The 103,101-nt window shown below is 39.8% G+C and overlaps 2 protein-coding genes across 2 annotated transcripts; one reads left to right on the forward strand and one right to left on the reverse strand.

Moving 5' to 3' along the window:
- The first annotated feature begins 219 nt into the window (after positions 1-219).
- Positions 220-62,462, forward strand: LOC106553328 (collagen alpha-6(VI) chain). Its single transcript, XM_087714383.1, has 34 exons — positions 220-1,070; positions 2,256-2,819; positions 8,846-9,403; positions 11,563-12,132; positions 12,859-13,425; positions 17,919-18,262; positions 18,359-18,437; positions 23,181-23,326; positions 25,761-25,853; positions 25,975-26,028; positions 27,446-27,517; positions 27,624-27,650; positions 30,882-30,926; positions 31,061-31,114; positions 33,097-33,159; positions 35,352-35,417; positions 36,196-36,249; positions 38,884-38,919; positions 44,266-44,328; positions 45,033-45,095; positions 45,936-45,998; positions 48,542-48,604; positions 49,512-49,562; positions 50,568-50,603; positions 51,285-51,347; positions 51,839-51,901; positions 53,271-53,306; positions 53,408-53,444; positions 54,815-54,826; positions 57,009-57,502; positions 58,958-59,054; positions 59,682-60,356; positions 61,056-61,152; positions 61,556-62,462. Exons 1-34 carry the CDS (start codon positions 431-433, stop codon positions 61,557-61,559), a joined length of 5,949 nt encoding a protein of 1,982 aa, XP_087570509.1. The 5' UTR covers positions 220-430; the 3' UTR covers positions 61,560-62,462.
- Positions 62,463-90,932: 28,470 nt separating this feature from the next.
- LOC148045844 (uncharacterized) lies at positions 90,933-95,705 on the reverse strand. Its single transcript, XM_087714384.1, is given in 2 exon segments — positions 90,933-91,884; positions 95,602-95,705. Coding segments are annotated over 2 exon segments (1,056 nt in total).
- Between the last annotated feature and the right edge of the window lie 7,396 nt (positions 95,706-103,101).

The raw sequence follows: 103,101 nt of genomic DNA on the forward strand, positions 1-103,101 counted from the left end.
TCTTAATTCCTCCAAAAAGTTGGCAGTTTTCATGCAAAACAACACTTAGAAAACAGGCATGATAAGTTTTTATGATGACAGATTTGAGCTCTCCCCTATCCCAAAATTAGGACCTCCAATCTTAATATAATCCTCTTTTCTCACCACCCACAGTAGTTTTCATTTGCCAAAAGATTGAATGCTACTGACCTAAAACAGTATCTTCCCAGTAATCTTGTGTATTCCAGATGTGCCCATATTTTCCAGCCTGCCAAAGGCCTTATTGGCTAGTGAGGGTGGGAGTTATAGTTCAGCATCTCTGAAAGGCACTATTTGGAAAGATGGGTCAGAGCAAAAGCAAAGCAGAAAGTATATACTTTGGATGATAAATGTAGAAATGTTGATTCACTAATAGAAATGCTTGAAAAAGCTATATAGAATCCAAAATGCAATGTTGTGTTTCCTTCTTATTATAGCATGTCATAGTGATGGAGTTGCTGATTTAGTATTTATAGTGGATGCAGGCACGTCACAAACAAACTTCGAAAAGATGCAGCTCTTTTTAGAAAACCTGGTGTCTTCTTTGGATGTGAATCAGAAATGCATAAGAATAGGCCTAGTGACTTTCAGCACTAAGCCCCAGGTGATATCTTCACTGCAGATGACAACTGATGGAATTCACGTTGTGCAAAACATCCAGGGCCTATCACCTAAGCCAGGAAAAGCTAACATAGGTACCGCCATTAATTTTACAAGACAGAAAGTCTTCAGTGTCAGTTCTGGAAGTAGGAAGGCTCAAGGGGTAGAACAAATAGCCCTTCTGATTAGTCATAGACCTTCAGAAGAGGATGTGAGAGACGCAGCTAAATTACTTAGAAGAGCTGGTGTGACTGTATTTGCCATTGGCATTAAGGAGGCCAATATTACCCAACTAACCCAGATTGCTGCTTACCCACCACCACAGTACGTTACTCAGCTAAGTACATTTTCTCAGTTGCTTAACAAATCTCTGGATTTTCAGAAGAAAATTATGACACAAATACAGGAGAAACTCTACATGGATACCAAAAGAACGGAACTTCTGAAAAGAGGTAATTTCTTCTGAATAAATTTTTCTTAATAGGCAAAATCAAGAGGAAAGTAAAGTGTGTAAACATGTTCTAGAAGAACTGTTTTCTTGTCAAAATTGGTGTGAGAACATTCCAGAAACTGAGCACTCAAATGTAAAATAAAAAAGTAGTTTTTTATTAAGTACTTATAAGAAATGTTACAAAATCTGTAGGGGAATATATTTATGAAATCAAACCAAAAATAAAAGAACACACAAGATTTATAGAAATTCTTCATTATTCTAAAATATTAGCATGCAATTTCTGACAGTAGAAATTTTGCACTGGGCTTTACATGGTGTATTAGTGGCTGCATATTTGGAGAAGATATCAGGCTTTTTTTATTTAAAAGATGGAGCCTATATTACCACCTGTTTGCAACAGTCCAGGAGCCACAAATAAAGTTTGGCTTAATAAATGAATAAACCTTCCACCTGTGAACAGCCTTTGTACCAGCATTATGGCAAGACTGACAACAGGATACAAGGTTTCATTGTTTAACAACATAATACCACAATTTATTATAATAGAATATAATCATATCTTATTATCACTTTGATATTACAAAAAGTGGTGAAGTTATAATAATATCACTGTGTGTTTTCTTTATTCTAATATGAATGCTTTAGCTTTTAAAATATATAGTTTTAATATAAAATTTAGAGTGAAATTGCAATAAATTTTGTTCTAAATTGCTACTATATGTATTGCTTAAAATCTCAGCAAAACTTTTAAATGAATTCCTATTTCACTAAAAAGAACCCGATTCCAACAATCCACAAAAAGGGGAAAATATCTCAGACTTGTTAATATGTGTAATGCAGTCTCAGCTGCTTTGCATCATCACTTATGCCAATCATATTAAACATGAAATTCTGCTTTGATTACTAAAAGTTTGTCTTTCTCTGGTTAATTTGTAGCCATGGGTTAATTATTTTTCTATTTTAAAACCCCCCATGCATCTATATTTTACATTTATCTATGTATTCTGATAGAATCGATGGATATTTCTTTTCTGATTTACCCAGTTTCAGTGACTTGCTCCAAAATTGTGATGCACAAGTCAATGGTTGCCTCATCAGCATAGTGCTCAGAGAAAGTCAACAAGAATATTCTTTTATTCTATGGCTATATATTAATCATGCACCAACATTCTGTCCCTTATAGGATGTGTGGATATGGAAGAAGCTGATATTTATTTTCTCATTGATGGTTCATCAAACCTCGATTATTTTGACTTTGTGGATCTTAAATTATTTTTGAAAGAAATTATTAGATTGTTTGCCATCGGTCCAAATAAAGTCCGTATTGGAGTTATACAGTATGCAGAAACCAGTGAGGTGGAATTTGATCTTGAGGAATATGGCAAAACAAATGATATACTGAAAGCCATTGATAACATTCGTCAAATTGGTGGGACTCCCCCCTACACCGGAGCAGCTTTGACAATCATTCAATCCTTGTTTAGGAAATTGCAAAGTCAGCCTTCCAGAACAGTACCCTGCCATCTAATTGTGTTATTAGACCAGATATCAAAAGACAATGTAGAGGAACCAGCCAGGAGATTGAGGAATGAGAAAATAAATCTTTATGCCATTGGTGTAAGGCATACAAATGCATCTCAGATCTACACAATTGCAGATTCAAATAACCGGGCTTATTTTGTGAATGATTTTGCCTCTTTGAAGTACATAAAGAATGATGTTGTTCGGGAGATCTGTGCTACAGAAGGTAAAGGATTATAGTTTTCCTTTATAGTTTATTAAGTTGGCCAATGACCAGCAGATACATTTTGTGGTCATTAGCAAAAATAAATCAAGTTAAGAGGCATGTCTCTTCCAGGGGGTGGCAAATGATGGCAAAGTGGTTGGTTAGGAATATGTGCCTTTGTGGGAATTTTATGCTCAGATGTTACATTAATTTGGTTTTTTAAAATAATTATTAGACATGTTTTTAACAGCATGCTGCCCAGAATAATTCTCATTTGGACAGCTTATACTTGTTAACTAAATAAATAACTTCCGAAATAGCCAAAATCACACAAAATTTTATACCAGGGGTGTCTAAGGATATGATTTTTAAAAAGGCAAGATACCATTTTTTGGGAGTATAAGATGCAGCAAGGTTTTGAAGAGGCAAATTTTTAAAAAGTAGGTAGGTAGATAGAGGGATAGACAAGGAGAGAAAAAGAGAGAAACACAGTAGGTAGGTAGGGAGAGAGAGTAGTTAGGTAGATAGATAAAGGAAGAGAGACACAGAGAGAGAAATAGAGGGAGAGAATAGGTAGGTTGGTAGGTAGAGGGATAGAGAGAGAGAGAGAAATAGACAGAGAGAGAAATACAATAGATTTTTCCTCTTTTCTGAGGAAAAAAGGTCCGTCTTATATTCCGAAAAATACAGTAATCACTATGACAGGCCAATCAAATCTTCACTTGTTTCTATATGCTACAAATGCACACTACACACACAAAATGGATGGAACTTTGATTGCACTGTTGTAATTACCATCTTGACTCTTTTAACTCTATTATAGAGACACCACTATTACATCATAGCCTCCTGAGATCTCATAATATGATAGATTTCAACAATTTAAATCTTTTAAGAAAATGAAATGAATTTTTATATGATTTAGTGTCCAGTGTACACATATAGCATGGTATCCACTATAATCTTTTGTTGACAGGCTTTAAAATGTTTCAGAGATGATATAGTGGTCATCATAATTTTTTTTTAAAGTGTTGGAAAGCTATCCTAGTCTTCTTTTTTCCCAAAAAAATATTTCCAATATTTTTTATATTTTAATTATTATTATTTCTTTTACTTTATTAATATGTTGCTCCAATAAGATTACAAGATCACAGCATTTAGAATATTTCATTACCACAACATTATACATCTTTTAATTACATATTACAGGTAATTTAGCAGTTACTCATCAGTGACCATTTGAAGTTATGGCAAAGCTGAATGAGGAGGCTTACAAACTGATCCTTGAAGATATGGCTGTTGAACATTCTTGTAGCCATGTGATCATGATTTGGGTTATTAGATCGGGTGAATGAAGGCACACTCAGGCTTCAGAGTAACAAACAGCTCTTTATTAGCACAAGTCAACTATGTACAATCCAGAGAAAGTTCAATCTGACAGCAGCCCTTTTATAGGGAGCTGTCAGACTCTTTGACCAATCAGATTGAATCTCTGTTCCCGCCAGAACAGAGGACCTTGGTGCAGGGACGTGCAGTCATTAGAGACAAGGGAGGCGGAACCTCCCCAGTCTCCTGAGAGAAAGGAAAGAGTTTTAAATATTTTTTTAATGAATTAAAGCCAGGATAGTTGCTACCAGATTTCAAGTCACAGTGGCTTGGTGTCTGCTCTCAGTGTTAACTAGGAGGAGGCGAGAGAACTCAGGGACTCTTTTGCTTAAGGAATTTTTCGCCTTTTAAAAGTTAAGGCGGAGTTAAAAAGCAAAAGATTTAATATGCAAAAGAGGCACTGATTCTCCCGCCTCCTGATCTGGGAGCAGTGAATCATGTCTTGTACTTGAGCGACTGCGCAAGTGCAAGTGGAGAGGTTTTTCTTTGACCACTAGCCGGCATTTCTTCAGCAGCCAGCCCAGCACCGAGCGGGGAGGATGAGGAGGAGGAGGAGGAGGAGGAGAGCGGTGAGCCCTTGTCGGATGGGGGTGGGTGGCTGGCTGGCTGGGAGGAGAAGAGCGGTGAGTCTTTGTGCCGGCCAGCCGGCCAGCCAAGCAGGGAGCAGGTCGGGTGGGGGTGAGTGGCTGGCTGGCTGGGAGAAGAGCGGTGAGTCCCTCCCCAGCCAGCCAGCCACTCACACCCACCCGACCTGCTCTCTGCTTGGCCGGCCAGCTGGCCGGCAAAAAGACTCACTGCTCTTCTCCTCCCAGCCAGCCAGCCAGCCAGCCACCCCCACTCGACCTGCTCCCTGCCTGGCCGGCCAGCCGGCACAAAGACTCACCGCTCTTCTCCTCCCAGCCAGCCAGCCACCCGACCTGCTCCCAAGAATGTCAGCGGGGACGGAGGAGGCAGGGGGCGAGGCGGCAGAGCATGGCAGCGGCGAGAAGCAACACCCCTGCTGCTGTGTCCGACAGGCATCTCGCGTTTATGCCCATCATAAACGAGAGACGCCTGTCGGACACAACAGCGGGGACGTTGCTTCTTGCCGCTGCCGCGCTCTTGCCTCACCAACGGTATCCCTCACCGCACGTCACTGCCTTGGTGTAAACATTACCAATTATTCTGGTATCTAACACCGGTGCTTTGCAAAGAGCATGCAATTATGATGATTGCAGTGTCATGCATGATTCATTTAACAATTGCAACCAGAACTGCAAGAACTGCTGTCCTAGCTTGGTTTAATCAAATGATTTTTTTTGCTTTATAACCATTTTGCTTAATGATGGAGTTCTTAATTATTGTTATTAATTGAGGAATAACAACATTAAAAACAATCCAAATTTGACTAAATTGTGATTCAGTTCTCTATCCATTTAAAATTCAAATTATATATATGATATTTTTCAATAGTTATAAGATCAATGACCAGTGATGGGCTTCAATTTTTTTAACAACCGGTTCTTTGCCCTAATAACAGACTAGTGGGCATGGCTGGGTGGTTATGTGATTGGGTGGGTATGAACAACTTGCAATCACTCACCCACCTCTGCCACTCTCAGCCACTCCTCGCCACTGGAGATCACCCTGTTGGGGATAGACAGCTAGTCCTGGTTTCCTAACCACAGCCAGGCAGATATGTAGCTGGTCTAGCTTCATGCCTTTATTCATACATTAGGCTAAGCTTTAAAAAAAAGCTGTTTTGGCTTAGAGGGCTGCACTGTTTAACTGTTTAATAAATTTATAGGCCGCCCAATTCCGAAGGACTCAGGGTGGCTTACAGAAATACATTTCCAAAAATAAAAAATAAAAATAGAGAGAATAAAAACAGATTATACGATCACTTCATACACTCAATCTAGGCGGGGCTGGACCTCATACATGAGGTCAACAGCCCCAGTCCTGCCAGAAGAGCCAGGTTTTGATAGCCTTTCGGAAGGCCATGAGAGTGGGAAGGGTCCGGATCTCTGGGCGTAGATCATTCCATAGGGTCAGAGCCGCTACAGAGAAGGCCCTCCCCCAGGGGGGGTGTCACCAGATGACATTCTCTGGCCGACGGTACCTGGAGAAGGCGCTACCCCGCAATCTAGCCTTTTGGGGATTGCATATTAGCAGGTCTGCATCCCAGATTCCCTCCACCCCTCCTTTCGTGCAAACAAATGAAAACCAATTTTGCACTCTGGGGCACCACCAAGCTCTCTCGGACCCAGCTCCCCCAGATGTTGCAATGCAGGCAGAATGCGGATGCGGAAGAGAGGAAGCAGACTTCAGCTGCTTTCACAATGGAAGAGGAGACCGGCCGCCCCACTCTCTTCTCCACCCCATTTCTTGCCCCTTCCATCTCCCTAATAAACCAGGGGGGGGAGAGAGAGAGAGAGAGAGAGAGAGAGAGAGAGAGAGAGAGAGAGAGAGAGACCCTCCTGGGCCACCCTTCTTCTGTTGCCAACTCGCCTCCATGGCCCATGCATGTTTGTGCAAGGCTTCCCCAGCGTTCCCTGCTCCAGCTGCTTCCCTTGGCTAATACCCAGCAAGGGGGAAAGTTGCTCTGCCACAAACAGCAGAGACGGGGTGAGTGGGGTGCCTGAATATGCTCCTGCAAAAAAACCTCTTCCCTTATTCTCCTCCTGTGTAAAGAGGATCCTGGGTGCTGAAGTCAATAGAGAAATGAAGAAGGGAGCTACTGGCATGAGGGAAAGACAAGCAGCAGGCAAGGAGAAAAAGTGGCTTCCTTCCCTCATGCTGACTGCTCTGTCCGTCCCCCCACCCAAGCGCTATCAAAGAGTGCCTGGGCACTGCATTCCATAGGGAAATGAGAAAGAGAGCTGCAAGGAAAGACAAAAAGCAGCTTCCTTCCTCGTAGTGGCTGCTCTGTTGTCCTTTTTGTTCATTTCAGCACCAAACCATGGAGTTTGCCCCAGCCACCACTGCCCAGGCCCTCACTTCCTTCAAGCATTTCTTTGCCTACCTGATTTTTCATCTGTCACATTTTTCCATCGTGTTTCTTGCTGTTTTGTGCAGGGAAACAAGTTTGTGGGACTAAAAAAGACCTTCAATCAATCAATTACAATTTCTTCTTTTTTTGATGAGACTTGATTGATTGAAGTTTTTTTAGTCCCACAAACTTTGTTTCTCTGCACACAAAAAAGGGCAAGAAAAGGGATGGAACTGGAAATCAGGTAGGCAAAGAAATGCCTGGGGAAAATGAAGGCCTGGGCAGCGGTGGGTGGGTCAAACTCTTCTGCTCACAAAAACCTCATCTTTGACAACGACACTGAAAGACAGAGCAAGAGCTGCCTGGAAGAAGCCAGTTGGCCCAGGAGGCAGTCAGGAATACTCTTTCTTCCCTGCCCCATCTGCCACACTCCCAATTTGCATTGAAAAAGGGGATCGGTGGCTATATGAGGGGCAGGAAGCCCCGCCATTGGGGCATTAGGGGGGAAGAAGAGATGGCAAGAGGAGCTCCATTTTGCTCCATGTGCTCCAATGAAAGGCAGCTGCAGCTTGCCGTTTTCCCTCCTCACCCTCTCTGGCAGTGGAAGTCACGGGGAAGCCAAGCAAGCAGGCTGGGCCGCTGGGTGAGAAGTGAAGAAAGGCTTACCTTCCTTCAGCTGGGACGCAAGGGGGAAAGCTGGCGAGGAGTGGAAATTGGCGAAGGAAGGCTCACCAGGCAGAGATCATAGCAGCAGCAAGAGCTAGGCTTCCGGCATGACTCTAGGCACCAGCCAAGGCAGGCAAGGTGAGATAAAGAATGACTGGGTAGGGCCAGCCAGTGGCGACATTTGCCAGTTCGAATAACTGCGCAGAATCTTAACTACCGGTACACCTGAACCCATGCAAACCGGCAGCAGCCCACCTCTGTCAAGGATACATTTCTTTATATGTGATTGAACTGTGAAAAAGTTGCATTATTCTGGGTGGGGGTAGGGGCTGGGGAAGTCTGAAAAATAAAACTTATACAGGTAGTCCTAGCCTTACAACAATTCGTTTAGTGACCATTCGACATTACAAAGGCACTGAAACAAGTAAGTTATGACCATTTTCACACTTATGATTGTTGCAGCATCCCTATGATCATGTGGTTTACATTCAGATGCTCGACAACTGACGTGAATATATGTTAATATATGATGGTTGCGGTGTTCCAGAATTATGTGATCATCTTTTGTGACCTTCTGACAAGCAAAGTCAACGAGGAAGCCTGATTGACTTAACAACCATGTTATTAATTTAACAATTACAGTGATTCACTTAACAAATGTGGAAAGAAAAGTCATAGAATGGGAGAAAACTCACTTAACAGATTTCTCAGTTACATAAATTATGGACTCAACTGTGGTCATAAATTGAGGACTATCTGTAATTAAGCCAAAAGTAGAATATATACTAGGGTTGGGGTATTACATAGATTATTAAGTTAAAACTTATAGATAATTTAGCAACTAAAAATGATATTTAAAGCGATAGATGCCATCTTTTAACAACCATGGATATATTCATATGTAATATGTTTTATTTAATGGCTAGTGTAAATATTAAATATTTGTCTAATGTAAATATTATTTACTTGTATAAATATAAAAGAGATAAATATTACAATATTTATTTTATTTCTCTTCTAACAGTCTGCAAAGAAAAGAAAACAGATATTGTGTTTCTGGTGGATAGCTCTAGAAGCAGTGCGACTGAGGACTTTGAAAAAATGAAGAATTTCATGAGGTTGCTGGTGGACAAATCTGATATTGGTCCAGAGACAGTGCACATTGGAGTTGTCCAATTCAGTGATAAATGCCAAGAAGAATTTCAGCTAAATCAATACTTCACAAAACCAGATATCAACAATGCTATTGGGAGAATGTCTCTTATGGGACAGAGCACATTCACTGGAGAAGCACTCCAATTTGTGTCCAATTATTTCAAACCTGCTAAAGGATCACGGCTATATGTCAAGAAAGTTCTTATTCTTATAACTAATGGAGAAGCACAGGATGAGGTGAAAAACCATGCAGAAGCTTTGAGAGAGGAAAATATAATCATCTATTCAGTAGGGCTGTTCCAGGCTAACAAAATGCAGCTGATGGAGATCAGTGGAAAGCCTGAGATGGTGTATTATGTAGAAGATTTTGAGGTTCTAAAGTATTTAAAAAATGAGATCCTCTTTGAAATATGTAGCTCTTCTGATGGTGAGTATAACTGGGCAGTTTGCCGGGAACACGTCTCTATATATCTGGGGATATGGCTTCCGTCTGCAGTAATTTGCCTGCAGAAAAGACAAGCTAAAATTAATCAAGCAATCCCCATTATAAAATGGGTATGGAATTGAACCAAGATGGTCATCCCTGTGCTGATATATGAGCAGAATCACACTGATCTCCAAAGTACTAGATCAGGGGTGTCAAATTTCACTGAGGGCCACATCAGGGTTGTGTTTGACCTTGGGGGGGCAGGGGGGGCATGGCCAGCTCAACATCACTCGTGTCGGAGGCGGCTGTGGTGGCCTGAGCACTCTGTCAGAGAAAACAGGCTCCGAGCTCCATTTTCAGCTGCCATGGCCTCCTGCAACCCTTTGAGGCACCTCCTGAGCTCCATTTTCCCTAGCAGAGGCACCATGGGCTGGTCCTTCGCTGTTTCCAGTGTGGCCCTGCAGGCAGATCTAAGCACCCCGTGGGCCAGATGTGGCCCATGGACCTTGAGTATAGATCAATCCCTTAGTTTTGTTCAATCTGACTTATTGTGACTCTCTGTTCAAGAGTCTTTGCTAAGAGTAATTTCCTAATACAGTATTTCACTAGAGAGGATCATTGCAGTTTAACCTTCTGATTTATTATGTTCAAATGAACACATTTCTCTAATTCCATTGAAGCTCCTGAAAATAGACACAGCCCTCCAAAATTTGCTTTCTCTTTTATGGCAAGGTTAGGTAGTGGAACATACCAATTCATCTTAAGCAATTTACTCAATGTATTATTATAAGCAATCCTAAATAGAACATATAGATAAGGTGTTCATTGTTCAAGGAACAAATGAAATCAAATAGAATAGGAACATGTATCAGATTCCAAAATATGCCAAGTTTCAGATTCAGTATATAGCCATCCTAGGTATTAAGATGCAGGCAGGAGGCAACGAAGCTTACATCCCATGATAAAAATGTTGTGATAGTTGAATGCCATCTGATGGAAGAAGGCCTTTCATTTCCTCAGAAGACTAGCTACCATACCACATCTCTTAAATTTGGCTCCTATTAGTTATACAGTTTTGCCTGAAGTCTATTCTTAGCCAGGACTGGTTTAACCAGGGAGGTCTATTGCAATCATTTGACTTCTGAAGGTGTTGGTTGGTTGAGCTAGTTCACTGGGCAGTGTGGTCGCATTTATGATATTTTGGGATCCAAAATTGAAAAGTTCATTTTGGAAGCCCAGCACAGCTGCTTCCATATAAATGTAAATGCTTATGTAAACATGACTAATCTTTTTAGCTTTTTATTCCTGACTGTTCTATGGGTAGTCTGCAGCTTACAATTACAATGGAGCCAGCTATTTGGCTTGTAAGTTGTTGTGGTTGCAACTTGAGGCACCATGTTTTTATGATGGTTGTAAAGTGAGTCACTGTACTTGTTAAGCAAATCACATGGTTATAAAATAAACCATCTGGTTTATACCCAATTGGAATTTTTAGTTTTTTCTGCTAGAAAATGGCAAAAAACATTGTAATTGTATCAATTGACCATGGGATACTGCTACTGATTGTAAATGTGAGCTGGGTGTCTAAGACTTGAAATGCAATTACATAACTAACTACACCTCCTTCTTAGCCTTTCCCCCATGATTTTAATCAAAAGTCCAGATGTTGTATTCTGCACTATTGGAAGTTTTCAAACATTTTTCATGGGTATTCCTGATGCTTGCCTGTAATAGTTACTTAGTTATTTCAAATGTAATGAACAAAGGTGTGTCACTTATAAATTTCAACTGTTATAATTCACATTTGTCTTACTTTAGTTTGATGAACTAACACAAGAAGTGTTATCTGAGTTCCAAGCGAGATCATTAGGAAATGTTTGATTCTGAAACAAATTCATAGTGAAGCTAATCTACTTGATTAAGGAAAGGAAAAATGAACTGCTCATTCAAAACAATTAAACCATCATAAAATAAAACTGTTAACATTTTGTTGCAGAACTTTATTACCTTGCTTAGGTGAGTAGTGTAGTGTTTCCTGCCTAAGCAGGGGGTTGGACTAGAAGACCTCCAAGGTCCTTTCCAACTCTGTTATTCTGTTTTCTGTTTTCAAACATTTTGATGTGCTTTCATGTAACCCATTCATCCTATTCTTATTGTAGAATGCCGAAGAATAGAACGTCTAGATATTATTTTTGTCATTGATGGTTCTGGAAGTATAGATCCCAAAGAATATGATATTATGAAAGATTTCATGATAACCTTGGTGAAAAAATCTGATGTTGGCTACGATCGAGTTCAGTTTGGAGCAGTCAAATATTCTGCAGAGCCAGAAACATTTTTCTATCTCAACCAGTTCAATACCAAATCGGCAATCATTGAGGCTATTCAGAATGATAAACCTATAGGAGAAACAACATACACAGCCAAGGCACTGCGTCATTCAGAAAGTCTTTTCTCCAAGAAGCATGGGAGCCGCAAACACATCCCTCAAGTTATCATAGTGATAACTGATGGGGATTCTCATGATGCAGCAGAGCTTGAGGAAGTATCGAAGAACCTCAGGGCTCGTGGGATTGTGATCTATGCTATTGGGATAGAAAGAGCCAAGCCAGATGAACTTTTGACCATGGCAGGATCTGAAGACAGATATTTCTATGTAAATACATTTGAAGGCCTGAAAAATCTCTATCCCAGATTATCTGATAATATTTGTGGTGTTTCAAAGTCAGGTAGGTGGTTATTTTCTTCAAGAAAAAAGTAATGAAATATTTGTGAAAAAGGAATTATCACACTGAAATGCTATTGTGATTTAATGATCAGTAAATAAAACACAAAATCAGTCTAAAACCAGAAACTGGTTTCAAAGTGATGGTTACTCACAATGTTTATTGGAGATTAATTCTAATCACATGTATATTGGAGTAATAATCTTGCAATGAAATTCTGAAAACACCTACCCAGAAAATAAACTACATAAGACTCAATACAAAATAAGATTGTAGGGCATTACAAACGTAAACATTTTTCTTATAGCCTCATCTCTATGGCATAAATATACTGCAATTTACTATCCACATTGATGCATAACTACCAAGCTATTTTACAGAATTATAGTTCAGCTGAAATATATATATGTTGGATTCCAGGGTTCAGTCAAAATAAATTGATGAGTTAGTATCATCCAACCAGAAGTAGGAAGATTGAGCAAGACATTTCCTAGGGTATTCTGAAATCTCTGACTGGTAGGTTATGATCTCTTTATGAACTGGAAATTTCCTTCCTAATTAAAGCTTTAACATAAAGTAAATACAATAAATAAGAACTAAAAAACAAGCAAAATTTACATTGAAGCATCTGATTATTTTTCAGGATCCATTATTGGTTAATCTTCTCTCAGCTTGTCTTAGACTATTTTCATACCTTATTATGTTTATCTTCTTTCTCCTCTATTGCAGAATGTGGAATTCCAGCAGATCTGGTATTCCTGATTGATGGTTCTAATAGTATAAGTGACAGTGATTTCACTAAGATGAAGATTTTTTTACAAGATGTAATTCATCCGTTTGATACCACCCACAATGTGCAAGTTGGTATTGCTCAGTATAGTGACAGATACCAAGAAGAGTTCAGTCTCAACATTTTCTCACGGAAATCAGAACTTGAAAATCAAATCAGACACATTCAACAGATGGAAGGACTTCAGACATATATTGGTGCTGCCCTTAAGAAAGTGAAGCTCTACTTTACTCCAGAAGGTGGCAGCAGAATAAATGAAAAGATCCAGCAGATTTTGCTGGTGATCACTGATGGAAGGTCACATGATAGAGTTGTTCAAGCAGCAGAAGATCTGAGAAAGAAAGGCGTTGACATATATGCCATAGGAGTAGGGAGAATTGACCATTTGCAGCTTAGTCAGATAGCTGGCTCCTCAGACAGAAAATACACAGTTGATAATTTCAGCGAACTGAAGGTAATTAAAAAAAGACTAGTTGACGATATTTGTGAGCAAGAAGATAAAACATGTAAGTATTCTCACTTCAAGCACTCTAGTAGTTCAAAATTTTCCCTTTTGGAAAAAAATGGTTTATATGTTTTTGTTCCATCTAATCATAAGGTTACAAAGATCTGATTTGTTATATTATAAAGATGAATCTTGGTGAATGTTCAAAAAGTGCCACCAATAATTATTTTAAATAGGGGCAAAAAGAACAAGGATGATTTTCTTCTACTTTTAGTTGAAATTAACCTTGTTGTTAAAGCTCATGTCAATGTAACCTAATATATACCACCAAACAATTGAACAATTTAACAAAATAGATTAAATCTCTGATTTAGTTTAGCAATGGACAAATTTATCAAGGCTATTATTAACTTTCTCCCCAAATATAATTAGAGATATTCTGTTTATCAGTTTAGAAAAACCCACACGCAAATTCATATGTTCATGTATATGTAAGACAAGAGAACATTTTATATGCCTCTCTAAATGCATACATTAATTCATGTTTATGTGCAGTTTGTTCAAAAAGCCCCAATTGTTTTCATTTTCATAGTATAAATATTTCCATATGGTGAACTTGGATTGATACATCCCATTACAAATTAATGAAAAATATGAATACAAGTGGATTTTAAATCAGATATAGGTTCAGAAAGTACATATTAGGCATTTTCACATTAAAGTGAACCAGATAAATGTCTAATTGGTTTAGAGCAGGTGTGTCAAACTTGATTTCATTGAAGAACAACCTCATCGGGGTTGTATTTGACTTCAGGGGACTGGGCAGAGGTGGGTTCCTCCCGGTACAGTACGGTACACCAGAAGAGGTAGTGAAAATCTGGCGTACCGGATAGGACCAGTAGTAATAAAGGTGGCCTGAAGCTTTTTTAAAAAAAGTTTCCCCCCCTGCTGGTTCAGGCAAGAGAAAAAGCTTTAAAAATAAAGAGTGGGGGAGGAGGAGGGAGGGAGGAAGGAAGAAAGGAAAGGGAGAAAGAAAGAGAAAGAAAGAAACTCACTTTTCAGCCAGGAGATTCAGCCAAGGAGAAAAACAAGTGCTGTTGCTTTAAATCAGAACTGAGCATGCCTGGCTGTGGAATTCTGGGAGTTGAAGTCTACAAGTCTTAAAGCTGCAAACTTTGGAGAGTCCTGCTCTCCAAAAAAGCTGTTTGGAAGGAGATTTTCAAAGTGACATTCAGCAGTTTGTTTCTGGGTCAGCTGAACAACAAACTGGATAAAATGAAGAATTCTTATATGGTTCTATGTTTTTGAAGATTTGGGGTTTGTGCAATATGGGCTTTGTGTTTGGATGATTCCCTGCTTGTGTGACTGAATGGAGCCAAACTTTCTAAAGGCTCATTATCACTATTTGGCAGGAATGTGGAATGAGTCTCAGGCAGGTTTCTTTGTTAGCAATTTGATTTTTCCCTTTCTGGGCGTAATATTGTATTCGGGAGGGGGTTGCTTCCCACAGAGAGAAGGGTGAAAGAAAGAAAGAAAGAAAGAAAGAAAGAAAGAAAGAAAGAAAGAAAGAAAGAAAGAAAGAAAAACATCACAGCAATTTAGGGCTAAAAGTATACTCAGAGGTCATCTAATCCAACCCGCTGCTGCAGCAGGAAACTTTACATTGTCTGGATTATTTTGGTGCCTCTAACAGAGAGAAAATTTGCCAGAAAGGAGAAGGAGTTTACTAGGACAAGGCTGCCATGCAGAGGAAGGCAAAGATAGTGCTTGACTTATGACTACAATTGAGCCCAAAATTTTGATTGCTAAGCAAGAGCATTATTAAATGAGCTTCACCACATTTTACCCAATCCATAACATCTCCTGGTGAGTGACATCAAGTTGGCTACGTCCACACAGTCACATGACCAGCAAGCCACGCCCTCAAAATAGGCCACACCCACAGATTAGGTAGTTATCAGTTTTGAAACCCATCCCTGAGACCTAGGTGGGCATGGCCAGCACGACATCACTCATGTTGGGGTGGCCTGAGTGCTCTGCCAATGAAAACGGGCTCCTGCAACCCTCTGCCAGCAAAAACGGAGCACAGGGGTGTTTCTCTTGGCCCTTCGAGCTGTTTTCGCTGGCAGAGGCACCACAGGCTGATCCTTCGCTGTAGTGGTGGATTTCAAAATGTTTTACTACCTTTTCTGTGGGTGTGGCCTATTTTGTGGATGTGGCTTGGCAGTCATGTGACTGGCTGGGAGTGGCCTGGCAGTCATGTGACCGGGTGGGTGTGGCCAACTTGTAAAATGTGGTGAAACTTACTTAACAACACTCTTGCTTAGCAACCAAAATTTTGGACTCAATTGTGATCATAAGTTCTTTCTTTCTTTCTTTCTTTCTTTCTTTCTTTCTTTCTTTCTTTCTTTCTTTCTTTCTTTCTTTCTTTCTTTTTTTCTTGCGTCTCTCTCTTCCACTTTCTTTCTCTTTCCTTCTTTCTCTTTCTCTCTTTCTCTCTTTCTTTCTCTCCCTCTCTCTCCCTCTCTCTCCCTTCCTTCCTTTATCTTCCTTTCACTCTTTCTCTTTCTTTCTCCCCCCGCTTCCCTCTCTCTCACACACACATCCCTTCCAGTTGGTGAAAATTTCTGTTTTGCCAGTTGGGAGGCTGGCAAAGAAGCCTCACTAACAATTTAAAACAAACCCTATCACTCTATGCACAATTAACTGGAATGAGAGGGGTGGGAGTGATTTTCATGGAGGCAGAAGGGGGACTTGGCACGTGCACCGAAGCCTTCACTCCTGAGATGCCCCTGTCTTCCTACCTATAGCCATAGGCATTGAAAGCCTGAAAATGCCACCCTCATGTTTTCATGAGACAAGCCGCTTCACAAATTACATTGGAGAATCGGGCCAATTGGCAGCGATGACTGGAAAGGTGATATGTTTTGCTTTCAGGGCTCCTGCTCCACTCAGCTCCCAGGAGGGCTTAGGCGGTGGCAGCTCCTGGGGAGTGAAGTCATTGTGGCTATTGTCTCCCCCGAGCTGCCCTCCAAATCTCTGAGGCACCTGTTGCTTGCAGGAGGAGGGGTGCTATAAAGCAGGGCCACCTTAAACCAAAGCCTCTGAGTAACTGGGAAAGAAAGACGCACTTGGAACCTGCCAAAAACCACCACTCAAAAAGCGTGGCTTTCTTTCCCAGTTGCTCAAAAGCTTTGGTTTAAGGTGGCACTGCTTTATGCTACTCCTCCTCCTGCAATAGATTTCTTTTCTTCCAGAATGGCAGGGGAAAAAAACCCATCTCACCTCCGAACTCCAACACTGCAGTTCTACCAGAAGGGGCGGGGAGAGGGGGGACTCCTGCTTGCCAATGGGGATTCCTGGGTCTTGACTGCCTCGTGCAAGTACAGTAGGTGTTACAAACACACACCATTTCCCTCATATCTGCTACTGACAGTTGTCAAAGAGAATGAAGCGCGGGGGCTTCTTTCAATAGCCGAGGAAGGAAGAGGAGCAGACGGAGGCTTCAGTTGTTGGAAGAAGCCCCCATGCTTCCTTCTCTTTGACAGCCACGTGGCTTGCAATCGGGTGGGGAGAAATCAGGGGGAGAGAACGAAGTGCAGGGCCTTTTTCTAACAGCCAAGGAAGGAAGAGGAGCGGATGGAGGCTTCAATTTTGGAAGAAGCCCCCGCACTTCATTCTCTTTGACAGCCACCTGGCTTGCAGTAGGATGGGGAGAATTCAGGTCGAGAGAATGAAGCGTGGGGGCTTCCAACTGCCAAGGAAGGAAGAGGAGCCGAGGCTTCGGCTGTTGGAAGAAGCCCCTTCACTTCCTTCTCTTTGACAACTGCCTCACTTGCAGTGGAATGGGGAGAAATCAGGGAGAGATGGAGGAGAAAGCTGAGCTTCTGCTAGGGATAGCCTTCTACTCTGGTCGTGCTCATGGAGGAAGGAGGCAGGGATGCTGGCCAGTGCTTGCTTCCCTTACTGCTTGCCACCACCACCCCTGTGGCCCCACCGGCTGCAGCCCCGCCAGCTGGGCAGGCAAAGGAAGTGGGTGGCCAGGGCAAGCATGGTGCAGACAGGTGGGGGTGAGAGAGCAAGCGAGTGGCAACTGGGCAGGGGGGGGGGCTAGCGGGGACAGGCCAGAGGATCATACTGGTAAGGGGGCATGGCCAGGTTGCCATCGCCAACGGTACAGAAAAATATGGCAGTTTTCCGCTAATGGTCCACCTGTACTGGTCCGTACCAGGAGGAACCCACCTCTGCTTTTCTGTTTCCAGGTTGCACTGCAGGCCAGATTTAAGCACTCTGCGAACTGGATCTGGTCTACTGGCCTTGAGATTGATACCTCTGGTTTAGAGTGATGGATATTTAAATTATTCAAACAGAGTCAGATTTTTGAATTAATTTTCTCATGGTTCTCCTTTTGATGTTGTGACATGGCTAGTGATCATAAAAACATATTTCCTCCTTTTGCTGCATTAATTCTTTTTTGTTTTTTTATTTCTTTTTCATCTGATAGTAATTTACTGTAATTGATGCTATCTCCTCCTCCTTTGTAACAAACAATAGCATGTTTCGTGGATATTGTTGTGGGAATAGAGGTCTCTTCACAAAATCAAGGTGATCATGTATTCCTTGGACAGCCCCAGCTGGAATTCTATCTTCCTCAAATTACAAGTGCTCTCACATCTTTAACTAGCCTAAGCTGTAATGCAGGATCACAAACACAAACCAGTGTGGCACTGAAAATTAAAAACACAGATCCATTGGTGGCATCAAAGTTCCAAATTGACAGTGAAAAACTTATAAACAGTCTTGTGGGCACTACCATCACCAATGCATCTCATCTTACTGCAGAGTACTTGGATTCACTTTGGGAAACATTCCAAATCAAATCTGCAAACAGAAGGAAAGTGAGTTTTCTGTTTTTATTCCTCTGTATTCAAAGTCAGTTCTATATAATACAATTTTAGGTAGTCTGCACATTATTATTTTTACTTTCATATTAGGTACTACTAATCTTTACAGATGGTTTGGATGATAGAATAGAAATCCTGAAAGATAAATCAGAAGAACTGAAAAAAAAAGGTATGTCATGAGTTTTACTAAGTTCATGTAACCATTCCATATTCCCATATTTCTGAGTAAAAAAATCCCTTTCCATGCAAAAACCAGAAGAAAAAAAGAGAGCTATAAATCTGAGACAAAGGATTTTTGGACACAACAAATTGGCAAGTTGTTGTGGACATAGTTATTGGCCTTGAAAGGTTAGGAGAAAAAAATGGAACCTGATTATCAGATGTTGGAGATAAGAATTTCATATTGAAATTTAATTTTACAGAAATACTCATCATCAGCTATGAAAATATAAGGAATTTAATATAAGGAATATAATATAAGGAATATAATATAAGGAAAACTACAAATTGTACAAATAGGGACAAATCAGGCTTACATATTGTATTTTTAATGCAGTTCTAAGCTTGGTCAGTATGTGGCAATATAAGGCTGCTGCTGTAAACCTCTTCAGACCTGAGGTGATATGATAGTTAGTTTTCCTATTGGTCAGAGGAAAATAATCTGATAACATAATGGAAATAAGGTTTCTTACTGTTAGATACTTGTTCTAACTACAGTGGTTTCCATCAAGGTCCTCTGTTCCGGTGGGAACAGAGGTTTATTCCTATTGGCCAAAGGGTCTGACAGCTCCCTATAAAAGGGCTGCTGTCAGACTCAACCTTCGCTAGATTGTTCTCACTTGTTGTACTTAATAAAGAGCTGCTGTCTATCCATTACCCAATCTAACACTGATGACGAAGGTGGGATTGGAAGGCAACTAGGCGAATCAAAAAGAGCGTAGCAATCCAGCAAGTACATCCAGCCCACAGCTCAGCGCGGCTTCGAGCAGCCATTTTTGAGCGGCAGACTCAAAACGCCCTCTGGAAACAAAATGGCCATGCATACCCCACCGACTCCGTATGACTCAGTCACCAAACACTGGCACTCTTACATGCTACGGTTTGACTGCTTCCTCGAGGCAAACAACTTCATGGGCCTTTCTGAAGGCCGCAAGAAGAACATGTTCCTCGGATACTGTGGCCAGGAAGAGACTTCTCTGAACCAACACCATTGCAATCAGTCGCCTGGTCCATGCTCCAGCAAACATTGAGGACTCATTATGCCCCCAAGCTGTCCAAGCTTGTTCTCCGGCATGAGTTTAACATGCGGTACTCCGCAAGGCCGCAGCGTACTATGAATTCTGAGACCTGGATGAGCTGATTCTGGACCACATAATTTGCAGCGTGCAGGACATTACCCTGCAGAGGAGGTTACTTACTAAATCTAAGCTCATTCTGCAGATCGACTTGAACGAGGTCAGGGCATCTGAATCAGCCGTCAAATCTACTAAGACTCTGCAGCACCAACGCATTCCACAAGATGCTTGAAAGAGTACGCACATACATTGCAAGGCTGCAGAGCCCGAGAGCTCAGAAGGCGAGGAAGATGACAGCTGCCGCATGCGCAATAGCTGCGCCCAGCTGGCACACAAATTCAAACCACATCTCCCGCCTTGTGCTAGCTGCAGAGGAGACCATGCCAGATTGGCTTGCCATTTCTGCGACGCAACCTGCCCGCACTGCAAATCAAAGGGGCACATCGCTAAGGTGTGCCGGAGCGAATTCCCTGCCACTACCTGGCAGCCTAGAAGCTCATCAAGCCACCAACAGAGGCTCAACCCAGGGGCCTGGCAGAAACCACCAAGTCCACACCAGGCAGCCAAAAAAGCTCACAGTCGTCATCGAGGATTCTCCATGCAAGATGGAGATCGACATCGGATCATCACTGACCATCATACCATGGTTTACCCTAAAGCAGGCTATCCCTAGCCTAAAGAAGCAGCATCTATGCACCCCTGACATCCACCTACGTGATTACCAGGAAAACCAAGTCCCCATTGTGGGCCAAGGCACCTTCCAGGTGAAGTTTAAGCAGTTCAGTGGGAAACTCCCAGTGACAGTGGTCAGCGGCTACCTGCAGAGCCTCCTAGGGCTAGATTGGTTCCAAGCCCTGGGCCTAGAAGGGACTGGTATCAATGCCTTGAAAGATGACGGCGCTGAAGTCATCTTTAAGGAGTTCGAGGATGTCTTTGGCACCGGTCTGGGTAAGTATGTGGGGACTCCAATTTCCTTTAGTTTGGACCCCAACATAGCTCCAATTAGGCTAAAACCCAGGAGAGTACCTTTTACCCCAAAATTGACAGGGAAATTGACAAGCTCGTGGGCCAGGGAATCCTAGAACCGGTTGATCACGCATGCTGGGAGATCTCTATAGTGGCCCCTTTCAAATCTGACGGGTCTGTCCACATCTGCACGGACTACAAGTGCACAATAAATAAAGCACTACAACAAAGCGCCTAAGCTATACCTTCACTAGGCCCAGGAAAAATCTTTCAAAATTGGACATGGTGCAGGCATACCAACAATTGTCTGCAGATGGTGCTATGGCAGAGGCCCAAACCAATGTGGCGCTCAGGGGTGCATTCAAATGTCACCCTTTGCAATTCGGCATTAGTATCGCCCCTGGACTGTTCCAAAGCATCATGGAATGGCTTTTGCAGGGGATTCCAGGAATCATCCCCTATTTAGATGACATCTTGGTATCAGCTGCAAATGAGGTGCAACTTTTAAAAAGTGTATGAACAGTTTTGGCTTGTATTAGAGACAAAGGCCTCCATCTCAAAAAAGAGAAATGCTAAATTAATGTGCCAAGGGTTGAATTCCTAGGGTACCTAATCGATGGTTCTGGAATTCACCTGACTACACAAAAAATTAAAGCTATTCAGGATGCCCCCACATCTCGCAATCAAACTGAGCTGCAGGCATTCATTGTGCTCCTTAATTTCTACAGCGTCTTTCTCAAACAGAAAGCCACTATTGCTGAGCCCTTACACCATCTCCTGGCTAAGAATGCGAAGTGGTCCTGGGGCAGAGCTGAGGCTGCCGCATTTGCCGCAGTAAAATGACTCCTGTTGGCAGATTCCTTTCTAGTTCAATACAGCCAGACCCTGCTGTTAGTGCTGACCTGCGACACTTCCCCCTTCGGCATCGGTGCTGTCCTCAGCCACTGCATGTCCAACGGAACCGAAGCCCCTATTGCATTTTACTCCAGGACCTTGTCCGCCGCAGAGCAGAACTACAGCCAGCTGGATTGTGAGGCTTTGGCTGCAGTGGTCGGAGTAAAGAGGTTCCACGAGTATCTATATGGCCGGGACTTCAAACTGGTTACAGACCACAAGCCATTGTTGGACTTACTGGTTGGGGACCAACCTACCCCAGTGTTACTTTCACTATCATTGCTGGCCCAGTTGATGGCCAGACATTTCTCGTAGTTGTGGATGCCTACTTGAAATGGTTAGAGATAGTCCTGATGACCTCCACCTAAGGCAGAAGTCATCAAGGTGCTATGGAGATTTTTCTCCATGCACGGCCTGCCCAAAAAGAGCTACCCCAAAGCCCGCCTACCTGCGTGGCTACCTAACAAGTAGCATTGTTCAATCCAAGAGGGGAAGAGTGTTAGATATCAGTTCTAACTACAGTGGTTTCCATCAAGATCCTCTGTTCCGGCGGGAACAGAGGTTTAATCCTATTGGTCGAAGGGTCTGACAGCTCCCTATAAAAGAGCTGCTGTCAGACTCAATCTTCGCTGGATTGTTCTCACTTATTGTACTTAATAAAGAACTGTTGTTACTGTTAAGCCTGTGTGTGCCTATCCATTACCCAGTCTAACACTTACCCATCTCATAGGCTTGGTGGGAGAAAGGCCCAAGCATCTGAACACCAATTTCACTATAAATGGAGGTGATAAACAGGCCAATAGAAGATTCCTCCTCTCCCTCCCATCCTACCTTTCCCATTTTTTTCCTTACAATTTGCATTTTTATTATTAGAAATGTTTGTTTTTATGGTTTTATTGCTTTTATAGGTTATAAACTGCCCAGAGCTGCCTTGAGGCAAGATGGTGGGAAACAAATTTAATAAATAAACAAACAAACAAACTAATATTATATTTGATATACAATAGATGCCAGCATTCTTTCATAATGGTTTCTTAACTTTTATACAATATATTTATCAAAAGTTTGCGTGTGTCAGTTGGCCAACAGAAGCCTGACAAATGCTAATAGCTCACAGATTTGCAATTGCAAAAGCATTTACTGTAATTACAATTAAGTATGTATTTATTTTATATTATTTTTTCCATTGTTATAATTAGGCATCTTAGCTATTACTTTCAACTCTAATATTTCTTAACTAGTCAATATTAGCAATATTTTACATAAAAGATTCTGCAACTCTTAAGTATTTTGTTTGTATTAAATTGTGACAAAAGCAAGACAAAGCTAATGTTTGTTTGCTTAATGCCCAATCCTTAATCCATTTTCTTAAGGCCCAGTTCAATTTTACTAAACTCTTGGTATAATCCTCTCTGTAACCTTCTATCTATTACAGATTTCCACAACATACCTTTTCTAGGACTGTCCTCAGAAACAGAGTTAGAGATAAATTGCTTAAATGTGGAAAACTGGGGGCTTTGTTTGTGTGGACTATAGATGGTTAATCAAATCTATCATTGGATTCCCCCCCCCCATCATTTTAGTACACTATTTCTGCAGTACCACATTATAAAAATTAAAATATCTTTACATGGACATTAAAACCTAAATCCTTTATTATAATGAACTGCAGGCATTAAATTTTTGTTACAAAGTTGAATACTTACAAATAGTGAACTAGTTGAATACTTACAAATAACCATGAATATTTTAACCAGGATTGGATGCATTAATAACTGTGGTTTTGGAAGGAGCTTCGAATTTTGATGACCTGCAATTCATTGAATTTGGAAAAGGTTACGGCTACAAGATCCAGCTGAATATTGGCATGAGAGATATTGCCAGTCAATTGTTCAAATATATGGTAAGCAATTCATAAAAGTGAAGGCATAAGTAATCCTTCCAAATCCAATTGACTTTACTTTGGGGGAGGATGTTAGGACTGCAAATTTAGAGGCTCAAACCTAGAATAAATTGGTACAGGTAAAATATCATTTAAATCTATTGAATAAGGGTAAATTATTGTGACTTGAGAGCCAAGAAATTTGGCTACCATCCTTTGAGAGGTGAAATAAAGGTTTGCCATTAGACTAGCTCTCCAGAAAGTTCCAATGCATGCTGGGATTGTCAAGAATGCTATGGATGTCCTCTTTCTTTAAATTCTGTAGGTTCAATTCTATAGATATGGACAAATATAAGTTGCAAAAATCTATAGTAAAGCACGATATTTCCATCTTCCTGCCCTGCCGCTATAAATTCATATTACAGAAAATTGAAAATCTTCTACTTGCTTTCATCCTATCCAGGAAGATTGCATTGTTAATTAATAATAACCTGTAAAGCTTTTTGCACTGTTTTCCATCATAAGCTGCATAAAGGCAGCTTAGTACAGTAAAGGCAGATAAGATACACAATTTTTAATATTGACTGTCTTTGCAAACTGAATAAAGCCAGAGTTAGTTTTTAATGTAGTTTGACTGCCATAGACTGAGTTCATGCAAAACCATGGTTTACTTTCAGAAACTTAATTGAGCAAAGAAAATGTAAGTGATAAGCTATCGTGTTTCCCCGAAAATAAGACAGGGTCTTATTTTCTTTTGACCCCCGAAATATGGCCCTGGCCTTATTGTTGGGGGGGTGGTCTTATTATTTTGGGGATGCAGGAGGCAGCAAGCATGGGACTGCATGTCCTGTTGCCCCACTTGCCTCCCCTCCCTGTTCTTCATGCTGTCTGAGTGGCTGGCCGGCACTGCCCTGACATGTCCTGCCACTGCCCTGCATCAGGTTGGGCTTTCTTTGCAAGACGAATGATCTGTGGAGTAAAAGATTTAGGAAGTCTTGGCAGGCATGGGGCGGTTTCTCCAGTGAAGTGTCTGATTCAACCCAAGGGGTGAGTGTTTCACTGCTTCTCTGCCCCAGCTTGGAAGCTGCAGAGGAAGCCTGCTATGCCCGGTGAGGCAGGGAGAAGAGACGGCAAGAGAAGCCACATCTTGCTCCATGCCTCTCACTTCTCCCACACACCACTTGCCACTCCTCTCTCTAAAGAGACTGTGGGGAAAGGAAGCAGACAGGATTCTGTTAGCATTGGGGTGGGGTGGGAGGTGTTGGGCCATGAGACGCACATCCTACCCAAAACTTGTAGCTCCATTGCATTCCTAGATGTTTTGTCCAGGGAAGCACCTTGTAAAAAAAACCTTGCGAGTCCAACTTGCCTGATAAAAAAATTGTGGATAACTGCTGCTACAGTACCCTTTGGAAAGCTGGTGCAAGGCGAATGGGGTGCATCGCTTGGCCTCCTGCTGCTTTTGTGGCAGCAATCAATGGCAAAAGCAGCTGCACTTGCTGAAGGCCGCGGCCTGAGCAGGAACCACAAATCAGCTGTTTCGTGAATGGCAGCCAGAGCGGCTCAGCGAATCCGATTAAGGAGAAGCGCTGAGGTGACCGGGGAAGGGACGTGCTTCCTCCTGTGCTGGCCACACCACCCTTTCACTAGGGCTTATTTTTTGAGGGGGGTGTATATTTACACCCACCCCAAAAATCAGGCCTGGTCTTATTATCAGGACATGTCGTATTTTTGGGAAAACATGGAATTAAAAAAGCACTTTAATATGGCATAACTGTATTATTATATTGTTTGGCATTGTTCATATATGTGCTTGTCTCTTCTTTTGATATCCACTCAGACATAAGTTCTACTTCAACTTAATAGAAAACATCCATTTGTAAGTTCTCTTTTTGTGTTCTACTGTAGCATTTGGTATATAAGAAAACAAAGAGAGAATGACCCAATGAAAAGCAAAAAAAACCCCTACTAAATTAACCTAACTTTCTCCTATGAAACAAAAGTATGTTGAAAAGAGGAACAATAACCTCCTTGTGGTTCAACTTGTGAAGTCTAGAAAAATGTTTCTTCTCCCAGTAGATAGACTACTACGACTGGAAAGTGCATTTTGTAGCTTCTGGCCACTAACCAAAAATCATGTTTGAAATTATTGTAAGACAGCATAAACATGTTGAAATATCTTTCTTTGACAAAAATCTTCCACAGAAAACAAAACAAAAACTGCTGAATGAATACTTAGAAGAAGTGCCTAGCTCCTTGAATCAATTAAGTGATCATCTTAAGATGATGGAAGATAAAGTGGTGAACTGAGAAAAATTGTGATTTGATAGTGATGCTTATTTGAAATGCTACAAGAACTTGTTACATTATTTTCTTGATGTTATGGCTTGGTAAAAGGATACATTTTGTTTTTACTGGTAATTCTTATTACTGTGACCAATCTCCTTTTTGCAAGAATAACATTGCTGAACGGACTTGTTGCTGCATATACTGCAAATGCATTGGTGAAGAAGGAGAACCAGGTGAACAAGGAAAATATGGAATGGAGGTAAAGGAGAAAAAAATACCAATTTGTTTAGATACTTTATAATTAATTAATTAATATTTGTACAATCATTATGTATTCTTCAAATAATATTTGATTTCAGTTATTCTTATCATAATTTCAGGGATCTCAAGGTTTTGAAGGAAGCCCAGGGCACTTAGGAGATGAAGGGGAACCTGTAAGTTATTAAATTACATTTCATGTATTTATAAAAAAGAGACATTTTAAAAATCATGATAAAAATCAAAACAACATGCAGTGATTCTGTACCATCTAGCATTACTTTTACATTACATTACTTCTGTTCACTCATTCTCTCAAAGTTTTCCATCTTAATTAAATATGTTTCTGTTTTTCTGACTTATGCTTGACACAGTTTGTTTAGGCATCCTTTTGGATAATTTTTGGTGTTAGTTTTAAGTTTTCTGAAATTCTGTATATTATTTTTTCCCCCCGTTACCCTTGTTCAGTGATGGCAAAACTTTTCTTACGGCTTGCCAAAATTGTTCCCAAATTTTCAGTTGGCCTGTTGGGGCCATTTTTCACCCTCCTCACCTCTGGAGGATTTCCTGAAGGCTGGGAAGGATGAAAACGGCCTCCCCCGGCACTCCGGAGGCCCATTGGAGCCGTTTTTCACCCTCCCCAGGTTTCAGGAAAGCCTCTGGAGGCTGGGGAGGGCAAAAAATAGTCCTAATGGGCCAACCAGAAGTTCATTCCCAAACTTCCAGTGGGCCCGCTGGGCCTGTTTTTCAAACTCCTCAGCCTCCTGAGGCTTTCCTGAAGCTTGGGGAGGGTGAAAAAGGCCACCCGCAGCCCTCTGGAAGGCCGAATATCAGCTGACTGGCACGCACATGCACGCCGGAGCTGATGACTGGCATTCCCACAAATATGGCTCCGCGTGCCATCTGTGGCATGTGTGCCATAGGTTTGCCATCATGGCCCTTGTGTATGGATACCCAGATTGCCCACAGAATTTGGTCTACCAAAGACATATTTTAAAAAATTATTATATTGAGACCCAAATATCAGAAAACTTTGTGATTGGCTAAGTAGCTTTATAGAAGTAATGAAAAGTGTGTAAGACTTATCATGAGTTTCAATAAAAAAGATGTCAAAGTTTAAAGAACTATGAATATAATTTCTACAATGAGCCACAATGGCGCAGTGGTTAGAGTGCAGTACTGCAGGCTACTTCTGCTGCCTGCTGGCTGGCTACCTGTAATTTGGCAGTTCAAATCTCACCAAGCTCATTGAGGTGGACTCAGCCTTCCAGCCTTCTGAGGTCAATAAAATGAAGACCCTGATGGTTGGGGGCAATATGATGACTCTGTAAACCATTTAGAGAGCTGAAAAGCACTGTAAAATGGTATATGTCTCAGTGCTATTGCTAATTTAAACTCCCTTTTCTTTTTCTGTGTTCTGCATAACGTTGTTCATCCTCAAAGAGAATCATGTGATAGGGCATGTGTACACATGCATATATACATGCATATGTATAATTCAGCAACATATGAAAGCCAAAATATTCTCTGTTCATGACATGGAATTGATACAAATTCTGTATAATAAACTTTCTTGATTTTCACTATTGTTAGGGTCCAAGAGGGTTGCCAGGATCAGATGGTGATAAAGGTTACAGTGGTTGCCAAGGCAATAGGGGACCTAAGGTAGGAATTACAGTATTTATCCAATACCTTTAAAGTTTTCACAAAAAGTTCTTTATGCCACTGCCTGAATTAAGATTATTGTATTGATAGTTCTCTTCTTTTTCAGGGACAAAGAGGAATAATTGGTGAGAAGGTACAGAAACTTGATTTAAAAGCATGGACTAAAAGAAATGGACTGTATGCTAAAATTAGAGATCATATCCAAATGAGCACTAGCTATTTTCCCTCTTTCTGAAAATTGCAATATCCTTGATATTCTTACTGATATTTGTGGAGGTGGGGAAGGATTTTAATATTCACTCAACTAAGAAAATAATAAATAAATTTCTTTTTAAAAGTTATTTTTTGCCTTCCCACCAAGGTTTAATCTGTAGAGCTGGTAAAATTATGTAGGCTCATTTAAAATCTACCAGGGGAATACAAAAACTTCAGAAAATGTTGGGATTTTCAGAAGAAAAGGACAAATAAAAAATACAAAAAAAGAGTTTGGAAGCTGATATAAATACAATTATATCTTTAAAAAAGATAATATTATAATCTGCTGGGACCAAGTTTGAATTTTGGTGATCTGATGAAACCATCTGCATTGTTTTCTTGGCAACATTATGGAAACAGATTCCCTATTGTCTTCCTCCAGATTTTGTTTGTTTGGTTTTTTGAAATTTATTTCCCAATCTAGCTCATATTTCAGGGATTTTCTGATGCTCTCCCACACAAACACAAGAAGTTTATATTATGTTTAATTTTCAATCAGGAGTAAATAGATATTACCACCTACATGGTAAACTAATACTGCATTTCTCCCAGAAAGACAATTGGATAGATGAGAGCAATCACTTAGCAATTGGCTCATTGATACAGGGCGGGGCATAACCTTTTCCTAGGGGGTCACAGCAAGATCGACAGCAGTTTACAACTTCCGCGACACCTCATTTTAAAGCCCATTAAAAACTGAATTGAATGAGCTATTAAATGTTAAATTTGCTTTAAGAATGGCTGGAAAATTCGATTCGGAAGAACAAAGGATCATTGACAGAATAAAATGCATTGCCTTTCGAGAGGCTCGCGATGCTGGAGCGACGTTTATCAATCGAAAATGGATTGCAAACAAATTGAAACGTCATCCGGATTGGGTTACTGATAATTGGAACAAAACAGCCCAAGAATGTTTCACAAAATTTGGAGAAGGGCGTCCTCTGCAACTGTCCCAAGAAAGCAAAGCCATCATTGCAACTGGCAGTCGCAAACAACGAAAAGGAAACCGAAAAGTGGCCCAAGAAATCCTTCAAATTCGTGGAAAACGAGTTGATCAAAGGACAATCGGCCGATATCGAGAACGAGAAGGTTTGAAGCCATTCCACGTCATTTGCAAACCATTGAAAACTCAAACACACGTTCAAGATCGGCTTTGGTTGTGCGATTGGTTGTCTGAATGGACCGAGGAAGATTTTCTTCATTTGGCGCCATCTGACGAATTCTTCGTTTATGCCATTCGAAAACCGAATTTCCAGAACGATCGAATTTGGGCTAAAGACGTCGACGACATCGCCAAACATGAACGATATTGACAAATCGTTCGCAATCCGACTTGCATCGGGATTTTCGTCATTTTCACAGCCAAGAAACTGCATTGGGTTTTGAAGGATAAAGGGGAATCCTGGGATGGCAGTTATTTCCGTGAGAAAATTTTATTGGAGAATGTCATTCCATTTCTCAGTGATCCAGACAATGTCTTGGTGGTTGGTGAGGCTGTCTTTCTTCATGACAAAGCTCCTTGCATGCGTGCAAATGCGACTCAGCAATTGTTAAAGGAAAACAATGTCGAATTTTGGGGCAATGACGTCTGGCCGGGAAATTCGCCAGATCTCAATCCGGCAGAGAACATTGGGGCCATAATTAAGGATGAAGTGGAAGCTCTGATGATTCAGGAGCAAGGTCAAAATCGATATTCGGTTGAAACTTTGAGAATGAATTTGGAAACTGTGTTGAAAAATCTGGAAAATCGAACTGAACTGTTTGAAGATTTGTTGTGTTCTTATCCACCTCGTTTGAATGCTGTTCGAAGGGCTAATGGTGGTCATACTGACTATTAAATCGTGTCAATAAACTCAGTTTTTGATGGGCTTTCGAATGGTGTATGAATTATTTGTGTTGTTATTACAAGTGTTGCTGTGACCCCCTAGGAAAAGGTTATGCCCCGCCCTGTACATCATTTGAATGAATGATTTTCTCAGGAACTTTTGCTGATGTGTTGTTTTTTCAGTTACAGCTGTTTCCACATTTTAAAATCAGTTGTTCCAAAGAATGATGACAAGTACTTTAGTTTTCCAATGTATTGCTGCAATCAATTTGGCAGTAACCAACACAATTCTTTGTTTTAAAAAATGCAACTTTTGATTAAAAATTGTAAATCATATAATATATTCAAGAGTTAATTGCCCATTATTATTAATTATTTTAACTTCCTCAAAAAATCCCTGGACCAAAATGAATATATAAATGACAACTATTTCTAGTGATAAAAATATATGTCATTTTGTGTTCTCTCTGAGGCCAAAGGATTTCTCAGTTATCTGATTTTAGTCTTGAAGTACGGCTTTAAAGACATTTTGTTATTAGGTACCAGCATTAAAGATGGTCCTTACAATTCTTTAGAACAATCGTGGGAATCTAAAAGTCACACTAATCAATAGCTGTAATTCTAAATTCCAGATTTCCACACTATGTGCCTTCTGGAAGATGATATGATAACACCCAGAATTGTCATGCAGACTATGTGAACAAAGTTCAAAGTGTTCTGGAATGGCCCAACATATAGCAAATTCCTGATATGTAATTAAAATATTTATTTTATTTTTACTTATTAAATTTATTGGCCGCCCTTCTTACCACAGGTTCTGTGGTATATATGTTAGGATTTCACTATAGTGTAATCTTCAAACAAGTTGTGATTTCTGACAACTACCTGAACAAATCCTTGCAGGTTTTTTGGCAACGTTTTCAGAAGTGGTTTGTTTTTGTCTTCTTTCTAGGGCCGAGAAAAAGAAAATGGCCCAAGGTCACCCAGGTAGCTTTGTGCTTAAGGCAGGACTAGAACTCCCATTCTGCTAATTTCCAACTTAGTGTCTTAACAACTGCACGACTGAAAATAGTATAACAATGAATAATTACCACAAATGGAAGTAATAATAGTCTTGCAAAGTTTTCAAATTTTTAAAATCGTTTGCTGTCAGAAACTAAAAAACGAAAACAACTAAAATAAAAAGTAGTTTGGATGTTGTATATTTTTTGTGCTTGGTATCAAATCATAGAACAGTAATATGTGCTTGATCTTGTGATGAACTTTGCCTAATAATTTTTGCAGGGAAGCAATGGAGAAAAAGGATTTGATGGCATTAATGGAGAGCTAGTAAGATCTGTTTCTCTTTATTTTCTATTAATGTTCCATATAAATTAATGATACTTATTTAATTAATTAAATTTGATTAAATATTTAATTTAACTCAATAAATTTAATGACAATAGATTTTTTTGTCTCCAAAGGGCTCCCCTGGGCTTCCAGGATTTAAAGGAGAAAAAGGTGACCCTGGTAACCAGGTACTTGGATTTATTTGGTTTATTTATTTGAAATTCAGAGTGCTGGTATTCCAAACTCCAGCCAATCCATTCTAATTCCTTTCTAGCTGAGGTCAAGACAGTAGTCACGCTTAAGGTGACCAGATTTTCAGATTGGTAAAGAGGGACACCTTTGACCTGGGGGGGGGGCTTGATTAAAAATTTTATAGAGCAAAAATTTTCATACAACGCAAAAATAGTATTGTAATATTTTTTTTATTTCAACATAACTACAATTTACAAATATAAATTGTAACTGTTGCCAAACATCAAAATTTTGATCACGTGACCATGAGGATGCTGCAATGGTCGCTAAGTGTGAAAATGGTCACTAAGTGTGAAAAATGGTCATCAATCACTTTTTTCAATGCCATTGTAACTTTGGTCACTATACCACTTTTCTTGTCACTGTTCTCAAGTGAATAACTGCAGCTGGTATTTTGTATTTTGGATGGAATCTTTTTTTAAATAGTCTAAGATAATTTAAAAAAAGAATCCACACAGAATAAATTGAAGTAAAACATTTCAAACTATTCCACACAGAATAAATTGAAGTAAAACTATTTTTAAAAATTCTATGCACAATATATTTCAAAGTACTGTGCATAGAATTTTTAAAAATGGTTTCACTTCAATTTATTTTGGATAGAATCTTTTTTTAAATAGTCTAAGACAATTTAAAAAAAGAATCCACACAGAATAAAACTATTTTAAAAAGTCCTATGCACAATAAATAAAATATTATTTTACAATACATTAAAAAAAATAAAAGAAAAAAACCCAGCTCACTTACCAGGAGGCAGGCACTCCAAGTCAATCCAGAATGATGTAGATGTTAATACAAAGAACTGAGCAAATTAAAATGGTGAAATTAGTCCCAGGGAAATATTTTTCAAAGAAACCTTGCCACCATTTTCCCCACATGAGCCGACCTCCAACCTCTGTGCCCCTCCCCTCTGGGAAATCCAGGAAGGAATAGTCGCTACTTCTCTAGCCAAAGTATTTCCTGGATCTCTATGGTACTGGGTCATCTTTTCTTATAAAAGGAGGTAAAAGTGGCAGGGGGGTGTTCCGTTTTCTTGCTTTAACGTTTTAATATCTTCAATGAAAGTACTGAGATATAGAGAGAGGTTAGACAGAGTGTCTTTTGTCTTGCCCCAATTAGGATTTCTTAAGCAAATCCATTGGGCTTTCAACATGAAGCCAGAAAATCGGGACTTTTTAAAAACGCCCCGGGACATGGGACAAATTGTTAGAAATCGTGATTGTCCCACCAAAATCGGGACATCTGGTCACCTTATCCATTTCCATATGGCCAGGGGATCCTTACTTTCATTATAATATGAAATAATAGCATTTATTTCTAATATTCATTTTTGGACTTCTAGAACTTATGGCACCTCAAACTTGTTGGTACCTCTCTTTTCTGCCAGTATGGTTTCAGCTATAAGAACAATGACATTCAGAGCTGAATGAGGAGGAATGAGGCAACATTTCTCAAACATACATTTTTCAATTTTTACAATAAGAGTAAAAATTCAATTTATAGTACATAAGTGTATTATAAATAGTATTATACAAGTGTATAATTACTGAGATCCAAACTAGCATTAGTGTCATCCTCCCTCCCCATACTACCATAGCATTTTTGTATTCCAAAATAACGTTACTGATATATTGTTTTACCTCTGTCAATACTACACTGATCTCAGCTTCTCTTTGTAGTGCAGGAAGGTATAAACCATTTATAGTTAACAGTGAGCTAGTACACAAACTGAGAATTAGGCACATGGCCATTTGCATTAAAGGAGTGATGGATGTAGATGTTCCTCTCAGAAATGAGGATGCCCAACTGCCTTCAGCTATTCTGGCCATCTGCCAGAAGTTGCTTCCATTTTGTATGAATTAAGACTCAGTTACATCTTGTTGTTCAAAACATCTCTCATGTGTTTTGTTTTTTAAAGGGCAGCCCAGGAGTCAAGGGAATTCATGGTGAATGTGGCAAAAATGGTTTCCAAGGAGATCTGGTAAATATTTTTTAATGGAAATGAATGTCATGTATTGTTCTATGGTTAAAAATATTAGGGAAAAATGAGTCATTTTGTATATAATAATGATTATTTTTAAAAGCTATTGATAAGAGACAACTGAGGGAAATTTTTGGTCTTATTTATTCTGCCTAGTTATGCACATGTGTATATTATAGATATTTTAGAGACTGGAATTGTGTTAGAATTAACAGAGAATCACTGTTACTTTAGGTCCACAATGTTAATCTCCATATACTCTCTTTAAAGAAGAGTGTATGCCAGTAATATTATACATTTATACTGCAATTTTAAATATAATATATACTGTATTTAGAATATATTAAATATAATATATATTTAGAAAGAATAGAATAGAATTGGAAGGGACCTTGGAAGTCTTCTAGTCCAACCCGCTGCTCAAGCAGGAAACCCTATACCATTTCAGACAAATGGATGTCCAATCTCTTCTTTAAAATTTTCAGTGTTGGAGAATTTACAACTTCTGGAGGCAAGTTGTTCCACGGGTTAATTGTTCTGTCAAGAACATTTATTCTTAGTTCTCGGTTGTGCTTCTCTCCTTGATTAGTTTCTATCCATTGCTTCTCAATCTTCCCTCAGGTGTTTTGGAGAATAGCTTGACTCCCTCTTCTTTGTAGGAACCCCTGTGATATTGGAACACTTCTATCATGTCACCCTTAATCTTTCTTTTCATTAAATTTGACATACTCAATTCCAGCAACTGTTCTTTATATGTTTTAACCTCCAGTCCCCTAATCATCTTTGTTGCTCTTCTCTGCATTCTTTCTAGTCTCAACATCTATTTTACATCTTGGTGACTAAAACTGGATGCAGTATTCCAAGTGTGGCCTTACTAATGCATTATAAAGTGGTATTAATACTTCACATGATCTTGATTCTATCCCTCTCTTAATGCAGCCTAGAATTGTGTTGGCTTTTTTTGGGCAGCTGTAGACACTGCTGGCTCATATTTAAGTGATTGTCCACTAGGACTCCAAGATCTCTCTCACAGTTACTACTATTGAGTGAGGTACCACCTATACTGTACCTGGGTACAAGAGTGGCTTCAAAAATTTCAGCAATGGGCTCTCTGTCTGGTTGCTGGGTGGGTGTGGCCATGGTGGGTGTGGTGTAGTTTGCCTCCTGCACCATGGCGGGGGGGGGAGCACACATGTCTTTGCCTTCCCCAGATTCTGGAGGCTTTCCTCTAGGAGGGTGAAAACTTCCACAAGGCATGTTTCCCCCCTCCCTGAGCCTCCACTTCGGCCTTCACTTACCTTGCATCCAAAACGGGACACATGGAGACTCCTGGGAGGGCTGGGCTGGGGTGGGAGCTTCCAGGCTGAGGTGGGAAGGGCTAGCCAGGGATGGAATTTGGAGGTTCTCTGAACTGGCTATAACATTAACTATAGGTTCTCCTGAACCCAGATGAACCCGTCGCAAAAATGGGCTGTTTTTGGGAGGTCTGCACAGTGCAAAAACTTTTTTAAAAAATTTGCCTCTTCGAAATTTTGGTGCATCTTATATTCCGGTGCATCTTATACTCCAAAAAATATGGTAAATAGGTTTGCTTTCTCTCTGTTGCTTTTCACCTTCTTGCCACTTTCTTCCATTAGTGACCAATTGCTTCCTAATTTTTTTTTGTTATTTTTGACTTTTGTCGCAAGTTCATTTTGAGCCTTAGCTTTCCTCATTTCATCTTTGCAGGCTCGGGCTATGTGCTGATATTCTGCCTTAGTTATGTGCCCCTCTTTCCATTTTTTATACTTGTCATTTTTGTCTTTCCATTTATCAGACAGATCTTTGTGCAGCCATGCTGGTTTCTTTTGAGAGCTGTTATTTTTCTTCTTCATTGGTATCTAGGGAGATAACTGCTATGAATATTTGCCCCAAATATACATAGTATAGATCCTTCTTCTATCTCTATCACCCCAGGGGTACCAGTATTATTCTTTTGGATGTTGATAGATCTATTTAATTTATATAATCCTTTTGGTTTATAGGGAAGTTTCAAAATGCTGATTCAATTTTGCTGGTATAGCCTTCAAAGGACTGACAAAAGTGTATCAATCTAATCTTGTACTAATTATGTTTATGTGCTGTTCAGTTAATACTACTAAAACATGCCTAATGACAAAATAACATAAATATTTTTATCACAATATATCCAGGGTACTCCTGGAATAAATAATAACACAGCAGGACAAAAAGGTTTCAAAGGAAGAAATGGAAGAAAGGTAATCAGTTATTTTTATAATATGTTTCTTGATCACTAGAATGTTAGTTGAACGTTGCTTTAATAAAAATGTAGTATGTTTTTATGATATTAAGGGAAGACTAGTATAGATTTGGTAACCACTTGTTCTGTTCAAAACAAATACAGTTTCTATGTGGGAGCCACAGTTTGCTCCTTGGTGTCTTGGTCCTAAATTGTATAAGTAGAGAAGCACCCAGTTTACATAAAACAATACAACTATCTATCCATATAGTAGCATCTGTGTGGAAGGGCAAAAAGTGACAATGATGACTGGGTAATTGAAGCTCTACCACTTTTTTATGCACAAGTGTGACATACATACAAATATGGCATGGGACTTTGAACGTGTAGTAGCAGCCCTTATCTTCACTCCCACCAGGTCGGTCGGTCGGTCGGTCGGTCGGTCGGTCGGTCGGTCGGTCGGTCGGTCGGTCGGTCGGTCGGTCTGTCTGTCTGTCTGTCTGTCTGTCTGTCTATCTATCTATCTATCTATCTATCTATCTATCTATCTATCATCATCATCATCATCATCATCATCATCATCATCATCATCATCATCTACCTGTTGCATTTTTAAAGCATTTTTATACTGGAGATTATTTATAAATCTCCCATCATGCTGAAAATGGGATATGTAGACCACAAATGGAGGCTGCATGATTGCAGAAGCTTAATAGGTTGTTTATAGATTAAGGTATGGAATTTAGGAAAGAAGTCATTTTTTACATTCAAAATAAAACATAGTGTTTTGTTTATAGGGTGAAAGGGGACCCTTTGGACCTACAGGAGATCCAGGATCCAAAGGAACCAAAGTAAGAACCAAAGAAAGAAAAATTTATATTGATTTTTCTTATGAGTGATCCTCATGATAGTATATCGAAGGCCATTTCCAAATTTGTTCATAGTATTAGACAGAAAGAAGCTGCTAACTCAAATGTTTCTTTTCTTAGGGCTCTTACCTGCATTGCAGCATCTAAAGTGGCAAAATAAAAGTCCAGAGCAGTCCTGTTGTTGTACCTCCAAAATGAGGCTAGAAAAATTGTTGCATCTACATGAGACTGAGGGCTTTTATAGACAGAGGAACAAGTGAGATGATTCAAGATGTTCAAGATGTTATTGCTTCTATCACCCCCCATCAAATCCTTCACCATAACTATCCCTGCTTTTATCTCCATATTTGCTGGAGATTGTGACTGTTATAGCTGTTGAAGTTAACAATGGTGATAAGCTAACCTGAAAATAAGGCCAGAGATCACCATAGTGCGAGCCAGTAGGAATATTGAACCTCTGGGACAAAGGTTGTCAAGCCTTTTGAGATAAGTACTGCATGGTTGTATGAGAGGGATGCAATACCAAGACTCACATGTGATACTAACTACTGATATAGTGTGACCAGTTTGGGTTTGTTTAGTACCATATTTTTCAGAGTATAAGATGCACTGAGATTTTGAAGAGTCAATTTTTTAAAAAAAGTTTTTCATGAAAATGGGCCCGTTTTCTTTTCAAAAAAGGGCATAAATAGCCTTTAGGAGGCTTGTAGAGTGCTTGGGGGGGGCATTTTTCGCTCATTTCTGCCTTCCCCAGCTCCCAGGAGCACTCTGGAAGCCTCCTAAAGGCTATGCATGGCCATTTTGATGAAGGGGGGAGGGTTTCAGGAGGCAAGAAATGCTGTATTCAGTGTATAAGACGCACCCAGATTTTCAGCCTCTTTTCTGAGGGAAAAAGGTGCGTCTTATACTCCGAAAAATACAGTATGCTTTATATGTTTTGGAAGTGTTGTGTACTCAGTAAGTATGGTGCAACAAACCATGGCTAAATATAGTGCATCAACCCAGAGAAACACATTTGACTGCAAATTGTTCCTTAACTCAGCTCATATTTCTAGCATTCATAGTTAATTTATTAAATCAGGACTGAAGAATCTGAAGCTCTTCAGATGTAACCATACTGTCAGTAATGCTGCAATATGGCCAATGATGAATGTTGAAGTAAATTGTTGCATATATATTGCATTGATACTTTGTTCCTGCCTTAAAATATCTGAATTCTTATAAATTATTTAAATAAATATTTATGCCATATGATCACCTTTATCATTTGGACCAGCTTACCCCTGTCTCAGATGTTTGGATAGATCATTGATGGTGACATAGGATAAACCAGAGAATCACAATCAGATGAGCTAATTCTACTTTATTATGAAGCTAGATTGAAAGGATCTTTTTTTTAAGTCTGAGAGCATAATCTTCATCCCTGCCACCAGCCTTTAAAACCCAAGATACTAGAGTATGTGCTTTTCTTCTGAACCTATCCAGTGCAGACTCTATATGAAGGGTCTTCAAACTGTGGCCCACGGACCGTATATGGCCTGCCGAAGCCATTAATCCAGCCCAGGCAGGACCATGAGACTGCCCTGTCCACATCACCCCACCCACCCGCCAGCCCCCACCCTTCGGCCAAGTGTAGGACTTAACTTCGCGAACCTGTGGGCTGGAACTGGAAGGTAAGGCCAAACATTTTGGCTGTAGAGACATTCTGGAGATAGATGAGGTGAAAAATAGGATGCACAGACAGCTGGGGAGGCCAAAAACTGGCCTGTTTTAGCCCATTTTTGGCCTACAGAGAGGTTCTGGAGGTGAAAACCAGGCCTGTTTTAGCCTGTTTTGGGCCAAAAAATGGCCCATTTTAGCCTGTTTCTAGCCTGCGGAGGCCTTGTGCAGGTGGGGAAGGTGAAAAATGGGGCTTGCAGGCACCCTGGGAAAGCCAAAAATTGGTCCATTTTTCACCTCCCCTGTCTCCATAAGATAGAAAGAGAGAATAGGACAAAGAGAGAGAGAAAGAAGGATAAAGAGGGAGAGGGAGAGAGGGAGGGAAGAAGGGAGGGAGGGAGAGAGAGAGAGAGAGAGAGAGACTTGTTGATTGTAAGCTCCTTAGGGCTGAGAAGAATTGCTGCAAAACTGAGTTTATTGAAGTGTACCACTAGACTCCTAAACAACTGAAAAATCAATCAAGTAAAAAGAAAAGTCAATTAAAAGGGCAACATCCAAACAAAAGCAAATAAAACAACCCCAGAAACAAAACAAATTGAAGTTTAATTTGTGTGTATTGAACTGTTAAATTGGCCATGCCACCCAGTCACATGACCACCTAGCCACGCCCACCAATCCAGTTTGGCCCCCCCAACAGTCTCAGGAATCGTAAATTGGCCCCCTGTTTAAAACGTTTAAGGACCCCTGCTCTATACTATCTCTTACCTGACTGCTCCCGTGTCTTTGCCTAATCTCTCCTAATCTCTTTCCCACCTTTGCATCATTCAATGTAGTGCCTTGAAAGAGATTGAGAGGGAAATCTCCTGAATGCCACCCTGTATATAAATAACTGTACCAAAGTATAAGTTGTGTAAACATTGAACAGTTTCTAACTTCCTTTAATTTTTTTTATCTCAGGGATACCAAGGTAAAAGAGGTCACCAAGGCTTCCAGGTAAGCATACCTTATTAAATGTTTAAGTGAAAATTGATTCACTCTTTTTTCTTTCATGACAATATGCTAGCTGCTCTTACAAAATAAAAATACTGATATTGATACTGATAATGCAAATATTACTGTTTAACAGTAATAAAAAACAAAGAAAAAACAGATTCTTGGGCTTCCCATTGTGGCCCCGCTTGGGGAGCCCAAAGGAACATGCAGTTGTGAAGTTGATTAGTGCCACAAGAAGTCACCCTTTGCCTTTGTCAACTAATTTTACCTGGGCTAAAATTGCCTTCTTGAAAATTTTCTTGCCTCCTTGAAATTATTAAATATTTTTTAATATTTTAATTCTAACATTACAATTTTTATATACTGTTTCTTAGTATGATACCATATTGTACATTGCCAAGAATCTCTCTTTGAGATGGGGAGTTCAGAAATGTGAAATACAGATAGATAGATAGATAGATAGATAGATAGATAGATAGATAGATAGATAGATAGACAGACAGACAGACAGACAGACAGACAGACAGACAGACAGACAGACAGACAGACAGACAGACAAGCAAATTGACAGACAGATAGACATGGCAAAACAAAATATTACATGGCTACAGGGGTGGGTTCCTGCCAATTCTAACCTCTTCTATAGAAGAGGTTCCACAAATCTACTGTGCCATTTAGAACCGGTTCCAATTTCCTCTCCACACCCGTCCACCCATCATCAAGATGAAGAGTGAGAGGAGGAATTCTGGGAGTTGAAGTCCACAAGTCTTAAAGCTGTCAGGTTTGAACACCCCTGGGTTTTTTTCCTAAAGGGTTAGTGGTGCAAGAGTCTTGTAACTTGACAGCTTTAAGACTTGCATGCTTCAAATGCCAGAGTTTCTGAGCCAACATTTTGGTTGCTAAGCAAGAGTGTTGTTAAGTGAGTTTCACCACATTTTATAAGTTGGCCATTCCCACCCAGTCACATGGTTGGCAAGCAACTCCCACCCGGTGACGTGGCCAGCAAGCCACTCCCACAAAGCAGCCACACCTATAGAAGAGGTTCTAAAAAATTTTGAAACCCACCACTGCATGGGTAGTATATTAAAAAGTAGCAGGCAAAGCAAACAATACCTGGCAATGGACCACTTGGTTAGCTAAAGATCACGTAGTCTGATTGCAAGCAATGGCATGATAAAATAACAACATTGTGCATTGAAATATCTGCAAGAAATACCATTGATCTGCAAGCAAAAACTGGTGGTACCACAAAATAAAATAAAATAATTTTATTTTATCCTGTGGCAAAAGAAAGGAAAGGTAGGAACAATAGTAACTGGTTTCTTGGATTAAAACACAAAACAACTGGAGGATCACTTGAATCCCATTAGCATTGACAAAGTTATCATGAGTCTATTGCAGAAGACAGCTTTATTTTGAACAGCTTACATTCTGCAATTGTAATCTTTAACACCATTAAACACCCCCTATCTCAAGTCCTTGGAAAAGACTTAATAGGTGCGCAGAAATAATAAATGCAGTCTAAACTTCTGACTGAGTGTGTGACCAATCATAATAATAAATCAGGAGGGTTAACGTAATTTCCTCCTCCAGTCATGCTGGCTCAGGAACTCTGGCATTGAAGTGTGCAAGTCTTAAAGCTGCCAAGTTACAAGACCCTAGCACCCATAACCCTTTAGAAAAAAAAACCCAGGGATGTTCAAACTTGACAGCTTTAAGACTTGTGGAAAATGAACAAAAAAATGAACAAAATCCCCCCCTCTCTCTCCTCCATTCCCTCTTTTTCTTTCTCCTTCCCCCCTCTCTCGCTATCTATCTATCTATCTATCTATCTATCTATCTATCTATCTATCTATCTATCTATCTATCTATCTATCTATCTATCTATCTATCTATCTATCTATCTATCTATCTATCTACCTACCTACCTACCTACCTACCTACCTACCTACCTACCTACCTACCTACCTACCTACCTACCTACCTACCTACCTACCTACCTACCTACCTATCTATCTATCTATCTATCTATCTATCTATCTATCTATCTATCTATCTAGAGGTTCCACAAATCTACTGTGCCATTTAGAACCGGTTCCAATTCCCTCTCCACACCCGTCCACCCATCATCAAGATGAAGAGTGAGAGGAGGAATTCTGGAGTTGAAGTCCACAAGTCTTAAAGCTGTTAAGTTTGAACATCTCTGGTTTTTTTTTTCTAAAGGGTTACGGGTGCTAGGGTCTTGTAACTTGGCAGCTTTAAGACTTGCACACTTCAATGCCAGAGTTCCTGAGCCAACATGACTGGAGGAGGAATTCTGGGAATTGAAGTCCACAGGTCTTAAAGCTGTCAAGTTTGAACACCCCTGGGTTTTTTTTCCTAAAGGGTTAGGGGTGCAAGGGTCTTGTAACTTGACAGCTTTAAGACTTGCATGCTTCAAATGCCAGAGTTTCTGAGCCAACATTTTGGTTGCTAAGCAAGAGCATTGTTAAATGAATTTCAGCACATTTAATTAGCCACGCCTACCCAGTCACATGATTGCCAAGCCATGCCCACTCGGTCACATGGCTGGCAAGCCACTCCCACCCAATCACATGGCTGGCAAGCCACTCCCACAAAGCAGGCCACACCTACAGAAGAGGTTCTAAAAATTTTGAAACCCACCACTGCTATCTATCTATCTATCTATCTATCTATCTATCTATCTATCTATCTATCTATCTATCATCTCTTTTTCTTAAATATATTTTAATATAAAATTATAGTAATTTCAAGGACATATTGTTCATCTTGAATATATCAATGTAGCACTTTTCTCAGTCTAACTAACCTTGGTGGCCTCTTTCTGTAAACTTCCTTAAGTGTTTATAAAAAGAGAAAAGTTAGGTATTAAATTCAATAAAAATAGCATAATAAAATAAAATTACATTTTTCATTAAAGAATGACATTTCTGAAACCATGTGGAGAAAAGAAGTGCAACCAATATCATTACACCACATAATTCTCCTATGTGCTGCTTGATGGGATCCTACAATTCCCTACAGTAGATCCCCCAGTAGCGGTCTTGACTTCCCCAGCATTGATTCCATCCGAAATCTCAGAGGGTCTCAAGGCCGAGGGCTGCAAGGCTGAGCTGGTCATCCGTAAAATACACCAGGCAGCTTCCTGGCATTGCGAGCTGCTACAGTAGCCTCCTTTTTCAACAGGACCTCATTGGTTTGGCTTAGACAGCTACAGGCCAGGCTTGCTCCTGATGATATGTGTCTCCACCAGATGTCAACAAACTGGTGGCAGACATATGCAAGCCTATTCAGGTGGGGGGCTCACACCCTGAACCAAGTAGCACAAGGACACTGGAGTGCCCAGGAGTTATGAAACGGCATCAACTGGCTGGAGCTGCAGGCCATCTATCTAGCCCTCCATGAATTTCGGGACTTGGTGATGACCAACCACATATTGGTCCTCACCGACAACATGGCCTCCAATGCACATGTCAACCGCCAAGGGGGCACTCGGTCCAAGTCCTTGATGCTAGAAGGGGAGAGACTCCACCATTGGGCGGAAGCCCATTTGTTATCAATCCGGGCAGAACACATATCGGGCATAGCCAACATACAGGCTGATTGGTTGAGCAGGGCCACGGTGGACCAAGTGGAGTGGTGGCTCCATCCGGCCTTGTTCCAGGAGCTATCTCACCGATTCGACCAGCCCAAAATGGACCTCTTTGCTCAACCTCACAAAGCGCATCTGCCACGGTTTTTCACCAGATTCCAAGGTGGAGGCACCGATGCACTTCGCAGCCCTTGGCCAGGAGGCCTCCTGTATGCCTTTCCACCTCTTCCACTGGTGCCATTTCTCATTCAGAAGATTCTGGCGGAGCAGGCAGAAGTTCTCCTGGTCACTCCGATGTGGCCCAGACGCCCCTGGTATGCTGACCTTATCCATCTGTTGGTCTCATGCCCTTGGAGAATTCCAGACAATCGGATATGCCTATCTCAGGGGGCCCTCATCCACCCGAATCCCCAACTGTTACAGTTAGCCGTGTGGCACATGAGCGGACTATCTTGATCCGACAGCACTTCTCCGATAAAGTCATTGACACAATCCAGGCAGCACGCCACCTGTCCATGGAATGCATCTACGAGGCCACTTGGCAGGCATTCTGCAGGTGGGGCCATGCAGCCGGCGTTGACCCTATCAAGGTTTCTATACCACAGGTACTAGGCTTCTTACAGATGGGCATGGACAAGGGACTGACTCCCAATACCCTCTGCAGTACCATATCATTCAGGAGGTCAGAGGCACTATTTGTGTCCTTTCAGCCAACATCTATGGGACAGAAAGTCTCCTCCAATACCATCGGGCACTGGTTGAAGGTGTGTATTGCCCTCGCCTATGACAGCCAATCCAGACCGGTCCCCAGACACATCACTCCCCACTCCACCAGAAGTGCGGCCACCACAGTGGCCTTGCCAACACATATTAAAATATATATTTGCATATCCTGTAACTTTGTTTCTTGATTTTGTGGTGCAATACAGAGAGATGGGGGACGAATCTAGGATTTTATGGTTTTAAATTCTACTCACTTACCTACTTACCCTCATATGTATCAATTAATCTATCTACCTCCAAAAATTGCAAAAGTACATAAGATATTTCTTTGTGCAATTCCAAGCACTAAGATGTGGATGGCTGTTAAAGCTAATGCTCTACATACAGTCATTTAAAATGCGAATATTTGTGAGCTCAATTCCCAGTAGAGACTTTGAACCCCATAGACTACATTTACAAGTAGTCCTCGATTTAAACAGTTCATTTAGTAACCGTTCAAAGTTACAATGGCACTGAAAAAAGTAGCTTATGACTGTTTTTCACACTAACCACTGTTGCAGCATCCCCATGGTAATGTGATCCAAATCCAGGAACTTGACAACTGACTCATATTTATGATGGTTGTAGTGTCCCGGGGTCACATGATTCCCTTTTGCAACCATCCAACCAGAAAAGTCAATGGGGAATCCAGATCTACTTAACAACCACGCTACTAAGTTAAGAAATGCAATGATTCACTTAACAACTGTGTCAAGAAAAGTCGTAAATTGGGGCAAACTCACTTAACAAATGTTTCATTTAGCAACATAAATTTTGGGCTCAATTGTGGTCATAACACAAGGACTACCTGTATTTGATGAGTCCAGTGAGGACAAAGCTGGCAAAGTATGGCCTCCTGTTAGTCCAGGTAGCAAAAGATTTGAATATTCTATATTATTTTGTTTAGCTTGACTATGGGTTACTTTCTTTTAATGGATCCTTTTTTTAAGCAGTCATTTCTGTTATTACAGGGAGGAAATGGAGCCCAGGGTCCAAGGGGTTTTCCTGGAGATCAAGGATTTAAGGGCCCACAGGTGAATTCAAAATTGAATTGCAACTATCCAAAAAAAGGACTTGATCTACCTTCATGACTTGTTAGTTTTTTCAAAGTAAAGAAATTGGAAGATGCTGCATTTCTTCTAAATCTCTAACATCGAATCCTCTTCAAATGCACAGAACATGTCTTCTAAGGAAAAAATGCAACTTCTTGACTGGACAATGATTGATGTAGCTGAGTTGAAGTTGATGTTAAATCTTCTTGAGTAAATTCATGTAATTTTCTTAGTAATAATTTGTCATTTGGTTCTTTGATGATGTTTTTTCCATGTTCTCAATTCAGTCTATAGCCCTCAGATTTTCTGGTGGTGTTATATCCAATTACTAATCAGATCTAATCTGCTTACCTTTTCCTGAGATAAGACAGAGTTTTTGAAGGTACTGTTTGAAAAGAGCAGTTGACTAATACAATCATAAGATGGAGTGTATTTCAGATAAAGAAATGTAAACAGGAAGAAACAAAATATCCCCAATTAATTGAGTCAACATTTCTTTATAATGATTTCATTGACTTATTTTCAGTCATTGTTTTTAATCAACAATTGTCAAAATTAGTAATGGATTTCCAAGAAACTGTTGCTTAGTATCTGAATTGTTTTAATGAATAAGTAGAAATAAGACTTTAAATCTGCATCCTTTGGGTGTTCTGTTTGAAGTTAATACTGGTTTTTTATGTTTCTAGGGTGAAAAAGGACTTCAGGGAGTGAAAGGAATGAAAGGAAATTCAGGAAGGAAAGGATTCCCAGTATGCCTCAATAATAAATAAATAAATAAATAAATAAATAAATAAATAAATAAATAAATAAATAAATAAATAAATAAATAACTAAATAAATGTGTGTGTGTGTGTGTGTGTGTGTGTGTGTGTGTGTATGTTGTATTTATGCTGATAAAAGGGGAGTGGGTTGTCCCCTCACAAGGTTTTGTTTTTTGTTTTTGTTTTTATCTGCTTCAGGTAATGCTATGCCAAAATCTACTGAATAATTTTTCTGAAATTATCTCTGCAGAATTTGTTGGTCTTTTACTCTGTTTTGGGGAGCTTGTTAATCTTTTGAGCTTGTGAATCTTTTTAGCTTATTTATTTATTGGGAATAGTAGAGTACTAGTAGCGCTAGTCATGGTGTTAGGTATTTCTCTTATATATCTCCCATCATTCTGAAGACTTGATACCTGTCCATCCATCCCAATCTGAAAAAGTCTTCTGAGTTTTCTGATTAGGTTTTCTCTTAGGACTGACCTCATCAGGTAAAGTTGGGAAGGCTGCAGGTCTTTGGAGAAGTTCTTGCATCCATGGAGGAATATTCCCCTCTCTTCATACATAATCTAATTTCTGGCCATTCAGAAATTAGAAAAGATCACTTCTCTCCATCCAGGATAATTTCAATGAAATTATTATTCTCTTGGAATGAAATTTTCAAAGCTAAGCCTCTTTCTTCAAGTGGAATTGGAAGTGGAAGGACAAAACAAGAACAGCATATGCCTCATTTGACATTCTTATAATGGCATCAAATTATGGGAGAATTTTATGTGAAGCATTATCTTATTTAATCAACTCCAGATGAGTTTATCTCTTTATTTATTTTAGGGTGTTCCAGGAAGAATAGGTACAGTAGGTGTTCCTGGGAAATTGGGACCCAGAGGGAATAAGGTATCAAATTTTACTTTTCTTTAGAAGCAACAGTGTATCTCTATATTCCTTTTCAGGATATGTTCATATTTACTTTGATATTGTCCTCTGCCTAAAAAGAAGGTTGTCAACAGAAGATTGTTCTCAAATATAACATCATTGCCTTCCAAGGGCTTGGAAACATGTAGAAATTGTTCTCAAACTGTGCAGTTTAATGTGATGAAAGGGAAATGTAATAAAATATGGTACATGGAAAAATAATATTATATATAATTTTCTTTGCCAACGGTAGTATTGATGTTGATTGCCATTGCCTTTTTCTAAGAATCAAGTTTAACTTCCCAGCTCTGGAATTCTTAGGTTGTTGTCTATCCAAGTATGTTCATGGCTGACCTTGTTTAGCATCTAAGATTTGCCAAGATTGATTAGGTAGTGAGACTATTAAATTTAAGTTAGATTTAATTTTAACTTTATAAATTTATTTTTATTAATCATAGTGAAGACAGTATAGAGATCTTCAAGTTTCTGGGTTCTATAATTTCCAAGGATTTGAAATGGACACCTAACATTAGAACTATCATTAAAAAGGCACAACAAAGAATATTGTTCCTGTGTTAACTAAGCTTGGACTGCCCAAGGAGCTGCTGATACAGTTATACAGAGGAATTATTGAGTCTGTCATTTGTACTTTTATAACTGTCTGGTTTGGCACAGCAACCAAACAGGACAGGTACAGATTTCAATGGATAGTTAGGACTGCAGAAAAAACAATTGCAGCCAGTCTATCTTCCATTGAGGACCTGTATACCGCATGGGTTAGAAAGAGACTGAGAAATTATCTATAAACCCCTCTCATCCTGGACATCTCCTCTCCTCAGGGTGCCACTTTAGCACATTGCATACTACAACAACTAGTCACAAAGAATTTTTCCCTTGTGCCATCACTCTGTTGAACACCTAATTACCACAATACTACTCTGTCTTATGTATAAAGATATTTAACCATGTAATATAGTTCTATTACTATTATCCTTCTCATTTTTCTATTATATTCTCCTATGGGTGTTGTAAGGCCTTGCCTCTCCAATCTTCCCAAGAAAGCAGGATTCTTGAAACAGCAATGGTTCCAAAAGGAGCTTTTATTGAAAGGTTTGTGATAACAAGAGATCTAGGCAAGAACTGAAGCTTCTCACTTAAAGCCAGCTATTTAAAGCAATGCTAACCAAACCCTTCCCACACTACGTCATTGCAGGGAAACAGAAACTTCATATAGAGATTAACACAATAATGCAGGAAACAGACACTTGAAACAGAAACTTCATATACAGATCACTCCATTTCTCCCCCCTTCCTCCTACCAAAATGCCAGTGTCCCTGTAGAAATATCTGGGACCTGATAGGTATCTTATTATTATATTACTTTATTGTTTGTATGTACACTGTAAGCTTATATCTGGAAACAAATTTCTTGTGTGTCAAATAAAGTATTCTACTCTACCCTACCCTACCCTACCCTACCCTACCCTACCCTACCCTACTCTACTCTACTTTATGCCATGCCACTCCACTCCTAATTGAAGTCTGCTTCCTTAAATGTCATCTAAAAGCAAAACTTATTCACCCCAAAAATGTGGATGGTAGAAACCACTGTAATATTGCCAATATTCTCTCCATTCTACATCATCATTCATCAATGTTAAAACAATTCACCCAAAATCCATTGCTAATTTATATAATATCCAATATACTCCTAAGAAATCTGAATCCACAAAATAGAAAATTGAATTGTTACAAAGATTCATGGCATAAATATCTCCTCACATTGGAGTAAGTGCTTTCTTCCTTGACCAATTGTGGAGGGAAAAATCCATTCTTTTTACAAGCAATTGCACTACAGCCAGGATCCCCAAACCCTGGGCGGTGGCCCACTACCAGGCTGCAGCCTGTTTGAAACTGGGCAGTATGAGTAATGGGCAAGCGTGTGCGTGGACCTCCACTTGTGTGAGCAGCAGGCAAGTGCAAGTATGCAAACTTCCACTCATGCGAATAAAGGGCATTTGAGGAGGGCACATGTGCTCCATTCATGTGAATGGAGCTTCACGCATGACTACTATCTACTCATGCGAATGGAGTTTTGTGCGTGAGCACAAGCATTGGCTACTTGCATGAGTGGAGCTTCGTGCTTGAGCGCAAGGATCTGTCAGTCACACATGAACCTCCATTAGTGTGAGCAGAGGGTGCACACACCTTCCACTTGCACTAATGGAGCTATGTGCCCGCATGTCTGCTGCGCCCCCCCCTCTCTCTCTCTCTCTCTCTCTCTCTCTCACACACACACACACACACACACACCACATTGGGCTGAGCTGCCAAGGTGGAAAGGTTGGGTACCATTGATCTACAGCGTTGCTCTACAGATCTTATGTAATTTATGTGATCTTCTGGATAGCTTTGGTGTTTAGTGTACAGCTATAATTAAATATACTGCTACAGTACTTTCACAATATATTATGGCATTGAAATTAGATTCAACTTAAGTATACCAGTTTTTTGTCCTTTCATAGGGAGAGTTTGGTGATGCTGGAATGAAGGGTGAGAGAGGATTACCTGGACTAAGGGGGCTAAGGGTTTGTATTAATATATTTAATTCCAATGTTCATCCCAACTACTATTTTATATTCTTTTTCATGTGCTGTTTTCATAATTCTCAGTTAAAAGAAAGACTGGGTTGCAGTAGCATTAGATTTGGACATAAAATATCTTTTGAAAGTCTCCATCAGATTCATGGACAGAGAAATTAAATGGCTTCTCCAAATTTTTCCAGGATAAATTTTTCAATATTTTCTCAGGGATAGAATACCCCCTCTAATGATGATATAAACAACACTCATAAAAATTAATGCGCAATATCACGTGTGTGTGTGTATGTGTGCACGCATGTTTGTGTCCGTGCGTGTGCGTGTGTGTCTGTGTGTGAAAAGTCAGGATGGCATATAACAACATATCTATTACACCTGCAGTTTTAGACCACATTCTTCATTTATTTTTTTACTGTGCTCCCAGGAATAATATGGTTTTCCTTATATTATCATTACATGCAATATAATTCTCCCAGAGTTACTTTGCAGAATGAGATGAATGACATATAAATTTAATAATTAAATAAAAATAAATAAATGTAATCAAGGAGTGAAAAGTTCAAGAACCTGCAGCTGTTGGATGATGACTATGAAAGGTGGGATATTCACACTACCCATTGCCTATTGTTAACACAGTAAGTCCAATAATACCACTCATCATCCATCTGAATTTCACTTTCTTTTCTCTTCTTTAAAAGAATCTACAAAGCTAGTAGGAAAAACATGCAAGATAATTTATTTTCCCATTCATGTTGGGGAATTTTCCCTAATCTTGTGACATCCAAATGCAATGAGAAAACTTGATAAAGTTAAGCAGTCAAATCCACCCTTTATTAATGTGTAGTTGTGGTGAGCACAAAAATCCTAATTAATATAAGTTAAAATTTTATTTTAGGGGGATAATGGTGCAATTGGATATGGTAAGCTGGGAAATAAAGGAATAAAGGTAAGTACAGTATTTCTTAAATGAAAATCAGACTTTCAATTATCATTGGATTGAATAGAAATAAAGCATGTTTTATTTTAGAGATAAGAACAAAATATAATATATTTTTGTGCACCAATTGTGACACTTTATCATCTTTTCACTTTGGAGAACTGGGCAAGAAATTGTGTAGTAGTTTTGGTATGTTTGCTTACTTAATTGTGAAGTATTCCAGCATAGTGAAAAATCAATGGTTCAAATCAAATGTAGGGTTTAGGTCAAAGCAAATAATGCAATTTGGGCACAAATCCAGATATGATGAAATATTTAGATTTGTTTTGGGGAGAGAAAATATTGCAGTTTTCAAACAATTTTTATTTTAGGAGTCAAAATCCATATTGGGAAGGTTTTTTTTTTGTTTCAGATCAATGGAAATCTGTATCAGGATTTGTGGCAATTTTTAAACCAAGAAAATATGTAGCTACCTAATCATTTCAATTGTTTAAGTTAAAAATAATAATATAATGTTAAAATAAATTGAAGGATAATTTTTAATCATAAGAAATTTCCATAGACTTTCAGAATTAGATTGTAGAAAACTTTAAAAGAAGAGACAGAAATAAATGGTTATTTATTTAATTATTTTAAGGGGAAATCCCATAATCAATTGTAATATGAAAACCATAACATATTCCCCAGATCTGTCTCAGAATTAGCAGAAGTTTGTGGAAGGGAAAGTTGGCTCTTTTTTTCTCCTCCCGCCCCCCCCCCCACTTCTTAAAGTGTAAAAAAAAAGTTATGTTTCATGTTGAATAAAATATTGAATAGAAGATAAACAATAGGATTGTCTGGGCACAATAAGGAAAAAGTTTATACATTCAAGTGAAGGGATATTTAAATGAATTGAATTCGGAGACCAGAAATATCTGATAAGCATTTTTTCATTGAGATGCTTGGTTTTTTTTTTAATGTTTGTTGCATCCTTTATTCAAGAATAAATTTTCTTCTTCCATTTGTGTGTTATAGGGGCAAAACGGATTTCCTGGAGATGTAGGGCAAGAGGTAATGGATGTTCCAAAAATGATATAAAAAAGGCTGTGTAACTGCATAGAATACAAATAAAATTGGACAACAGTGAACAGTCTCTTTGTGGTGGAAAATAAGTTATTTAGTCCCACAGGTTAAACCTTAATAAAGTAATTCAGTGGTTCAGCTTGGGTGTCATCTTATTCCGATCTATGACCAGTTTATATATATGGCTATCTATTTACACATTGATTCTAGATGGTTCATAATAATCCATTAAAACTAAAAACAAAGGTACTTTTTATACCTGGCACCAGACCAAACAGCCCCTGACTGGAATTGGTTGATTAATCATTGCATTACAGAGGACATTTTTCACCATATTTGAGCAAAGCAGAATGAGGTGTTCTTTTTGGGGTGGGGGGGGGGAAGAGATATCCTGGTAGTGCAGTTGTAGTATGACAGCAATTTGATTCTGGTAGAGGCATAGGTTTTGTGCTAGTTTGGATTTAACATTTTAATACGTTTTGTATTTTTAAAAATTCTTACAACTTATGTCTATTTAGAAATATATTTAACTGAGCTTAATAAGTTTCCAGATAAATTAAAATATGGTTGCTCTGTTAAGGTGTCTTTTATGAATTTTATAACAATCAGAAGTGTCTAATAATAATTTCACTTTAAAATTTATATTTTTTAAAAATTTATTTAATTTAGGGTGATGTTGGCAATCCTGGACTTTCAGGAGAAATTGGATTAGGAGGGATGCAAGGGCAAAAGGCAAGTAATTAATATATATTCTAAATTATATAAAAGTAATTCATAGTCAAGAACATAGTATGATTAATAATAAATCCAATTGTATCTATAAATGCTACTTTCAAAGGAAGGTCTGTTGCAGTATGACATAAACTGTTAAACAAGCAGGCTAAAAAATTATAATTAAAGGATTTAGGGCTTCTATGCACTTTGTGGAACTTTTATGAAAACTACTTTTTAAGATGATTGCAAAAATGGCTTAGAAAATGAAGAGAATTTGATAAATACTAGATACAAATCTAAATTCCCTTGGATTCATAGAATTAATTGTATATCTCTTTAAATGATAGCCATAAAGAATCAGAATTATTTGTTGATGTTATATAGGAACTTTAACTTATCACTTCAGATCACTTACTGGGTTTCATTAGCATCACTCACTTGAAATTTCCAGGATGGGTGACTGAAAGTTTTTTTTTTAATGATAGATTTTCCAATGTCATTGTTTTCAGGGTCCTGCAGGTGCCACCGGCCAAAAAGGAGCATTAGGAAACCATGGTCCTCCAGGTCGGCGGGTATGCAAATTTATACAATTTTCTGTAGTTAACTTTATTTTCAGGGAAATATGTATTTCAGAAAGATCCAATAGTAATTTGTAAAGAAAGTGAACTCTTTAAGTTTCGTTTTTTATGTTACTGTGGCAAGTGCATGTATTCTATTCTGATTGTCTCTGCTCATATAGATTGACTTTTTCTTAGGCCTAGGATGGAAAATGCATTGGTGGTATGTATCACTGGAGCTATTTGGTCTGGGTAGCTGAGCTCCGCCAGTCACATTGTACAGTTTTCTGCTGAAAACCAATGAAGCAATTTCCCTGTGAGGCATAGACAAGAATAGTCCTTAATACTTTAGAATTGGTTTTTAAATTTTATTACATTAAAACAAATCCTAATCTTCATAAAAATAGCAAAAACAAAACCTCCCAGGCTAATCCATAATTTTCTATTATCATTGCTATTATTTTTATTTCTATTAATCTGCCCTTTCAAAGATCACTTACTGCTGTCTTAAAATTAATATTTCTTCTGTATATCTTAGGTTGGTTTAAATCACAAAGATTTATTTGATGATTATCCTTTTCTTGTAGTCTTATACAACATAATGGGAGAATGATGGGCTTAATTCAATATTTGTATCCTTGCTTGTATCATTCTTTTTATTATGCTTTGAATCTGTGAGGTGATTTCTATTATCAGAAGAAAAGTAATAATTCAGCATGTTGGCTTTGGATGATAGGACCTGAAGCTCTATATAAGAGCATCATATTAAAGAGCCTGAGTTAGATTAAGGAGATAAATATATTGATTTATTTAACATTATTTAAATTTTAATGGAGCACTGACTATTTAACTCAATTGGCAAATCACCCTTCTCTCAAAATCAGAAAATTAAATATGAATAGTAATCATGAATTAAAAATTACATTAAAAGCATATTAAGATCTCACTCATAAGAACTGTTATAAATGACTCCTACATTGATTGCAATTCTATATTCATGGTTGTTTTAATTCCTATTTAGTACATTTGGCTGGTGCTTCTGAACATATGCACAATGTTTTTGGATCTTGCCGTTATTAACCTCAGATGTTTATAGAAGCAAATGTAAATGCTAGAAAGCTGGAGGCATGTTTGTTATGTGCTAGTTTAATATAATTGCTTGGCTTTGAAGTACCTGTATGTTGTGTTTATATTTCCTAAATGGGACATTTCATAATTCCAAGATATAGAAACAGTAACAAATAGCCAGGCTGAATAAGAATTTTGTTGCAGTTATCTCTGATTATTGTATCACTATCATCTAAATTTTCCATTGTTCTTATACATGCAAAGACATTTTTTAATACTTTATTCAAATATATTATGCTTCTTTCTCTCTCTTCAGGGTAACAAAGGATTCAAAGGCATGGCTTCCTTTTCAGTAAGCATTTACTATAGCTAACTTATATATTAAAACCTATTCACGGAAACATTTATTCAGATCATCCATAGTCTTTAATTTCTCCTTTTTTCATTTTACAGCCATGTGCACTCATTGCTTATATTCGGAAGCATAGTTGTAAGTATCAATTTGTAACATAATAATTGTCTTGGGCAAGCATTCAATTAGCTGGAGTGTTTTCCATTCTAATAAATACAGTTGTGTTCCATATGAGTGAGCAGCTTTAAATTGAAAGAAGCTAGAGTGTCTCAATGCAGCAGACATTCTCATTCATTAAGGCGCTATTAAGATAGTGTGACTTCGGAAGTTTATGGTGTTGTGGATTATTCAATTATGATGGGATAATAGGAGCAAAAATAAAAATCAAAGCACAAAAAAATGAACCCACCCATGCCTTTTTTCTGCTACTGTGGTTTCTATACAATTCTTTTTCCCTGTGTGGTTAAATGTTCCTACACAAACAGAATATACCTGCCAATTTCTTGGAAAAGCTAAATCTTTGATAGTGCATTATGAAAATTCTGCCAAATTTACAGATGTAATTGCTTCCATTTACACATATCAGATTTGTTTCAAAGTCAGTATCAGAGCTTCTGATGCCTTTTCCTGGTTGAATTTTGCTCGACAACATGGATAATTTGGTCCTCTTTGTCCTATATTAGGAATGTACTAATTATGGACTCAAAACCAAATTAGCCTAAGTAAAGCTTTGAGTAAGAACTTTCTATTTGCTCTTAAAGTTGATACCAAATTATAATTGGAAAAGAAGAGGGAAATTAATAAATTTGTGTGAAAAAATCCCATTAAATTTATTTAGTGTTATCAGATTTAAAATTAGATTAATCAGACTAAGACACTTTACAATAATACATGTATTCATTCTGAACCTCTATCAACTATATTTTTTTCTAGTGAATCAGACTTGTCAGTACAAATTTCAGTAGATAAATATTGTAGATATTCTAAAATATTCAGATTTTTCCTTAAAATCATATCATCTTTTTATTCATCCATTTCCTTCATTTTTGATTTATTTTTCATACTATTTTTTAAAAGTTGTCTGGTGTTGTTTGTTTAATAAATCTCAAAGCAACTGTCAATGGAAAAATTGCTGCACAACCTAAAAATAAGCATATTAGGAACAGTACAATGAAAAATTAAGCCAAATACATTGAATAACATAGCAATAATTTGAATAGTGCTCATGACTAGTAACATGCATAATAGAAATATATAGAATAAAAATATAATAGAATCATTGTTAATAAGACAGCATTAGGAAGGGGAAAATTACGGTCATTATCAGATTCATTCAAATCAAACAAATTTCTGCTTTATACGAATGACCTGTGCATTTAAAAACAGTCCTCAGACATTGATATCCAAGTGTGACTGTAAAGTAAGAGATCAAAATTATATTGAATAATTTATATAGTAGAAATATCTACTAAACAATAATACCATATTATTTTCTCTCTTTTCTTTAGCTTGCTACCAAGGTAAGCTTCATTCTCCATTTAAATGTATTCAAGTATTGACCTACCATGTGGCATTGCTTGTGAACAGTTTGCAAGAGAAGTACCATCTAGCATTGCTTTTGGTCACTTAGGTGGCAGGCTGTAAAGACAATAGGATAGGGAGCCTCAAGATAATTAGTTATATTTGAAACCCACCCACCCCTTTAAAAAAGTCTGGATTTCCAGTTTGGCATCACGGTGAGATGGTCAAGGATAGCAGGGCTCTTTGAATCCCAGCTGAATCTTCTTCATTTGGGAGGCAGCAAGGAGCTAAAGTCACCCTGGAGGGGTGATGAAGAAATCACCTTTATTGTTGATCATGGGGGAGTGGCCACTCTCTCACTTGATCCAAGGCACCCTCCAAACCAACAAAGAAGAGAGATAGCCATTATGGCCAGACCAAAGCTGGGGCAACCGAAGAAAGAAGCACTAATGAGCTGTTGGTGAATGGAGTATTAGAACTGTGTGAGACAACTTTCAACTTCTATTTAAGAAACCTATCCCCAAATAAAAGAATTAATGACCCAAATCACAGATCCAAAAGAGAAATGGAACTGTAATGGAAGACAGTAAGTTTTAGAAAGAACAGACTGGAATTTCTAATATTGTGAAAAGTGAGTTAAACTTGCAGATATTTTTTGACCACTGGAAGGAATTTTATAAAGAAAAACAATCTTTTTGATTATTTGACAATCAGCTGGTATAACTTTCACTTCAATATTGAAAGCTAGAGCTGGAATGACACCTATTGGTGGGAAAACATACTACATAGTTGGAAAAGGCCAGGATTGATCAAAAGAAGGGAAACAAAATGAAGAAAAGCAAATAACACCTGGAACAATGGATTATTTTAAATAGAATTTAGTATGTGAAAAGAGAAAGAGCAGAGAGGATATCTACTGGTGGACAATGGTAGCTTTAAGATTTGCTTTTTGACAGTTTGGGAGTAAATGGTGAGCCTTTTGAAGACTTTAAAGTAGTGCAGATGGTAAACAACATGCTCTTTTTTGGAATTGCTTTGAACTGCTCTTGAGTCTGAATGATTGGGAATTTGATTGGCTGCTCTAGATTATAAATATTGTTTCACTCCTATGAAGCAAAAGAAGAAAAGTTAAACAAGATCTACAAATTTGGACAATTGAGAGGAAGTAAATTGACTGACTCTGAGGAAGATAAATATGTTGACTCTGAAAAACAGTTCCAGGGTTGAACAAACTCTTCTCTTGTTGGCTTTTTTGTATTCTGGACAATTGGGACATTGGGATTTGATTATTGAGCAACTTTCAGACCATTAAATAAAGTAAGATATTACAACAGGGAAAAACAAATACATTTCAAAAAGAAATAAAATTGATGTTTCAATATATTCAAGAAACTATGACAAAAGAATCATAGGGAGATGAAGAACAGATGCATGGGCTAGAAATGAGATTAGGAAATTATCAGCAAATGACAGGAAAATGAACAAAAAATCCAGAAAATAGAGGAGAAATTAGAAGGAGCAGAAGAAAGAATAGAAGAGGAAAATCAACAACTGACACAAACATATCTGGGGGAGATAGTAATAGCTCTTGAAACAGAGAAGGGAATTTACTATTTAAGAGGTCAAAATATAGAAGAGGGTAAAGAAGGAGATCTCCTCTCCCAGAAGTGATGAAAGAGTTATTGGTGGCTACTTTAGAGACTGGAAAGCAAGAGGTAGACGTAGAGGCAGCTGAAATACTTAGATTAAGTATGAGTGATGTAAAGAGATATAAGGTTTCAAGGGAGGAGCATGTGAGATTTGTCAAAAAATCAACAAGGAAATATTAAAAAGGGCAAGAGATGATGTTTAGATACAAATACCTTTTGATATGTGACTTCTCCTATTAGTGGCCAGGGAATAGAGGTAGAAACTAGAAAGTGGGAAAATATTATTAGGTGTACTGCTATATAATATAATATATTATTACTACTATGTATATATAAGTATTAGAAGTTGAAAGATGATTATTATGCATATGTAAAAAGTATTATTAATATTATTATCGTGTATAAAGAAAATTGACGCAGACAATACATTGTTCCCTAAGCACCTATCTATGTTAAAGATAAAGAAAAAGGTATACATAAAATTAAAAGAAAAAAAGCCTGGTTCAATGACCAATCTGTGTTATTGTTGTAGGAACAGCAGAATGTCCAGCATATGCTACGGAACTAGTATTCGCTTTGGATATATCCCAGGATACCACATTCCAGATGTTTGAACAGATGAAAAAGATTGTCACAGAGACTGTGAACCAAGCAAACATCAGAGAAAGCAATTGTCCTGTGGGAGCCAGAGTGGCTGTTGTGTCCTACAGCTCCAACACCAATTATCTGATCCGCTTTATAGATTTCCAGAATAAAAAGAAGTTGTTGCAGGAGCTCAATAGACTTTCTTTGCAGAGAACAACTAACAGACGCGACATTGGTGGATCCATGAGGTTTGTTGCCAGACATCTCTTCAAGCGAACTCTCCAAGGTGCTAATGTGAGGAAAATTGCTGTCTTCTTCAGCAATGGAGAGTCTGACCATCCAAGTTCTGTCAACACAGCACTCCTTGAATACAGTGCATTAGAGATTGTCCCAGTCATCTTAGCTTTTAACAATGTGCCTGAGATCAATCATGCTTTTCTGGTGAGATTAAAATTATAATCTTTCACTTCCTTTGCATCTAATAATTAAGTGTGTTCTGCCTTACTGACAACTATAACTTTGCACATATTTATAACATAAGTTAAATAAATAAGGAAATAAGTTATGAGAAGATAAAATTATTTTATTCTATGAATTTTAGTTATGAATCATAAAGAGAGCACAAATATTATGTATGATCAAAAAGATTGAAAGCATTATATCTGTGCACTAAATAAAACAAGTTACAGAATATATAATATTAGAAGTACAGCAATAGTAATAGCACTTAGACTTATATACCACTTCATAGCTTTACAACTCCCTCTAAATAGTTTACAGAGTCAGCAAATTGTCCCTAACAATCTGGGTCCTCATTTTACCAACCTCAGTAGGATGGAAGGCTGAGTCAATCTTTATTGTGAATCATTGTTTCTTTATCTCATGTTACGGCTATCCAATAGCTGCTATCCAATCACTGCAGCACTCAGACCATTTCTTGCTTGCCAAACAGTTTCTTTATTCTCCAAATGTTTAAATTTTTCTTGTCCATATTTTTTGTCTATGCTTACTATTCATTTTGATCCTTTCCAGTGCATAGCTTTCAAGCATCCTTCCAAGTTGTCTATCCTCTTGTTAAAAACAAAAGGCAACTAACCTATTGGATATCTGTCTCTGGACAGTATCTAGAAAGATTGTGTGCCATCTGAGTGTGATTTTTCAGATTGCACCATGCTAATGTCTCCGCCTATATGCCTCTACAAAATCATCTTTATAACCTGCATACAGGATGGCAGGAACAGAAACCAGTCTGATTTAGTACTAGTTAGTATAACACCAAATAACCAGTTTGCTCTCTGGCACTAGGTTAAGGCAGTAGGCTAGAAACCAGAACTAGTCCTTATGCATGGAAAACAGATGTGTTTAGGTCAATAACACTCTTTCACCAACTCATTAGACAGAGTTGTGCGTAAAATTGGAGGAGGAAAGTGTAATAGATTTGTTTTCCTTCATTTATTTATTACAAATAATAAAGGTGGGCTATACATACAAAGATGGATTAACATAGCAGTTTGTTTTGCTTGCATGACACATTGCATGACACTGTAGTGGGAGCAGATCCACATTTGTCTGGTGGAATAAAGACAGCCCAGTTCCACAAAACTTCAATTCCTCTTTTTTAACCTTGTGGTCCTCTGAAAGATTTTGGTTGCTTTGTTGATGCAATTATCCTATCAAGACAATTTTCAGATTGAAATATACATTTATTTAAAACTTTTTTTATTTGCTGAAAATATATGCATGTATTCTCATGCTGATGAAAAATAGAAGTAACCCTTTAAATCTTAGGTTATCTTAAGAGAAGAGACTATCATGTGGAGCTCTGATGCAAAATGATTTAATTTTAATAAATAAATAATGAATTATCTATCAAACTTAACTTTTTAAACATTTTAGATGGATGATTCTGGACAATTTCAAGTCATCACCATTCCCACTGGAGGAGATTATTCACCATTTTTGAAAAGATTCCAACTGTGCACACTTTGCTATGGTATGAAGAATGGTAATATTACACATATATTTGAAATAGATGATGGTTATTATTTTTATTGAACTAGAAGCCTGAAAGAGTTTAGCATCACTGAGTTTCTGAGGAGCTGTTATTTGAATATATGTCTAGCTTATTTTATTTTTAAAAAATTAATTAAATGCACTTAAATGAGGGCTATTTTTGTACCAAATTGTATACGCTGTTCTTTTTATATATGTATCCTGCCCTTTCAAGGTAGTATATATGGGAGACTCACCAGCTGAGCTCCATAGCAGTGGTTCAGCCAGGTTTACATAGTTCCAGTCCAATTCCTTAATAAATAATCTCTATATAGATTAATTCTCTATATAGTTCTTCTGCCAGGAGAACTGGAGAAAATTCCTTTGTCAATTTTCATTTGAATATAAAATAGAAAAAAAAAGGCTCACATGAACTGTTCAATTAGTTCCTTTGGCAAAATACCATGGTATAAAAAATAAAACAAGCACAATTCTGGAAATATGTGTAAATCATCTGGTTGAAAACAATTCTCTTGAAACTACTGTTCCTAAGTATGCAATAAAACCAGTCCCTGAAGCATTATCTTGTTCTTTGTAAAGAGAAAGCTAACTTTATTTCTTTTTCCAGATAAATGCAAACCAGATGTTGTCTATGAGTGTAACAGACGAATCAGACCACCAAGGGAATATGTGGACGCTGCTTTCATTTTGGACAGCTCAAGCAAAATAAATCCTGATGAGTTTGAGAAACTGAAGGAATTTCTAAGCAGAGCTTTGAACCATTTTGATATTTCCTCTCAACCTGCAACTTCTTCTGTTGGTGACAGAATAGCTTTGGTGAGCCATGCTATACCAGCATTGAAACCAGAAACTCAGGTGATACCTGCAAAGAAAGAATTTGATTTAGTGACTTTCAATACAAAACAGCTCATGAAAAAATATATCCAGGAATATGTTCAACAATTGGATGGTCAAACTGCTGTTGGCCATGCTCTACAGTGGACAATTAATCACATTTTCTCACATACTCCAAACCCAAGGAAACACAAGGTTATCATTATTATATCTGTGGGCGGAACAAGTCAATGGGATAAAGCAGTGTTAAAGAAAGTGTCTCTGAGAGCCAAGTGCCAAGGCTATGCCTTGCTGGTAGTTTCTGTTGGACGGAACTATAATAGCACAGAACTTCAAGAGCTAGCAAGTTACCCTCTGGAGCAGCATCTAATTCAGCTTGGTAGAATTCACAAGCCTGAACTAAACTATGCCATTATGTTCCTGAAACCTTTTCTATATTTTCTTCAGAGTAAGTGTTTGTAATGAGCATGGTTTTTGTTTCTTATCTATGCAAAGCCTTCCCCATCATGAATGTTTTTCTGCCCTTCATTATTGTTTTAATGTGTAATAGCACTCAATTTAATAGCATTAATCTTTTTCAAATCATCTTCTTCATGTCTTCATTTTATACAGAGAGGAATGTGTAAACTTGGATTTTTTTTAAAAAAAGTACTTAAGCCAAACTTTCCAAAATTGGCATTTTGAATCATTGCATACAGCAAAGACAATCTGGAGGGAGACATATGACCAACTGGTCATGAATTGTCCTCTCCTGGAATAATTTTTCAAAGGTTGGAATGGGAATTCTATCAAATTCTCCCACATATGGATGAAATATCACCTCAGATTGATATTATTAATATCAAATATTCATTTTTAATATTTTTAATATTAGAGGGAATGGATACACCATAATTAATAAATTGAGTTAATTCTTATCTTTCTGCTTGCTCATTTATTGACTCAAGCAGAATTTTCAAGAAAGGCCAAAATTCTTTCCAAGCTAACAAAATTGGAATTTTAAACAATTAGTGCACCTTAAATATAAAAAAGGTGACCCAGTTCATGTATAAATGTTTTCTGTGCTTATAAATTTAATGCTGAAAAGAAGAATACTATTTATAATATTCTAAATGTTTACCTTTATGTTTTTTCTGGGTCAAAATAGATGGATTCAACAGCTATCCACCATCTGAACTTAGCACAAAATGTCACAAGATCAGCACTAAAAAATCAAGACATGTTTTGAAGCGTCACAGTCATAAGTAAGTCAAGCTACTGATTCATTATAAATTAGTTGCCCTTAATATTCATTTTAGATCTGAACTATTTTCTGCTCAATTCACTTACTTATATTCATAATAATAATTTAACTCTTAAGAGTATTCTGATTATCACTTTGAAATCAATCAAGGGAACAAAAGAGAACATATACAAATCACAAACCCAGTTATTTGAAAACAAATAAAATGTGCATTTATTTAAAAGAGCTAAGCATTATACAATTACGACTCCATATATTCTACTGTATCTACAGAAGAACACGTCAATCATTAATCTGTTATTGTCACGGCTAGCTTGGACTTTGTTCTTGAGTATGTGGAAAGTTTGTAGGATTATTTTTATTAGTCTTCTGAATGCACTCAAAAGTGCTTTATTATTTTTCAGATGATTGACAGAAGATGATATAAACCTGCACATCCACAGAAGCAATAAAACACAACTTTTTCTTCTGTAAATTGGTAGAGGGAAATATTAATGTTTATAACATGTTTATAATAGTGCAAACTTGTCTTTTCCGATGGTGTATAGAAAAAAAACAAGATGTAATATATGAAATCTATGAAATGATTATGATTCTTGTCCCTTTTTAAAAGAAAACTTTCTTTTTCAATATTAACATAACCATGTCTTGTGGACATTACTCTTACCTTCATTGTTCAGAGACATAGTTGAATAAATCAATGTCCATTCATACACTATTTTAGCCTTTCTTTTGAACATGTGAATGGTTGAGGAATGTGTGCATCACAACTAGTATTATAATATTACAGCTGACAAAATGCATTAAAATAATTTACTGTAACAATTAAAGAAATGAATTTTTAGACTTTATTCAGAAGTAGATTTGGGGATTCACTCATCAGAAGCTACGATCAAGCAAGGATTGCCAGACTTTTCAGTCACACTTAAATGTAGGACAAGTTAGTTATCACTTCTTAATTGCCATTGGAAGTAATTCTCATCAATGGATTTCAAATCATTTTATAAATAAAATAATTTCTGGAGAAGCAGCATTGATAACCCAGGAATATCTTGAAGGAATATCTTTAAGAAAAGCTTTGGATGCTCAATGACCTTTCTATTACAGCAAGATATTCAATGGCTTTTCCAGTGTAATAGTAAGTTTAAATAATATTTGCATTCTATACTTGAAATGTTATAATGAGCAATACTCATACTAATATATTAAGTTTCCTGATACAATAATGACATGTTTACTAGGCATCCCACATTATGCATTCTGGCAATGCATTCAACAAAATGTAACATTTTTTTTCTTCTCTTCTTTTCCCCTTTCACATTTTGTCTATCTTTTTCAACCTGTTTTCAGCAACACAACTGATTTATTTTATTCTGCTTTCTCTGCTGTGTTTCTGAATGTCCAATTTGGAAATAAATGTATTCTCCTGTTTTTTGATAATAAAGAGCTCTCATTGGGTATTAGTTTCTATATTAACTCTCCCTGTTATTTTTTAATTTCTTGTTCTGGTTATTTCTTTAAAGAGTCATTAGTGTATGTTTTACTAGTTGAGAAGTTTCTTTTAATTTCAGATTGATGTTAACATGAAATATAGCTACATGTTTTTACAATGCAGAAGAAAGGCATAATGACAACATTGCAAATGTTTATATACAACGGTTAACACAATTAGATCAAAATTTAAATATGAGTCTAAAATTTAAAAATGTAACAGAATCAGTGCAAAACTGAAGATATAATAAGACATAATAAATACAAATTAACAAGCAAGATTGGGACAGGTGCATCAATTCACCTGTTTATATTTAATATATTTACTCTGCTTGATTTTGCGTGTACTGAGTAGCAGACTGGTATGGAGGATCTTTTTGTTGGAATTATGCCGAAGAAGAAATATATAATAAATCCTAGTCAGGAAACTACTTAGGAGGGAAAATGACCATATCAGGCTGCATAGCCAACAATGTCTGTTCACAGCTTGTTAGGTATATTCTTTAACAGTTGTTGACAATGAGGGGTTTTTGGTATTCTTTGAGCACTGATGATGTTACCTAGTTTAGGTAATGAAATATCTGCAAAAAAAAAAAAAAATCTCAGAAAGCATCAATTTAATCCTGAGCTACAAATATTCTCCTTTTCTTCTTGTTCACTTCATAAATCTTTAATCTTTTTTAATATTCAAGATCATTGGAAAAAGGCTGAGATCTAAGCTGATGACACTTATGAAAGAAAAAAGGAAGGAAGGAAGAAAAAAAAGGAAAAAAAAACTTTTTTCTAGTAAAGAAAAGTAGAGGAAATTCATGTCATTTGCTCCTTTAAATCTTTTCAGTTTAAAGAGGGAGCCCATTTTGTTATGCTACAAGTATTACAAAATCAATAGAATGGTTCTACAAATAAATCTTGATGAAATTAACTGTGACGAGTAGAATTCTAAACAGTCTATAATTTGTTTCCAGTAATTCTGCTGCCAAACTTGTCATATCAAACTTTGAAGAAATAATTTGGACACCAAGCTAACTTAAGCATAAGATAATTGGTCAAATACTGTACATAATATTATATTTTTGCTAATTAAGAGCTAATTATTGTTATTATTTACTTTTTATATATCTGCATTAAGGCTCCTCAGAATTTATCATATTTATTCTCTGCCCCTACAAAAATCATCATATCACATCTCTAAAGTTAAGTACTGTACTCAGCTGTCTGCAGAAAACATGACAAAAATAAGAATAACAGACAATAAGATCATATGGTTCTTCCCACAGTATATTCAAGTCCGGACTCTGAATAGCAAAGTTTAGATAAAGAAGAAAAGGAACAGGAAATCTAACTTTATGGAATATTCCCATTTAAAGAGCAGAAATAATTCTTGATTAACAACAGTTTTCACAAAAACAGAAACACAGAGAAAACAGTGGTGTTCTCAGCTACAGATAGCCCATATATATTGATTTATGTATATGTATTGATGTATATGGTATATTGATGATGATATAAATGGAGATAACAAAAATAGAAAAAGCAATTTGGGTAAAAATTATCTGATATACTGAGTTTGTATTTCTCCCTTTTTCTTTTTTGAGAAACTTCCTGACTATTGTACTTTTAGCATTTACTTATTTAAAATATCTGAAAAGTAATCATAATGAAGTTTGATTGTTCCAAGTACTTCAGGAAAAAGAAGGTAAAAATATTAAATTTGTTCTCCTGAATACAATTCAGTCTCAAAAGACAACAACTTCCAATGATATTTTTGTAAGATTAAGAATTGATGCCTGAGTAGGCTTTTCATTCTTCATTTCCCATTCCTTTGTTATGTGCTGTAGGTTGAATGCCAGGAAATTCTTACTGTTACTACTTTTAAACTACTTGTAAACTAACTATTTTTAAAACATGGCAATAATTAACTAAGTGATCACAAAATGGAGATTGGTTAGCATATGTTATTTTAAAATTCCTCTTTTTATTTTTTAAATATATTTTTATTTTTAAAACAAACAAAACAACACATACAAAAAACTTTCCTCAATTTTGTCAAGCATGTCGTTTGGTTACAAGCTTTTGTGCATCAGTTTTTACAATTAGAAATAAGATCATTGGTTATCCAGCAAACATAACTAAATACATCACTATCATTGAGCATTATGTGTTCAGGTTACCATTAATATTAATCATCCATAGAGTATATAATACTTATAGTGTGACATATTCAACTCCAAAAATAGTTTTCCATTGTTAATCCAAGTAGTTATTGAACATTTCAATTCATGAATGTATCAATTATTTATTACATCATTAGTCCATTTAACATATAAAAATCTTTGCAGTATAACATGATCACTACTTACAATTATACATAACGTTCAAATCATCCCACTCTTATACATTAAATACATTATTGTCCTTTATATATCATATGATCAAGCACTCTATTTCATAGCAAAAAACTTCCATAGCAATGACTATAACTTTCTGGTAATACATAAATAAACAATTTCATTTCCAAGGTTTTTTGTCTAACCATTGGTAAAACAAATCCCATACCTTATAAAATTGCTCGTCGTCTTGTTCTCTAATTTTAAATATAAGTTTACTCATGTCAGCACATTCCATTATTTTCCGAATAGTTACCTCCTGTGTTGGTATTTTCTCATTTTTCCATTTTTTTTGCAAATACAATTCTAGCAGCTGTTAAGATATTTACAATCAAATATTTCAAGTCTTTATTGTGTTTCTGGTATGTTTCCCAATAAAAAGAGTTCTGGTTTTAAGTCTATGTGTTTATGTATCATTTTCTCCAACCACATGTGGATTTTAGTCCAATATCTTTTAGCTTCAGTACAAGTCCACCACATGTGGTAGTATGAGCCCAGTGTCCGATGACATTTCCAGCATTTTTCCGATTTGTTCTAAGCCATTCTTGCTATTCTCGTTGGCGATAAGTGCCACCTGTAAAATATCTTATACAAATTTTCTCTATATGCAGTTGACATTGTCATTTTATAGTTTTGAGACCACAGTTTTTGCCATTTCTCTAGTTCAATCCCATGCCCAAAGTTTTCCCCGCAGGCTAACATAGTTTCTTTAACTTGTTCTTCCTGTAGCTTCACCTCAAATAGGTTGTCATAAAGTTTTTAAATTACCTTTTCATCAGTACCTGTTAAAACTTTATCTAATTCAGTCATTTTATCATAAAAACCCTCCATTTTTCGATTTCGTTGTATCTAGAATGTATTTGCACATATGAGTACCAATTAATTTCAATTCCTTCCTGTTTCAAGTCTTGAATGGATTTAAGTTCACCCTCTGTATTTAATAGTTCAGCATATCTAACTGTTTGTTCCTTTTTGTATACTATTGAATATGAAAAGGCTTCAATGGTTGATATCCAGACTGGAATTTTTAAATAATGTAATTTCTTAACCTTCTCCCAGTTTAATAACAAAGCCTCTCTTATATAATGTCTTCTAAAGTAACCATGTGCTTTGAAAATTCTTCTTTTTTAGACGATTGATTTTTATGTCCATCTTTTTCTAAGAGAAAGAAATGAATCTTCATGTAAAACATTTAGCTGGCAGATATAATGGAAATTATTTATAACATAAGCACAACAAGGTTGCTTGTAGACATTGGATAATATGAGAAGCCAAATCCCATAAAAACACATTCCTGTTTTAACGTATTGGCAATATCACTGAATATGAGGCTAATTTCCAATTTTAGTTGTACTTTTATTATAAAACAATAGAGAACATATACTATTTCAATACGTGATTGTCTAAACTCTTAAAAACATCCAGTGATAGAGTGCACATGATTTCTGGACGCAAGATGTCCTATTGGTTAACTGTCCTCACTGTTAGGAAGTTTCTTCTTCACTTTTGGGGTGCTTCTCTCTTTGATTAGTTTCCAACCATTTTTCTTGTCCTGCCCTCCAGTGCTTTTGAGAATAATTTGATGCCCTCTTCTTTGTAGCAGCCCCTCAAGTATTGAAATATTGCTATCATGTCACCCCTAATTCTTCTTTTCTTTAGCCTAGCCAAATCCAAATCCTGAAGTTGTTCTTCATGTGTTTTAGTCTCCAGGCCTTTGATCATCTTAGTTGCTCTTCTCTGAACTTTTTCCAAAGTTTCAACATCTTTTTTGTAGCATATGACCAAAATTGCTTGCAGTATTCCAGGAGTTACCAGGGTTTTATAAAGCGGTATTAATATTTCACATGATCTTGAGTCTATGCCTCTGTTTATATAACCCAGGATTGTATTAACTTTTTTGGCTGCTGCTGATTCATATTCAAGTGATCATCCACTAAGTCTCCAAGGTCCCTCTTACAGATACTGTTTTTGAGGTAGCTCTTGCCTAATCAGTACTTGTAACTTTTTTTCCTGCCTAAATGTAAAACTTTGCTTTTCTTCACACTGAAATTCATTTTGTTGGATAGTGCCCATTGTTCAAATTTGTCAAGATCTTTTTGGCTCCTGAGCTTGTCTTCTGGGTTGTTGGCTATTGCTGCCAGTTTAGTGTCATCTGCAAATTTGATGAGTTCCCCTTCTATTTCCTCATCTAAGTCATTTATGAAGATATTGAAGAGTACTGAGCCTAAGAAGGAGCCTTATGTTATCCCACTACTTAAATTATAAAATTATATCATGTTGAAGTAGTACCATTAAGGACTACTCGTTGAGTATGGTTTGTCAGCCAGCTACAAATCCATCTGCTGGTAATGTTGTCTATTCCACATTTTTTTTCTAGCTTACCTACCTAAGAAGTAGGTTGTGGTCTACTTCATCAAATGCTTTACTGAAATCTAAGTATACTATGTCCACAGCATTTCACTGATCTACTAATTTAGTGACTTTATCAAAGAATGAGATAAGATTGGTTTGACATGATCTGTTTTTAATAAACCAATGCTGGCTGCTAGTTATGACTTTATTTGCTTCTAGTTGTTTACAGATCTGTTTTTTGATTATCTTTTCCAGAATCTTATAGTGTTTTCCCAAAAATAAGACATGCGCTGCTAGTAAGCCCATTTGGGCTTTTCAGGCATGCACCATAATAAGCCCTCCCCTGAAAATAAGCCCGCCTCCAATTATTTAAGTGCATGTGCAACCGGTCCCCACCATTACCACTGTACTACCTACCGGTACAGCTTGTGGAGCAAAAAGAGGGCTCGCCGCAAAAACAGCAGCAGGCGAAGCAAAGTGCTTCTGCCTCCCACCCTTCCCTCCCACGCAAAAAGAGCCTGCCCCCAAAACAGCGCCAGGTGAAGCAAAGTGCTTCCACCCTCTGCCCTTCCCTCCTGCTCAAAAAGAGCCAGCTGCAAAAACAGCGGCAGGCCAGCAATGCAATCACCCCCTCCCACCTGTTCCTTCTCATGCAAAAAACACCGCCCACCCCAATGGTAAAGGTAGCCTGCCTGGTTCCCTTTCCCGCCATCCCTTTAGCAGTTCTGATCCCCTCCTCCATCCAGTAACAAATGCTGAGACAAGCTTAAATGGAATGTCCTTTAATAACAAGACCAGAATCTTGGTGCCTGAAAGCCAAGCAAACAAATGGATAAGGACTTTGGCAGCAACTCAGACAAACCTTGGCAGCAACTCAGACAAACCTTGGCAGCAACTCAGACAAACCTTGGCAGCAACTCAGACAAACCTTGGCAGCAACTCAGACAAACCTTGGCAGCAATCCAACAACAGTTCACTTTAGTCAAAGCGTTGAATTCTGCAAGAAGGGCATGTCACAAGCAGTCTTTTTTATAGTCTGGAGAGGAGCCTAATGACCATCAGCTGAGCGCCTCCTGTAATTGCATAATTGCTCCTTATGCCGAGTAGCTCTTTGATGGTGTGCATCCAGGAAAAACTCACTGCTGGTTTCTGGATCACTCTCCCTTGTCTCCTCCCCACTGGTCCAAGGCTCAGGCGCCACCTGGTAGCCAACCAGTCTCTCTGCGCCCTGCTCGGAGTCGGAATCCTGTCCAGGATCCTCCACATCCTCCAGGGCCGAATCATAGGGCCCCTCACTGTCAGAGTCTGGTGGCAGCTCCAACGGCTCCTGGTGGGCCACAACAGCGAGGGGTGGCAGGTGGGGGGGGGAAAGCGAGGCACGCCTCTTACCTTTCCTCGCCCTTTCACCCATTGAATCCCCTGCAACGGACCTGGAAAGGTAAGAAGTGCACCTCGCGGCCCAATACCGCCCACCTTGCCCCAATGGTAAAGGCAGCCTGCCTGGTTCCCTTCCCCGCCGTCCCTTTAGCGAGGGGTGGCAGGTGGGGGGAAGAAGTGAGACGCGCATCCTAGCGCTCTAGAGACTGACAGCTCTGCTGCATTCCTTGTTCTTTTGCCTATTGAATATCCTTGTAAAAAAACCTCGCAAGTTGAACTCATGAGGTTTTTTTTTAATATGGGGATTCAATGGGCGAAAGGGCGAGGAACGCAATGGACCGAGACTTAGCGCATGTGCGAGACTAAGATGTCTGCTAGGCTTTTTCATCCTGAATTATTCAGGTGAAAAATGCTGAAAAAATCATTGAGAACCAACTTTACACCAGCCAAAAAAGGGTCACTCGGGATGATCAAGATCCAGAGGACCCGAGGAGACCAGACAGCTGTAGGGGTCATCGCTTTGGGCGGCCCCGGACCACGCAATCTTCAGCGGCTTCTGCGTTACTTCTGCCGCTTGGCGATGAAGAGGGCGGCCCCACTCTGATAACACTGGCGTTTTTCAGTGACTCTGGGGACTGCTTTGCTTTCCTGCCCTGTTTGTTTGCAGTGGTGAGCCTTTGGGAGTTTCTTTTGGCTGTTTCCCCCCCCCCCCCAGAGAGGAGACTTCTGGACTGGGCTGTCATCGGGGTTAGGCGAATCGAATGGCGGGTTTACCATTGCCGCTGCAGCCTTTCCCCTCCCCCTCACGACAGCTGCGTTGCGCTTTGCCCTGAGGAAGGGGTGGAGGAAGGGGTGGCTGGATTTCAACATCAAAGTGGCCAGGCTGGATGGTTAGTCTTTGCTGCTGCCACTACAGTTCCCCTTAGGCCGACTTTCCTTCCCCCCTCCATTCTGGCATGGATGCCTCTGTAATTGCTGTTCCTGTCGTGGGCGGTGGACAGATGATGGCGGCGTTTCCTTCCATCATTCGGCGCCTGCAACATCTTCTGATTATACCCGCCCAGCTTGTTGAACTCTTGGGGTCTTTATTGAATTACCATCGTTCCAGAGGAGGTGGAGACGATCTGGGCGCCTGCAGAGACTGGCTCTTTTGGGTGGCTGATTGCAACGCCATAGCCCTTCCAGACGTCTTTCCCCTCCCTCCTCCCTTTGCGACTCAGCCTTTGTATCAACATTATCATCGTCTTCTTCAGAGCCCTGCTTGGGTGGACTTTTTCCCTTGGTGGACTTGGAGAGTTTTTCCTACTGCCTGTTATTGACAGTGTGGAGCCTCAGTTTATCTCCCCCGTTGGTCATTTGGCCCTTTTCCAGCTGGGCCTTTAAACATCTGTGTGTAGACACTTGGGACCTTTCTCAGCTTTACTAGAGGGGGAAACGTTATTCTCCCCCTCTGTATACCATCTGTGAATTGTGGCTGGGTTCTCAACCATCTTAGTCAACTTAATTGCCACAGGAAGGGAGAGGAGCGGAGTACCTCTCCCTCCCCCTTTCCATCTTTGTTTGTTTCACCTAAGATCTGCGCACTTTTAGTTTCTCCGCATTTTATGAATGAGGTGTGTATGGTGTGACTGTAGATGGGTGTGCCCACTTTTTAATTCCTATTATTATTGTAACTTTTGTGTTTTAAACTGTTAGTGGGGAGTGATTGGTGATGTGACTGTGTTGTTTGAGTAGGTTGGGACCGCAACCGAGTACCCCGTGCACTGATTGCTCTGCAGAAGTGTCAGGGGGGCCTGGGCTTAATCCCAGCCGCAGGATGATCGATTCGAAGGGCCTGTCGGGAAACGTGGGGGCTATGGGGGTGGGTGGAGGGATTACGGACACGGGAGTGGGCCAGAGCATTACGGTCTTAACAGGGAGGGGCAGATATGGCGGGGACTTTAGGGCTGGCCATTACTGGGGAAGGAGGGCTCGCTACGTTACAGAGATCCCTCCTTCCGGCCCTATGAGTCCCACTCCAAGGCCAGATGGCGCGAGTAATCAGGACCCTGGTCTCAGGCTACTGTCGCTAAATGCCAGGTCTGTAGTTCACAAGGCTTCCCTCGTCCGGGACCTAATTTTAGATGAGAGGGCAGACCTGGCATGTATTACTGAAACCTGGCTGGGCCCGGAGGGAGGAGTCCCCCTCACGGAGATGTGCCCAGAGGGTTTTCAGGTGCTTCATCAGCCGCGACCCCAGGGAAGGGGTCGGGGTGTGGCTATTGTTATCCGAGAGTCTCTAGTACCTCGTAGGATCCCTGCTCCGGAGCTTGTCGGGTGTGAGTCCTTGCTGGTGAAGTTGGACCTCAAGGGTCAAGTGGGCTTGCTGTTAATGTACCTGCCTCCCAACAGCATTGCAGCAGCCCTCCCCTCGCTCCTCGAGTCAGTAGCTGAGCTGGCAATTGAATTCCCCAGGCTTATGGTTCTGGGGGATTTCAATTTGCCTTCGCTCGGTGAACACTCTGATGGAGCGCAGGAGTTCATGGCTTCCATGACAGCCATGGGCTTGACCGAAGTAATTCGGGGCCCGACTCACTCGGCGGGTCACATGCTCGACCTCGTATTCCTCTCGGAGCTGTGGAGTTGTGATCTTGGTTTGAGGGGTAACGAGATCTTGCCCCTGTCATGGTCGGACCACTACCTACTGAGGCTTGACTTTCGGAGACCAAACCCCCACTGTAGGGAGGAGGAACCTATTAGGTGGTTCCACCCCAGGCGCCTTACGGACCCTTTGGGCTTTCAGACGGAGCTGGGAGTTATTCCTGATACCCTCGCCCACAGTCCGGCGGAGACTCTGGTTGCTGCCTGGAATTCAGCAGCGACAGAGGCTCTTAACTGGATTGCGCCTTTACGGCCGATCCGAGGCAGTGGATCCAGGAGGGCCCCTTGGTTTACCGAGGAACTCCAGGAGATGAAGCGCCGAAAGAGACGCCTAGAGCAACGATGGAGATCCAGTAAGTCTGAGTCAGACCGAGCGCTTTTAACATCCAGCATCAGAGCTTACCTTCGGGCAATTAGGACGACAAAAAGAACACACATTGCCTCTCTGATTGCTTCCGCTGAGTCACGCCCAGCCGCCTTGTTCAGGATAACCCGTTCCCTCCTAAATAGGAGGGATACGAGCGATCCTTTGCAAGGCAGAGCTAAGGATTACGTCCAATTCCTCACAGATAAAGTTGCTTGGCTTCGGACAGACGTGGACTCCAATTGTGCAGAGCCAGCTGAGGCACCAGGGGAGAATCTGGAAGGACATCACTGGATTGATTTTCAAGCTGTTACCCCTGAGGACGTGGACAAGGCCATGGGAGCTGTAAGTGCCTCCACATGTCTACTGGACCCGTGCCCCTCCTGGCTGGTCGCTAACAGCAGGGAGGTGACACGGGGCTGGATCCAGGTGGTTATTACCGCCTCCCTTCGGGAGGGGTTCTTTCCCCCCGCTCTAAAGGCTCTGAAGAAGCCATCTTTGGATCCAGCTGTTTTAAACAACTATCATCCAGTCTCCAACCTCCCCTTCGTGGGGAAGGTTGTTGAGAAAGTGGTGGCCTTTCAGCTCCGGCGGTCCTTGGAGGAAACCGATTATCTAGATCCCTTCCAGTCGGGATTTAGGCCTGGCTACAGCACAGAAACCGCTTTGGTCGCATTGGAAATTGGAAATTGGAATTGGAAATTGGAAAGTTTATTTATAGGCCGCCCTTTTCCCTGGGGGGACTCAGGGCGGCTTACAATTCATGGGGAGGGGAATACAAACAGTAAGACATAAAACAATACATAATTAAAAATAGAACACAACATTCATCATTCGGGAGGGGACGGATTACAATCTAACCCCAGGCCTGACGGGATAGCCAGATCTTAAGGGCTGTGCGGAAGGTCTGGAGGGTGGTGAGGGTACGGATCTCCACGGGGAGATCGTTCCAAAGGGTCGGAACTACTACCGAGAAGGCTCTCCTCCGCGTAGTCGCCAGTCGACACTGACTGGCAGATGGAATTCGGAGGAGGCCTAATCTGTGTGATCTAATTGGTCGCGAGGAGGTGATTGGCAGGAGGCGGTCTCTCAAGTACCCAGATCCACTACCATGAAGGGCTTTATGGGTGGTAAATAGCACCTTGAAGTGCACCCGGAGATCAACAGGTAGCCAGCACAGCTCGCGGAGGATAGGTGTTATGTGGGTGAACCGAGGTGCACCCACAATCGCTCGCGCGGCCGCATTCTGGACTAGCTGAAGTCGCCGGATGCTCTTCAAGGGCAGCCCCATGTAGAGCACATTGCAGTATTCCAGCCTTGAGGTCACAAGGGTACAAGTGACTGTTGTGAGAGCCTCCCGGTTCAGGTAGGGTTGCAACTGGTGCACCAGGCGAACCTGGGCAAATGCCCCCCTGGTCACAGCCGACAGGCGGTGATCAAAGGTCAGCTGTGGGTCCAGGAGGACTCCCAAGTTGCGAACCCTGTCTGAGGGGTATAGTGTTTGACCCCCCCCCCCAGCCTGAGTGATGGAACACTTGCCAAATTATTGGGAGGGAAACACAACAGCCACTCGGTCTTATCCGGGTTGAGTACCAGTTTGTTAGGCCTCATCCAGTCCCTAACGGCTTCAAGGCCCCGGCTCATCATGTCCACCGCTTCATTGAGTTGGCACGGGGCGGACAGATACAGCTGGGTATCATCCGCGTATTGATGGTATCTTATCCCGTGCCTCCGAATGATCTCGCCCAGCAGTTTCATGTAGATGTTGAATAGTAGGGGGGATAAGACCGAACCCTGTGGCACCCCATATGTTAGGGGCCTAGGGGTCGATCTCTGCCCTCCAACTAACACTGACTGCGACCTGTCCGAGAGGTAGGAAGAGAACCACTGTAAAACAGTGCCTCCCACCCCCACCTCCCGCAGTCGTCGCAGAAGGATACCATGGTCGATGGTATCGAAAGCCGCCGAGAGGTCAAGGAGAACCAGGATGGAGGCATGGCCTCCATCCCTGGCTCTCCAGAGGTCATCGGTCAATGCGACCAAAGCGGTTTCTGTGCTGTAACCAGGCCTGAAGCCGGACTGGAATGGGTCAAGGTAACTAGTTTCCTCCAAGGTCCGCTGAAGCTGGGAGGCCACCACCTTCTCAACAACCTTCCCCACAAAGGGGAGGTTGGAGACTGGATGATAATTGTTGAGAACGGCTGGATCCAAGGATGGTTTCTTCAGGAGGGGTCTCACCACCGCCGCTTTAAGTGCGGAGGGGAAGAGTCCCTCCCGAAGAGAGGCGGTAACAACCGCCTGGATCCAGCCCCGTGTCACCTCTCTGCTGTTAGCAACCAGCCAGGAGGGGCACGGGTCCAGTACACAAGTGGAGGCACTCACAGCACTCATGGCCTTGTCCACATCCCCAGGGGCAACATCCTGAAACTCAACCCAGCGATGGTCTGCCAGATTATCCTCTTGTGCCTCGGCTGGATCTGCAAAGTCGGAGTCCAAATCCGATCGAAACCGAGCAACTTTGTCCGCTAAGAACTGGACATAGTCCTCAGCCCTACCCTGCAAGGGGTCCCCCGTATCCCTCCTATTTAGGAGGGAGCGGGTTATCCTAAACAGGGCGGCTGGACGCGACTCAGCGGACGCAATCAAGGTGGCGATGTACGATCTTTTTGTTGTCCTAAGTGCCCGGATATACTCCTTGGTGCAAGATGTTAAGAGTGCTCGGTTCGATTCGGATTTATCGGACCTCCATAGGTGCTCTAGGCGTCTCCTCCGGCGCTTCCTCTCCTGGAGCTCCTCGGTAAACCAAGGAGGCCTCCGGGATCCACCGCCTCGGAGCGGCCATAGTGGCGCAATCCGGTCAAGAGACTCCGATGCTGCCGAGTTCCAGGCAGCAACCAGAGTCTCCACCGGACTGTGGGCGAGGGTATCAGGAATAACCCCAAGCTCCGTCTGGAACCTCAAGGGGTCCATAAGTCGCCTGGGGCGGAACCATCTGGTCGGTTCCTCCTCCCTACAGTGGGGGTTTGGCCTCCGAAAGTCGAGCCTCAGTAGGCAGTGGTCTGACCATGACAGGGGTATGATCTCATTACCCCTCAGACCAAGATCATAAATCCACTGCTCCAAGAGGAATACGAGGTCGAGCGTGTGACCCGCTGAGTGGGTTGGGCCCCGAATTACTTGGGTCAAGCCCATGGCTGTCATGGAAGCCATGAACTCCTGTGCCCCATCAGAGTGTTCACCGAGCGAAGGCAAATTGAAATCCCCCAGGACCATAAGCCTGGGGAACTCAATTGCTAGCTCGGCTACCAACTCGAGGAGCGAGGGGAGGGCTGCTGCAACGCTGTTGGGAGGCAGATACGTTAACAGCAAACCCACTTGACCCTTGAGGTCCAACTTCACCAGTAGGGACTCACACCCAACAAGCTCCGGAGCAGGGATCCTACGAGGTGCTAGAGACTCCTGGATAACAATAGCCACACCCCCACCCCTTCCCTGGGCTCTCGGCTGATGAAGCACCTGAAATCCTTCTGGGCACATCCCTACGAGGGGGACTCCTCCCTCCGGGCCCATCCAGGTTTCAGTAATACATGCCAGGTCTGCCCTCTTGTCTAAAATTAAGTCCCGGATGACGGGAGCCTTGTGAACTACAGACCTGGCATTTAGCAACAACAGCCTGAGACCAGGGTCCTGATTACTCACGCCATCTGGCCTCGGAGTGGAACTCATAGGGCCGGAAGGAGGGATCTCTGTGACGTAGCGAGCCCTCCTTCCCCGGTAATGGCCAGCCCTAAAGTCCCCGCCATATCTGCCCCTCCCCCTTACGACCATAATGCTCCGGCCCACTCCCGTGTCCATGGTCCCCCCAACCACCCCAGTGACCCCCACATTCCCCGGCAGGTCCTCCTAATCAAACATACTCATTCACTCATACAAGCAGTCCCCACGAAATAATTAAAAACACAGAAAATACAGCGGTAATAACAATAAAAAGTGGGACCATTCATTCAACTACATGCATATCACATACATATCCCATACAAGACTGAAAGAAGAGGGAGAAAAAGAGAAAAGTAAGAAAAATTAAAATTGCGCAGTTGTTAAATTATGAGTTCAGGGAGAGCCAAATGGTTCTCAGCAGATGGCTCTGCAACAGACAATGATAGCGTGAGCACCAGGCTGAGTCACGGGGGGAGGAGGGCGGAGGAGGGAGTCTGGAGAAGTTGTAGTTGTGGCAGTTGTAGTCAGTCACACAAAAAAGCCAGTCTCTACCGATGCCCAAATCGTCTCCCCCTACTCCTCTAGGATAATGTTGGTTCAGTAGATGTTGATGCAATAAAGAACCCGGAGGTTCAGCAAACTGGGGAAATATGTTCGAAGGATGCTGCGAGCGTTCGGTAAAGAGACAAGACGCCGCCATCATCTGTCCACCACCCACAGCAGAAACTGCAGTCACAAAGGGTGTTCCAAGCAGGCAGGGCAGAGAGGTTCCAAGCAGGCAGGGCAGAAAGGTGGAACAGGCGCTGTAATAATCAAAAACGCCGCCGCTGCTCTCAAGATGGAATTGTTTTCTTCGTCCCCAAACGGCCAAGATGGTGCGAAAACCGCCGGAGCCAAAGCCGCTAAGGGGAGAGCCAGGCGCCAAGCAAAAGGCACGGGGGGAGAGCCCACAACAGAAAGGGTGGGCAGAGGAGAAAACGCGCCAGGAAAGCAGCCAGGCCAGGCAAGAAACAAACAAGCCAGGCAAGGAGCAGAGGAGGAAAAAGGCAGCGTCGGCAAGGAAGCGGGGCCAAACAGGGAGGGGGGATTGTCCGGAAGGGCTGCGACGCCAGGCAAAGCCAGCCACAAAGCCAGCAAAGCCAGCTGCCCAGTTTATCCAGTCCCAATAATAGTCCAGCTCGCTCACCCCCTCTCTGGAACGATGGCAATCAAACGAAGCCCCTAAAGGCTCAGCAAGTCGAACAGGAATGCTGAAAATGCTGAAAGACGCCGCCGCTGCCGCCAGCGAAGCGCCGCCTCCCCCACTGCCGAACAGCACAGGCAGCACAGAAGTGTCCGAGCTTTGGATGGTCCGGGGTCGCCTAGGAGTGGCGACCCCCTCAGAAGTCTGGATTCCTCGGGTCCCCTGAATTCCGGACATCCCCAGGGACCCCTTTCCAAGAGGTGCAGAGTTGTTTTCTAAAGATTTTTCAGCGTTTTTCATCTAGTTCGTTCAGAGCGAAAACGCCTGGCAGCCATCTCTGATCTCGCACATGCGCACATGGATCGATGATCTCTGGAGAGCCAGGGATGGAGGTTATGCCTCTGTCCTAGTGCTCCTTGACCTTTCAGCGGCCTTCGATACCATCGACCATGGTATCCTTCTGCGACGACTGCGGGAGGTGGGGATGGGAGGCACTGTCCTATGGTGGTTCTCCTCTTACCTCTCGGACAGGTCGCAGTCGGTGTTGGTTGGAGGGCAGAGATCGACCCCTAGGCCCCTGAATTATGGGGTGCTGCAGGGTTTGGTCCTGTCCCCCCTCCTGTTTAATATCTACATGAAGCCGCTGGGTGAGATAATTCGACAGCACGGGATAAAATACCATCAGTATGCGGACGATACGCAGCTGTATCTGTCCGCCCCGTGCCAACTCAGTGAAGCGGTTGACGTGATGTGCCAGTGCCTCGAGGCTGTTAGCGACTGGATGGGGGTTAACAAGCTTGTACTCAATCCGGATAAGACCAAGTGGCTGGTGTGTTTCCCTCCTACTAATTGGCCAAGTTTTCCATCTCTCAGGCTGGGGGGGTCAAACAGTATGCCCCTCAGACAGGGTTCACAATTTGGGAGTCCTCCTGGACCCACAGCTGACTTTTGAACACCACTTGTCGGCTGTGACCAGGGGGGCATTTGCCCAGGTTCGCCTGGTGCACCAGTTGTGTCCCTACCTGAACCGGGAGGCCCTCACAACAGTCACTTGTGCCCTTGTGACCTCTAGACTGGACTACTGCAACGTGCTCTACATGGGGCAGCCCTTGAAGAGCATTTGGAGACTTCAGCTTGTCCAGAATGCAGCCGCGCGAGCGATCGTGGGTGCACCTCGGTTCACCCACGTAACACCTATCCTCCGCGAGCTGCACTGGCTGCCTATTGGTCTCCGGATACGCTTCAAGGCGCTAGTCGTCACTTATAAAGCCCTTCATGGTATTGGACCTGGGTACTTGAGAGACCGCCTGCTGCCAATCACCTCCACTAGATCGATTAGATCCCACAGATTAGGCCTCCTCCAAATTCCATCCGCTGGCCAGTGCCGACTGGCGACTACCCGGAGGAGAGCCTTCTCTGTGGCTGCTCCGACCCTCTGGAACGAACTCCCCGTGGAGATTCGAACCCTCACCACCCTCCAGGCCTTCCGCAAAGCCCTTAAAACCTGGCTGTTCTGACAGGCCTGGGGCTAAAGAGCTGTTGCCCCCATCTCGAATGGTATGACTGTTTTGTGTTTTTATATTATGTATTGTTATGTTTCGTCTTTTATTTTCTGTCTGTACCCCCCCTCCCTGATTTGAATTGTGAGCCGCCCTGAGTCCCCTTCGGGGGAAAAGGGCGGCATATAAATATAATAAAATCAATCAAATCAATCAAAATCAAATCAAACCTGGAAAAGTAAGAGGCACATCTCACTTCCCCCCCACCTGCCACCCCTCGCTAAAGGGACGGACTTCTGGTGGTGCCGTGCTGTTCAGGGAAGCCCCTGGTAAAAATAAAACCCTTCTCGAGAGTTCAATCAAACTTCTTGAAATTGCAAGAAGGTTTATTTTTGACAGGGGCTTCCCTGAACAGCACGGCACCATCGGAAGTCCGCGTTCCTCGTCATTGTGTTCAGGGAAGCCCCTGATAAAAAAAAAACCCTTCTTGCGATTTCAAGAAGTTTGAACTCATGAGAAGGGGTTTCTTTTACCAGCTGCTTCCCTGAGCACAATGGCGAGGAACGCAATGGAACTGGAAAGGTAAAAGGTGTGCCTCGCTTCTCACCTGCCCCAGAAAATAATAAGCCCTCCCCTATAATAAGCCCAATGCCATATTTTGGGGGGGGAAAAGAAAATAAGACCCTGTATTATTTTCGGGAAAACACGGTACCAGATATTAATGTTGGCCTGATTGGTCTGCAGTTCTCTTGGTCTGTTTTTTTTCTTTCTTGAAGAACTACATGAGCCCTTTTCAATCTTCAGGTACTTCCCTAGTGCTCCAGGATTTTTGCAAGATATGGTACAATGGTTCTGAGATATCATCTGCCAGCTCCTTTAGAACTCTGGGGTATAATTCATCAGGTCCCAGTGATTTTTATTCATCAAGATGAGACAGGTGTTCTCTTACAATTCCCCCCCCCCATTTTAACTTTTATTTCTAGTCTGTCTTTTACAGTTATGTTTTTGGTAAGTTTCTTTCTGTGTGAAGGTGCAAAAAAACGAGTTCAGCAGCTCTGCTTTCTCTCTGCTGCCTGTTGCTTCTTTGCTGTGTTCTCTCTTTAGATGATCACTGTTTCCTTGATTTTTTTCCTTGTTATTTATATGTTGGAAGAAACTTTTTTAAAATTGTCTTTGACTTTTTATTCTGAACCTTTGTTTCCTACCTTCGTATTTACAAATTCTGGCTATCTACTGATATTCTGTCTTAATTATGTGTCCCTCTTTCCATTTTTTGTACTTGTCCTTTTTGTCTTTTAATTTGTCAGATATCTTTGTGCAGCCATGCTAGTTTCTTCTTGGATTTCTTGTTTTTCTTTTTCAGTGGTATTGTGCTGGACTGGGCTTTTATGATCTTATTTTTCCTAAGATTCTTTAGTTGTTTTCCCCTTAAGGATTTTCATCCAAGGAATCTTTCCCAAGTTATCTCTGAGTTTGTTAAAATCAGCTCTTTTAAAATCTAGGACTCTGGCATCACTGTATTCTATTGCTTGTGTTTGCATTATGTTGAATTCTAGTATGACATGGTCACACTCACCCAGGGTACCTGCAGTTTCAGCTCCCTCTATCATTTCTTCTCTGGTTGTAAGAATTAAGTCCAGTATGGCTGTCCCTCAGGTTCCCTCCAAAGTTGTCAGCTAAGTTGGTTAGGAACCTATTCAATTTCTTTTTTTAAAAAAAGATTTTTATTTTTTCATTTTCATAACAACCACATGTATACTGTTACATAACCAACATTATTTTGTATTATTATATATTAACATCAATTCTTCTTACTATCAACCCCCAAAAACGATTATTGGCTCCTCTGCTCTCCATACACCATATTTGTACCCTGTCCATCACTTTCGTCTCCCTTTTTCCTCCTCCACCCAAACCAGTAGTGAAAATCATGGGTTGACCTGCCCCCCTCCCCAAACCCAACTCTATGCCATCCTATTTAGGCACATTTTTTAGGATGGGTGCATGCGTGAAAGGCAAACACGCAAGCAAAGCACATGCACGGAAGGCCGGGCGCATTCAAGCGCACATGCAGGAGGCGAACCAGTAGTAACAAAATGTGAAACCCATCACTGCCAGTCATGCATAATCCCATAGCCTTTATGTTCTTCATGTCCTAAAAAAAAATAGCATGCATCCAATTGATCTGATTGTTCTCAGTTCTGAATTCTCATTACTTTCTAGAGAACTTTCCTTCTCAAGATGAAATATTTCATATGATAAATCTGGGGTTTTTAACATCTCTCAACAGATGATTTCAATACAATATACTAAGTTCTTACATTAAAATATATTGGACCCAAAAACAACACAAAGGGCTTTCAAACATTTTCTTTTTTAAAAGTTTTTTATTGTTTTCATTTTCATAACAAATAACCACATGTATACTGTTACATAATCAACATTATTTTATATTATAAAATATTAACATCAATTCATTTTACCATCAACCCCCAAAAATAATTATTGGCTTCTCTGCTCTCCATTCACCATATTTGTATCCTGTTCATCACTTTCTTCTCCCTCTCTCTTCCTCCCTACCTTCTTTCTTCCCTGTCATCCTTTTCTTCTCTACTTCCCATTCCCCTCTCCCCTTCCCCTCTCTCCCCTTTCCTCTTCTTTTTTCTCTCTTCTTCCCCCTATCTGTCTCCTAACCCTCTCTTCTTCCTTTACCTCTCTCCTCTCTTGGGCACTCTTCATCTCATTAACTTGGTGTATTTCAACTTCTGAACAAGTTCCATTTTATATTGATGGTATTTATAATTTCAGGTCAATAAACATCTTTAATTTTAACATCTTTTTTAAAGAAAAGAAGGGGGGAAAGTATGCATATATAGCAATTATATTTTTAACCCCCCCCCAATATATATTTGTCCAGAATGTGGACCTGATTATAATTCCCAGTTATTCTCATCATAATATTGTATAGTTATAAATCATTACTCACTCCAAATTTTTAATTCTCTCGTTATAATCTCTATTAGTATATTTCATGTTCCCCCTCCATTTTTCCATATCTTAACTTAGCTTACCTATAATTGACTTTAAATAACAATCCTTACTACTTGATGTTCATTACAATTCCATTGATCTGCTACATAAAATAACAAGCAATACACACCTCACTTTGTTCATCTTCTTAAGAATTCTATATGATCCATATTTCATATATTTAATCTATATTTAATTGTCTTCCCATTATCATATTCAATCAATTAATAACTCAGTTTAATTATCATTTCATATATTTAACCTTTATTTATTTATTTATTTTTCTATTATATGTTTAATCAGTTAGCAACTCAGTTTAATTATCATGTAAAGGAGTAAATCACATGTCTCAACTTTATATTCTCCACATAACAATTTCTAAATTTATGATTTTTCCTAACAAATCTTTTGTCCCAATTCTCTATTCCTGTCACCTCCCTTTTCTTTGTTGGGACATGTCTACCCTTTTCAATTTTTCCCAGGCCACTGTCAAGCCCAATGAAATCTTTTGTCTTCTTTTTATTTCCCTTTATTAGGATATATCGCCCCTCTTCAGTTTTTTCAATGCCACTGTCAAACTCAATGAAATCTTTTTTCTGTTTTTTATTTCCCTTTATTGGGACACCTCCCTCTTTTTCAATTTTCCCTATACCATTGTCAAGCCCAGTGAAATCTTTTGTTTGCTTATTATTTTCCACCATTTCTACTATTTTATTACCCTCCCCCTCTTCTTCCTTCATTTCCTGCTTTCCTTCAAAATTCTGTTTAAACTTAATTTTAATGATTTATGCATATATATATATTTATAATTTCACGCAATTCTTCAAATTCCCACCTTTCCATAATGTCCAGTTCCAAAGTTCCAGTTAATTATACTTTAAATTCCAAATTTTTCAAGATTGTTCTTATTTCACAATTCTGGTCCAACTTATATTCTAGTTCAGTTAAAACAGAGAGGCTCTGATCCAGCTAGATATATTTCAGTTCAGCTACAATGGAGAGGATGAGAAGGGGGGACATCTTAATCACTTCACTTTCTTTGTTCTTTCCTCTGGCAAATGCTTCGCTGATAGTTTCCAGAAATACAGATTGGTATTTTTAAATCTAGTTTTAAATCCAGGCTAGTGCTTTTTCTTGATTTTTTTTTCCTTGTTACATTCCACCTTGATTAGAATTGCTTAAAATATGTTTTAATTAAAACAAACTTGGACAGACTTGATCAAAGCAAGTCTCCTTAGTATGCTTTTAACTTTCATTTTTCCCACCCCTCCTGTTTTTTCAAAATTCTGATTTATGTCCATTGGTTAATTAAATCTTCTTTTGAAGTTTTACATTCCATTTATTGCTCAGACAAGATTAGATTATAAAGGAGAAAATAGTTGTTTAAGATAGGTTAATTAGAACAAAAACTCGAACAAAGCAAATCTCCTTTGTATGTTTTTAACTTTTGTCTTCTATTCCTTTATAGAGTCCTCCATTGTCAATTAATCTCTTTAATGGACACAATCTTTTCAAATCCAAATTCAAAGTTTGTGTTTCAATGAGTTAGTCAATTCTCTAAATTCCTCATTTCTGTCACCAAGTTGTTTAAAACAAACAGTTCTTTTTGGGATTGATTATTTTTAACCGCCATCCCCCCCCTTCTTTCTTTTCTTTCTGCCAAAATCCTAATCTATCCATCAGTGTTATTTATACTCACAAGGTTCCTTTTCCAAATTCTGATTTATGTCAGTTGGTTAATTAAATCTTCTTATCAGGTTTTACATTCCTTTCATACATTGCTCCTGCTTAGATGCTTTGGCCAGCAGCCCTCAGCGTGATGGTAGCCATTTTGCCATGCTGCCTCCTCCGACGCTGATTCAAAGAACTAATCTCTGTCCTATGAGGAACCTGTTACACTCCTCTAGGTCTAATGAGACACATCTCCTTCTTCACTTTTCCTACAGAAAAGTTCTGATCCAAAACGGATCTCGGCATTGGTTTGTCAAACAGAATTTATGTGAGGCTCTTCAGAGGCCACATTTTTTCTGTCTGTCTTGCTGAGATACTCCCCAGCACTCCCTCAACCTCTCAAGCTCTTGATGCACAAAATCCTATTCAATTTCTTATTTGGTGAAGAATTAGTCTTCCAAATGATGTCAGGGTAATTGAACCCCATTACTATTGCAGTGTGTTTCCTACATAGTTGGTTGGAAAAAAGTACATCTATTTTTTCTGCTTGGTTGTGTGGACTGTAGTATACACCTATGACAATGTCATTCTTTTTTTCTTTTATATTGACCCATATGCTTTCTAGGAGGTTTTCATCTTTGGTTCCATGCATTTTTGCAGCAATATAGTGGTCCTTTGCATACAATGCAACTCCACCTCTTTTATGGAGTCTGGTTTTTTTAAAACAGTTTGTATCCTTCTATCAGTATGTTCCAGTCATGGATTTCGTCCCACCAAGTTTCCGTAATTCCAACCATATTATATCTGCCTTTATGTATCAACAGTGCACCCTGTTTATTCCCCAAACTTTGTGCATTTGTATATAGGCACTGGAGGTCTTTTTGTCTGACTCTGACTTCCTATGTCTCCTATTTGGTATTTGAGTTTGTTTTCCTTGCCATCCCTCCTTACCTCATTATTGTTTTCTGGGGGGGCGGTGTTTGGAATTAGCTACAGGAGGTTGGTCACCCTTCCCCCTTAATTTTAATTTAAAGCCCTCCTGGTAAGTTGAACCAGTTGTTTTCTGAAAACATTCTTCCCAGTCTTTGTGAGGCCCATCCCTTGCCAAAAGCCCATCATAGAGATAGTGCAGACCATGGTCCAGGAATCCAAAGTTTTTTTGGCAACACCAACCCTTTAGCCAGTGGTTCACTTCTAGAATATTTTGTTCTCTTACTGGATGTTGATCTTTCATTGGCAGTACAGATGAAAAAAAATTACTTGTGTATCTAACTCCCTAACTTTCTTGTAATCATTCAATATTGTTTTCAAGTCCTTTTTTTGTGTCATTCGTCCCTTCATGTAGTAGTAAAAAGGTAGTAATCTGTGGGCCTAATTATTTTGATAGGTTCTTAGCCAATTCTTGATTTTTGCTCCAGGGAGACAATATACCTCCCTAGATTGTATGACCAGTCTGCAGCTGGCTCTGGAGCCATGAGGCTTCTGTTTGCTTTTATATTGCACCAGGGACACTGCTTCCACCAGCAAACAGGACTGTCTGGATGGTTCCCAATAAGCTTGTCTCTCCTCTCTTCCCTTCCTCTCTGCTTTGTTCTCTCACTGGGTCAATGGACCACAGCAAGTTTGCCTGTCCTCTGTCCTCCCCTCTCCTGCTCTGTTACCGGTTTGTATCTTTGCTCTTTGCCAGTCATTGCACTGCCCTCGGTTGACTAGTCTTTCTGCCCCACAACTATTTTTCCTCCCTGCTCTGCAGCTGGCTCCACTCGCTCACTGGCTCTCCTCTTTATTCTACAGTGATTGGTTTTGCTGCCTGCTGTCAGTTTCCTCTGCTCACCTCACTTCCGGTCTCTTGACTAGGTCTCTCTGGTGGAGCTGGGCTTCTCTCTTTTAATTTCTCCAATCTTCCTCTCCTTTTCCTTTCTCCAGTCTTTTGTCTTTTTCTATGACTTTTCTTTCTCTCTCCACCTGTCCTCCTACTGTTTAATTTTATTTTAGTAGCAGCATTTCTGCCCACGATGTAACTCTTCTTCCTCTGTTGCCTCCATCTTGGAACTCAGAACCCATGGTAGATTAGAGAGTGTTCTAGAGATTCTAAAAATAGAGTTAGAGCAAAGCTCGCATTTAGAGTTACAAAAAAAAACAGCCTATATTCGCTAATTCTCAAAGATTTGTTATGACTCCCAGATTTTATCTCAAGTTTAAATGCTTCTATTTTAGAGATCCAAGAAAAAAGCTGTTGGGAATCAACTGTTTTTTATAGCTGCAAAGAAAAAACATAAAATATATCATTTACTATGGAAATACTGGAGAAGACACATTATCTAGTTTCAGTACAAAATTGTTTAAAATTCATGCTAGTTAATTTAGTGAATGCTATTTTTTTTAAAAAAAATCAGAAACATTAATATATAAACTTGGTTGAAGGCTAAAACTTAAACAAATGAGCTGAGCTTATCTTGCACTCTTTAAGATTTCTGTAAAATAACTTTTTGTAGAAAGGTTATTTGCAACATTCCTCAGAATAAATGATTAAATTTTGCTTTAAATGACTCCTCACACCCTCAATTAGCAATATGATTGATCAGCATTCAGTTAATGACCTAAGATTCTCACCTTTAAATGGAAAGGTGAAAATCTACTAAGATATATAATATAATATACTGGAATACTACAATTAGTAGAAACCTGTTATTCTGTAAACCTGTATAAAACACATAAGTAAACATTTGTTTCCTGTAACAAACTTTCTGCTATATGAGGGTCTGTAAAATATCTGGCATTTGTCAAAACATATGTCCCTTGCCATTTGAACTCTTATCAATCTTCTTCCTGCAATCTCTGAACATAGAATAGTAAATAGTATCTCGGAATGGAGCTGGAAAAACCCACACCTTTGATCTGTGATAATTCCTTTCCTTGCAACACAAAGAAGATGATCAGGAAGAGATAACACTAATGATACTAATTAAGAGGCTCTATCCTATTTCAGTGGATACACAAATCAAAGATGCCAGAATTGGAGAAGTAACTGATGATTTTATAATGTTTCTAAGGAGTTACATCTTCTCTGAAGTTTGTAGTTCTTTCCTGCATATCTTTGGATATGTTTGGAATAACTTACTATCATGTCTTTAAACTTTGATCAAAGATTAAATGCTGATTGTTATTCAAGCCTCCATTTAAGTATTCTTTTTGGACTCACTGTGGCTTAAGTGTTTCACAGAACCTAACAAAATCATGATTCTTTGTTGAAAAAATGGATACAGGGCTGAAATTTAGAAAGAATAAAACCACATGTTGATTTTTATCAAAGCAATTTTTGATTTATAATTTTTTAAAAGAATTTTTATTGTTTTTATTAAAGAAAAACACACACAAAATATCATATTTCATTACATCTTGTAGAAAGCGTATCCATTAGTTACAGGTACATTTCGTGTGTTTCTTCCACAATCACATATATTTCATTCAGTTTAAATTGTATATTTTAGAATTTATATATTTTACTATCCCTATACCACCATTTTCATTTAATTGGGGTTTTAAGCACCTCTGGCATTTTTTTCCAGTCTTAATGAATCTGCTATAACTTTACATCTTTCTAACATATTCTAAAAGAAAGTCAGTTAAAAGGATATCTAACATTCCCTTTCCCTTCCCCCCCAAATTCACAGATCAATGCTTCTGTCCATTTTACTTTTACTAGTACAACACACCTGCTTGTATCATTAAATATTATCCATTAACATTTCTTTGTTATTATTGTAGTTAGCTAAAAATTATTTACTATTTTTCTCACCTCTCCTCTCCACAGGCCCAAAAGAGATTTATCTCTATAACCATCTCTAAACAGAAATTTATTAATAAGTGTTAACAAAATAACCATTTAAGATCTAAAACAATCTGAAAGATATTGACATTTCTAGTTCTAATAATCACCAAAAGTATGCATTAACATTTCCTTCTTCTTATAGTTAAAAAAGAAAAAGAAAAAACCAATTGTTTACTGTTTATAACACATCTCCTCTCTTCTAGTCCAAATTATATATACCCTCATAACAAGATCTAAACAAACATTTATAAGGTTTATAAGTCTTTTTGCCAGATCTCAATTTACAATTTGTGGCCCGGTTATTTATCCTAATTAAGGTTATCATTTCATTATTAATATCATAGTAAATTATATGTTAATGAATAAACATTCAATGATGATCTAAAACAGTCTACAAAAAACTATAATCCCTACTTATTAATCATCAAAAGTTAGCTAATTTTTATCATCGACTAGCATTATCAACCAGTGTTTTTCCAGTAGCAAATGGTCCTTTCTCTCTCACCAGCAGTTATGTCAATTCTCTTTTTAGCACCTTTTCAGAGTTTAGAACTGCTCTCCGCACTTTTGAAAATCTCTCATGTAGTTTCATTGCCCTTGAATTGTTATTAACGTAGGCTTAACTTTGGTTGTCAAACTTATTTCTGGATGGATTTGTCTTCTTACTTCCATCCTTTTCGCTCTTTTTTTTTCCTCCTGCACCTTGGAATTTGGGAAAAAGCTCCTAATTGTCAAAGTCACTTTTCCAGCTTCCCTTCTTTTTGCTTTCATTCACATTTACTCCATTAATGGGTTCATCTAGCGTCTTGTCTTTGCTTTCTGTATTTTCATTCTCTTCTTTAGTCTCTGGGGCTCCAACTCCCTCCTCTTTTACTGTGGTACCCCATAGTCTGTCCCATTGTCAAATCTCTCAAGTCCTTCTGAAATGTTTTGGAGTCCAGCCAGGATATTTTGAATTATTAAGTTTTCTTCATCTGAATATTGATCCATTTTTCAAAATGCAAAGGAATATAAAGAAAAAGAAAAAAAAGAAATCTGCCACTCTAGCCTGTCAAAAATATTTTGGGGGATATATCTAAATTTATTTTAAATCTTAAGCACAAGTTCTTTTGTGATTTTCAAAGTAAAAGGGTTCTTGTCTCTTTCTTCCCTTTTCCTTCTCTTGCCAAAATATTTTCCAAGAGCACCTGCAAATCACTGTTTGTGCCCTTGAGTCTTTATCAGATTTTATAAACAAGTTCCAAATCCTTCCATTGCAGAGTCAGTGAAGCCAAATAGGAAAGAACAAAGGATACATTGTTACAACAACAAAGAATTTCAGGCTTAGGCTTCCAAATGGCAGATTCAATTATTATTTTTTATGCTTTTTCCTTAAGTATCTTTAGTATGATTTTATAACAAATAGATGGAGAAATTTGTTAAAGTAAGAAATTTTTTTAGTTTAAGCCAAAAGAAAAAGTTAAGGTAGTAGAAAAAAATAGAAGAAAAGAGATCAGTCCATAGACTTCAAGTGGAGAAACAGGAAACGTTGCAATCACTTCAATCCACAAAACATCGTTACAAGCAAGAGCAGAAAACTTTCTAAGGCAGTCCAATAAGGATTAAATTCTTTATTCTTACTTAGAGGACTAATTGTTGTTGTTTTTTAAAAAAAGGTTTCTTAGGGTAATCTTCTAAAAGTAAAAAAAAAACCTCACCGGATGGAACGCTTTCACTTCTTCTTTTCCTTCGGGAGCCGTCTCCGACTATGTCAGCCTGGGGGCTGCCTGTTTGCTGCTGGTTGGAAGCGCTACCCTTGGGTCAATCAGGAACTTTGTGGTGTCCCTGCGACCAGCAAGGTTTTGTCTTTCCAGTCACTGTCTCTTCAGGATGGTTTATGTCCTACCGGACCATCCAAGGGGAAAAGTGTCATAAGTGGACTCGGACTGTCGAGTCCGCATGATGTACCGTCGCGACGTTGGCTCTTGTATTCAATTTTTGATTTATAATTTTATGCTAGATCGTGGAAACAGATGAGGCAGACTCAGGTTTCAGTAACAACAGCTCTTTATCAGTGACTCAGAATCTAGCAAAGACCCTGTCCAGCAACAGCCCTTTTATAGGGTTCAGGCAGGGCTTTCGACCAATTTGAATGAGTTCCTGCTGGTAACAGTGGACCTGAGTGAAAACTAATTACAAGGCTATTTATATGTACATTACTCCAAGTACTTAACACCCCTCCCCTCTTAGTTGGGTTCATCTAACTTGTGACTTAGTCATGCAGATAGGTGGGTTTTCTGGGGGCTCGACCAAACCTGTGCCCTTTAGTTATCGCTGGATCTTCAGTCAGGTCAGATGGACCTGTTTTCTCAGCTTCTGTGCATGGTGGAACCTCCTGGAACCTTTCACAGGCTGCGGCTGAAGTTCCTAAAGCTGGCTCACTCAGATCTCACTGAGGCTCTGCACCCTCAACAGATAAGTCCCCCGGTCCCTTCGGATTTGAGGTTTGGTTTGGTTTGGTTTATTGGATTTATATGCCGCCCTTCTCCCAAGGACTCAGGGTGGCATACAACATTAAAAAAAAACACATATAACAAAAGTTTTTAAAAAATTAGATAGAGTATCCCAAAAACAAACCCAATTGAGATTAACAATAACATTTTTTAAAAAAATCGATTAAAATTAACAATAATATATCATTTAATTTATTTTGTTCAGGCCAGGCTGGCTTGTTGGAAATACCCAACTTTTTAGGGTGTGTCAGAAGGACCAGAGGTCGGGGATTATACAAAGCTCCAGGGGCAGCTCATTTCTCTTCGTTGTAAGCCGCCCGGAGTCCCCCGGGATTGGGCGGCCTATAAATTTAATAAATGAATGAATGAATTCCAGAGGGAAGGTGCTCCCACAGACAAGGCTATCCCCTTGGGGGTCGTTAGCCAACACTGTTTGGCTGACAGCACCCTGAGGAGACCAACTCTGTGAGATCGCACTGGACGGTGGGAGGCTACCAGTGGCAGTAGGTGGTCTCACAGATATCGTGGGCCTAAGCCATGGAGCGCTTTAAATGTCATAATTAGTACCTTGAATTGTACCCAGAAGACAACTGGCAACCAGTGCAGGCCGCCTAAAAGGGGCGCAACATGGGAGCACCTAGGTGCTCCCATGATAACCCACGCAGCCGCATTCTGGACCAGTTGAAGCCTCCGGTTGCTCTTCAAGAGCAGCCTCATGTAGAGAGCATTACAGTAGTCCAGGCGAGAAAGGATGAGGGCATGAGTAACTGTGCACAGAGCATCCCGATCCAGAAAGGGGCGCAACTGACATACTAGCCAAACCTGGTAAAAGGCCCCCCTGGTCATGGTCGTCAGGTGTTCTTCTAAACTAAGCGGCATATCCAGGAGGACTCGCAGATTGCGGGGCCTCTCTGAGGCGGCTAAAATTTCTCCCCCTATCATCAAAGATGGAACAAGATGACCCACCCCTATGCATCACAATGGTTTGGGCTTCCACTGTCGCGCCATCTACAGGCAACTGCTGGTATGCCTAGCCATGTCTAATTTTGCAAAAACTTTCCGGGGCCAAGTGAATGCAGTAAATGCTGTACAATGGGTACAGAGTAAGCGCTTTGTTGTAATGCTTTGTTAATTGTACATTTATAGTCCGCACAGATGCGGACTCACCCATCCAGTTGGACCGGGGTCACTATATGGGTCTCCCAGTGTGCATGAGCTACTGGCTCTATGATTCCTTGGCCAATTAACTTGTCCAATTCCAAGACAATTTTTGGTCGGAGAGCAAAAGGCACTCTCCTCAATTTCAGTCTAATTGGAGCTATGTTTGGGTCCAGATTAAATGATTTGAGGGTCCCCCCGTACTTACTAAGACTGGTGCCAAAGACATCCTCGAACTTGAACTCCTTAAAGAGTTCTTCAGTGCTGTTGGCGTTGATTCTGGTTATTTCAAGGCTCAGGGGTTTGAACCAGTCCAATCCTAGGAGGTTTTGCAACGCGCTGTTTACTACTGTCAATGAAAGCTGTCCATCGAATGACTTGTATTGCACCCAGAAGTGCCTTGTCCAAGAACCGGGACTCGCTTCCCTTGGTAGTTGCTTAGGCAGATGTCTGGAACTTGCAGCTTATGCCTCTTCAGGTTGGGGACGATCTTCTTCAGCATAGCCCAGAACATAATGGTCAGTGATGACCCTGTGTTGATCTCCATGGAGCATGGGGATCCCTCAAGGAGGTCTGTAACTCTCAGCTTCACAGTTCTTGTGACGCAGGTTTGGCTGATGGTAGTGTGGTACATGGCTCTGTTGGCTCACTCCAGCTGCTTGGATCACGGTTGCCATGTTCCACATCTCTGTGGCTTTGGGTACGCCAGTTTGATTCCGTGGCTGTCTGGTGGCTGCTGGGAACTCGCTTTTGCAGACTCTGGTGATGTGTCCCTTCTGCTCGCAATGCTGGCAGATGTCGTCCCTTGAAACAGCAAGCTGATCTTTGGTGATTGCCTCCACAGCCGACGCAGAGTGGAAACTGTGATTCAAATTTCCACACCCATTCCTTGTGATCAGTGTGCATGCGGTGGACATCGTCATCACTGTCTGAAGCTTCTGGCTCTATGGTCTCGTGATGCACGCTGGTGGTTTTGCGCACGTTCTTCAGGCTGTTCTGCTTCTGCAATGTTTCAGTTGACTTGGTCGAGGACTTGGTAGCTCTGGCTTCATCTAGGGTGATCTGGAGTGTGAGGTTCGTTTTAGCAAGCAGCCTCCTTTGCAGGTTAATGTTTCGAACACCACAAATAATGCTGTTAAGGAGGAGCTCATCCTGGTCTCTGAATTCACAATATGCTGCGGCTTTTCGGAGCACAGCAAGATATTGATTAATAGTCTCACCTTCCCTTTGATTCCGGAGGTTGAAGTCATGCCTCCTTATGTATTTGGATGGTCTGGGAGCATAGTGTGTCCTCAGCATCTGTTGGAGTACCGACCAAGCAACCGAATGGAGTGGTGTTGGTTCGGATAAGTCCTTTGCCGTCTCTAACACCTCAGGTCTGCAGTAGCTTAACATCGTCTTCTTCCAGCCTTTGGACAGGCCCAGGAGGTCATTGGCTTCAAGGAATCAGTCAAACCTCATCATGTATGACTCCTAGTGTTCGGTGGCTGGGTCGAATGGAGCTGGTGGGGTGTGCGTAGTCGTCTTGTTTCTTCTCAAGCTGATTCAAATCTGCCACTTTAAGATGGCTGCTCACTACCGTGCTTTACTCCAGGCTGGATTACTTGCTGGATTGTTTCTGCTCTTGGGGCCTAGTTGCCTTCCAATCCCTCCTTTGTCACCAGTGTTAGATCATGGGAACAGATGAGGCAGACTCAGGCTTCAGTAACAACAGCTCTTTACTAGCAAAGACCCTGTCCGGCAACAGCCCTTTTATAGGGCTCAGGCAAGGCCTCCAACCAATCAGGTTTGAATGAGTTCCCGCTTGTAATAACGGACCTGAGTGAAAACTACTTACAAAGCTATTTACATGTAGATTACTCCAAGTACTTAACATTTTATTTCTTTAGTTTGAAGTCATTATTGCTCCATTTATGAAGAAATTTGTGAATGTTGGTAAAGAGTGAACTGGATAAAACTGCCACTCATTTTAAGCAGCTAAATTCAAGAGACATAGCTTGTCCCAGCAGGATAAGGATCACATTGTATGTTTCTGCATTTTAGATGTTAAAAATACAGTCCCTTTGCCACTGCAAACATACATTAATATATACTTTGTTTTTGAGAGTCACACAAGACTCTGGGTATGAATTGATGGTTGTCTCATTTTATCTTTCCAACAGAAGAGAATCTGTTTATCTCAGTGTTGAATTGTTTATGCAAAGAGTTAGAGAAGAGGAACACTTAAGCCAAATTGGGATCATGTGTAGAACCATATGATTAACCATTTGTCCCTGCTACACTTCTAATGAAAATCAGTTCCCCATCCACTTAATCCACATCACAAAGGTTTTCTGGCATTGCAACTATTCAGTGTAGAGAATGTTTTATTCAATTAGAACTGCACTTGTAGCAAATGATCATACAGTAGAATTCCTTACTAATGTCTTCATTCCAACTACATTTTGGCTACTCATCATTACCTGCTCTTAAATAAGCCAACAGTTACATAATACCAAATTGTGTGAGGATAGTTCTCCTAATTGGCCTATTATCTCTTTTGTGTTTGAAGAGCACATTTTTATCAATTATGCTTATGTTTACTGGTTATTGGTTTCAGATAACTGATTGCACATTTGAATCTATTAATGAGTTTATTGCTTATTTCTCATGCACATTCAGTCTGATTGTATGATTATTCTGTTCTATCTGTGTAGAATAACCATATCAAAATGCACTGAAGAAAATACACTAAAAGAAATTCTTTTAAAGAAACCAAAATTTCATTAATCCCACTCTTCTTATGTCTGTCTGAGATGGATTAAATCAAAAGAACAATTAAAATGGGACTATGAATATGTAACTATTAAGATGTTGCTAAATTATTTGTTAATTGTTAAGGTCAGTGTATTTCATGCTTATTATGGGAATTGAATTCCAAATATCTTAAAGTTGTTGAGATTGAGAAATATTATCATGTTGAGTACATGTCAGATCTATCAGCTTTGGCTTGAGGCCTTCCTGGTGTTCTGTCATCAATTGTAGAAGGGAAAGGAGAACAAATAGCCAATAAAATTGTATACTTTTATAATGGGAAAGTGGGAGGGGGGAATTGACATTTGAGGATGAACAGAGCATCTTGGAATCTGGTTCATGCAGGCCACTGGCATCTTCAAGGCTGTTTGCCCCGAATTTGGAATTTTATCAGCACTTCAGATTCAGTATAGAATAAAATAACAAAGTTGGAAGGGACATTGGAAGTATTGTAGTCCAAACCTGCTCAGGCTGGAAATCCTATACCATTTCAGACAAATGTTTGCCATAACATTTCAGTGGTGCTGGATTGGTTGCATATGGATGGACCACAGGGGGAGGGTTAGGGGAAACAAGAAGTTCAATAAATAAATATAGTAGTAATAGCAAAAAGAATATTGAGAATATTAAATAATTCCCAGCCAAAGAAGCAGGCAGTGTTCAGAAGTGGATACAGCACAATGGCTCACATCCAGGTTGTTCTGCAATTCATTGAAAGATACAACAAGTACACCATTCCTCTGTGAATGGCTTTCATTGACTACAAAAAGGCATTTCAATCAGTATTCCAGCAAGCAATAATTAAGGCATTGCTCAATCAAGGCTTACCTAAATTTATTACAATCAATATATGAAAAAATGGCTATTAATTGCCTGAATGATATTAAAATGGAAAACAGCATAGAATGAGATGTACAACAAAGTGACACAACCTATCCTTTTCTCAACTTGTCTTAAAGAAATATTTTGCAAACTAGAAAGGGAAAAAGATGGAGTGAAAATCAATGGTGCCTATTTAAATCACTTAAGATTTGCAGATGATTTGCAGTTCTCTTCTCACAAGTCCCAAAAGAACTACAAAGACCCATAAAAGAGCTGTACAAAGCAGGAGAAGGATTTGGTTTAAAAATAAATCTGAAAAGAGCCAGGTTAAGTGTAATAAATTTACCAAAAAAAGAAAAAATATATCTGGAGAAAAAATAGACATAGTAAATCACTACATATACCTTGGCCAATGGATCTCAATGGAAGGTAATACAATAAAGGAAATTGAATGGTGTGCTAAATGTGGTTGGCAACCATTTGGCAAGCTAAGCATAATTTTCAAGAACAACCTCCCTCCTATGCCTTTTGATCAGTGTGTGCTACCTGCTCCAACATATGTCAATGAAACAGGGACATTGACCTCACAATCAATACAAAAGCTATGTGTAACGCAAAGAGCCATGGAAAAACACAAGACAAGATAGAAAGACCTGCACATGGATTAGACAACAAACAAAAGTATATAATATCATCAAAAGAATAAAATAATTGAAATGGAAATAGTCTGGTCACATAGCAAGAAGAACTGATAGCAGGTGGACCAAGGCAGTCATTGAATGAATATCACTTGATAAAAAGCATTCACAAAAGAAACATAAAACAAAATGGATTTATGATATCAGCAAGTATTACAGGCCCAATTGGCAAAAGAAAGCTCAGGATTCTATTGATTGGAAACATGTCAAAGAGGCCTTCATCCTGCAGTGGATAGAAAATAGCGAAAATGAATGGATTATATAAGAATTTGAAGTTTTTGTGATGTACAAGTATGACTGAAGAAAAGAAGGGAAAGTTACCCAGACAAAAGAATTGACTCTATACTTCACATTGGATAGGCCTGTATGATTAAAATCATGAGAAATTATTGGCAGAGTTTCCATGCGTCCATTCATCCATCCATCCATCCCTGAGTAAGAGAATTAATATTTTTTTTAATATAAAGGGGTCACTATTTCTTCAAAATCCTTTATTAGTCAAAATGAAAATAGAGAATCCTGCTTCTATCAATACACATCACATAATTATGACACTTTTGTGACATTTCTTCACTTCACTACAACTTTTTGTGAGCAAGAAATGGTACACGTATGCTCTTAACCGCCAAAATGTTGTTTGCATCTACTAGTTAGTTGCAGCAAATGCCTAAAAACCTTCTGTAACATTATGATCATCTGAAAAGTCTTGAATTTTGAAAGATATAGTTTCCATTCTCTGATCCAAAGACATTCTTCTTCATGCAGGAACTATTTGTCACTGATAAGAAGGCTATTTAATATGTGACATTCCAAATGAACTCTTGGATGAAAAAAAAATCTATGAAGAATTCCTTAAGAACCTCCTTATAAGTTTTCTCAGCATTTTAGACAGTGGAAAGATTTAACTTGTGAGAGAACTTCCTTATTGTGATGCTCCTGAAGACCTTGTGTCAAAGTCAGAAGAACATTTGGGATAATTCTGAATTCGGAATCCAATTCTTTCCCTTTGCTGATGAATTTGACTTATTACAGCTGTGTCTTCTGTCATGGTTGACAGTAAAATTATAAGAGACATAAATAAAAAACCAGCTGCCTATAAACTAAAACAAACAGAACTGAGAACTTTGAATCAGATTGTTATTGGCCAGCTGTTCAATCTCAACCCCAAACATTAAATGTAGATCTTGTTTTTACAGTGAGAAACATTTCAGCACAAAGCAGCTTACATTTGCATGAAAAGCTTTACATAATGTTAAAAAATTGACAACAATGTCAATTGTTGACATTGTTTTTGTGAGATGAAGATCATCATACAGAAGAGACATAGATCAAAATTAGATAATTTTCAGATTTTGGCTGAACAGTATATAATTCCTACACCACACCTCTACTGTAATAAACATTGGTTTAGTATAGGATCATTCTTGGCTGATTCTGATTATCAGTCTGGTGAGCTGGTGACATGGATCTGGGTCTCTTCCATCAGATAAGAGACCAGTTTTTGAAAATGAAATGAGCACTCTTTCTCAACTGGCTACCTTGCCATTCCCAAAATGGCCAATGCCCTATTGTAATTCTGTGAGTCTGAGTTCCAATGGACCCAAAGGAATATGCTGATGAGTGGGGAAGAGTGTCTTTGGGGAATATAAAAGCATCAGTCTTTTTTTCAGATTGATAGTCAACATTGGGCTGGTCCCTTTATTAAGAACACATACTTTCCATATAGGAGGTCAGATTCAATCCAATTAGAAAGATTGGTTAGCCCAAATTATCTTTGTGCTTTTGGGACTGGTAGCCGAAAAGAACTTTGCTTATAGCCAAGAGAATTACTAATCATCAGTTTGCATTCACGTATCACACAAATTCATTCATGACTGAGATAGGTCACTATAGACAATGAATGAATGAATGAATACTGTTAACTATATATTAAAAACAAACTCTAGTCACCTAGCTAGCCAGACCCTGATTCCTTAATTTCTGGTTGATTTTTTTTTTCCACATGGGTCTGGGCTCCCATTGGTTCTCAGAGCCCATTTTCAATTAACAACAAATGCTGGCCCCACAAAAGCTAATAGCAAAATACAGTCCTCAGAACTTTTTTGAAAGGCTTTGTCCATTGGAATTTGAAATGCCAAGAGGAGTCATCTTAAACAACGTATCTGTGATACTGATTTTTCAACAAGTTGAAGCCTAGTATCCAAACTTACAGGTTATGGATTCTTCTCAAATGGGCATGTGCCATCCTCTTATTTTTCTACAATTCTAATTCTGAAATGTCATCAAGCTTTCACCTTGACCAGATTGGATGTACTACCCTCTGACTTTTGATGGGGAGAGAAAGGGAAGAAGAGATGACTTTGTAGAATATCTAAACTATGTGCTTCTCTGTTGCTCTCTGATAATCCTGATGATGTTACTAAGTTTAATGAAATGTCTGCAAGAAAACAATCGAGATCACAGAGCACCAAAGACTCTTTATCTTTCATTGTTTTATCTAATTAGAAATCTGCCCTATCTTTCCAGGTTAGTATCATTCTATTTATTCTATTAGAATAGTATCTAATAGTATCTATTAGTATCTATTCTATCCATGGTTGAAATTTAGAAGAACCTTTGGTGATTGCCACTGTTATCTGTACTATAGTCACTATAATAATGTATTTTATAATACATTATATTATAATATATTTATAATGTATGTATTTTAATTAATTTCATTGCATTTTAAAAACATTTTATTAATAAATACAAATCTATTCTGTCCCCCCTTCACGGCTTGATAACAAACGGCAGGCAGACAAACTTAAAAGGGAACTTTCTTTATCAGTTCTCGGCTCAGACTGGCTTCGAGCCCAAAAATAACATAAATACAGTCTCTGACTAGATAATGGAATGAAAACAAATCTTTCTTATGGCAAAACAAGTTGAACAAAACGAATGCAAAACACTTCTTCCAAAGTCTCTAAGAATCAGGGTTACAGAAATCAAAGCACTTCTCCAAGTGTAACTTCTTGAATCAGGGGTACAGAAAACAAAGCACTTTTCCAAGTGTGTCTTACATAAACCACGATTGAGGATCCATCAATGTTGCCTGAACCAAGGAACGAACGCAGCATCCATCCTTTTATCTCCAAAACCCCACTAACGAGCCCCAGCTGCATCGTTAATCTTGCATTCCGAAAAGACTCACAGAAGACTGCTGCTGAGTCACAACACAAATCTATTTATTTCATTGTGCTTTCTAGCTCAAAATCATAGTAAAGACTTGATTTGATTTGATAGGTACTACATATTTCCTTAGAGTCTTACAAAAAAATCAGGTGGAACAACAGCTGATGACGTCTTTCTATCGGTCCACCATAGAAAGTGTCCTCACATATTGTATTACAGTATGGTATGCTGGTTTAACAGCTGCGGACAGGAAGGCCCTACAGAGAGTGATCAATTCGGCACAATAAACCATTGGTTGCCCTCTGACACCACTGGATGACATCGTCAGATCTCGCTGCTTTAGCAGAGTAAGGGAGATACTCAGAGATGATTCGCACCCTGGTCAGTGTCTCTTTGCACTTCTACAATCAGGCAGAAGGCATCAAAGTATAGCTAGCTGAACAAACAGGTTTAAACAGGTTTTCTATCCTTGGGCTGTGAGACTTTTAAATACAACCACAATCACTCCATGCACACGCTATTTTTTTTTTCTTTCTTTTTTCATTTCTGTTATAATTTTGCACCAGTGAGGTTAAAACCAATTTCGTTGTATTTAAGTGCAATGCCAATAAAGATTATACTTATATCACAAAATAAAGAGTATTTTCTAGGTTTATATAGCAGCAGGACTGAAATATGATTCAAAGACCAAATTTAAAGATTGCATGATCAAATGGATGCAGAATCTCTACAAGGCAATTGATAAACAACAAAAATGGGAGTGTCAATGGAAGACAAGCATAACATTTACTCTAAACAATAGAATAAGAGAAAATTGATTTAAAATGTTCCTCCACCGGTACATCAATGATGATTGTTAATATGAAAATATATATTCAGAACATTGTCACAAATATATAAATTAAATTTGCCATATGTGATGGCAACTGTTCTGGAAGATGATTTAATAAAACAGGTCCTAAATGAAGACTTTCCTTTTCTACCAGTTTTTTTTTTGCAAGTATTACTAACATTATATATGATCTCCAGTGTTATAATTTGCCAACAGACAAAGTATTTGTACGTTCTGTTTAACATAATTGGCTGGATATTGTGATGAGGCTGTGTGCTGATTGGTCCTGAAAAGAAAGCTTGCAATGAGTACTTAATGGTGTGCTTTAAACAATATATCACAATTGGGTTTTTGATAGCCAAAGGGTTGATTGATCCAGAAGATGGGTTTTTATGATGTTGTGTGAGTTGATATTAATTTTCTGCATCACTGGGATCCAAAAAAGTAATCTACAATAAAGTGCATTATTTGTGAGTGGGTAGAGTTTCACATGAGAAATACTGATGAACTGATTAAGGACAGATCACACAAAGTGATCACAACAATAAATGAGGTGAGTCACATTATTGTTGTTTGTTTGTTTGTTTTGCTATTGGAAAGATAGATCTTTTTGCTATCGTGCAAGATAGATTCCTTACATGTATAAGAAAAGATATAAAAATGTCACATATTGAATTTTTCTTAATGTCATGCAATGAAAATGAATGTGAGAAAACACTTCACTGTCTTGTGGCAGCTGATAAAATGTAGGATTATTGAGAAATTAAGTTCATGGTTATGGTTTTGGGGGAGACAGATGGTTTTATTCACATGGATTTTCTTGAACCTGGCATCTACTCAGAGCACTACTTAGTAACATTCAAAATTTCAAAAACAGAGTGTGGAAGCACAAGAACAAATGTTACTGTGATATAATATATTCCACAAGCCACCCAAGAGGCAATTGTAAAGTTCATCTTAGTCCATCGGCATGAAGTCTAGATTTGGCACCATGCAACTTCTACCTTTCTCAAAAGTTGAAGAAATTAAAGAAATATATCTCTTTCACTGTCAGGACTAAGTTGAAACAACAGATTATGGATTGTTTTATGGCTTTGAGAAGTTTGTCCATTGTTGGTTGAAATGTGTAGTGGATAATGACACTTAAATGAAGAAAGTGCTTGTTTAAAGCAGTGTTTTTCAACCACTGTGCCGCGGCACACTAGTGTGCCGTGACATAGTGTAAGGTGTGCCGTGGGAAAAACACCCGCCGGGTGTTTTTGCCTTGGGACATCTCTGTGTCCACTGTTCCCTCTAAGGTGCGCGGCTGCGCGGCCGCGCACGTGGCAAGAAAAAACCGCGCAGCCGTTTCAAACTGCGCGCAGTGATTTCTGCCACAGGCTCCCGAAGCTGAGGGGAATAGCTGCTGCTGCCTCCTCCTCCTCCAACAGCACTGCCGGATTTGCCGCCAATGCTGCAGCCAAGGTGAAGCCTCCAAAGCTCCCGCAGGCACCCCGCCCATGGCAGCGGCAGCGGTGCCTCCCCCTCCGCTCGGAGCACCTCAGCTGGGCTCTGGGTTACCCCTGCCGCCGCCTCCATCTCCGCGGTTTTTCAGAAGACATGAGGCCTTTTTCCCTGTTCCCCCCCCTCCGCCGCCTTCCTACTAGCTCCCGCGGCCAAATTGCTCCTCAAAAGCACGGCGGAGGAGGAAGGGGGAGGGATAACATGGGGGCCAGCTCAGGTGCTCTGCGTGGAGGCTAAGTCAAGGACTGGCTGTATTGCAGAGGAGCTGGGAGCCACCCAAGGATTTCACGGTGCTACGAGGAGGAGAGCGAGCCTCTGAGCAGCTGCGGGGAGCCTCCCTGGCCAGGAGCGACCTTCGGCTAGACAGAGGGGCGAGGGCTGCCTGGAGAAACAGCGAGGGCCCTTTTGAGCTAGTGAGCAGGAACATTTGTGGAGCACACCGGTTGTGTGTGGAGGCTCCACACAGAGCACCTGAGCTGGCCCCCGTGTTATCCCTCCCCCTTCCTCCTCCGCCGTGCTTTTGAGGAGCCATTTGGCCGCGGGAGCTAGTAGGAAGGCGGCGGAGGGGGGGGAGCAGGGAAAAAGGCCTCATGGCTTCTGAAAAACCGCGGAGGTGGAGGCGGCGGCAGGGGTAACCCAGAGCCCAGCTGAGGTGCTCCAAGCAGAGGGGGAGGCACCGCCGCCGCTGCCATGGGCGGGGGCGCCTGCAGGAGCTTTGGAGGCTTCACCTCGGCTGCAGCGCTGGGCAGCAAATATGTTGGTGCTGTTGGAGGAGGAGGAGGAGGAGGAGGAGGAGGAGGAGGAGGAGGAGGAGGAGGCGGCAGCAGCTATTCTAGTGGCAGCGGGGGCTTGTTGGCATCTTCAGCGGCAGCCCTGCCCCCTGTGAAAAAACCCGAAGATAAGAGGAATTCTGGGAGTTGAAGTCCACAAGGCTTAAAGCTGTCAGGTTTGAAGACCCCTGGGGTTTTTTTTCCTAAAGGGTGTGCAAAGGTCTTGTAACTTGACAGCTTTAAGACTTGCATGCTTCAATGCCAGAGTTCCTGAGACAACATGACTGGAGGAGGAATTCTGGGAGTTGAAGTCCACAAGGCTTAAAGCTGTCAGGTTTGAAGACCCTTTGTCAGCATCCCTCCATTATATAATTAGGAAAGAAAGACCAAGAGATTCCATGTGTTGGAAATCAAAAGTACTTTTACTAATTACAAATGGTTAGCGAGCAGTTGCGAAGTGAAGTCTGTTTAATTAGGCGCGAAAGCAATTGATATATAGAATAGTCCATTCCCCACCCCTTGGGATCATAGCCTCAAGCCAATCATAAGTCCTTCAAGTGTCAGGTGTGAGATAACTTCAAAAGGCATCACGAAGATGGAATGTCGGGGCCGTTGGTCCAGGCGGGAAGCACCCACGCATGCGTAGCCCAACCATCCAGTAAATACTAGAACATTCCTCCAGCACATCGAATAACCCCTCCCAAATACCAAACCCTCCCTCCCCGTTTCATGACAGCTGAAGCAGTAGCAAAGCAGAAGCTGACACCCTTGGGATTTTTTTTCTAAAGGGTTAGGGGTGAAAAGGTCTTGTAACTTGACAGCTTTAATACTTGCATGCTTCAATGCCAGAGTTTCTGAGCCAACATTTTGGTTGCTAAGCAGGACCGTTGTTAAGTGATACTGATATTATATAACACTTTTAATTAAGCGGGTACCTTGAATAAACATAACTTTGAGTTTCAAATAATACTGATTTCGCTGTTGTCTTAGGTGACATCTGTGAAAAAAATTCAGGTGCTCAGGCATGAAAATATGCCGCTCAAACACTATACTTTTCTGCTCACACTGAAAAAAAATTAGAGGGAACATTGTCTGTGTCCCGAAAGTTGCTTTTGGGACACAGGGATGCCTCTATTAAGTCCCTGTGGCCCCGTGTTTGCTTTAAAAACGCGGGGACCGCCGGGAGGTAGTGCACGCAGGGACGTCACGAGAATTACTTTATATATAGTCAATATAGGCACAGAGTTAAATTTTTTTAACATTTTCTAATGGTGGTGTGCCTCGTGATTTTTTTCATGAAAAAAGTGTGCCTTTGCACAAAAAAGGTTGAAAAACACTGGTTTAAAGGATTATTCTTCTGTTTCATTTATTAAAATATTTATATTTAAAGTAAAAAAGGCAGTCTATCATTATGGTTAAAGCATTAGATTAGGAACTATGAATTCTAGTCTTGCACTTGGCATGAAGTGACTTTGGACAAGTCATTCTCTCTCTCTTAGCCATAGGAAGAAAGTGGCAATAGCAAACTACTTCTGAAGAATGTTGCCAAGAAAACTGCATGGTGTTTAGGCTGTCACCACCCTGACTCAAATTAAACTAAAATTATGGTCTAGAAGCATTAATGCTTACTCAGCCTTTATACCTACAAAATTCACTGTTTGATTTCATAGATCATAACTCCCATCAATATAATTTGTGCTTTATAATGGCTTCCCTCCCTTAGAAAAATAGCCGCTTAACAAGGGCACTATCCATCAATATCCAAAATGACCATGTATATAAAACAACCTATTTCGGGAACAGAAATCTATACACAGTTTGCTGCTACATCTGAGTTTGGATTGCCATCAAATAATGGTTCCAAAATGTTATGATTGTTTATTTTTGGTCCAAGCTTTCATTTGCTGATCTAAGCTTTCATTTAACAATAGTGCACTATAACAGTTTTGAAAGCGCTAAAAATTTGAATTGACATGAAACTATATTTAGATTTCTTTTAATCCAGGGGTCTCAAGCCCCTGGAACTAAGACACACAAGTGAGTGAAGTCCCATCCGTGCACATGAAGGAGCCAAGCAGTATGCAAACCCTTGCTCCCCTTCTCTTTCATCCCCTTGTTCATTTGAAAGCAACATCAATATTGAGTAAAGCTTGCATCAACCTGAG

Source organism: Thamnophis sirtalis, unplaced genomic scaffold (genome assembly GCF_051295495.1).
Source record: "Thamnophis sirtalis isolate CommonGarterSnake01/CBP01778 unplaced genomic scaffold, rThaSir2_p1.2 scaffold_4, whole genome shotgun sequence".
Classification (NCBI taxonomy): Eukaryota; Metazoa; Chordata; class Lepidosauria; order Squamata; family Natricidae; genus Thamnophis; species Thamnophis sirtalis.

Excerpts from the sequence above, each read along its gene's own strand:
- LOC106553328 (XM_087714383.1), top strand. The coding sequence starts at position 431 with ATGTTGTGTTTCCTTCTTATTATAGCATGTCATAGTGATGGAGTTGCT. Across the intron at positions 13,426-17,918 it reads TGAGCAAGAAGATAAAACAT|CATGTTTCGTGGATATTGTT; the intron begins GTAAGTATTCTC and ends AACAAACAATAG. Across the intron at positions 49,563-50,567 it reads TGGGAAATAAAGGAATAAAG|GGGCAAAACGGATTTCCTGG; the intron begins GTAAGTACAGTA and ends TGTGTGTTATAG.